The following is a 144,179-nucleotide window of genomic DNA, read 5'->3' on the forward strand; positions in this document are numbered from 1 at the left end:
TGGAATGATTGCAAGAGTTAAACGATTTATCCCAAAACAGCAGCTCATTCAACTGTATCACTCCCTCATTTTTCCTTACATCAACTACTGCTGCTTTATTTGGGGCTCTAACTATGATGAACATCTTCAAAAAACTGGTAATCCTGCAAAAAAGGTTCATGAGGCTCATTGAGGGTATTTTCCCACCACAAAGTGCTACCCCAATATTTAAAAAATATAATATTCTAAAAATTAAAGACATAGCCAAACTTCAAATAATACTTATCATGCATAAGTACATAGTACATGAATTGCCAGTGTCTGTAGGGCGATTGCTTCAACTCTCAACTGAACCTATCCATCATACAAGGAATATCCACCATTTTCAACCTGTCTTCTCAGCAAAAAACTACAGGCTCTACTCCTTTGCCTGCATGGGACCCAAACTTTGGAATGATGTAATCGCAAAAGATATTCTGTTAGAAGAAATACCACAATCAAAGATCACTTTCAAAAAATATGTAAAGAATATCTTGCTTAGTGTATACTAAGCAAAAGTAGTGGGAAAATAGCAAAGTTATTAACAAAACTAGTAGATAAGCATCCTTGGGTATAAAGGACCCACTAAATGCTTTCAACAGGCTTAGAAAAAAATATGAAAGCATATTAATTTTGTAAGCAATCTTTGTAATGAAAGGTGAAGATACAAACAATATTGATATAAATAGGAAATGAGAGCAAATGACAATGCGTACATGAATAACAATTAACAAATTACATATGCATAGTACTTTTCACAGGCATTGTTCAGCACCTCAACAGGTGGCCCAATAATGGATGTACCAATAGGTACATTTATTATCGGGAAGCTGCAAATGCCGGCTACAATAATTTGTGTTGACTGTTTTGTGTGCAACCTGTGTCATCTTCAACACAAAAGATACATCCCCACTCAATTGGAACGCCGGACTTGACGGGGCCCACCGGCAACAAGCTATGCTTAGCTGGTGGGCCCCAGAAAGTCTGACTATGAACTCGAGCTCGAATTGACCAGAAATGTTTCCCCACTGCCATTCTGCTGTTTTCCCTATGAGTGAATGTTTAAATACCATCTACTAACCAATTATGCATGGTTGTATGAATGACAATTCTTTCGTAGATGCATTTGGACAGTCATTCGCTGCATTCAGCAATGACTACTTTTGCTCTCTTTTATCATTAACCTGTTGCCCGCACTTCGTTTGCTTGATTTTGTTTCCTACTTTTCCTAGCTGGGAGTGCCGCGACTTATCCTTTATTTTTGTCTGGTGTTAACGTAAGGTGCTGTGAGTCGCTGGGCTGAGGGTGGGGGCACTCCTGGTCACCTATTAATGGGTGGCGGAGTAGTTCGAAAAAAAAACTTCGGCCACTTTAGGTCACACCTATGTAGCAGACATCCACCAAGTTTCAAGTCTTCACTACGAATGCTTTTAGTACAGTGTGTGTTTTACGGACGCTCCACTATGTGCTCCAGGTGAGCGCCCCGGCGCTGCAGGGCGTAGGCACACCTGCATCCGGCGGGCAAAGTTGCCGATAACCCGATAAGAATAACGTTTCAGGGGTAGCACACCCCCTGAGCACTGTCTCCAGAGGCCATTGCACTCTGTAAAGTGCACAGCCATCGGGTTATCGACAACTTTGCCCGCCGGATGCAAGTGTGCCTACGCCCTGCAGCGCCGTGGCGCTCACCTGGAGCACATTGTGGAGCGTCAGTAAAACACACACTGTATTAAAAGTATTCGTAGTGAAGACTTGAAACTTGGTGGATGTATGCTACATAGGTGTGACCTTAAGTGGCCGAAGTTTGGTGATGATCTGAATAAAACTTCCGAAGTTATTCGAAATTTGGTGATGACCGTTTTTTTTTTGTGTCACCCTGTAAGTGCTGCCGGAAGGTGTTCAACAAGTTGTCGTCCAGCCAACTGATGCTCTTGCCGTTTGTTCCGGAGGTGTTGCTGAAGTCGTTAGTGTAGGTACACCCGTCTCTGGTCGATGACTCATCCGCTGCTTTTAACCCTAAACTGAGAAACACTAAAGCCTATCCATGGTTCTCGGAGACCATGCAGGGGTCGTCCTGGTCTTGTATGAGAGCCTAAATTGGGGAGAATTTTATTTACGGTTGCTGGTCTCCAGTTCGGTAAAGTTCTTTGGTCCTTTCCGTAACGCTCTCGAGTGAGAATGCCTGGTGGATTCTCTCATATTATGACCCTGCATGATCTCTTAGAACCTTACAACTTTAGAGCACCGGATTTTCTGGCACGGAATTCGCGTTCACGACCCATTCCCCCTCCCTTGCTTCTAGAGCGCCGCCTTTTTTGGCACGGCATTCGCGTTCACGAAACTTTTCCATTCCCTTTACAAACAAGGTTAAGAACAGACATGTATATTTATTGTGTCAGATGACTCCCAAAACGTGGTCAGTCTGGTCCAGTACAGATAGTCTTCGATGCGAACATTTTGTTTCAAACCCCGTCAAAACCTTTCGCTCGCCGCCCCACCCTGCTACGACTGGCGGGCGGAGTTTCAACTGAGTCGTTTGGCAAGGGACCAATATCCTCCCGGCGCACGACAGCTCAGTCCCGTAGGTACCTACTTTTAACACGAAATGTAGGTAGTGCTAGAATGCATGTCACGCGGCGCTCCCCACGGCACACAGACTGTGCGAACAATGTACAGCTCAAACACGGTTAAGTACAGGGCAGGCACGTACAATAGTTACACAGGCACAGACATTGAAAAGTTAATACAGCTAAAATGTCTGGTTTGCATTTTGCAAACCATGTGAGCACTGCTGACGGGAGTCCATTCGAGACAGAAGTCTAGCCATAGGAGCGGCGGAGGCGACGGCAGCCGGATGGCCGCTCTCGACGGTCTGCGCAGCTGGCAGCTGCATCTGGCTGGCGAGGAGCTGCTCCAGCATGGCGGCCAGGCGCTCCTCTCGCTGCGCGGCCTGCTCAGACTGCTGAACCCTGAGCACCGTCAGACGCTCCAGCCGCTCGCCGACTCCCAGCACTGGTGCGGGCGACCCGACGCGGCGATATTAACCTCGGTCTGTCTCGGAATCGGTGTCGCACACAGGGTCAGTCACACTCGCGCTCACTGGTCTCGCATGCAACCGATTACACCACCGCGCCGACCGCGCCATGTTCTACTTCACTGTGCCCGGACCGTCTCGGCGAACACGCCTCGCTTCGCGGCACTCAGCTGTGACTCAGCTGTGCTGACACCAGCGCCGCTCGGACCACGGTATGAAGAATACTAGGTAACACCGGTTTGTCCGCTCAACACAGGGCCAATGGTCACCACTTTCTTCAGCTGATCTATGTGACCTTGAGCTGACCTAGGGTGATAAGCAGCTGACAATTTAGGCCATTTGGAGCTCACTTGACAGCTAAAGAGCGTGATTTAAAATATGAATATTTGACAGAAGCTTACAAAAGATGTTATTCACCAGTCATTTTTTAAGCAAATTCTGTCATAAATTAGCTGACTCCCTCTGGTCTTTCACACGGCAGAAAATGCAAGTCAAAATTATGAAGTCTGGAAGTAAACCAAACGCCTTAGATACACACGGTCGTTTCTCTCAGCTAGCACAACGGAAACTGCGAGAAAACAAGAGAGAGTCGGACTCTACAAATCAATGAATTTGGCAGAAAAATAGCTGTATTTTTTGCTGTGGAAATGTTGACTTTGAATACATTGGCCATCAACTTTAAAATTGCCGTTAAGTCTGAAAATGTGTGAATCGACAAAGTAAGCAATCTTGCTGTTTTTGCCCAAGTTTGTTCAGGATTTAGAGAGGCTTGATGCGAAAATGCACTGATAAATACTTTTGAAGGCGAGGTTTCGATCAGTGAATTAATTTTGATTTTTAAGACAACGCTAAACCCACTTTTCCTTCCATAAACATATTTTTGTCAATTTCTCAATAATTCTTTTATGCGTCATTGCTTTAAAAATAAAGAGTCGGACCGTAATTCTCTCAAAATGACTAAATATTCTTAATATCTACCTAAATCAATCCACAGATTGGCCAGACTCATTGGCTAAATATGTTTAAATTGCATTTTTCTTATCTTCTGCAGAAGTTTTCCTGCAAAATTTTACTGCAGTGTGAGCTGCGTTTCCTGCAGATTCTATTCACAGACCAATGGGAGACCAGTATTTCTTCATAAACAGGTTTATTCGCCTTCAATTGGTCTAGTGGGTGTTTTTCGCACGCGCAGCTTATGTCACAGCTGCGTAAGAACACGTTCGCTTATAGGGGAGAGTGGGGAAAGATGCCCAGGGTTTTGCTATGTCATGTATTATTCGAAAATGACGATGGGAAAGCAAAAACTTGGAGTTTCAACAGAAGCCGACATCATTTTTCTCCAAACATATCACACTTTCGTGCCTGAAATATTATAACCTTTTTTGCTATTAGGGGAGAGTGGGGCAATGGCGACACCATAAGCATTTTGCTCAATAGCTTAGCTATTTGAAGCTATTTTATGGTGATTTCGACTGTGGTTATAGCCGAAGGAATAGGCTTTCAGATAACACCCAGTTTTAGTAACTCAGATCACTGATGACAGATTCAGAGCCTACGCGAAAATGTGGTGAAAAATGGAGGTGCAAAAAAGCGAGGGGTAATGCCGGCCACTAAGTGCAATAGCACAAAAAGTCGAAATATCGTCACTGGTATTCATCCTCAAACCGTTCTTTCGATGGAAATTTAAGTGAGAATTAAGAAACGACAACTGTATTCAGCAGTTAACATTGCACTGCACTGCACTACAACATTGCACTCGCTGCAACACAACAGCGCGGCGCCAACAGAGCAGCAAACTAACACAACCGTAAACAGCAAGCAAACTAACACAGCCGTAAACACAGCAACCCGAAACGTTGAGCTTTAACGACAGAAGTCGCAAACAAAACCGCGTGGAGTCATTCCGGACACGTGTCCGGTATTAACCCGAGGTCAGCTTTATTTTAAGAAAGCAGGCAGCAGTCAAAGGCATTGCGTCGCAAACGCCTCACATCTATCAGTCGCCTAAGAAAGGCTTAATTGAAGGTCATTGCAAAGCAGCACTTCTGAAAATGCGTTAACACATTTCACAGTCAGCAAATAGATGCAACAAAAATTAAAAATCAGATACGAAAAACACATTTAACGCTATAAAAATGAAAATAATGGAGCTACCGTAACAAACTTGCACCACGTGCTAGAATGGCCCTCAACTGAAATGTAAACAACATCAGCTGATTAGTGATGGACAAAGTACCTACTCACTAGAGATGGGTGGCCGGCATTACCCACCGTCCGCCATTGCCCCGCTCTCCCCTAAGCATTTTCTTGAAGAAGTGAAAGGGGGCATCTTACCCCACAGGGTGGGAAAGACGCCCCCTGACGTTGGGAAAGATGCCCCCTGCACTATAAGTGATATAAATGGGCACGTGAATCGCCTGAACGAATCAGTAGTCCCTTCGAGCCTGCAGTAGACACCAAACGTCATCATAAGGGCCCTCAAAAGTAGTCGTAAGGGGCTTCAGAGGTCATCGTTAGGGCCATCATAGTCCAGCGCGGCCAAACAAGCCTTCGTGGTGGCGTTCGGAGACCACTGTGGGGCTCTTATAGGTCTTCATGATGCTTGAGGGCCCTCGAGCCCATCGTGGGGACCTCCGATGCCAGCGCGGCCCGTGGGGCCAACGTGGGAGCCCTCAAAGGATGTCGTGAGGGGCCCTGGAGCCATAATGGGGCCCACAGAGGCCGTCGTGAGGGCTCTCAGAGTCACATGCCGCCCAAAAAGTCGCTATGTGGGCCGAGAGACCGGCATGGGGAGCACCCGACCGTACTGGACTCTCAATAGTCCCAGGTCGGCTTTTGTCTACATCACAAGTACGTAATAGATTATTTGACGGGCTGTTTGAAGGACAGCCTACGGATTTAGGGGGGGGCGTCTTTCCCCATCAGGACAGGGGGCATCTTACCCCAAGGTACCGAAGTAACATTAAATCAGTACAATTTGTTAGCCATAAAACTACACCCTGAAACAAACTGTTTGGGACACAGTACACGCATGCTAATGTATCACGACTATAGCAAGGGACGCAAAAATTATTTACCTTCTTTGATATTTACAATGTTCTGACACCAAAATATTTTTTGAAAGCAGCAAATAAAAAAACATACAATCATCAGCCAGCCGTTGCCCAACTGAGCTTCGCAATTTTTTGTGCAGTTAACAAGGCAGGATTCCGCTTTACGCTAAGAACATTAATTTCCAGGTCCGATTCTTTGTTTCGCCGCTAGAAGGGGTGGGGCGTCTTTCCCACCCTGGGCATCTTACCCCACTCTCCCCTAAATCATTTTAGGCAGCTCTTTTAGGAACATCAATATCAAAGGGATCAAAATATGTTTCGTCTGATTTGTCGGGGCGAGATTATCGTCGCTAATTAATTATTGGTTATCAGATTTTAATTAGGAATGGTGTAATGCACGCACGGCTGTTGATTTTCATTTTAATTGCCTGAGCTGGTTCCTGAGCCGTCTCAGATAGCAGGGTGTCGTGTGAAGCATCTTGACCTGACAGGAAGGTGGGTACCATGACCCCTAGCTCAATATTAATATCAGATGAAGCCCGTATAAATGTCTTAGAGCTTAAGTTTTAACCCGGCAGGCGGTGGGCCTACCAGCCACCTTCCGCGCGGTGGGGGGGGGCATTTTTTTGCCCCCCCCCGTATCTCCGAAACTACTGGACGGATCCGGAAAATTAAAACGGCGTTCGATAGCCCTGTCAAATTTGACTAGGGAAACCAAATTTCATTGACCTTGGGGTCACCGATGACGTCACAGGTCAGGTCAAAGATAAAATGTTCCACCGTTTACGGGGCTTCTAGGGAAAGCGCTATAACACCGAGTAAAATGCATTTTGTCGAAAATCAGCGATAAGGCGTCAGTTGTCTAGTACATATGTTGCTATTAGAGGTCACTGGTCATACCAGGTCAGGTCACAGGTCAGGTCACCAAAGGTCACCAAGGGTCACCACATGAGCCCAACTTTACTAAGGTTATGCGATGCTTGTTTTATGGCCAGTTTTTCATTTCCAACTCAATGGTGTTGGTTATACGACTATCAGGTACGGTTTAGGTCACTTTCTGGTGGAGGTCAGGTCAAGGTCAGGTCAAAAAAGGTCAAATTTCAAAGTTGATATTTTTGCATAAAATGGGTATCAATTTGATGCAGCTCGTCACGGGGAGTCTAATGGTGGTCTTTGTTTTGCGCTACGAGGTCTAGAATTGCTAAAAATTGAGTTTGAAAATTTGAAGTCATCAATTTTGAACAGTTTTTTTTCGCTACAACTTGGCCAAAAAAAGAGATATCGATCTCAAATTTAGTATGTAGATAGAAGGCGGTAGGGACTATCACATATTTTCCGTTTTTTTTTCGAAATTCAAAAAACTTTTTGGATTTTTCGGCTATTATATTCAAAAAATCTATTATTTGATTTTTGGGGTCAAAATAAAAAAGAATCGAAAAACCGAAATAGCAGTTTTGTAGCCCTTTTAATTCCACACCTTTTATGTCAGAAACATTTTTCTGTATCTCTAAAGCTGTAGGCCTGACAGCTCTTCCCGCGAAACCTTTTTTGGGGTCGAAAAATGGCAAAAATGACGTCACTCTGACGTCATTAGCGGCCAACCTATCATAGCCTTTGCAAAAAATTTTGGTCACCCGGTGCACTAGCTGCTCCCGGGAGGGTACTGAAAGTTTGGTGACGATCAGCGCAGCGGTTCTCGAGATATATTGAAAAAACTAAAGGGGGGGGGGCAAAAAAATGCCCCCCCCACCGCGTGGAAGGTTAAATCACCTACATATAACCTAACATAACCTGAAATAACGAGACAGGCTAGAACCCTAATTTTTGTGCAGATGACAAGATGAGTACCTATTAACTTATTAACCCTTTTCCGGGCGGGGGGCCTTTAAGGCCCCCCCTTCAGGGTTTTCCACAGGGGAGCACTGCCGCTTCAAGTTTCAACCCTATTGGCCGAAGTGTCTAACGGTGGCAGCCATATTGCGCAGACCAGGAACCGGCCGCCGCCTGTGTTGAGGAATAGGGAATTCGGGGCCTCGATTTACGTTTGCGGCCGCTGCATCCGTTACGTTCAAGGTACGTAGATACGGAACCCGGCATCTTACGCAGAATTGAGTGTGGAACGCGATCGAATCATCAGAATTGCTCAAATTCACTCGCCGGACCATCGTCTTTCTACATTTGCCCAGGCCGAGAGGGTTGATTGAGCCCACCTCGCTAATGTAATGCGCCGCTAATTCAACTACATAGAATTTAGCGGTAAAGTGGTCGTATGAGGCAGAGTACAATCCAGAGTGACTGGTAGGAATCCGCTTTAAAGGTCCAGGTCAACCGGTGACCTCTGAGGTCAGGTCAAGTGACCTAAGGCAGGTGCTCGGTTTTTGGTAAATAGCTTCGCCAAAAATGGCCGTAGAGCCGCGATATTGGCATCATCATGTTCACCTAGCTCAGGCGCATCGAGTGATATACTTTTTGTTCGGGTGAGGTCAATTTATGGCATTGACCTCGTGACAAGGTCAGGTCAGAGCTATCAGGTCACGAAGCTGGTCGAGTAAGGTCATTTTGCATATCATTCGATTCGGCAGGTCTTTCTGAGTCCATTTGTGGCTTTCCCGATTCGCTAGTTCAATTTGATCGGGAGTTATTGAAGAAAAGTTTATGACCCTTGTGACGTCACAGATGACGTCACGCAAGGGCAACAATGCAAATGTGAAGCATTGGACCTTGCAAGAAGTGCATGAAATCACGATTCTATATGCTTGAGATAGTTTCATATCATTCCCGGTGCCAAAATAGCAATTTCCCCCATTGACTTATAAGGGTTTAACGTAAAAGTTCCCTGTGTTTGAGGATTTTTTAACCCTCGCCCGCACATGGGGGGGGGGGGGGTGGTTGCCACCCCCCAGGCAGTCTTTCTGCTCTGCACTCAACATTTTTAGAGCTAGATGGCTGATTTTTCGTATAGCTGCTCGTCTATCCTTTCTTGATGTCCACTGAAAATTTCAAGTTTCTGTGATTTTTGGTTTCGGAGATATGACCTTGTTTTTCAGGTCATGTCATGACCCAAATGGCCAATTCTCAACATCTTGCGTTTGCCATGGGCGTTGTGAGCTTTTGACACCCTGATTTCGGCCTTTTTTGCCAGTCTTACCTCCCACCTTCGACAATGTACAGGGGTCAAGGTCAGGGTCAAGGTCAACCTAGGTCATCTAAGATAATTGCGTTTTAGGCAAGCTGAATTTACTTTTTGTGAAGTTTTTTGACTGAATTTTTGGTAAAAGCTTCTCAGATCATGATTTCATGTAATATGGACCCAAAAACAATCGGTGCACACATCAGTATACACACAGACACACACAGACATACAAACACATATAATTGACCTTGACCTAACTTGACCTGAAATGACCTCAGCAGCAAAAATCTGGTCGGATAGTGTGACAAAGAGGTTCTAGCTGGCTTGGCACCAGAAAACAGCATCGTCATCGGTATTTGATAAGCAGCGCACTTATATCCAACGGTGACCCAAAACAGCAACATTTTTTAGTTTGACCTGACCTGGAAGGTCAATGACTGACCTGAGAAGGTAAAACTGGGTATCATTGGATTCGTCTCTTCCCAAAGAATCTTTTTGGTCTTTACTCCTAAGCTCTATCTCAGGAACGAAATGGCGCGGGGGGGGGGGTGGCAACCACCCCCCCCCCCCATGTGCGTTCTAGGATGGGAAAATGGCATGTGTGGGCGAGGGTTAAGATGCCATCTTGTTCTCCACTCAATTCTGCGTAAGATGCCAGGTTCCGTGTCTACATAGCTTGAACGTAACGGATGCAGCGGCCGCAAACGTAAATCGAGGTCCCGAATTCCCTATTCCCCAACACAGGCGGCGGCCGCTTCCTGGTCTGCGCAACATGGCGGCACCGTTGGACTTGGACACCATCTGGCGGCCGATGCGCCTTCCACATTATAGAGTTCAGTGGGTTTTTCTTGTGCCATTGCCAAACGCCGCAAGACTGAAAGCTCATACTCGATGACTTTTTCTAAACATTCATTGCGCACATTTTGACAAAAAAAGTTGCCGGGTCAGGTCAGGTCAGGTCACCAGAGGCGGTTTGGTAACCCCACCTCAGAAAAGTTTGCAATCACGCCAGAGCTAGAGTTTTTGACCGATCAATTTCTTCTCTTCAGGTTTTAGTTAGGGTATCAGTATGTGCAATTTGTATATCTCAGAATTTTTATATCTGTGACCTGAGGCCAGGCCAGACTCGTGACGTTTACATTGCAAGCCTATGGGAAAATATTGAAACGCCTCATCTGATTCGTGTAAACGAGTCAAAACCACCCAATTCTTTCAATATTATGGAAGATTATCTCATCGATCGTTGATGACCTTATCGTTGATGACCTCTGGTGACCTCAATATTGACCTGACCTGAAAACATTTCATGTAAAAGTTGTAGATCTTTCAACGACCTATCAAACGCCGTTTGCCGTTTGTCGCTGCGATGTGTAGTTTTTGAGATCTGAAGGGGGGCCGAAAAGGCCCCCGCCCAGAATCGAGCCTTTCAGAGCCCGCCCGGAATAGGGTTAAGGACAATTTGTCATGCCTACCTATGTCTGGACCTTGTCTGGACCAGAGTTTGTCTGTTACTGTGTCGATAAACTATGGTGAAAATAAAAAACATCATATACCCTAGCATTACCTTGCGTGCTAACCTACAACTTTTGGTAAATGTTCAGAAAGAGTCCGACTCACTTTTCAGGACTCACACTCACTTCATTTTGCACATTCTAGCACTATTTGACATCCTGGATCCAGATATGATATTTACATGCGATGCAAATACCAGAAAAAAATCAAACCTTACCTGACCCTATGTTGCATATTGGTATTGACGGTGCCTTAATTGTAGATCGGACCCTCTTCTTAAGGGAAAAGGGCCACCTTCGTGAAATATGAAGATATCGTTGTTTTTCATTTTGACATTATTATTTTTCATTTTCTTTTTAAAACTGGTGCCAGAAATGCACAATTCGCGAAAAAGTATTTAAAACTATTTAACATATTGGTACCATGTTGATACTCTCTACGGCACCTACTGTATGATGGCATAGCGATGACGTCACACTCAAGCCAATCAGCGTTCAGAAGACAGACTCGTCGGATTGTGTCAGATAAGCTGATTGGTTAAAGCTGAGCTGATTGGAGCTGATTGGTAAAAAACCAAAGCCTCGCCGCGGGTGGCTGTATTACAGGGTAAGGACGCATTCCTGGGATAAGGACGCATTCCTCTTTTAAAATTGCCGATACCTACGAATGGAAGCCGAAATCGGCCGTAAGGAGATAGACTGGGGGGTTTTCGGACACGGGCTACAAGATGGCTATCTCAGTTTCAATCCCTATGTTAAAGGTGGCCCTTTTCCTTTAACAAATACCCAACTTTCAACCTTTCAGCATACCTACATCCTACTAAACTAAAACCTACAAGCTACAACCAACAGCCTAGGTATCAACCTACCATTCATAGGTTAGCCATTGATCCATTTCCACTCGTTTTGGGCCTTATATGACTGACAGCGTCAGCTTTCCACTCTTATCTCCCTTCTGGGTGAGGAATTTCCCCCTCCGACACGGTCAAGCGAAATTACAATTTTGGTCTGGGACAAGTTGTGTGTTGGCAGTTATTCGAACGGGAACCGTCCGACCAATCACTTTGGTCTACGTTCCCAAATCACTATGGCATTTCTCAGGGTCCCCGATCACACTGGGCCAGTGTTGTGTTCAATGACGAACGAAAACTGGGCCTCGCCCAACCCCCGGGACTCTCGTGTTTAGACATTTTTCAGAAGTACGTTCGACGGGTCCGTTCTTTCGGGCTCGTGTGACTAGAGCATCTCTCAATGAGGTCCATGTGTTAGCCCGCCTCCCGTTGAGGTGTGGCAGGTGCCACGTCCTGTTGGGGGGGGGGGGGGGGAGCAAAGGCCCCTCTTCGTATCTCCGGAACCAAAAGCCGGATCGGAAAAAATTCAAATGGCATTCGAAAGAACTCTTCAAGATGCACTAGATAGGAGGATATCAATGACCTTACTGTTTGACCTGTGCCGTCACAGGGAGGTCAAACAAGGTCAAATCAGTCCAATTTACAATGGCAAGAAATCGGTCATAAAAAAGAAATCTAGGTTTCCAAAATGAGTCCGGATATGATGTGTATGATAGATCTGGCATGTGGATAGTCACCTGAATGGATGATAACCTGTCAAGTCACAACAGGGGCATCCTCGACCAATCAGAAAACACTCAAGTGAATCGCAAGGAAAGGCATGTTAAATTGTAAATATTCGAGTATTTATGAAAACATGTCACATATATGCAGCCACAGAAACATCTTTGACCATTTTTCTTGGACTTATGACGTCACATGAATGTCAAAAAAGGTCAAGATATACCGATTTACTCAGGGGGGCGACACGGCTATTCGCGCAATGTATTCATTTATGGGCCGCGCGGGGCCTCGCGATGACGCGGCTGGAGGCAACTGCTCAGCGCGCTAGGATACTTCTGGCGGGGCCGGGCGCTGAACGGTGTGCAATGAATGGGTTATGGTCGGGCAGACAGAGATGAGACATTGAATTTGAATTGACATCAGCAATCGGGTGGGGAAGGAGAACGTTTCTAATCGAGCTTGGGATGGGGAAAGCCGAAAATATCACGATCGGCTCATGCTCCGACAGGGCCGGGTGCTGTACCATGTGTAGTATATTTAGGCGGGCAGACAGAGATGAGTTATTGGATTTAAATTCACCTTACCATCGGTTTCTGGTGAGGTTTGAAGACGTCTTTAGTCAAGCTCGGGAGTGGGGCAACGGCCACTGGCGGATCCAGGGGAAGGCATTTGGGGCAAATGTCTTCCCCAACAACCAGGGCAGCGCCCGAAATCGATTTTCGTGAATAAATGAAAACTTCACAACTTTTCTGAGGAAATGTTGGTTAATCACACCGCACAGCAGTGCACAAGGAATCGAAATCCGAGTTTTTTAAATTAATTCCGAGAAACCTTTTTGGGGTAAGCCCCCGCAGTGTCCAATACCGCTTCCTGGATCCGCCAGTTGTGAATAAGTCACGGTCGATACCGAGCTTCGGCGGGACCAGGCGCTGTACACGTTGTTCTTTGAATGAAGAGGTGGACAGACACCTAGCCCCACATCCTACTGCTATGCCCGTGCTTCTGTGGGTGAAGCACTAAAGCATCACGGAATCCCAGAGGACCTGCGAGTCGACGAGGTGGCCGCTTTGGCCGCCGGGTACTGCAGCTCCCTGGAGTTGCCTGGGACCGATGGCAAAAAAACAGCTCCGGCGGTGCCCCTATGGGCCGTAGTAATTAGTGAATTCCCGTAATGTAGAGATCATATCCTCAATGGTCTCCATTACCATTTTATATTCCTAAACAATATGACAGACCAATTATGCTTGCCTACGTTCAGGCATTACCTCTGATGGTCATACGCCCAGTACAACATGTGTTGTCTGTCAAACAACAATCGACGACGGGATCCCTTCTCATCATCTCTTAAGCCATCGGCTGTCAATTCACCCACCCCGTTTCCCTAAAAATAGACGGTCAGATTCGGCCTGGGTCCTTACGACCCCTCTAAATTCGCCAGAGACGGGATCGGATCGCCGTTATTGCACCCGTCTTAGTGTCTTAAATACTATGACAGCTTCGACCACGGACGTCGGACGCCGGACGGGGTGATCGTTCCACGAATGTACGCACCATCCAGGCCTAGGATGCATCGAGGTTTAAAAGGATGCAGTCTGTAGATCAATCAACAAACAATGGTGGTATGCAACCACTTTAAAATATCTTCCTGACTCCCGCAACGTTCCAACGCCCCTCTGTTATGCATTCGCCCTGTGTGTCCGCCGAGCCGGCTTGCCTCCAATGACGTCATCGGCCGGCCGGCGGCGTTCAAGGTCAAACGGCTGGTGTCCTTACCTGGAGTTCTATAGCCTTGGATTTACTACGAAAAATATTTTTTTTACGTAAAGCTGAGTTCAATCACGTAAAAGATCATATTCGGTCAGGAAGCGCTTGATAAGCATTTTAGGTATTACTTCTGACTGATTTCAAGCCCAAATACTGGAAATATTGTGACGTCATAAGAACAGTCGCTACTAATTTTCATTCATTCAAATGGTTACATCTCTGGCAGTTTTAAAGATATTTTGTTAATTTTTGGCATGTTGAAGGCCCGTAAGGGGTTTTCTGACGCATGTTCCGGTTTTGAATATGCTTCAACGCTAGTTTGAGACATTGTAACAAATAGTATGAAAATTATCTCGAAAAGTTGTTAATTGTTTCCTTTGGAATCCGAAATTTACTTTTAGGAAGCATGAGAGTGAGGTTAATTTTCTTATATATTAACCTCACTCTCATATACATAAAAGAAGACAATGTATTCAAATACACAGTTAAAAAACAGAGTTTTCGGTAACAAATACTTTGATCACTGTGTGTATGCTAAAAAGCATACACACAGTGATCAAGGTACCTATTTGTTACCGAAAACTCTGTTTTTTAATTGGGTATTTGAATACATTGTCGTTTTATATATATATCTGTCATGGATACCTAACACACAATTAATTTTCTTACTATTTACTACATATTCTGGTTTTTGAAAATTTCACAAATTTCAAAAATATCTCAAGAAATATAAATTTTATCTAGTTGAATCAGCTGTAATTGGCGACCCGATAGGTCCGGCGACGTGCACGCTTTGAAGGTGTCCGACCACAGTAATCTACCACTCCCGCGGCATTAGGCGTGAAGGGCCGCTGAGCCGGCGACGCTCCGGCCGCAGCCGATAGCCGGGCCCGCTCCTACATTTCCACTGTAAGGCTCTGCTATGACATGTTTGAGAGCGTGTAATGTCGGTGTCAAAGGATAGCCGGGCTCAGTGGGATGACGACCGGCGGCCGATATACCGGTCGCCGGCTGAGGGACGGGTCGTTAACGTGTCAACACTCGGCGGGCACGGGCAGCGGGCGCCGCCGATTGCACCGCGCGGCTGCCAGCCTGTGCGCGCCACGTCGCTCAGAGCAGCGCACACAATTTACAACACTTCCCCGAGACAGACATTATCACCATTGACCCCTCTTACCCCAGTCAACACATCGCATACCGATCCATCTATCATTGCGGCATGACGGCATGCCGCAAGAGACTGCTCGAATTTCCATGTTATGTGTCTCATATTACCCACAACAAATATTTTTAAAAAAGCAGAATGAACGTAAGGCAAGGCGTTGCCTATTTCCAGCTCCATAGTAGACAATACAATACATTTTTGTACACTGAAAACAATGTAATCCGGAGCTGACCAATTAATCCTTGCTCTACAGGTAGGGGTGGAAAGAAAAATATGCTCTGATTTAAACAGTCCGTGAGATCAAAACGAGTCGTAATATCTCAAAACGAATCATTTGAATCACTTTTTCTTGAAATTTTATACCTGGTGTCATTCACACTCTTTGTCGCTCCTAGGCGTCCCCCAAAGCACGTGTTCTGAGTGACCTCTTTTTGGCAGAATTTAGAGATATGTGTACCGCGCAACCTCCAAGATGAATTCAGCGCATGAATCGGGTTAATTCTACGTTTCCAAATTGTCCTCATCACGTTCGGGAGACTCTCTGGGCTCACTGGCTGGCACCCCCCCCCCCCCCACCCACACAGATAAAAACCAGGGACGTCGGGCCTGAGAAGAGGGCTAGCCATGAAATATCGTTTTTTTGACTGGCCACGTGCCCTCTAAAATGTTCCTCGGGCCAGGAGAGGCCCGCCCTTTATGTGCTAGGTGGAGCCTCGTGTTTATTGGAAACAATGTACTTGGTAACAACCAGGCATCGGTAAAATCCTTTTTGAAAGGATTGCATTCCCAATCCACATTCCTAGTGCCGATGTGGATTGCATTCCTACCTGCAATCCCCTTTTTCACTTGGATTGTGATCAAATCCGCAATCCTTTTTTGCAATCCTGTGGTATTATTATGTGCACTAGTGGATCTGGGGGAGGAAGGGGGGCATAGAGCCGTGCCTCCATCCCCAAATCACCCATTTCTAGTACCTAGTCTTGTGAGTAATTCCTATCTAAGGCACAGGTATTTTATGGGAAATATTTTTTTGCCTCAAACACCCCCACATTTAAACCTCTACCCAACCAGTGTTTTATATTTTTAAAACTCGCCCTCAAATACGTAATTTTGCCCTTCCTATGTAGTTCATCAGCATATATTATTTGAGCGTTTAAATTAAAAGCGTTTAAATTATTTCAAGTTTCGATGTAAAGCCCTTGATAGCAAAGTACATTAAGCCGATGAAGCCGATCTCATAATTTTCAATCGCAACAAACCATTTCAAAGCACTAATCAAACACAATCCGGATTGGATTGCAAAAATTGGAAGTATGATGCAATCCAATCCGCAATCAAATCCTGTTTTTTGGAATGGATTTCAAATCCAGGTGCAATCCACCAAAAAGGAATGCAATCAGGATTTTGCAATCCTGCAATCACAATCCTACCGATGCCTGGTAACAACCATACAGAGCTGCCACTATCTAACGCCAGAGCCTATCCAGCACCCGAGCGTAGCGTTCCTTGTTGACGGTGACCGTGGTGCCTTTCGATGTTTCTCAGAAGAAAAACGGTCCGCACGAGCGGTAAAATCCCCCCAGAACTGTCAAGTCGGGCGTCATTCCCTCTAGACACAACGCTATAGAGCCCGCTGCACAGTCTTACATTGACGTAATGATGTGTTATGTCCACCGGCTGCCTCATCGGACCGTTTTCCCTCAAAACATCGAAAGGCACCACGGCCACCGTACCGTTAAAGGGACTATCCCACCTTCTAAAATGTTGTTAAAACCAGTTAAATTGTGCCCGACTTTATAGATTGGATGACCAGGAACACGGTTCTGGCATTTATTTTTCATTAAACATCTTAGGCTTCCCATATTCCAAACACAAACTTTCAAATATGTGACGTCACAGCCCAAAATTACCTCCTTCCCCAGGCCACATTACTGTCATAAAGCTGATTCTTTTTACTCTGTAGGCACCACAACAAAGTTCAGACCAAGTTTTAAGCGATTTTTTAACGAACAAACCCATTTAAATCAGAATGACTAAACGAGGTGACGTCACACTAACGGTCGCTCCATGTTGAAGATAGGGCCTTGTACAAGGCCCATTTTCAAATGAAGGGAACGAATTTCTTCAACACCAAGAGGCCGCGGGGGTTGCAACCTAGATAGATAGTGGTTTCTGAACCTCGCCGCAAACTTGGCTATCTCAACTCAAACCCCATGTTAAAGGTGGGATAGTCCCTTTAACAAGGAACGATACGCTCGGGTGCTGGAGAGGCTCTGGCGTTAGATAAATGATAATGGCACAACTTTACACGCGCTACAAGCGCAAAACGCTGCTCAAAGACCCACTTCGAGGTGGGCTAGGATGATAGATATAGAGACATATATGAAAGCCTTGAAGATAACATGGATTAGAAGGTATAATTATTAGAAGTGGAATATGGAATACCATGGCAAGAATAACGGGAGAGAATTTTGATTTCTGGCTAATGGGCTACCGTGCTCTGCAGAGAGCTAAGGCTGCTAAATATACTGGTAACCGATTTTGGAGAGACGTTTTCTTAGCCCTAGCTGATTTCAAGGAGATTTACGAACTACATAGATACGACCCAAATTAGCGCCAGTCAACTGTTTTTCTCAGACCTAACTAAATTTAAAAACACTTGGGTTAACTTGCCGACAAACGTGCCGCGACGGGCTTATGGACGACGGCACTGACGGGGCAGTGAGTGGCGGGGCAGTGACGGGGCAGTGACGGGGCAGTGAGTGGCGGGGCAGTGACGGGGCAGTGACGGGGCAGTGAGTGACGGCAGTGCGTGACGGGGCAGTGACGGCAGTGACGGGGCAGTGACGGCAGTGACGGGGCAGTGACGGCAGTGACGGGGCAGTGAGTGGCGGGGCAGTGACGGCAGTGACGGGGCAGTGACGGCAGTGGCGGGGCAGTGACGGCAGTGACGGGTCAGTGAGTGACGAGGCAGTGACGGCAGTGACGGGGCAGTGAGTGGCGGGGCAGTGACGGGGCAGTGACGGGACAGTGACGGGGCAGTGACGGGACAGTGACGGGACAGTGACGGGGCAGTGAGTGACGGCAGTGAGTGACGGCAGTGAGTGACGGGGCAGTGACGGCAGTGACGGGGCAGTGACGGGGCAGTGACGGGGCAGTGACGGTGCAGTGAGTGACTGCAGTGACGGCAGTGACGGCAGTGACGGCAGTGGCGGTTCAGTGAGTGACGGGGCAGTGACAGCAGGTGACGGCAGTGACGGGGCAGTGACGGCAGTGACGGCAGTGACGGGGCAGTGAGTGACGGGGCAGTGACGGCAGTGGCGGGGCAGTGAGTGGCGGGGCAGTGACGGGGCAGTGACGGGGCAGTGACGGCAGTGGCGGGGCAGTGAGTGACGAGGCAGTGACGGCAGTGACGGCAGTGACGGGTCAGTGAGTGACGGGGCAGTGACGGCAGTGACGGGGCAGTGAGTGGCGGGGCAGTGACGGGGCAGTGACGGGACAGTGACGGGACAGTGACGGGGCAGTGAGTGACGGCAGTGCGTGACGGGGCAGTGACGGCACTGACGGGGCAGTGACGGAAGTGACGGGTCAGTGAGTGACGGGGCAGTGACGGCAGTGACGGGGCAGTGAGTGACGGGGCAGTGACGGCAGTGACGGGGCAGTGACGGGGCAGTGACGGCAGTGACGGGGCAGTGACGGGGCAGTGACGGGGCAGTGACGGGGCAGTGACGGGGCAGTGACGGGGCAGTGACGGGGCAGTGACGGGGCAGTGACGGGGCAGTGACGGGGCAGTGACGGCAGTGACGGGGCAGTGACGGGGCAGTGACGGCAGTGACGGGGCAGTGACGGGGCAGTGACGGGGCAGTGACGGGGCAGTGACGGGGCAGTGACGGCAGTGACGGGGCAGTGACGGCAGTGACGGGGCAGTGACGGGGCAGTGACGGGGCAGTGACGGGGCAGTGACGGGGCAGTGACGGCAGTGACGGGCAGTGACGGCAGTGACGGGCAGTGACGGGGCAGTGACGGGGCAGTGACGGGGCAGTGACGGCAGTGACGGCAGTGACGGGGCAGTGACGTCACTGCCGTCACTGCCCCGTCACTGCCGTCACTGCCCCGTCACTGCCCCGTCACTGCCGTCACTGCCGTCACTGCCCCGTCACTGCCCCGTCACTGCCCCGTCACTGCCCCGTCACTGCCCCGTCACTGCCCGTCACTGCCCCGTCACTGCCCCGTCACTGCCCCGTCACTGCCCCGTCACTGCCCCGTCACTGCCCCGTCACTGCCCCGTCACTGCCCCGTCACTGCCGTCACTGCCGTCACTGCCCCGTCACTGCCCCGTCACTGCCCCGTCACTGCCCCGTCACTGCCCCGTCACTGCCCCGTCACTGCCGTCACTGCCCCGTCACTGCCGTCACTGCCCCGTCACTGCCCCGTCACTGCCCCGTCACTGCCCCGTCACTGCCCCGTCACTGCCGTCACTGCCCCGTCACTGCCCCGTCACTGCCGTCACTGCCCCGTCACTGCCCCGTCACTGCCCCGTCACTGCCCCGTCACTGCCCCGTCACTGCCCCGTCACTGCCCCGTCACTGCCCCGTCACTGCCCCGTCACTGCCGTCACTGCCGTCACTGCCCCGTCACTGCCCCGTCACTGCCCCGTCACTGCCCCGTCACTGCCCCGTCACTGCCCCGTCACTGCCGTCACTGCCCCGTCACTGCCGTCACTGCCCCGTCACTGCCCCGTCACTGCCCCGTCACTGCCCCGTCACTGCCCCGTCACTGCCGTCACTGCCCCGTCACTGCCCCGTCACTGCCGTCACTGCCCCGTCACTGCCCCGTCACTGCCCCGTCACTGCCCCGTCACTGCCCCGTCACTGCCCCGTCACTGCCCCGTCACTGCCCCGTCACTGCCCCGTCACTGCCCCGTCACTGCCGTCACTGCCCCGTCACTGCCCCGTCACTGCCGTCACTGCCCCGTCACTCACTGCCCCGTCACTGCCGTCACTGCCCCGTCACTCACTGACCCGTCACTTCCGTCACTGCCCCGTCAGTGCCGTCACTGCCCCGTCACGCACTGCCGTCACTCACTGCCCCGTCACTGTCCCGTCACTGTCCCGTCACTGCCCCGTCACTGCCCCGCCACTCACTGCCCCGTCACTGCCGTCACTGCCCCGTCACTCACTGACCCGTCACTGCCGTCACTGCCGTCACTGCCTCGTCACTCACTGCCCCGCCACTGCCGTCACTGCCCCGTCACTGCCCCGTCACTGCCCCGCCACTCACTGCCCCGCCACTGCCGTCACTGCCCCGTCACTCACTGCCCCGTCACTGCCGTCACTGCCGTCACTGCCCCGTCACTGCCGTCACCTGCTGTCACTGCCCCGTCACTCACTGAACCGCCACTGCCGTCACTGCCGTCACTGCCGTCACTGCAGTCACTCACTGCACCGTCACTGCCCCGTCACTGCCCCGTCACTGCCCCGTCACTGCCGTCACTGCCCCGTCACTCACTGCCGTCACTCACTGCCGTCACTCACTGCCCCGTCACTGTCCCGTCACTGTCCCGTCACTGCCCCGTCACTGTCCCGTCACTGCCCCGTCACTGCCCCGCCACTCACTGCCCCGTCACTGCCGTCACTGCCTCGTCACTCACTGACCCGTCACTGCCGTCACTGCCCCGCCACTGCCGTCACTGCCCCGTCACTGCCGTCACTGCCCCGCCACTCACTGCCCCGTCACTGCCGTCACTGCCCCGTCACTGCCGTCACTGCCCCGTCACGCACTGCCGTCACTCACTGCCCCGTCACTGCCCCGTCACTGCCCCGCCACTCACTGCCCCGTCACTGCCCCGTCACTGCCCCGCCACTCACTGCCCCGTCAGTGCCGTCGTCCATAAGCCCGTCGCGGCACGTTTGTCGGCAAGTTAACCCAAGTGTTTTTAAATTTAGTTAGGTCTGAGAAAAACAGTTGACTGGCGCTAATTTGGGTCGTATCTATGTAGTTCGTAAATCTCCTTGAAATCAGCTAGGGCTAAGAAAACGTCTCTCCAAAATCGGTTACCAGTATATTTAGCAGCCTTAGCTCTCTGCAGAGCACGGTAGCCCATTAGCCAGAAATCAAAATTCTCTCCCGTTATTCTTGCCATGGTATTCCATATTCCACTTCTAATAATTATACCTTCTAATCCATGTTATCTTCAAGGCTTTCATATATGTCTCTATATCTATCATCCTAGCCCACCTCGAAGTGGGTCTTTGAGCAGCGTTTTGCGCTTGTAGCGCGTGTAAAGTTGTGCCATTATCATTTATCTAACGCCAGAGCCTCTCCAGCACCCGAGCGTATCGTTCCTTGTTAAAGGGACTATCCCACCTTTAACATGGGGTTTGAGTTGAGATAGCCAAGTTTGCGGCGAGGTTCAGAAACCACTATCTATCTAGGTTGCAACCCCCGCGGCCTCTTGGTGTTGAAGAAATTCGTTCCCTTCATTTGAAAATGGGCCTTGTACAAGGCCCTATCTTCAACATGGAGCGACCGTTAGTGTGACGTCACCTCGTTTAGTCATTCTGATTTAAATGGGTTTGTTCGTTAAAAAATCGCTTAAAACTTGGTCTGAACTTTGTTGTGGTGCCTACAGAGTAAAAAGAATCAGCTTTATGACAGTAATGTGGCCTGGGGAAGGAGGTAATTTTGGGCTGTGACGTCACATATTTGAAAGTTTGTGTTTGGAATATGGGAAGCCTAAGATGTTTAATGAAAAATAAATGCCAGAACCGTGTTCCTGGTCATCCAATCTATAAAGTCGGGCACAATTTAACTGGTTTTAACAACATTTTAGAAGGTGGGATAGTCCCTTTAACGGTACGGTGGCCGTGGTGCCTTTCGATGTTTTGAGGGAAAACGGTCCGATGAGGCAGCCGGTGGACATAACACATCATTACGTCAATGTAAGACTGTGCAGCGGGCTCTATAGCGTTGTGTCTAGAGGGAATGACGCCCGACTTGACAGTTCTGGGGGGATTTTACCGCTCGTGCGGACCGTTTTTCTTCTGAGAAACATCGAAAGGCACCACGGTCACCGTCAACAAGGAACGCTACGCTCGGGTGCTGGATAGGCTCTGGCGTTAGATAGTGGCAGCTCTGTATGGTTGTTACCAGGCATCGGTAGGATTGTGATTGCAGGATTGCAAAATCCTGATTGCATTCCTTTTTGGTGGATTGCACCTGGATTTGAAATCCATTCCAAAAAACAGGATTTGATTGCGGATTGGATTGCATCATACTTCCAATTTTTGCAATCCAATCCGGATTGTGTTTGATTAGTGCTTTGAAATGGTTTGTTGCGATTGAAAATTATGAGATCGGCTTCATCGGCTTAATGTACTTTGCTATCAAGGGCTTTACATCGAAACTTGAAATAATTTAAACGCTTTTAATTTAAACGCTCAAATAATATATGCTGATGAACTACATAGGAAGGGCAAAATTACGTATTTGAGGGCGAGTTTTAAAAATATAAAACACTGGTTGGGTAGAGGTTTAAATGTGGGGGTGTTTGAGGCAAAAAAATATTTCCCATAAAATACCTGTGCCTTAGATAGGAATTACTCACAAGACTAGGTACTAGAAATGGGTGATTTGGGGATGGAGGCACGGCTCTATGCCCCCCTTCCTCCCCCAGATCCACTAGTGCACATAATAATACCACAGGATTGCAAAAAAGGATTGCGGATTTGATCACAATCCAAGTGAAAAAGGGGATTGCAGGTAGGAATGCAATCCACATCGGCACTAGGAATGTGGATTGGGAATGCAATCCTTTCAAAAAGGATTTTACCGATGCCTGGTTGTTACCAAGTACATTGTTTCCAATAAACACGAGGCTCCACCTAGCACATAAAGGGCGGGCCTCTCCTGGCCCGAGGAACATTTTAGAGGGCACGTGGCCAGTCAAAAAAACGATATTTCATGGCTAGCCCTCTTCTCAGGCCCGACGTCCCTGGTTTTTATCTGTGTGGGTGGGGGGGGGGGTGCCAGCCAGTGAGCCCAGAGAGTCTCCCGAACGTGATGAGGACAATTTGGAAACGTAGAATTAACCCGATTCATGCGCTGAATTCATCTTGGAGGTTGCGCGGTACACATATCTCTAAATTCTGCCAAAAAGAGGTCACTCAGAACACGTGCTTTGGGGGACGCCTAGGAGCGACAAAGAGTGTGAATGACACCAGGTATAAAATTTCAAGAAAAAGTGATTCAAATGATTCGTTTTGAGATATTACGACTCGTTTTGATCTCACGGACTGTTTAAATCAGAGCATATTTTTCTTTCCACCCCTACCTGTAGAGCAAGGATTAATTGGTCAGCTCCGGATTACATTGTTTTCAGTGTACAAAAATGTATTGTATTGTCTACTATGGAGCTGGAAATAGGCAACGCCTTGCCTTACGTTCATTCTGCTTTTTTAAAAATATTTGTTGTGGGTAATATGAGACACATAACATGGAAATTCGAGCAGTCTCTTGCGGCATGCCGTCATGCCGCAATGATAGATGGATCGGTATGCGATGTGTTGACTGGGGTAAGAGGGGTCAATGGTGATAATGTCTGTCTCGGGGAAGTGTTGTAAATTGTGTGCGCTGCTCTGAGCGACGTGGCGCGCACAGGCTGGCAGCCGCGCGGTGCAATCGGCGGCGCCCGCTGCCCGTGCCCGCCGAGTGTTGACACGTTAACGACCCGTCCCTCAGCCGGCGACCGGTATATCGGCCGCCGGTCGTCATCCCACTGAGCCCGGCTATCCTTTGACACCGACATTACACGCTCTCAAACATGTCATAGCAGAGCCTTACAGTGGAAATGTAGGAGCGGGCCCGGCTATCGGCTGCGGCCGGAGCGTCGCCGGCTCAGCGGCCCTTCACGCCTAATGCCGCGGGAGTGGTAGATTACTGTGGTCGGACACCTTCAAAGCGTGCACGTCGCCGGACCTATCGGGTCGCCAATTACAGCTGATTCAACTAGATAAAATTTATATTTCTTGAGATATTTTTGAAATTTGTGAAATTTTCAAAAACCAGAATATGTAGTAAATAGTAAGAAAATTAATTGTGTGTTAGGTATCCATGACAGATATATATATAAAACGACAATGTATTCAAATACCCAATTAAAAAACAGAGTTTTCGGTAACAAATAGGTACCTTGATCACTGTGTGTATGCTTTTTAGCATACACACAGTGATCAAAGTATTTGTTACCGAAAACTCTGTTTTTTAACTGTGTATTTGAATACATTGTCTTCTTTTATGTATATGAGAGTGAGGTTAATATATAAGAAAATTAACCTCACTCTCATGCTTCCTAAAAGTAAATTTCGGATTCCAAAGGAAACAATTAACAACTTTTCGAGATAATTTTCATACTATTTGTTACAATGTCTCAAACTAGCGTTGAAGCATATTCAAAACCGGAACATGCGTCAGAAAACCCCTTACGGGCCTTCAACATGCCAAAAATTAACAAAATATCTTTAAAACTGCCAGAGATGTAACCATTTGAATGAATGAAAATTAGTAGCGACTGTTCTTATGACGTCACAATATTTCCAGTATTTGGGCTTGAAATCAGTCAGAAGTAATACCTAAAATGCTTATCAAGCGCTTCCTGACCGAATATGATCTTTTACGTGATTGAACTCAGCTTTACGTAAAAAAAATATTTTTCGTAGTAAATCCAAGGCTATAGAACTCCAGGTAAGGACACCAGCCGTTTGACCTTGAACGCCGCCGGCCGGCCGATGACGTCATTGGAGGCAAGCCGGCTCGGCGGACACACAGGGCGAATGCATAACAGAGGGGCGTTGGAACGTTGCGGGAGTCAGGAAGATATTTTAAAGTGGTTGCATACCACCATTGTTTGTTGATTGATCTACAGACTGCATCCTTTTAAACCTCGATGCATCCTAGGCCTGGATGGTGCGTACATTCGTGGAACGATCACCCCGTCCGGCGTCCGACGTCCGTGGTCGAAGCTGTCATAGTATTTAAGACACTAAGACGGGTGCAATAACGGCGATCCGATCCCGTCTCTGGCGAATTTAGAGGGGTCGTAAGGACCCAGGCCGAATCTGACCGTCTATTTTTAGGGAAACGGGGTGGGTGAATTGACAGCCGATGGCTTAAGAGATGATGAGAAGGGATCCCGTCGTCGATTGTTGTTTGACAGACAACACATGTTGTACTGGGCGTATGACCATCAGAGGTAATGCCTGAACGTAGGCAAGCATAATTGGTCTGTCATATTGTTTAGGAATATAAAATGGTAATGGAGACCATTGAGGATATGATCTCTACATTACGGGAATTCACTAATTACTACGGCCCATAGGGGCACCGCCGGAGCTGTTTTTTTGCCATCGGTCCCAGGCAACTCCAGGGAGCTGCAGTACCCGGCGGCCAAAGCGGCCACCTCGTCGACTCGCAGGTCCTCTGGGATTCCGTGATGCTTTAGTGCTTCACCCACAGAAGCACGGGCATAGCAGTAGGATGTGGGGCTAGGTGTCTGTCCACCTCTTCATTCAAAGAACAACGTGTACAGCGCCTGGTCCCGCCGAAGCTCGGTATCGACCGTGACTTATTCACAACTGGCGGATCCAGGAAGCGGTATTGGACACTGCGGGGGCTTACCCCAAAAAGGTTTCTCGGAATTAATTTAAAAAACTCGGATTTCGATTCCTTGTGCACTGCTGTGCGGTGTGATTAACCAACATTTCCTCAGAAAAGTTGTGAAGTTTTCATTTATTCACGAAAATCGATTTCGGGCGCTGCCCTGGTTGTTGGGGAAGACATTTGCCCCAAATGCCTTCCCCTGGATCCGCCAGTGGCCGTTGCCCCACTCCCGAGCTTGACTAAAGACGTCTTCAAACCTCACCAGAAACCGATGGTAAGGTGAATTTAAATCCAATAACTCATCTCTGTCTGCCCGCCTAAATATACTACACATGGTACAGCACCCGGCCCTGTCGGAGCATGAGCCGATCGTGATATTTTCGGCTTTCCCCATCCCAAGCTCGATTAGAAACGTTCTCCTTCCCCACCCGATTGCTGATGTCAATTCAAATTCAATGTCTCATCTCTGTCTGCCCGACCATAACCCATTCATTGCACACCGTTCAGCGCCCGGCCCCGCCAGAAGTATCCTAGCGCGCTGAGCAGTTGCCTCCAGCCGCGTCATCGCGAGGCCCCGCGCGGCCCATAAATGAATACATTGCGCGAATAGCCGTGTCGCCCCCCTGAGTAAATCGGTATATCTTGACCTTTTTTGACATTCATGTGACGGGGCAGTGACGGGGCAGTGACGGGGCAGTGACGGGGCAGTGACGGGGCAGTGACGGGGCAGTGACGGGCAGTGACGGGGCAGTGACGGGGCAGTGACGGGGCAGTGACGGGGCAGTGACGGGGCAGTGACGGCAGTGACGGCAGTGACGGGGCAGTGACGGGGCAGTGACGGCAGTGACGGGGCAGTGACGGCAGTGACGGCAGTGACGGGGCAGTGACGGGGCAGTGACGGCAGTGACGGGGCAGTGACGGGGCAGTGACGGCAGTGACGGGGCAGTGACGGGGCAGTGACGGCAGTGACGGGCAGTGACGGGGCAGTGACGGGGCAGTGACGGGGCAGTGACGGCAGTGACGGCAGTGACGGGGCAGTGACGGGGCAGTGACGGCAGTGACGGGGCAGTGACGGGGCAGTGACGGGGCAGTGACGGGGCAGTGACGGGGCAGTGACGGCAGTGACGGGGCAGTGACGGCAGTGACGGGGCAGTGACGGCAGTGACGGCAGTGACGGCAGTGACGGGGCAGTGACGGGGCAGTGACGGGTCAGTGACGGCAGTGACGGGGCAGTGACGGGGCAGTGACGGGGCAGTGACGGGGCAGTGACGGGGCAGTGACGGGGCAGTGACGGGGCAGTGACGGCAGTGACGGCAGTGACGGGGCAGTGACGGGGCAGTGACGGGCAGTGACGGGGCAGTGACGGGCAGTGACGGGGCAGTGACGGGGCAGTGACGGGGCAGTGACGGCAGTGACGGGGCAGTGACGGGGCAGTGACGGGGCAGTGACGGGGCAGTGACGGGGCAGTGACGGCAGTGACGGGGCAGTGACGGGGCAGTGACGGCAGTGACGGGGCAGTGACGGCAGTGACGGCAGTGACGGGGCAGTGACGGGCAGTGACGGGGCAGTGACGGGGCAGTGACGGGCAGTGACACGGCAGTGACGGGTCAGTGAGTGACGAGGCAGTGACGGCAGTGACGGGGCAGTGAGTGGCGGGGCAGTGACGGGGCAGTGACGGGACAGTGACGGGGCAGTGACGGGACAGTGACGGGACAGTGACGGGGCAGTGAGTGACGGCAGTGAGTGACGGCAGTGAGTGACGGGGCAGTGACGGCAGTGACGGGGCAGTGACGGGGCAGTGACGGGGCAGTGACGGTGCAGTGAGTGACTGCAGTGACGGCAGTGACGGCAGTGACGGCAGTGGCGGTTCAGTGAGTGACGGGGCAGTGACAGCAGGTGACGGCAGTGACGGGGCAGTGACGGCAGTGACGGCAGTGACGGGGCAGTGAGTGACGGGGCAGTGACGGCAGTGGCGGGGCAGTGAGTGGCGGGGCAGTGACGGGGCAGTGACGGGGCAGTGACGGCAGTGGCGGGGCAGTGAGTGACGAGGCAGTGACGGCAGTGACGGCAGTGACGGGTCAGTGAGTGACGGGGCAGTGACGGCAGTGACGGGGCAGTGAGTGACGGGGCAGTGACGGCAGTGACGGGGCAGTGACGGGGCAGTGACGGCAGTGACGGGGCAGTGACGGGGCAGTGACGGGGCAGTGACGGGGCAGTGACGGGGCAGTGACGGGGCAGTGACGGGGCAGTGACGGGGCAGTGACGGCAGTGACGGGGCAGTGACGGGGCAGTGACGGCAGTGACGGGGCAGTGACGGGGCAGTGACGGCAGTGACGGGGCAGTGACGGGGCAGTGACGGGGCAGTGACGGGGCAGTGACGGGGCAGTGACGGCAGTGACGGGGCAGTGACGGCAGTGACGGGGCAGTGACGGGGCAGTGACGGGGCAGTGACGGGGCAGTGACGGGGCAGTGACGGGGCAGTGACGGCAGTGACGGCAGTGACGGGGCAGTGACGGGGCAGTGACGGGGCAGTGACGGGGCAGTGACGGGGCAGTGACGGGGCAGTGACGGGGCAGTGACGGGGCAGTGACGGGCAGTGACGGGGCAGTGACGGGGCAGTGACGGGGCAGTGACGGGGCAGTGACGGGGCAGTGACGGCAGTGACGGCAGTGACGGGGCAGTGACGGGGCAGTGACGGCAGTGACGGGGCAGTGACGGCAGTGACGGCAGTGACGGGGCAGTGACGGGGCAGTGACGGCAGTGACGGGGCAGTGACGGGGCAGTGACGGCAGTGACGGGGCAGTGACGGGGCAGTGACGGCAGTGACGGGCAGTGACGGGGCAGTGACGGGGCAGTGACGGGGCAGTGACGGCAGTGACGGCAGTGACGGGGCAGTGACGGGGCAGTGACGGCAGTGACGGGGCAGTGACGGGGCAGTGACGGGGCAGTGACGGGGCAGTGACGGGGCAGTGACGGCAGTGACGGGGCAGTGACGGCAGTGACGGGGCAGTGACGGCAGTGACGGGGCAGTGACGGGGCAGTGACGGGCAGTGACGGGGCAGTGACGGGTCAGTGAGTGACGGGGCAGTGACGGGGCAGTGACGGGGCAGTGACGGGGCAGTGACGGGGCAGTGACGGGGCAGTGACGGGGCAGTGACGGCAGTGACGGCAGTGACGGGGCAGTGACGGGGCAGTGACGGGCAGTGACGGGGCAGTGACGGGGCAGTGACGGGGCAGTGACGGGGCAGTGACGGGGCAGTGACGGCAGTGACGGGGCAGTGACGGGGCAGTGACGGCAGTGACGGGGCAGTGACGGCAGTGACGGCAGTGACGGGGCAGTGACGGGCAGTGACGGGCAGTGACGGGGCAGTGACGGGGCAGTGACGGGGCAGTGACGGGGCAGTGACGGGGCAGTGACGGGGCAGTGACGGGGCAGTGACGGGGCAGTGACGGGGCAGTGACGGGGCAGTGACGGGGCAGTGACGGGGCAGTGACGGCAGTGACGGGGCAGTGACGGCAGTGACGGCAGTGACGGGGCAGTGACGGGCAGTGACGGGCAGTGACGGGGCAGTGACGGGGCAGTGACGGGGCAGTGACGGGGCAGTGACGGGGCAGTGACGGGGCAGTGACGGGGCAGTGACGGGGCAGTGACGGGGCAGTGACGGGGCAGTGACGGGACAGTGACGGGGCAGTGACGGGACAGTGACGGGGCAGTGACGGGGCAGTGACGGGGCAGTGACGGGGCAGTGACGGGGCGGGCGGCTATGAATGTGACGGCCGGCAGTGACACGGCGGCCCGAGCCGCGGCCAATCAGTCTGTGTGGGAGTGAATTACAGCCCCCGGGGGGCCGTCTCTGATCACACCGTGTCGGAGTGAATTACAGCCGCCGGAGTCCGTCAAACTCTGCCGCGGAGTGAATTACAGCCCCACTGCCGCCGGTGACACTGCGGCGATTGCCGTAATGCAGTGTGGATTCGGCAGCGACACTTTAACTCGCGGACAGAGCCGCAAGTCCAATTGCATTGATGTGCCGTGGCGGTATCTTTCCAGCTGATTGTGGCTACTCTGGTGATTCAGCTACTCCAGCTGCGCCCGACAAGATTCTGGGTGTGACTGTGGAATGTTATAGATGCATCGTTGACCTGGGGAAAACATGTTTCGACGGGTGAACAACGGTGCTTCAGGGTCCTGACTCCTGATTGGTCTAGCCAGAGCGCGACGACTTTCCGGTCTTTTTAGCCCAGCACTATTAAAATGTTTACTACTTTACTAGTTATCCTGCCACTTTTCACTAGCAAGTTGCGAGTAAACTTCAATTTTGCTCGCATTTTGTTAGTGAATAGTGGCCGGATTACAACGATATTAGTGAACATTTTTTTTTTTTACAGTGAGCTCCAACACTACGACGTCTAGCACGTCTGATGCACACGATATAAAAAAATCTGCTGGTGGATGCTCCGGCGGTTCCCCACATGCAATATTGCATCTCTGTGCGTGGCAGCTTTATGGCTGCCCAACTAAAACGCGTCCGAAAATGTGGAACCGTTACTGATAATGAGCTCGAGTAGCACCGCTATGAAAGGCAATGAAGTTTTGGTGTGCGCCAGCTCATGCACGATGTGCACGCTCCTGTGTCGATCCATCGACTCCTGACTGACCCCGCAGACACAACTTTTCATTGTTAAATGTTTATATTACGGTATATGTCGAAAGGAATTTGAGCGATGTTTCAACAATGTGAATTGACTTACAAATGAAAAAAGAAAATGCGACGATTTTCTTTTTATTTAGTTAGAGCTAACGAGCTCTAACATCTTGGCCGCGCGGGAAGTCGGCGGTGATACTGTAAGGCGGGAAGGTGCTACTGTAATGACGGTTTTTACGATTGCTCGAAACACTTCCGAGATGAAGAGCTGAAAGTCGGCAAACCCAACCGATGAATCAAGCCGAGTCTTGTGACACCAACCACTAATTCGGGGTTGATCAGGTAACTGACCTATACCGTCATCCGGAAGCCTATGCACGACCCAAAAACGTCGCAACTTTTCAACGTTCTTAGTGCCATCGCACCGTGTTTTAACTCTGGCCAAAAACTGGCCAGGACGCGAAATATCGACTATTTTTAAACGTTTTCATTTGGCCACTATCGTGTGCAAAAATGATCAGAGCATCTTTAACGACGGAAACTTTTATTCTCTTTACTTTTGAAAACGTTGAAAATGTACAACAAAGTCAGACAACTCTCAAAAGCTAAACTTCGGCGAACAAACGCAGAAACAGTCGCCTTGCTCCACGTCAACATTTTCGAGCTTTGGATTGAAACAACTACATAATTTGGGTACCAAACGATAGCGCGAACTTTTGGCTTTGTAATGAGTCATAATTTATACAATTATATTGCACATAGGTGTTGCATTTATTGATTTCCGTCAGCCCTTACATTGCCACACTTTTTTGAAAAATGTCAATGTTCTTATAGAGCTACAAAAAATTGTACGCTAGTGTACGGTCTCAGACTACCACCACACTGTGGGTCAAGGATTTGTCTACATGTCCTCAAAATTTCAGCTGCGCCTGAGTGCGCCGGTGTTGGGGGTGAACACTTTTTTGAATGAATCATGTCTGCTCCTGCTGAGCCATGGGACGGGTCCTAGCGTGCGTTAAGGGAAAATGCTAGTACTCCTCGTTCATTCTCTCGTCTGTTGTGACGAGTTGGTGGCCCATGGAAGGTCGCCGACCTGTGTGCGACCTGCCGTACCCTGGGGCGTAATCAGCTGACGGCACGACCCCCCCACGACACGTGCCAGTTGCATTTTCATGTGTCGCGAGAAGAAAACAAAGGGTCTCCGGAACCAGAGACCGGACAATGTCGGTGAATGACAGTTGTTCATTCAAAAACTGCTAGCATTCCTATGAAACATACATTTCTTAAATATTAACATTATTATCGGTGTAATTAATTGTGTATACTTATATATAGTACCTGGTCTATAACAGGAACTGTCCACCCCATGGCTATTGCAGCAAATTCATAGATGGGCTCTGGAGCTGTATGGTCGCTACTCATGCTTGCTTGGTAGTTTATAAACATATTTTAGTACCTGATGGAGCGCAATTAAATATTCATTGTGCCCAGTTTGAGATGGGACTGTGAACTGAAAGGTGACTGTATGAGACCTGCCACAGCACGCATCGCTGATCACGATGATCGGCTTTTGATCGTCCATCACCTGTTTGCGTTCGGCAGGGTTACTATCGGCCTCTTCAGTCAGTATTAATACGTTCGATGTAGGTGGTATGGTATCATTAGTGCTGTCCAGTGTCCACCTTTATGAAAAAGTGTCCGTTTGCTGCAGTAATACGAGTATATGGCAATGAAGTGCTTTTACGTGCACGTTGCATGGTACATAACGCACCATACAATAGGAATTGGTAAGATGTTTGGGATACATTCTACCATTTCACGTCATGCCATGGCGGATCCAGTGAAGGGCATAGTGGGTATTTGCCCTCCCCATAGCTGAATCGTGTGGGCAAAACTATCCGTTTGTCGCTCCCAAAGCTTTTGGTGATGATAAATACCTACCTATAATACGGCGTCGATGCCTATCTGGACGAAAAGCAGGTCTTTCCGTCACAACCATTCTGAGGGATGGAGCTGACCGCTCGCTGCTCATTATTTAACTCGGTATGCTGATAACAGATGGAACTCCCTGAACTGCACGCATTCATATTGCAGACGTAGTGAAGCGTTGTAAAGTCACCGGCGCGGCGGTGGGTCGGGGTCACCGAATGGGTCGGAAACTTCTGCCCTCTCCAAACGGATTAGCTGGATCTGCCCGTGAGTCATGTGACGTAAAACATACAAGACTCTGGACTTACTAAAGTGGAGACCGGGTTAAAATCAAGTTGATATCAAAATATACGTTTGGAAATGTTTTTGAAATAAATATAAAGATTGTAGGTCCTACATATATGAATAAGTCCTATACCTATTAGAGTATTCAAGGTCACCTGAGGTCATCAACGCTAATTAACAAGGTCATGTCCTCAAACTTGACTTGCCTCGTCGATGAGCCTTGCTCAGACTTGCGATTACTCTAAATTTACAGATACCTAAATGTTCGTGCATTCATAGCTAGAACATGACAATATTTTTTATATGTTTCGTGACACTTCTGACGTCATAAACATATACATAAGCATCTGGTCCGACACATTTTGCACTTTAAATGATTGGTAGTCTCCAACGTTTCGTTTGAGCCCAAAAACATGTCTGTATCTCATATAGTTTCTTAGTTATGAGCCCTGGCCAGTTTTGGTCCCGAGTTAAAACATAGTGCATCGGAGTCTCTCACAAACGAATGCAGCTTGGCAAAAAAATAGCAAGCTTCCGGTTGCTTACAACTCGTACACGTCTCACTTTTCACATGCGTTACCTATGTGAAGCCAGGTCTGTCACATGACCTCCATAATAGCATGATAGCTCAATAGGGTAACTCGCGCCGGGCTGGGGGAGTGTTTGGACACCCCCTTGCGTTTTTTGCTAATATCTTAAAAATCAGCGGCGCGAATCTCAGACCCAGGCCACTCAAGGTCAGGTCACCACGTCACGTCAAGTAACCTCACCTAAGAAAAAGCTAGAATCCTCGTCATAGCTACACCGACTGAACGATCGCCTTGAAACTTTCAGCGATTGATAAGAGTAACAGTATGCACAAAATATATATCTCATAATTTTGATATCTGTGACTAAAGGCCGGTTCTATTTCGCGACCTCGCGTCGTTATAAGTCAATGGTAGAAAATTAAAAGGCGCTTCTTTTGAACGAACGATCAAAGGTCACCAAATATTTTTTTGCCAATAACTCCTTACAGAAACAAGATGCAGCCGCACGGATGGTCTCATTGTGTTCAGCTCGTCAAGGCGCATCGAATGATATACATGATGACCTCGAGGTCACGTGACCTGAGGTCAACCTTTGACTTTGACCTTTCGAGGTCAACATATATATGGTTCGATGCGGATTGACGAGAGGATCACGATGGTACCCTTAGTTTGTTCCTAGCTTAACCAATTCGAAAGTTATTCGAGAAAAACTCCCTCCATATCTAGCGCCGCCATTTTGACTTTTTTGACCCCTGTGACGTCATCTTTGACCTGACCTGAAAATGACCTTTGTAAAAATTGTAGACCTTGTCCGTGTGTACCCCATGCCGTTTATCGCTTGTCGCTATCTTGCTTTGTTCTCGAGATCTCGGGGGGGGGGGGGGGTGGTCATCCGCCCCCCGTCGGTTCTAAGTTGGAGCAGACCCCCGTCGGTGCGCGGGTTAAAGGTAGTGTGCCAGCTTTCCTGGACCGTATGGAGTTAATGGTCCAGATAAGGAGAACCGGATTTTTAGAACTTATCCATACCTTCAAAACTCATGGAAACGTCTTAAATTCTTCAAATTTTGAGTACCCCAGTGCGAAATTCGCCCCGACGGGTTGTCGGTCGTACCCCAACCACATTTCACACCACTATGAACAATAAATGCACACACTGAAATCGCTATTACCGATATGCTCATCCAATCAAGTTTCGATAAACCCGTTCATCATCATCTCCTGCGGTTTCGAACACGCCTGTTGGGTGGTGCGGTAGACCGCGCCCAAAGCCAGGGCCCCGGTAACGTGAGGTAGCCGAGTCGGGGCAGCGTGCGCTGACCCAAGCCGGGGCCGCGCGTCCTCCCGGTGTCATGTGATAGCCCGGGGCTGCCCGCGGGGATGCGGTAGACCGCGCCCAAAGCTGCGGCCCCGGCTTGGGTCAGCGCACGCTGCCCCGACTCGGCTACCTCACGTTACCGGGGCCCTGGCTTTGGGCGCGGCTTCTGCTCATACTTTGTGGTGCGGTGGTGGTGCGTCGGGCTGCGCGCTCTGACTTCGGCCAAGAAAAATGCGTCAGCTGATCATTGTCATTTCTGCCACTTGCGTGTGGTGAAATGGGGTCATAACTTAAGAGACGGCTTTTGATATCAATTATTTTACATAAAATCATATTTCAAACCATAAATAATGTTCGACAGCCAAATAAAAGAAACAATACCAATACAGGCTTACAGTTTAAGGCTCGACATTGTGTTGTCTACGATTAGACAGCTGATAACTCATTCCCGTTCGTCGTAACTCTATAATGACTTTTGCTTATTGTCACATGTGCGCCGCATTCGCGATTGTTGCCGACGCCTGTTTGCACGTCAGCCCACTACAGTCAGGGCCTCGGCTAACATGTTAACTACTGGAGCAAATGCCCCAGTAGAGTCGAGGAATGCCCCAGTAGTGGTCAGGCTTTGCCCAACCTCCACAAAATGAGAATATATCAATATTAACGTACATTCTTTCATTCGGGAGCGGTTGAAGACGTTTGTGGCAAGAAATCAGGGGCGGCGGAAGAGGGAGTGCACGGTGTGCAGCTGCACCCTCAATTTCCATCCAAAAACATAGGCGTACAGCCCACCGCTAAAGTAATGTAGGGTTTTACCAATCTCAACGATTGGCTTTGACTGGATATTGTTTAATGCGGAGTGATCGAAAAGAAGATGTCAATAGCTAAAATTGCAGCTGCAAGAGTGACGATACATATAAGCTACATTCAAAGTTTCATTGTAGTCTGACTAATCGTTCCTAAGCTTCAGAAGCAGAACATACCCATGACTGAAACCGCACATTACTTCTGCTGTGGACTGTACATTGGCAAGCATATCTTTTTACACCCCATAATCCATCTTCGTTCGAAAGAGCGTAAAAAAATAATGACGAAATTTCTTCAGCCACTTTTTTGGTCAGGTCAAAGGTCAGGTCATGGTGAAGGCCAAATTTCGCCGATTTTCAGGTCGAATATCGACAGTTTACAAGATGCCGACGCATAACTCGGGAACCAATTAGAGCTACAGCACCGCGGAAAAGCGCATTTGATAGCCATATTAGCATGCTTTCTGGTTATTTCTCTTAGATTTGACCTAACGTCAACGGTTTTGCCTGCAAGGGGCAAAAGCTACTAAAAAGACAATTTTGGGGGAACAGTTTTTCTGCAATAACTTTTGACTCATGCCTTGCACGAGCCAAGGCCCAATGCAAGCGCTTTCTTTGATCCGACATCGTGTTCCTCTCGTCAAGACGCATCAAATTAACTACAATTTGACCTTGAAGGTCAACTTGAAAATTCGACCTCAGGTTCAAGTCATGATCTGACCGGAAATTGTCATGTTGCATATCAGTCGATCTGCATCGTCGAACCAAACACAACTAAGGCATTTTCATCGCTCTAGCATGCCTCTTTCAAAAGTTATTCGCGAAAAACTGTTAGATACCATTCGTGAACTGAGATGACCTCAGGGGCATAAAAAGGGTCACGGGTGCTATTTTCATGTTCAGTGTGTCAAAGTCACGTACAGTGTTTTATAGTGTTTAGAATAACTTTCGTCCAAAAGAGGTGGTTTTGAATTTCTCCCATTGACTTATAATAGATCGGTCGCAAAAGTGAGCTGACCTTAGGTCACCGATATGAAAATTCCGAAATATAAATTTTTGTACATGCTGTTGCCCTTATCAATCGCTGAAAGTTTCAAAGCGATCGGTCACTCAGTGTAGCTACGGCATACATGGAAACATTTCATGAGGTGAGGTCACTTGAAGTGACCTGGTGACCTGATCTTGAATGACCTTGGTTTGAAATTTTTACAACACGTGTAAAATTGATGGATGATGGAGCGCCGCCGTTTTTTTTAGATATCCGCGAAAAACCGCAGGAAAAACCGCAGGTGTTCAACCCCCCCCCCCCCCAGCAGGGCGCCAACACACTTTGACGATTTGCCCCAGTAGTCAAAATTCCTTAGCCGAGGCCCTGACTACAGTTGTTATACATATCGAAAAACCGATAAACTTTTAGGCGAAAAAGGCACTATTCCAGGCCCATTTTTGATTTTTTTGCGATATCAGGTAAAAACAGAAGCTTCTTATCCTAGGAAAAATAAAATGGGAAATCTTTCAAAGGTGGCACACTACCTTTAAGATAACTTCGGAAAACTGTGTGAGATAGTGAACCCGAGCCGGTATGTGGGGTTGGTTTGTGAGCCGGTGTGTCAAACATGGGTGGTGCCTTCAAACACCTCCCCAGCCTGGGACAGGTTATAAGTACCTAATGCAGGTCCAGGTGATATGAGGTGGAGGTAAGAACTGTAACTTTTTACCCTCGGTGAAGCAATGTGTGGGTTTTACAAACTAATATAAAGGCATGGCCTTCCATTTTTTTCTTTAGTAAAATAAAACATCGTGTCAAGGCTGTGGCAAAAAATAAGTGGCTTAAGTCTGGTGAGAAAACAGGATTTCGGGGTACCCTATGTTTTGGCTCCTCTAGCCGGTGCTGACATTGGGTCACAAGGTAGTTCCCCGTTGGGGCTATCCAACACCGTTTCATGAACCCCAAGCTGTTCCGCCGCCTATGGCTTTAACTGGTACAATCAAGCAGTTATACATATCATTAGAATCAGCAGAGCCTGAGGAATTAAGCAATAGCAAAAACAAGCTGACTCCTTTCAATTTTTGAGCCCTGATCTGATAGTAGTCTCTTTAATCCGCGCTGTGCTGGTAGCCTGAACTTCCCGCCAAATGCTGGGTGGAGGGGCGTTTTCACGCCCCCCCCCCCCCTTCTAACTCGGCTCCTGGGCCACGTAGCGACACGAGGTAAGCGGCACTCGAAAGAGCGTCAAAAATAAGGGGAAAATACTTAGGTCATTTTTAAGGTCAGGTCAAAGGTTAGGTCACCAGAGGTCGTCAAAGGTCAAATTTAGTCAATTTCAGTAATTTGGAAACTGCCAACAGCTAACTCGGGAACCAATAGGGCTACAGCACCGCAGAAAAGCGCATTCGATAGCCTTTTTACAGACCTTTCTGACTAACGTCCTCAGATTTGACCTCAGGTCAACGGTTTAGCCTCCAGAGGGCAAAAACTGTAAAAATGGCTGTTTTCACGAAAAATGTTTTTCGGCAATAACTTTTGACTCAAGGGAGCTACGACATTACTTTTGGCAGCATCGTGTTCCTCTCGTCGAGACGCGACTTTAGGTCAAGGTCATGACCTGACCGGAAAGGGTCATGTTGCACATTAGTCGATCCGTATCGTCTACCTGAACACATCTGACGTGTTTTCGCCGCTCTAGCACGTCTCTATAAAAAATTATAGCCAAAAAACAACTGCTGGTGGCCGTTCATGACCTGAGCTGACCTCAGAGGCATACAAAGGGCCACAGGCATGGGCGCGGGAACCGGGGGGGGGGGGCAGTGGGGGCAGCTTGCCCACCTAACTTTAGGGCCGTGGGTCGGTGCCCCCACAACTTTAAGACGGAATACCGCACTTTTTTGCAAATGTTTTCTTTTTTGTTGAAAAAGCCAAGGGATGAAAAATAAGTGGCCTAAAACCGGCGGGAAAACTAAATCTGGGGGTACCCTAGGTTGATCTCTATCATGGTGTGCCCCCCAGTCTGAAAGTAGCTCCCGCGCCCCTGGCCACAGGTGCATTTTCCGATTCAGTGTGTCATGTTTACCAATGAAACGATGTTTGAGAGCGTTTTGAACGACATTCGTCCAAAAGAGGCGCATTTCAATTGTCTCCCATTGACTTATAATGGAAGAAGAGGTCACAAATTTGACCTGACACACATATCCAGATTTAAAAGTCACAGATATAAATACCGAGATAATACATTTGATACATACTGTTACTAATATCAATCGCTGCAAGTTTCAAAGTGATCGTTCAGTCGTTGTAGCTATAGCGAGCCTTTGAACTTTTTTTCTGAGGTAAGGTCACTTAACGTGACCTGGTGACCTGACCTTAAACGACCTGGGTCTGACGATTTCACATGTGCGGAAATGATGTATGAACACGTGTACCAAAAATGGCGGCGCGCAGCACCGCCGTTTGATATTCGCGAAAACCCTGGGGGGGAGTGTAACCCCCCCCCCAGCACGGCGCGGGTTATTACAACGGTGTTCTTATCCAAGAGATTAAGGCATCCCTTCCAAACACCTGTTCATTTTGCGCGTGTCACGTGAATTAGGGGTCACCCGAATGCATCGGGAATAGCCCCATACCTGGAAGGGATGAAGCTACTCTATATAACTAAAGACCGCAAATGAATCGGTCCAGCGTTTGCTGAAGCCTTGCAGAACCGTGACCACGGTCGGCCGGAATCAGTTTGGGATCATTTTTTGCACCTGCCTGGGTGACTCACGCACTTGGCACTGGTAAGTTTTTAGTCCTAGGCTTAGTGCTCCTTGTCCCCTATCGGCCACGTGACCGGCCACTGCACAGGAGCGGCGGCTGATAAAAGGGGGCTCCAAGAGGCGGAGCGGCACTGCGGCCCCTGGCTCCCTGTCGACTACCGGCGCGCTGACCGAGCTGCTGCCGGTGACCCTGTCTGCTGCCCCGCTCTCCCCCGGAATGGAGCCCGTCCGGAGCCTGCTGCTGCTGACCGCGCTGCTCGGCGCCGCCGCCGCCACCGAGGTCATCTGCTACTGGGGCTCCTGGAGCCACTACCGCACCGGTGAGCTAATCGGGCAGCTAGGAGGGCCGCAGCAGTACGGATCGGTCACCCGCGCTGGTGCTCCTGGAGCCACTGCCATGCCGGTCGCTCGCACGCTCCTGCTCTCTGGCTGCTCATTGCGCAGTGCAGCCTGGGCAGGGTTTCGCATGAAGCACGCCAGACATGGTTACGTTCAGTCACACACGAGAAAAATACAAAAGCAAATATTAGAAATAGCCATCGGCGATTTAGAATATTTGGTTTTGTATTGTAATCGGGAGTGAATAAACATATGGTATTGCATATCCGCGCCCCGCTGGGATCCTGGATTTGCACGCCCGGGTTGGAGGGGATGTTTGAACATCCCTCCCCTTGCTAACTCGGCTCCTGGGCCACATAACGACACGCCGCGCGGCAGGCGTCGTTCGCAATAGCGTAAAAAAGTATGACGAAATCACTTAAGCCATTTTAAGTCAGGGCATAGGTCAGGTCACCAGAGGTCATCGTACAGGGTGTCCCATAAGTTCGTTCTCACATTATGTTTGCATGTGAAACAGAGTACATTGCGTTTTGGTATATTTATGACCCCTCAATGTGCTCCCCATTAAATAGGCAAACACATGAATACATGCTGCGGCATGCCAACCGGCATGTTTGGCTGCATAGCAGGCTTAAAGTTAACCCAGACTGACTTGACATGCGCCGTGAGCTCCTCGAGGCTGGAACAGCGCTACGCTTCAACGAGCCTCAACTTCAGCATAACCAACAAATTTTTATGAAATTTTGATCCGATGAGGTGCCTGGCATGTGATCTTGCCACAAACGCCTGTCACAGTCTCCTTGCACCGCTTTTAAGCTTTGCTTGACCTGTGCACTGATGCACTGTCTTGCCTGAAGATGGGCCTACGACCTCCCGGATGCCATTTTCTCCTCTATAAATGTGTTCATACTCGCGGTTCGAGTTCAGCTTGAGGGCTGAAATTCCTCCTAGATGTTCTTGGAAAAGCATTCTGCTTCCCAAAACTGTTTCCGGGTTGCCACTTGTAACTTGATCAACTCCAGAACGCCTATAACCCCACAACACAGTGACCCTGGCCTTTTGCATAGGAACATAACGGGACGAAATGAAGGCCTCCTCCTTCGCCCTTATGGGGTTGTTTTCGGGTTTGGACGGGTGTTTCATCTCGAACGTGGACTAGTTAGTCCAGATGACCTGGTTGATGTCATCAGCCCTCTAGTTTTGTTTAGCCTCAGGCATAACGAAACTCATGTTTGGCCATTTTAAGACGTTTTTGACTGTTTTGAGCCCTCCGGTAAGCAAAGCTTAAGTCACCTTGAGTTATGTACCCCGAAAGAACACTCTTAGACAGCTGGTAATCCATCCTGAAAAGTCTGTTTACCAACTTTCTAACCCTTTGACCTTTTTGATGGCCACTTTGGCGCCACACAGTTTTGGCCACTTGGCTCATTCCTGAGGGCTGGCTAGAAAGAGGATAAACTTGCAGTTATTGACTCCCAACAAATCATCGGCGTCACTTGCTGACTGTGCGTCCAGTTAGCGATGGATATTGGCTACAGACTGGTAGGCCTCAATCACCCTCAATCGTCGCGAATGGTCACGTGCTGAGTAAATACTGAGACGTACCCGTATCGGAGACCTCTATGTTGCGGCGTTAGCCGTCTCTGTAGGAAGCGGGCTCTCTAGCAAAAACTATTTTGTCTACAGAAATTAGCTACTGTGGAGCATATTTCTACCAGCCATGGCAACCATGTAAGCTCAGTTACGAACCAATTTCAGCGTGCCTTTAAGCAAGAAAGCCTAAAAACGTAAAATTTAGGTGAGAACGAACTTATGGGACACCCTGTAGGTCAAATTTTGCCAATTTCAATAATTTTCAATAATTCAATAATTTCAATAATTTTCGACAGACCGGCACATAACTCGCAACTGAAAAGAGCTACAGAGCCACAGAAAAGTGCATTTGATAGCCCCGTCATCCCTGTTAACACTTTTTCTGACTAATTCTCTCATATTCGACCTAAGACCAACGGCTTGGCCTGCAGGGGGCAAAAACTGTCATGAGTGACGTTTTTGGGGAGATGTTTTTTTCTGCAATAGCCTTTAACCCTCGCATTTGTAGCGGAGGGGGGGGGGGGCGGATGGACACCCCCTGGGTTTTCGCGAATAACTCGCGCAAATAGCGGCCGATCGCGACAAAACTCTTATTGCTCTCAAGTTTATCCATGTTACACCTACCCGGAACATTTCGTGACCCTGACCCAAATGACCTTTGACCTGTGAACTATTTATCGAGACCGTGTCTGGGCGGAATCGCGATTCGGCGTATGTCAGCTTACGATATCCGCTCGTTTCTAGTCTTTTTGTGATTGTAGACGTTCGAACATGTGAAATGGTGGTGAAATGATGCTGGTCCTATGCATTATGACGGAGTCCAAGGTCACATGAAAGTCATTGACCTTTTTTATAATTCTAGTCCGAATGGTTGAATGGGCGGATTTGAGGAGTCGGAGCATAGCTTGTTAGCAAGCTTGTTAAGCATAGCTTGTTGTGCTGAATTTAACCCCACCACCCAATCGCACAATGCCAGTTGTATGGCAAAACTTTGTCCGAACGTTTAAAGGGAGATAATGAGCTTTCTTTTTTCTTAAATAAAAATTACTCGACATCTATACTATTTCTACTGTAGTTTCTATAAAATATGAAAATTTCCTAGCACATTTTCGTATGTGAAAAAGGTTTTTATTTTTGCAAAAAAGGAGCAGTACTTGCAGTACTTGTAACACCCACCGAAATACGTTGTCCTTCTCTATAAAAAAGTCGCAGTATATGGCGCTTTTGTTTCAAACAGCGACGCTTGGGTTTTTGCTTATGTTATCGCCTTGTCGTTGCTTGGTTGTAAGGATTCTAATTTGAATTAGAGTTAATTCGGTTTAGAATTAATTAGATTCTAATTCGGGGGTACATAGTGCCTACTCTTCTTTGTTTCCAATGACACTGTTTACATTATTTTGCGCCACAAATGAACGGCATGCGCCAGAAACGCAGCCAAATCTTGCGATTGCGACTACGAAATTCATTATTCTGGCGTCAGAGCCTGAAGCGAAAAATACAAGCATATTTATTTCAAAAAGACTTCAGGTTTGTCGAACGGTGTTATGAGAATTTTGATAACAGTACTGCATAAGTTTTTCAGTGATGCCGCAAAAGTGTTGTATCTATCTTCTTTTATTGTGCAGTCGGCGGGACCGATTCAAAATTGAGTCGTTGCTACTAAAATAGCAGCATATGGCGTCAGATGATGAACAGGAAAAATAGTTGCGTAAATTTAGACATAAACCACCCCAAAACCATGAATATCTTTTGAAGGTACTATAGACGACCATTAACTAACTAGATGTGATGAAGATCAAATGTAAGGAATACGCTCATTTTACAAAATTACATGCAAGTACCAAAAAGTGATGTAAGTACTTATTCAACGGTCATTTTCAGCGCTCCCCGCTAACGTGACTTCAAGTTGAGATGAAACGACATGGAACACAGTGCATTTGCGGCAAGGTACCGAATTGAGCAAAATGGTTTTAATTTACATTATAACTTGTTGTGTTTTGTCAGAAAATGGTCCTAACTCAGATTTTGTGGAAAAAGGTCATTATCTCCCTTTAACGTGGCAGCACAACCGCACACGGCCCCCTCCGCTCACTCACGTTATTTGGCTTCTGTGCGGCCCCTGCCACAGACGCGCACGCCATTACACGTAGGAGCTAAATGTGGCCGCCCACGCCGGGGCATGAACCGGGCCCTCGCCACCTGCTTAGCGTCAAATTCCGGCGCTTTAACCCTCGCCCGTATTGGTGTTTTTCCAGCCGCGAACGTATAAGGGGGGGGGGGGGTCCGTTGGACCCCCCCTTGCCGTTTCGCCCCTGATCGAGCTAGAGCTTCGCGGAAAAAACGAGCGTGTTGCCCGTCACGAGAGGAAGCCGATGATACCTAATTTTAAGTTCCTAAGTCATTGGTTGACCTTGCAGGTCAGGTCAATGACCCAAAAGTCGGGAAAATCGGGACCTGTTAGAACGTTGTAAAGTGTGGCTGCTATGTGGTTTTTCGGGGCGCTGATCACGAATATCATGTTAGTTTTGATCACAGATGATGTCTTTATGCATTTAGTCCAGGTCGGGTCAGGTCAGGTCAGGTCAACCAGTAGGGGTCCTGCCGGGTATTCCTAGTAGGTGTCAACCGCCTCTGACAGCTTCGTAACATGTTACGAAGGCACCAAAACTACTTCGTAAATGTTAATATGGTTGCTAAATTCGAATTCAGCTCCAAAAACTGGCCTAGAAACATGTAAAACTCGAAAAAGTGAACCGAGGTCACCAAAGGTCAATGACCTGACCTGACCTTCAGGTGACCTTGACACCCACCCTAATGCATGGGGGCAGCATCATATCACATGTTTGAACGCTTGAAACCACGAAAAGACTGCAAACGCGCGGCTAATGCGAGCCGACATACGCCGAATCGCGATTCCGGCCAAACATGGTCTCGAAAAGTAGGTCACAGGTCAAAGGTCATTGGGGTCAGGGTCATGAAATTTTCAGGGTAGGTGTAAAATTGATTAACGCGAGGGTACTGAAAGTTTCGTCGCGATCGGCCGCTTTTTACGCGAGTTATTCGCAAAAAAACATGGGGGGGTCCGTTCGACCCCCCCCCCCCCTATACGGGCGAGGGTTAATCCACTCGGCCACTGAGAAGACATAAGCTTTCTGGACTTTAGTTCACTTTTTCGAGCTTGACATGTTTCTAGGGTAGCTGTTGGAGCTGATTTCGAATTTATCGACCATTTGAACATCTACGAAGTCGTTTTGACGTCTTTGTAAAATTGTACCACGCCATTAGTTGATGATGATTTGGTGTTTTAGGGCGCACCAGCAATGAGGCTATATGGCTAACCACGCCGTTATTTGTGGTTGACAGTCGCCACCTACTAAAAAGTATGCCCTCCACTTTTTAGCGGCAACGGAATCGCTGAGTTTATCGTTAATAGCGTAAGGACTGTACGACTTGGGCCACCAAATTTTAGACACAACTTAGGGCAGCCATTTTGCACGTGTCCTAGGAGTTTTGTGCTCCAGTGGCCTCAGGTCAGGTCACAAGGTCACACAAACCGGTACATGGTCAAAATTGCAATGAAAATACGTTATTTTATCAATGAAATCTAGGGCCTTGTCCATCAATTCGATTAAAACTGGCAAGATATGCTAAGCTCTTCGAGTTGTATAATTTACATCCAGGTCTTTCAAGTTCGGGTGACCTGAGGTCACCTAGAAATCACGACAAATTTTAAGAAAATTTTTCCGAATAGCTCAAATTTTAAAAGCATGCTCCATTTCAACGTTTTTGTGTTGTTTTAGCTCTATTAGATGAATTCGTGACTTCGGTGTTTGCTTGCTTAAAAAACATTTGGGTCAGGTCATCTGAGGTCAAATGAGGTCAAACTACGTTTTTGATAATAACTTCGCACGTAATGAAGCTAGAGCTTAAAAATGGTGTCATTGCGTTCCTTGTGATCAGCCGAATCGAAGGATATGCGATGTGTTGCAATTTGGCTAGGTTGAGCTTATTTAATTAACCAGTAAAACACCGGGGCGACCAACGGAGCGAGCGAGAAGGTGGGTCTTGCACGTGCGAAATTGCGAGGGGGTAGGTACCTCCAACTAGCCTGTGCACTGCACCCTACGAACCGGTCTCTAGGGATGTGCTAAATTTGGGCGCAATCGGCCTAGCCGTTCTCGAGATCTGGAAGCGGCACCCTGCACGTGCGCACGTGCAAAATGGGTCCCAACTGACTTGCACGGCACCCTACTAACCGGTCCCTAACCATGTACCAAATTTCAGCGCAATCGGTTCAGCCCTTCTCGAGATCTAAAATCGACACCTGCAAGTGCGCACGTGCAGCAGCACCCCAACTGTGGCACATGGATATGCATTGCCTACCTAGTGGGTGCCTGCCTACATGCCAACTTTCAGCGCAATCGGCCCAGTAGTTACCGAGATATTACAGTTTTTACAAAACTGACACCTCTTTGTTTTGCACATGGCACGTGCAAAAGGGGTCACCCACATGCATCGGGAATAGAAATGCTTGGAAGAAGGAGTGAAGCTATCCTACAAAAATTACCGCATGTAAATCGGTCAAGTGGTTGCTGAGATATAAGCGTCGCAAAAGCGTGACTACGGCCGGCCGGCCGCTCATACTCAGACATTTTCGTTATTCTACGTAGGACTCCGCTCGTTTCGCGTAATCCGTAATAAGCGAAGAACTTTTGACCTGTTTTAGCGAAATTTTTACATTAATCTTCCCCAAAAACCCTAAATATTGACCTAAAGCAACCAAATTTGCACAGGGTCGAGATCTTCTATGGCCCTACCAACCCTAAAAATTTGGTGATACTTAGTGCCATAGGAGCCAATCGCCGGGGGGCGTCCCCCCTGGCCGCGGGCTAAAGTACACGCATCAGAAAACTTGCAAAAAATATAGAACACTTTTTCTGCAATACCCATCTTCGATATGTTACACTACTGTGTTTTAGCACCATCTTCATTTTTTTAGTCGATACAGTCTAATAAAATATATTACCTATTCTGAACTCAAAAGGTAAAGTTAAAGCTTGACTTCGGATTAAAGACATTCCCTGATAAGAAAAGATCATGCTGCATATTACGCGATCTCTATTGTAGAACTGAAAATTTCAGGGCGCCCTTCGTTGCTCAGTTATGTATGAATCAAAAGTTATATTCGAATACTGCTGGTGACTTTGTATGACGTCCCTGTATCACTGTGTTACTGTGTCTGTATCACTGTGTCAATGTGTCACACGGTGTTTGCGTCACTGTGTCAATGTGTCACACGGTGTTTGCGTCACTCTGTCTGTCGTTATGCCTTTAAGTCACTTTGCTGTGTTACTGTGTCGCTAAGTCACAGTGTCTGTGCCACTGTGTCTGTGACTGTGTCTGTGTCACTGTGTCTGTGCCACTGTGTCTGTGACTGTGTCTGTGTCACTGTGTCTGTGACTACATATGTCACCGTATCACTGTGCCACTGTGTCAGTATGTCACCATGTCACTGCGCCACAGTGTCTGTATCTGTGTCACTGTGTCTGTGCCACTGTGTCTGTGACTACATACCCTAGTGAAAAAATCCTTAAGGACAATCCTATGTATTTCTTCAGGACGATCCTCAACAAAATCCTTGTACGAAATTGATACACAATACTTAAGGATTTTGTTAGAAATTCCTTAAGGATTCTGCGGAAAATCCGTAAGGATTTTTAGCTAAATAAGGATCTCCTTAAGGATAGCTAAATCCTTAAGGATCTCTGATAGTCTTTAAGGACATTGGTAATAATCTTTAAGGACTTTGTGGTTCTTCCTTAAAGATTGGTAGCAAAATCTTTAAGGATCTTTGCGACAATCCTCAAGGATTTTGAGGCTATTCCTTAATGAATAATATATAAATCCGTAAGGATTAAGTCCTAGCAAACACATTTGTACGGTCTCTGGTGCTATATTTTTTATTTGAAACAAGCACACTTAGCCATTTCATTGCCAGGAATGGAGCAGCAACCAACCACAGGCAACCGGGTATACATTTATGGAGCTCTAGGCATTCGCAGGTTGCAGCTGAGGCTCCGAGAAATATAAGCCGAGGACTTCCGAAAAACATATTTACAGGAAGATAAGTCTACACTTTTTTCAAGTCAGCCACGCTTCAGATATTATCACGTCACACGTCCTCGGCCGCCGCTCCTCCGCCATCCACATTCAACACATCTTGAGCGGTTGAGTCGCCCGTCGCCTGTCGAGTCTCGCATCCTGCGTTCCTGCAACAAGGCGGATATTCCTATGTAATAACAGTAATATATTGATCAACAATGCCTACTCAAAGGATCACGAATTCTACTCTTAGGCTTAGACTGCAGTCCCAGCCAAAGAATATTGGTGAGCCTTTGAGTAAATTCCGTTCAGTCATTTCCAACTTAGATGCCTGTGTATGTTCATTTAGCATCACATATGCACCTACGTCCTACTACCCTGAATCTATTCTATTATACATATTTACCTGGGCCTCGTTCCAAGGCATGACGCTAAAAGACGCTACTGGTAGCACTTTCATTTGCCGCAGCCAAATGAATGACGACGACGATCGCCATTAATTGAAGTGAACGTTTCAGCGACGGTTTTTGTATCTATCAATGCAATAACTAGGATCAATTATCTCATTGTTACACAGCATGGCAGAAACTTACATGGCCCGAAGAGGAGACGGCAGACGGCACAACACACTCAACAGACTCGTCCGCATCCCGCGAGCGGCAGCGGCACAATGCGACAGGGGTACGCGCGGTCTACCCTCTTGCCGGAGGCGAGGATCAGACCGCCCGCTGCCGCCCGTACAGTCTTTAAAACGGGCAGAGGTCGCTAAATTCCAGTCGGTACGGTCTCTGAAAAAGCACAGCGCAAACACTGTGGCACCGGTGACACTAAGAGTAAGGCCAAACGATATGCATACTGTGGCACTTGGTTGAGATACCAATAGGTACCTTTTATCAGAACTATTCGTCTATCTGATTTGGAGTCTGGGTGAACCCAGCGTGGACATTTAGTTGATCATCCCAGCTAAATATTAATTCTGAGTTAAGATAGCCAAATTGTTATCCCTGGCTCACAATCACCGGTTTTGGCACTCGCAATATCGAGAAATGCCAAAAATCGAAAATATTTAATTTCAAAGCCGCAGCACAAAAGTTGGCGAGGCCTGGCAGTGCCCCCGGCCATAGAGTTGTGGGGGCAAGCTGCTCCCACTGCCCCCCTCGCCTCCCGGTTCCCGCGCCTATGATGATAACGAACGCTGCTTTGGTCCGTCACAAAGTTTTTACATGCCGTATATGTCATATGATTAAGAAATTAACGGATACGGAGCACGGAATAATACTAGGGAAGGATTCAATCACTCCATAATTATTGACGTACTGGCTGCATCGGCTATCCTGAAGGATTAAGCGTTACTAGCAATTTCCTTACGGAATACTGAGCGATCCTTAAGGATACCAAACATCGCCCTAAAATCCTTACGGATCGGCGAATGCATCCTTAAGGATTCAAGAGGGTCCGTAGAATCCTTAAGGATTTCACATCTGATCCATATGGGTCCTTATGGATCCTTAAGGATTGTGGGGATTCTGGCGAAATCCTTGAGGACTTTTTCACTAGGGTATGTCACCATGTCACTGCACCACTGTGTCTGTGTCTGTGTCACCATGTCACTGCATGACTGTGTCTGTGTCTGTGTCTGTGTCTGTGTCAGTATGTCACCGTGTCACTGCACGACTGTGTCTGTGTCTGTGTCTGTGTCTGTGTCACTGTGTCACTGCGCCACTGTGTTACTGTATCACCGTGTCACTGTGCCACTGCGCCACTGTGTCTGTGTCTGTGTCTGTGTCTGTGTCTGTGTCTGTGTCTGTGTCTGTGTCTGTGTCAGTATATCACTGTGCCACTGTGCCACTGTGTCTGTGTCTATGTCACTGTGTCACTGCGCCACTGCGCCACTGCGTTACTGTATCACCGTGTCACTGACCCACTGTGTTACTGTATGTAACTGTATGTTACATACAGTTACTGTATCACCGTGTCACTGTGCCACTGCGCCACTGTGTTACTGTATCACCGTGTCACTGTGTCACTGCGTGTTACTGTATCACCGTGTCTGTGTCAGTATGTCACTGTGTCACTGCGCCACTGTGTCTGTGTCTGTGTCTGTGTCTGTGTCTGTGTCTGTGTCAGTATGTTACTGTATCACTGTGCCACTGCGCCACTGTGTCTGTGTCTATGTTACTGTATCACTGTGTCACTGCGCCACTGTGTCTGTGTCTGTGTCTGTGTCTGTGTCTGTGTCTATGTTACTGTATCACTGTGTCACTGCGCCACTGTGTCTGTGACTGTGTCGCTGTGTCACTGCGCCACTGTGTCTGTGTCTGTGTCACTGTGTCACTGTGTCTGTGTCTGTGTCACTGTGCCACTGCGCCACTGTGTCTGTGTCTGTGTCTATGTCACTGTGCCACTGTATCACTGCGCCCCTGTGTCTGCAGGCCTGGGGACGGTCACGGCCGAGGACCTGGACCCGCACCTGTGCACCATATACGTGTACTCGTTCGCCAAGCTCAGCCCGTCCACCTACCAGATGGAGATGTTTGACCCGTGGCTGGACGGCCACCTCCGGGTGAGCGACGCGAGCCCGTGCCGGCTCCGCAGCCTGCTGCCGGCCGGCCACAAACTCCCTCTCTCTGCCTCCCTCCCTCCTCTCTCTCCTCTCTCTCTCTCTCTCTCTCTCTGTCCCTCTCTCTCTCTCTCTCTCTCTCTCTCTCTCTCTCTCTCTCTGTCCCTCTCCCTGTGCTGAATCTACCTGTTTGTGGTCGTCAATTTGTCTATTTCTCATCAACTAATGGCCTCGCTACAAAATTCAGTATCTGCGATATGATTCTGTATCGATGCAAATAATGCAGGATTCGTCACGAGCACACGATTTGATTCGCCCTCGCGAATAATGAAGGTCGTTTGGTGTGTTTGCTGTGTCACTGAGTGCAGTGTACCGGCTGTGAAAACTAGCACTGAACTGGCTGTCCGCAGAACTACGAGAGGTTCCTCTCTCTGCGGAAAAGGAATCCGTCGCTGAAACTGCTGCTGGCGCTGGGCGGCTGGACCGACTCGCTGCACCCCAAGTACTCCATCATGCTGGCCAGCCCGGCGCTGCGCGCCTCCTTCACGGCCGGCGCCGTCCAGTTCCTGCAGCAGCACGGCTTCGACGGCCTGGACCTGGACTACGAGTACCCGTCGGCGGCCGACCGGGCCGGGTTCGCCGCCTGGGTGACCGAGCTGCGCGCCGCCTTCCAGCCGCACGGCCTGCTGCTCACCGCCGCCGTCACCGCCAGCGCCGCCAAAATCGACGCCGGGTACGACGTGCCGACCGTCTCGGCGGGGCTCGACTTCATCAACGTGATGGCGTACGACCTGCACGGGCCGTGGGAGGCCACCGCCGACCACCACGCGCCGCTGCTGCCGCGCGCCTCGGACGCCGGCAGCGGCCTGGACTTGCAGTCCGTGATGGAGGCCTGGAGGAGCCGCGGCGCGCCGGCCTCCAAGCTGGCCGTGGGCGTGCCGCTGTACGGCAAGAGCTGGACGGTACCCGGGGCCGACAAGGGGCCGCCGGCGGCCGGCCGGGGCGCAGCGCGCGCCGGGCCCGTGACCAGGGAGGCCGGCACACTCTCCTACCTGGAGATCTGCCACAACGTCCGCGCCGGCTGGAGCGTGGTCACGGTGGGTCGGCCCGGCCTCCTCTCAGGCGCGCCTCCTCAGGCCTCCTCTCAGGCGCGCCTCCTCAGGCCTCCTCTCAGGCGCGCCTCCTCAGGCCTCCTCCCGGCCTCCTCTCAGGCGCGCCTCCTCCCGGCCTCCTCCCGGCCTCCTCCGGCCTCCTCTCAGGCGCGCCTCCTCAGGCCTCCTCAGGCCTCCTCTCAGGCGCGCCTCCTCCCGGCCTCCTCCCGGACTCCTCTCAGGCGCGCCTCCTCAGGCCTCCTCCCGGCCTCCTCTCAGGCGCGCCTCTTCAGGCCTCTTCAGGCCTCCTCAGGCCTCCTCCCGGCCTCCTCTCAGGCGCGCCTCCTCAGGCCTCCTCCCGGCCTCCTCTCGGGCGCGCCTCCTCCCGGCCTCCTCCCGGCCTCCTCTCAGGCGCGCCTCCTCCCGGCCTCCTCCCGGCCTCCTCCGGCCTCCTCTCAGGCGCGCCTCCTCCCGGCCTCCAGGCCTCCTCCCGGCCTCCTCTCGGGCGCGCCTCCTCCCGGCCTCCTCCCGGCCTCCTCTCAGGCGCGCCTCCTCAGGCCTCCTCCCGGCCTCCTCCGGCCTCCTCTCAGGCGCGCCTCCTCAGGCCTCCTCAGGCCTCCTCTCAGGCGCGCCTCCTCCCGGCCTCCTCCCGGCCTCCTCTCAGGCGCGCCTCCTCAGGCCTCCTCCCGGCCTCCTCTCAGGCGCGCCTCCTCCCGGCCTCCTCCCGGCCTCCTCTCAGGCGCGCCTCCTCAGGCCTCCTCAGGCCTCCTCTCAGGCGCGCCTCCTCTCGGCCTCCTCCCGGCCTCCTCTCAGGCGCGCCTCCTCAGGCCTCCTCCCGGCCTCCTCTCAGGCGCGCCTCCTCCCGGCCTCCTCAGGCGCGCCTCCTCAGGCCTCCTCCCGGCCTCCTCCCGGCCTCCTCTCAGGCGCGCCTCCTCCCGGCCTCCTCTCGGCCTCCTCTCAGGCGCGCTCACCTATCTACTTATACGCAAAAATTAAAATGAAATGGGATAAAGGAGACATATGAGAGAAATGATGGCCTTGCCATTCAGTTTTCAGGCAGACGCATTTGGTTTCATTTCATTTGGTTTCACATTTTGTTTCATTCAGCGCTTACTAGAAAAACCCACAAATGGTCAAGATGAGTACCTACATACGTACGGCCCTTCAGGTATCAAGTGGTTGGTTGCCAACATCACAATAATCTATCTGCATTGATGAATACGTCTAATTGCTGTTGAAAACCACAGCCGAAATGTGTGCACGAACCCTCTTCTCATTTCTATTGAGTCATTTTGCAGGAGTGTCTCTGTCATTTAACCCTCGCATGTGTAGGGGGGGGGTCGGATGGACCCCCCCCCCATGGTTTTTCGCAAATAACTCGCGTAAAAAGCGGCCGATCGCAACGAAACTTTCAGTACCCTCGCATTGATCAATTTTACACCTACCCTGAAAATTTCATGACCCTGACCCAAATGACCTTTGACCTGTGACCTCTTTTCCGAGACCATGTTTGGCCGGAATCGCGGTTTCGCGTATGTCGGCTCGCACTAGCCGCGTGTTTGCAAGCTTTTCGTGGTTTCAAACGTTCAAACATGTGATTTGATGTTACTCCCGTGTGTGTCAAGGTCACCTGAAGGTCAGGTCAGGTCATTGACCTTTGGTGACCTCGGGTGACCTCGGGTCACTTTTTCGAGTTTTACATGTTTCTAGGCTAGTTTTTGGAGCTGAATTCGAATTTAGCAACCATTTGAACATTTACGAAGTAGTTTTGGTGACTTCGTAACATGTTACGAAGCTGTCAGAGGCGGTTGACACGTACTACGAATACCCGTCACGACGCCTACTGGTTGACCTGACCTGACCTGACCCGACCTGGTCTAAATGCTTCAAGACATCATCTGTGATTAAAACTAACACGATATTCGTGATCAGCACCCCAAAAAACCCCTTAGCAGCCACACTTTACGACTTTCTAACAGGTCCCGATTTTCCCGACTTTGGGTCATTGACCTGACCTGGAAGGTCAACCAATGACCTAGGACCTTAAAATTGGGTATCATCGGCTTCCTCTCGTCACGGGCAGCACGCTCGTTTTTTCCGCGAAGCTCTAGCTCGATCAGGGGCCAAACGGCAAGGGGGGGGGGTCCAACCGACCCCCCCCCCTACACATTAGAAGCTGGCAAACGCCGCACACATGCGAGGGTTAAAGCTATTACACCAAAAGCACAGTAGGCTAACCAACCACTCTTTTGCTGGAGTGCCGTACATACGTCCGTAGTAAATGAAAAGATATAAGGCGATCATTCCATGAATTTTTAAATATTGTCAGTAAAGTATTCCTTTGTGTACAATTCTAAGCCACAGCGTCCAAGAGCGTAGTTTTGTGAGTCGCTGCCCCACCGGTCTCCACCTGCCGAGTCCTCCGGAATATGTGACTGGCCGTCTGACGACGTGTCGCTGCCGTCAGGACCCCGCCGGGAAGATCGGCCCGTACGCCTACTCGGGCGACCAGTGGGTCGGCTACGACGACACCGCCATGGTGGCCGCCAAGACCCGGTGGGCCGTCAGCCAGGGCTTCGGGGCCGTCATGGTCTGGGACGTCAGCTATGAGGATGTCAGGTGAGTCAAACGGACAGTCGACATACTGCGCTGTCGACATACTGGGCTGTCGACATACTGGGCTGTCGACATACTGGGCTGTCAACATACTGGGCTGTCGACATACTGGGCTGTCGACATACTGGGCTGTCGACATACTGGGCTGTCAACATACTGGGCTGTCAACATACTGGGCTGTCGACATACTGGGCTGTCGACATACTGGGCTGTCAACATACTGGGCTGTCGACATACTGCGCTGTCGACATACTGCGCTGTTAACATACTGGGCTGTCGACATACTGGGCTGTCGACGTACTGGGCTGTCGACGTACCAGGCTGTCGACATACTGGGCTGTCAACATACTGGGCTGTCGACATACTGGGCTGTCAACATACTGGGCTGTGACATACTGGGCTGTCAACAATAACATACTGGGCTGTCGACATACTGGGCTGTCGACATACTGGGCTGTCGACATACTGGGCTGTCGACATACTGGGCTGTCGACATACTGGGCTGTCGACATACTGGGCTGTCGACATACTGGGCTGTCAGAATACTGGGCTGTCGACATACTGGGCTGTCAACATACTGGGCTGTCGACATACTGGGCTGTCAACATACTGGGCTGTGGACATACTGTGCTGTCAACAAGGGACCCTCTCTCTCTCTCTCTCTCTCTCTCTCTCTCTCTCTCTCTCTCTCTCTCTCTCTCTCTTTCTTTCTCTCTCTCTCTCTCTCTCTCTCTCTCTCTCTCTCTCTCTCTCTCTCTCTCTCTCTCTCCCTCTCTCTCTTTTCATCTCATGTTACCGTTTCACTCACTGTGATAATGTTTCCAGAAATACGTGCGGCGGCGGCGCCTGGCCACTCATGTCCGCCATTGTCGAGAGTCTCGGCTCTGCGGGACCGTCCAACACCACCACCACCAGCACCACCAGCACCACCAGCACCACCACCAGCACCAGCAGCACCACCAGCACCACCGCGCCGAGCCCAACAGAGGGTGGGCCTGCACGTGAGTTCACCGGCCGCCTCCAGCTTTCCCAGGCCAGGGCCGGGCGGAGCCGCGAGCTGTCCTGTTCGAAAACCTACCGGACGCAGCCGAGGCCTAATGGGCGCAGCGATTTGTGATACACTTATCCTCGGGATACTGGCCTTACACATGCAAAAAATTAACAAAATATCTCAAAAACTGCCTGAGATATAGCCATTTGAATGACTAAAAAAGTAGCGACTTTTCTTATGACGTCACAATATTTTCAGTAATTTTGCTTGAAATCAGTCAGGAGTAATATTTATGATTCTTGTCAACCTTTTGCTGACTGAATAGGTATGATCCTTTACGTGACTAAAGTCACTTTAACGTAAAAAAATGTTTTTCGTTGTAAACCGGTACAATTTGATCTTATTTGAACTTCCTGTGACGTCATAGGTCCAAGAAAAATGGTCAAGGAGGTTATTACCTTCAAGTCAATCAATTTTGCACATACCCTGAAAATGTCATGACACTGACCAATATTACCTTTGACCTGTGACCTATGTCTTTAGACCATGTGTGGCCTTGATTCGCGATTCGGCGTATGTCGGCTCATATTATCCGCCCGTTTGCCGTCTTTTTGTGGTTTTTAAACGTAAAAACATGTGAAATGATGCTGGTGCCATGCATTATGGTGGGTGTCAAGGTCACCTGAAGGTCAGGTCAGGTCGCTGACCGTTGGTGACCTTGGTTCACTTTTTAGAGTTTAACATGTAAATAGGTTGGTTTTTGGAGCTGATTTCGAATTTAGCAACCATTTGAACATTTGGAAAGTAGTTTTGGTGCCTTCGGTACCTATATGTAACAAAGCTGTCAGTGGTGGTTAACCCCTACTATGAATACCCGGCAGAACGCCTGCTGGTTTACCTGACCTAACCTGACCCACCTGGCCTGAATTCATGGTACATCATCGGTGATCAATGCTAACATGAAATCCGTAATCAGCACCCCGAAAACCGCTTAGTAGGCTCACTTTACAAAGTTCTGAGCCTGACAGGTCCCGATTTTCCCGACTTTTTGGTCATTGACATGACCTGTAAGGTCAGCCAATGACCTAGGACCCCAGATCTCCCGCTGAGGCCGGCCCGCTGAGGCCGGCCCCGCTGAGGTCGGCCCCGCTGAGGTCGGCCCCGCTGAGGTCGGCCCCGCCCGCTAAGGTCGGCCCCGCCCCGCTGAGGTCGGCCCCTGTGAGGCCCGGAGGTCGGCCCCGCCCCGCCCCGCTGACGGCCGTGGCCCGCTCCCCACAGCGGCGTGCTCGGCTTCCGGCGGCGCTGCGCCGGACCCGCGCGACTGCGCCACCTACGTGCTGTGCGCCGGCGGCGCGGCCCACACGTTCCGGTGCCCGCAAGGCACGCTGTTCGACCCCAGCCGAGGCTACTGCAACTGGGCCAGCCTGGTCAGGTGAGACGCGGCTGGCTACCGGCGGACCATCAGCCCAGTCACCGGCCCGGCCCGCCTGCAGGCTGTAATACCAACCAGTCACGGCTGGGCTTGACTGATCCTGGCTGTGCTGTGCTGTGCTGACTCAGAGTCAGTCAGGGCTGTGCTGTGCTGTGCTCTGCTGACTCGGAGTCAGTCAGGGCTGTGCTGTGCTGACTCCACTGAACTCTATAATGTGGAAGGCGCATCGGCCGCCAGATGGTGTCCAACGGTGCCGCCCTGTTGCGCAATGCGCAGACCAGGAAGCGGCCGCCGCCTGTGTTGGGGAATAGGGAATTCGGGACCTCGATTTACGTTTGCGGTCGCTGCATCCGTTACGTTCAAGCTATGTGGACACGGAACCCGGCATCTTACGCAGAATTGAGTGGGGAACAAGATGAAATCCTAAAAAATCCTTAGATACAAGGAACTAATACGTTAAACCCTTATAAGTCAATGGGGAAATATGAAAATTGCTATTTTGGCGCCGAGAATGATCTGAAACTATCTCAAGCATATAGAATCATGATTTCATGCACTCTTTGCAAGGTTCTATGCTTCATATTTGCATTGTTGCCCTTGCGTGACGTCATTTGTGACGTCACAAGGGTCACATTTTTTTCAATAACTCCCGATCAAATTGAGCTAGCGAGTCGGGAAAGCCACCAATGGACTCAGGAAGACCTGCCAAATCGAATGATATGCGACATGACCTCTTTCGACCAACTTCGTGACCTGGGGGTGCTGACCTGACCTTGACCTGAGGTCAACACCCTTAGTTGACCTGACCCGAACAAAAAGTATATCACTCGATGCGCCTGAGCTAGCTGAACACGATGATGCCAAAATCGCGGCTCCACGGTCATTTTTGGCGAAGCTATTTACCAAAAGTCGAACCCGTGCCTTAGATCACTTGACCTGACCTCAGAGGTCACCGGTTGACCTGAGATCCTTACAGCGGGTTCCTACCAGTCACTCTTTATTATATTTTGCCGCATACGACCACTTTACCGCTTAATTCTAGTTTAATTAGCGGCGCATTAGCGAGGTGGGTTCAGTCAACCCCCTCGGCCGGGGCAAATGTAGGTCCGGCGAGTGAACTTGAGGAATTCTGAAGATACGATCGTGTTCCCCATTCAATTCTACGTAAGATGCCGGGTTCCGTATCTACGTAACTCGAACGTAACGGATACGGCGGCCGCAAACGTAAATCGAGGTCCCGAATTCCCTATTCCTCAACACAGGCGGCGGCCGGTTCTTGGTCTGCGCAATATGGCCGCCACCGTTAGACACTACGGCCAATAGGATTGAAGCGGCAGTGCTCCCCTGTGGCTGACTCTCAGTCGCCTCATGTCAGTCCAGTGCCGACAGGTTACGAAGCTCTGCTACGTCATTAGTCTCAAAAGATCACAAAGCCATCACAATAAATGACCACCTGGGAGTGGGACTAATGGAGCGGGCGGGCGGGCGGGCGCGCCCAATGTGACACGCGCCGCTCCGACGCCGCTGTCCGCTGACGGTGCTCTGCGCTGCCCGGCAGGTGCTCGGCGGCTCCGGAAGGGGGCGCCACTGCCACCGTGAAGCCGAGCACGGCGGCGTCCGTGCCCGCTCCGCCGGCGCCGACCTCGACTCCCGCGCCGAGCCGACCGTGTAAGTGACACGCCCCCCACCCCGGCCCGACAATAAACGCAGCCGCCGTAAACTCAAACACGGGAAATGTCTATTGTCAGTGGTCAGTAAATGGAGCAGCGGGCGGGTAGATGCTATACACTACATACTACACGACTAGCAGGGCTGCAGCGGGCAGCCCTCACTGCAGCCACCAGGAGTCGGCCGAGGCCGCGGGCCACTCACCCGCCGCTGACACAGAGACACCCCTGTGCCGCAGTCACGTGTCCCAGCGCCGACGGCTGGTTCGCCGACCCGGAGGATTGCCACCGCTTCTACAAGTGTCTGAGCGGCGCGGCGCACCGGGCCGCCTGCCCGGCCGGCACCGGCTGGAACCAGGCCATCTCCAGCTGCGACTGGGCCGCCCGCGTCGGCTGCGTCTAGCCGCTCGGCCCGCGTCGGCTGCGTCTAGCCGCTCGGCCCGCGGCGGCTGCGGGTAGCCGCTCCGCAGGGGTTGGCTGCGCGACTACGCTAAGTGAGCAGACGGTGTGATTCCGTGGGATATGAACGTAACACGACCTTACTGCCGTCATGGTAATAAATGTGAGCCAGACGCCTCATCTCTGTATATCAAACGGTTATCCCATGCTTTCCAGTATGATTATATGGCAAAGTGTTGTGATTCGTGCCACTGCGACGTAAAGCGGCTGCTGCTTTTGTCTTCCGAAGTTCGCAAGGAAGCGACAATGTAGGGCAATGTTACGCTGAGGTGATGTCATTGCAGTGCTCAAGGCAAGCAGATCTTTTGCATTGCAGATAACGGACTGATTACAGATTAGACTTTGCGCCACCTTGTTTATTTTGCGCAGCTATTACACAGTTTCTGTTACAGCGTGCAACAAATTTGCGGATGAAATCGTACGACTGCAAGGCACTTTTCGTCAATTTCGTTAATTGACCTGTTGTAATGCGTGTGTGCGTATGAACAGCAGATAATACACATTGAACTATGATGTGCCGTTTTAGTATCTTCCTTTACGAAAAATTATGAGTGACTGGCCTTGGTCACGCTTTTGATAGGCTTAATATCTCAGCAGCCTCTGCGCCCATTTACCTGCAGAGGCCTTGTTTTTGCCGGGTAATTTCATTTCTGCTGCGTACCAAGTAGGTAAGTATTGCGGACACACCGGCTCTGCCACAGTGCCCGAGCCTGGCCGCCCCCCCCCCCCCAGTGCCCGAGCCTCGCCGGCCTCCCCACGGTACCCGAGCCTCGCCCCCCCCCCCACAGTGCCCGAGCCTCGCCGCCCCCCCCCCCCCACAGTGCCCGAGCCTCACCCGCCTCCCCACAGTGCCCGAGCCTCGCTGCCCCCCCCCCCCACAGTGCCCGAGCCTCACCCGCCTCCCCACAGTGCCCGAGCCTCGCCGACCTCCGCCTACGGCTGCTCGGCACCATCGACGTGGAACCTGCGCAGCTGCGCGACGGTGACGTCGTCGAGACCCAGGTTGGTGGCTTCAGGCGACTTCAGGGTGGTAGTCACAGCAGGTCACAGGTCAAAGGCAGGGGTGGATTTATTTGTTTTTTATTGGGGTTGCACAGCCCTGAAAGGGCGCCCAAAGCGGTTCCGAGGGGCGCAATAGTCCGGAAGTGGGCGCCACCAGGTACGGTCGTAAACTTGGCGTGGGGGGGGGGGGGCGAATTGGCGAATTGGCCCTGTAGACCCTCGCTGGGGGGGCGGTGTGTTAGCTTAACCCGCGTACCGCGGAGGGGGGAGGGGCGAATATCCGCCCCCCTCCCCCTGAAGTTTTTCGTAAGTAGAGGAAATCTTCTGAAACCAGTATGAGACCTATGAGACCCTGATATAAGCCCGGCGTAAGATCATTTAAGGCCAGTATTGAGATTGACCCTCATAAACCGGGCGAGACCTCGCACAGCAGTATGGGTCTTTGAACTCCAACGTGGGTCTTACGAGACCTGCCTGAGCCATCAGAGGCCAGTGCGGTCCCGGGGTCATCAAAGGCCAGTGCGGGGTCGTCAAAGGCCAGTTCGAAACCTCTGAGGTGGTGTGAGCCCTTGAGGCCAGCGTTGGTCCTTGAGAGGTCAATGTGGGACCCCTTAACTGGTATGGGCCCTAAGAGACATGTGTGGTGCCAATGCGCCCCAAAATAGACACAACTAACGACATGGGGCTCTCAGAGACTAGCAGCGGCCCTTAAAAACCTGCACAGGCCAAACAGATCGACAGGGGCCCTCCGAGATCGGCAGAGAATAAGAAGATAGCATGAGACGCCTATGATGGGCAGGCCCGGGCTCTCAAAGACCTAAATGGAACTATCAGAGACCAGGGACCCTTGGCAGCAGACATGGGCCCTCAGAAACCGATGCGACCCCGATATGGTAATAACTATATGGTAATAACTATATGGTAATAACTAGTTAGATTAATGCCGGCCCGCTGCGACGAGATAACGGCCCTCAAATTCCGAAATTCCGACATGGCCATGGGGACCAACAGAGGCTGACAGGGAACCTTGGAGGACGGCATGAAACGCCAAAAGTTCTTCCTTGGACCCCAGAGACTAAAGATGGGACTCTCAGAGTCTGGTGCGGGGCCCTCTGAGGCCTGTTTTGGGCCACCAGGGTCCGGTTCGGTCCATCAGATGCCGGTTATGGCCCTCAAAAGCCGGTTTTGGACCCTGAGTGGCCACTGGCCAGTACTGGCCCTCCAAAACCAGTTGGTCATCAGAGGCCAGCCCAATATGATCCCTTACAGGCCAGTGTGGAGCTCTCGGAGGTCAATGTGGGCAGTCAGAGCAGAGCCCAGTGCGAGGCACCCAAAGTTCAATCTTGAGCCCCCAGCGACCGGAGAGGGTTCATCAGAGGCTAGTGTGGGTCCCTCAGAGGAGCTCGATTCGGGGCCCTCAGAGGTCGGTGTAGGGCCCTCAAAGGCCAGTATTGGCCCTCAAAGGCCTGTATGGGGCCCCCAGGCTCAGAGGCCGATGTGGGCCCTCAGGGACCAGACTAACCTGGCACCCCAGAGACCATAATAGGGTCATCAGTGGCGATGTAGAGACCCCATAGACCGGCTGGGGCCCATTGATGCCAGTTTGGGGCCCTCAGAGTCCAGTGTGGGGCCTGTTATAAGCGACAGTAGGGCTCCCGCTTGCATTGTGTCTCGAACAAGACTGGTCCACATTCCAACCGCGCCCGCTGACCCCAGCCGTCGGCCCATGCGCCGGCGGGCAAGTCATCGCAGAGGCGGCTCCAGGGAGACAATCGAGGAGCACACTACCACAGGGCCCCTAAACACCGTCATGGGTCCTCAGAGGCCGGCATAGAGCCTTCAGAACTCAGAAGCCAGTACGGGGCCCTCAGAGGCACCCAAGGGACAAGGGCCAGCCTTGGGTGTCAGTGACAGAAATGGGGTTATCAGCAGCCGGTGTGAGACATTTAGAGGCCGGTTTGGGGCCCTCAGAGGCCAGTTTGGGACCCTTAGAAGCCAGTTTAGGGCCCTCTGGGCTCTGAGACCAGTGCAGGGCCTTCAAAGGTCAGTTTGGAACCATTAGAGGCCGACGTGGGTCCTCAGAGGCCAGTGTGATTTCTACAGGCCAACGTGGAGCCCTCAGAGGTGTCAGTATGGGGCCCTAAAAGACCGAACATAGCGTCCTCAAAAGCCAGGATGGGCCCTCAGAGGCCAATGTTGGTCCTAAGAGACCGGCATCGGGCCTTCAGAAGCCAGTACGGGCCCTCAGAAGTGCCCAAGGGTTAGTCTTTGTCCGCCAGAGACAGAAATTGGGCCATCCGAAGCCACGGTGTTGGGCCCTAGGAGGCCAGTTTGGGCCGTCAGAGACCAGTTTGGACCCTCAAAAGACCAGCGTGGGTCCGTACCGGCAGTGTGAGGCCCTCAGAGACCAGTACAGAGCCTTCAAAGGGCAGTTTGGAACCATCAGAGGCCGACGTGGGCCCTCACATGCCGGTGTGGTATTTTACAGGCCAGCGTGGAGCCCTCAGAGGTCAGTGTGGGGCCCTAAAAGACCAGCATGGGTCGGTGTTGGACCCCAGAGGTCAGCATAGGGCCCTCAGAGGCCGATGTGGACCCTTAGAGACCGGCATCGGGCCTTCAGAAGTCAGTACGGGCCCTCGGGGACACCCAAAGGCCAGTCTTGGGCCCCCAGAAAAAGAAATGAGGCCATTAGCGGCGTGGACCCCCAGAGACCAGTTTGGGAGCCCTCGAGACCAGTACAGGGCCCTCAAAGGCCAGTTTGAGGCCCTCAGAGGTCGATGCGGGCTCTTAGTGACCGGCACCCAAAGGTCAGTCCTGAACCCCAGAGATAGAAATGAGGCCATCAAGAGATCAGTGTGGGGCCCTCAAAGCCGGTTGGGGGACTCCTGATGCCGCTTTAGGGCCCTCAAGGGCCAGTGGAGGGCCCCGAGAGGTCGATGTGGGCCCTCATCGGTCAAGGTGGGCCCTTGAAGGCCACTGAAGTGCCCTCAGAAGTCAGATACTCAAAGACAGGTATGGGGGCTGTTACATAATACCTGGCGTTGGTTTCTTGAGCCTCGTGACAATCGGGTAAGAGCCAGGGCCCCTACGCCCATCGGGGCCCATCGGTTGTTTAAGGAGGCAAATTATATGATGGCCCCTGATTTGTCTTTGGGGGGCCATGGCCCTGATGCCCCCCTGCGACCTCCACTGGGCACCACCCCCACCCCCCACTGAGCGGTGAGCGGCGCACCAGGAATCGAAATCCACGATTTTTTTAACTGGTCATTTTTGCATGTCCGACAGCTCTGTACGGCCTTGTGACAGCTCAAGCTCCTGAGAGTGAGAGGAGGGTAGTACCTACATTAGAGGGGGCGGCGATGGCATTTGCACTTGAGGCGGCAGCGCCTACACTTAGAGGGGGCGGCACCTACATTTTATGGGCAGCACCCTAACTTGAGGGGCGGCACCCACGCATGGGGGGGGGGCGGCATCTATCTACATGTGAGGGAAATGCACCTTCATTTCAAGGGGTGGCATCTACACTTAGGGGGTGGCACCTACATTCGAGGGGGCTGCACTGCAACTAGGCCTTAGGGGGCGGCAACTACACCCTAGGGGGTGCCATCTACATTCGAGGGGACGGCACCTACATTTTATGGGATGACCGATGACACCTATGCATAAGTGGCCGGGGCCAACATTTGAGGGGGCGGCGCGGCACCTTCATTCGAGGGGGCGGCACCTGCAGTCGAGGAGGGCTGGCACCTACATTCGAGGGGGCGGCACTAACATTTGAGGGGGCGGCACCTACATTCGAGGAGGGCCGGCATCTACATTCGAGGGGGCGGCACTAACATTTGAGGGGCGGCACCTACATTCGAGGAGGGCCGGCATCTACATTCGAGGGGGCGGCACTAACATTTGAGGGGGCGGCACCTACATTCGAGGAGGGCCGCCATCTACATTCGAGGGGGCGGCACTAACATTTGAGGGGGCGGCACCTACATTCGAGGGGCGGCATTTAGGTACATTTGAGGGGCGGCACCAACATTCGAGGAGGGCCGGCACAACATTCGAGGGGGCGGCACTAACATTTGAGGGGTGGCAACTGCATTCGAGGAGGGCCGGCACCTACATTCGAGGGGGCGGCACTAACATTTGAGGGGGCAGCACCTACATTCGAGGGGGCGCACTTACATTCGAAGAGGGCCGGCATCTACATTCGAGGGAGGGGGCGGCACTAACATTTGAGGGGGCGGCACTTACATTCGAGGGGGCGGCACCTACATTCGAGGGGCGGCATTTAGGTACATTTGAGGGGCGGCACCAACATTCGAGGGGGTGGCACCTACATTCGAGGGGATGGCGCCTACATTTAATGGGCGGCGCCTACATTCGAGGGGGCGGCACCTACATTCGAGGGGGCGGCACTTACATTTGAGGGGGCGGCACCTACATTCGAGGGGGCGGCACCTACATTCGAGGGGCGGCACTTACATTCGAGGGGGCGGCACCTACATTCGAGGGAGCGGCACCTACATTTGAGGTCTGAGGAGGCGGCAACTACACTAGATAGTTGAGGGGTGACTATTGCCTACATGATGGGTAGGGCTCTTTTGAAAGATGGTGCCAAGTCAACGGGTGGCATAGAGTTTTGGGATGGCTCAGGGTTATGGGGGCGGCACCATTCGAGTCGCCCGCCGATTTATTTCAGTTGTAAAGTTGGGGTTGCACAAACCGATGTTGGGGTTGCACAATTCAAAGTTGGGGTTGCACGTGCAACCCCAAGTTAATATAAAAATCCACCCCTGGTCAAAGGTCATTTGGGTCAGGGTCATGAAATTTTCAGGGTAGGTGTATAATTGATCAACGCAAGAGTACTGACAGTTTCGTTGCGATCGGCCGCTTTTTACGCGAGTTATTTGCAAAAAAAAACCTTAGGAGGTTGAATCCCCCCCCCCCCTGTGCCGATGAGGTTTAAAAACATGAGGCTAAAGCAGTCTAGCATGACTGCAAGAAAAAGCATAAAACCTACAGCCCATGTGCGAATGCGGGTACCCCGACTGTCTCTGCCAGACCAGTTAGGGTATATACAGGGTGATCGAAAAAAAGTGTCACCCCTAATTTAAAAGCCATATAACTCGCGGTTGGTTGGTCGTCGACTTTGCGCCAGGCAGCATTGGAAAGAGCATACAATTTCCTTTCGAATGGATGTAAATATGCATGGTTTATGCCGCAAACGAAGATGTAGCTATTCAAAAAGTATGTTAAGGACGCAATTTGGCGTGTTCAAAAGTTTGGTTGTGCAAATTTGTACTGGCCTCCAAAAAGTCCTGACCTAAACCCGATGGACTTTTTCGTATGGGGAGAACTGCAGAGGCTCGTGTACCTCGGCGTGAAGATCCGTGATCTAGACCACCTGAGAGAGCGGCTGCAGGTGTGTTGGGCTAAGATCTCCCAGCGTCAGGTGATAAATTGGCAATCGAGGCCTTCCCAAAACGCCTGGAGGCGTGCAACGCCTGCGGTGGCGGTCGGTTCGAGCACCGACTCGACTTCGAGTGAAGACGAGTCTAAGGTCAGCTGAGAAACAGTCTGCAGTGAACAACATAAACTCCATGTGTAATGTGTAAGGTGTGGGTCATGTTGAGTTACGATACTCATTGTTCTCGTTCAGCGGTGTCCGATCCCGTTCGGTGAATTTCGTTTCACGTGAAAACCGCACATTGACTGGTTTTTGAGCCCATGGGGACATGATTTGGAATATAAAACAATCATGAATACATTCAATTGAAAAGAAATTGCCTGCTCTTTCCGATGCTGCCTGGTGCGAAGTCATCCGACCTACCAGTCGCGAGTTATGTAGATTTTAAGTTAGGGGTGACACTTTTTTTCGATCACCCTGTACTATATTACTTACATTAGTCAGGCTAACTGCTAAGAAGAAAGCGTGACACCGTTAAAACAAACGTCTGTTTTCTGTGTGGTGTGTCACATCTGCGCTTTAACCCGCGCACCGACGGGGGTCTGCGCCAACTTAGTACCGACGGGGGGGGGGCGGATGACCGCCCCCCCCCCCCTGAGATCTCGAGAACGAAGCAAGATAGCGACAAGCGGTAAACGGCATCGGATACGCACGGACAAGGTCTACAATTTTTACTAAGGTCATTTTCAGGTCAGGTCAAAGATGACGTCACAGGGGTCGAAAAAGTCAAAATGCACTGAAAATAAATTAACACTCGCGTGCCGGTGACACGAAAAAAAGCACCAATGAGAGGCGTTTTGGTAGGGTGTAACACAACTCAACTGTGTAACTGTGGGGTGTAACGCCGAAGAATGGTGCAATTACTCGGTGTTCAAAATCAACACCGACAATTAACACCAATGCCACCTCAGACCAACCGACGCTACGGATAAATAACACCACCATTTGGTGTCAACACCCCGTGACAGAGACGTTATATCGCATACGCCACACAATGGTGTAGCTCCCAGTTCATTGATCTCTAAACGGTGTTACTAGCACCGTTACCATGGATCGGATATGGCCTTGGATTCAAGGTCAGCCGGCCGCCGGCCAGCGCGAGCGGCTGCGCGTGCACATGCGTAAATTCAAATGAACGGCGGCGTGTTGATTCGCGCTTCAGTTTGAGTCGAGTGATGCGGGGCTGTGTGGAGACTGGAGGTGGTGTGAGAATCAGGGCTGCGGAGTCGGAGTCGGGGTCGGAGTCGGAGTCGGTCGGAGTCGACAGTTGTGACCGGAGTCGGAGTCGGAGTCGGAGTCGCTTTTAGAAACCCGATCCGGAGTCGGAGTCGGAGTCACCGAAAATCTGTCGACTCCGCAGCCCTGCTAGGTCTGCGGAGTCGGAGTCGGGAGTTGGAGTCAGTCGGAGTCGACAATTCTGCCCGGAGTCGGAGTCGGAGCTGGTTTTTGAAAGCCGGAGTCGGAGTCGGAGTCGGAGTCGCCGAAAATCCATCGACTCTGCAGCCCTGTGTGAGATAAATAAGTGATAAATAAGTGTGATAAATAAGTGTGATAAATAAGTGTGATAAATAAGTGTGATAAATAAGTGTGAGATAAATGTCTGGTCTGGTATGTTGTCAGCAGAGTCCGGTGACCACCCGTGCACTTGAGAAAGCGCCACTCACAGTTGCCGCATTTTTTGTTAATAACATTTGTTTATTGCTCGTCTCGGACGTTACAAAATAAATTGTCTTTATTTAAGGAATGTTTGCTTTGTATGGGGTCTAGGCAAGCCACAGTATACCCATATGGACTTGTCACATATGTTCACACAGACCCATGCACACGTATATATATATATATATATATATATATATATATATATATATATATATATATATATATATATATATATATATATATATATATATATATATATATATATATATATCTTCTTTTAGACAAAGACCATTAAACGTAATAGCACTTTCACATTTCGAAAGCTTTGTTTGTGTTTTTATGATCTTATTGACTATTTTCTTGCTGTTTTCGTCAATACGATGTATCAGATCGGCAAAGTTCATGTAAAAATATTCGTTAAAGTTCGACGCGTTTCGAATGTATTATACATTCATTTTCAAGTACACTGTGAGACACTCGTTCAAATAATGCGTACATGGACACGTTTGAAAAACAATATACAGGTCACGAGTAAAATCATAAATAACACTTTCAGTTTCAGCGCGCTATACTACAACAGTAAATATGATCACGTCACACATAGCGCTAGTCGGGTTGGGTTGCTTGTGTTGGTGTTGTTCTGCGTGTTTGTGGGTGTGATGTGTGCTGCATTGTACCCCAGAGAGCCAGTTTTTCTAGGCGTGCGTTTTTCTGTTCATTGATGCTTGGTGTGTGGTCTCTGATGTGTATGGCCTCTGTGATCTCTACGCGTCTGGGGTCACGGTTGGAGTGGATGATCGACGTGTTTTCTACCAGGTGTTCTCTTGTCAGTCTAATGTTGTGTTTCTCCAGCATGTGTGTCTTGATTGCTCCCTCCTGTTTGTGCATGGTCAGACGACGAGACAAAGTGGTGCATGTGTATCCAACGTAGCTGATGTTCTGAAGCCTGCAATCTTCAGAGGGACAGTCAAATTGGTACACTACGTTGGTACGCATGAGCCGCTTAGTCTCAATCGGGTTGTTTTTCATGACCAGATGTTTCGTCTTTGTGCTCTGATAGTAAATGTGGAGCATGAGTTTGTCAGACTTGTCCTTGCATTCTACGTTTTTCGTAATGATGTGTTTAAGTATCCGCTCGTCTTTCTCATATTCTGTGTTCATGAAGTTGCGGTAATATAGGTGGTGTGATGTGCCCTGCAACTCCTGCATGTTTGTGTCGTTGTATTTTGTGTCAAGTTGTCGTTGGATTTCTGAGTCTATGTCTCCATTGCTGTAACCATTGTTAACTAGGAGCTGTTTGAGGCGCATAAACTCTTCGTGCATGCTCTTGTTGGTGGAGCAAGTACGGATTGCCCTTTTGACAAATGCTCGGATCACACTGGTCTTGTACCTACTCGGGCATTCGCTGTTAGCGTTAAGTGTTTGGCCTGTGTTGGTGGGTTTGCGGTACACACTTGTGTGATACTGGTTTGCACCTCTTTCTACGAGCACGTCAAGGAAGGGCAAAACATCGTCGCGACTTAATTCGTAAGTGAAGGTCAGTACGGAGTTCGATTCGAATTCGTTCACAAGTTTCAGCAAATGCTCACGGTCGTTTACATCCACAAAACAGTCGTCTACATATCGCACGTAAGTGCTCGGGGCGATGTCGGGGTCGCTGAGGACATGATTTTCGACGTGCGCCATGTAAAAGTTGGCAAAGAGGGGTCCCAAGGGTGACCCCATGGCCACGCCTTCCTTTTGGACATACAGTTGTCCATCTGGTCCCCTGAATGGTGCATCTTTAGTACATGCTTTGAGGAGTCTTTCAAGGATATTTCTAGACAAGTTTAGAGCAGGAAGGCCATTGCTACGTTTCTCATACACTTCATCTAAGATAATATCGATCGTTTCGTTGATTGGAACATTCGTGAACAAAGATTCGACGTCGATGGATGCAAGAATCCCTCCTGCCTCTGGCTGTTTCGCACGAAGGATATCTAAAAACTCATCGGCAGAATTGATGCAAAATTTGGCAGGTATGTATGGTTTTAACAGCTGATTGAGTCTCTTGGCTAGCTTATATGTGGACGTGCTCACCTGTGATATGATGGGCCTTAGAGGGTTGCCCATCATATATATATATATATATATATATATATATATATATATATATATATATATATATATATATATATATATATATATATATATATATATATATATATATATATATATAAATTCATCGAGCTGCAGCTACACCAAACACCGGTGTATCTCCTTCACAACACCGGAAGAGGGTGTACCCAATTGGCTACTAACACCACACATTGGTGTAAGGGTATTTGTTTTGTACCCGTAAAGAAGGTGCAAATTAATGGTGTAGCACCTTTTTATGGTGTAAAGACGTCGTGTAGCACCACAAACTGGTGTACTTACAGTGATTTAACGCCATACGCCAGTGTATGTGCCTGGTGTTACACCAGGATTCAGTGTATGCTTACACCAAAGCTTGGTGTTGAAACTACACCGGTGCAGGTGCTCAAAAACGGTGGGGTGTAAACATTTCCTAAAAAGGTGTAAACACCAGGAGCGGGTGTGAATTTATTTTCAGTGTGGCGGCGCTAGATATGGAGAGGGTTTTTCTCGAATAACTTTCGAAGTAGTCAAGATAGGAACAAACTAAGGGCATCATCGTGATCCTCTCGTCAATCCGCATCGAATGATATATATGTTGACCTCGAAAGGTCAAGGTCAAAGGTTGACCTCAGGTCACGTGACCTCGAGGTCATCATGTATATCAGGGGTCGGCAAATGGTGGGGCATGCCCCCTTTGGGGGTAATGGAGCCCTTTCGGTGGGGGTAATGAGTGATTCTGAGAAAACCTATCTTTTTAGAGTTAGTGGCTCCATTGATGGAACCATCGTGACTGTTGCATCCTAAGATTAGCCCAGGTCAAAGGCAAAGCACACATTGATTAGATACCAATTTTCACATAGCTGCTCGCCTCACCATCTCACCACTGCTCCGTACAGTCGTACAAAAGCACCTGCAATTTTTAACCGTCGCCCGTCTGTTGGCGTTTCCACAGCCGCTAACGTAAGGGGGAGGAGTCGATCGGACCCCCACGACCTCTCGGACTCTGAGATGGAGCTATGCATAAAAAACGAGCGTATTACCCGTGACTATAGGAAGCCGCTGCTGCCCATTTTTGAGGTCCTTGGTCATTTCGTCTCATTCAGGAGGTCAAATGTCGAGAAAATCGGGACCCGCTATAACTCCTTGTCATGAGATTTTATGGCTCAAGATGATCTCCAGAAAAAGCTCATAAGCCAATAATCATTATGTATAGGTCCAGAGGCCAGTTTTACCGACAGAAAAAAAACCGCCTGCCGGAATTTTTCGCCTAAAGACCGCTTCACATACGGAGCGTAAACGGTAAAGCCCTATCCACTTACATGCTCATCGCGCTTACGTATGTGAGTATGTGAAGCGGTTTTTAGGCAAAAACTCCGGCAGGCGGCTATTTTCTGTTGGTAAAACTGGCCCTCAGGTTTTCCGGGCAGGTAAAGAAAAAAAATGATTGGCTCGAGGGTACAATTTGGTCGTGATCCAACGGCTTTTACGTGAGCTTTTAACGAAAAACCACCCGCCGCCCCTATATGTACGAGGGTTAAATGGGATATATTAAATGCTTTGTGGAGGAAGTGTCATGTTTTAAATTTGATGCATCGGAAATGCAGAAATACCCAAAGAGTTCCAGAAAGGTATGGAATTTCAGTAAACTTGGTTGTGTCAGCAATGGGGTCTGGTAGGTGGGGGTAATGGCCCTGCCTGGCGCCTAAAAAGGGGGCACAACCCCGAATGACCTGCCGATCACTGATGTATATCATTCGATGCGTCTTGACGAGCTGAACACAATGAGACCATCCGCGTGGCTGTATCTTGTTCCTGTAAGGAGTTATTGGCAAAAAAACCTTTGGTGACCTTTGATGACGTCACATGACCTTACAGCTGCCCAACAGCAAAACAGACCTCAAGGTAGTGAAGGTTGATCGTATGTGAAGTCATGTATGGTATATGGGGCCATTCCGACCCGTTTTAAAGGTAAAAACAGGGAGTTGATTTTTCCCCCATTGACTTATAATGGGGAGGTCGCGAAATTGACCTGACCTTAGGTCACCGACATCAAAATTCCGAGATATACAAATTGTAGCTACTAATGACTTAATAACATCCTGCGACTTTCAAAGGCCTCCGACATCTACTGTAGCTCTGGCACGGTGACAAAGTTGCAAAAAAGTGACTTGAGGTTGGGTCATTCAAAGTGACCTGGTGACCTGACCTTAAAAGTTAGGAGGTTCAAACTTGCACACCATGTGTAAAATTGATAAGAGAATAGTCATACCAAATTTCCCGCTATCCGCGAAAAACCTCAGGGGGGGGGCGGATATCCGCCCCCCCCCCCCGTCGGTGCGCGGGTTAAGAATGAGCCATTCCTTCCTGCCATTGTTGGTTTACTGTTTTTTTTTTTAAATATTTTTGTTGCCTGACCCGGGCTTTTGTCGTTAGTAGCACACATTCATACTGGGTTAGTACACTATACACACGGCAGTGGTACGAATCGTTTTCGGCACCAGCTACGCGGGACAGCCTTGGCCGCACGCTTCCTGTCACGCACCCCAGCTGTGGCACCGCACTTGTGCGCACGCTGGGGCTATCCCGATTTCTCGGGCCCGGCAGGTCAGAGGGCTGTTCCCAAAGTAATCTTGGCTGCTCCGGGACATGAAGCGAGGCCGTGCCCTCGGGACATGTCACCGGACCGAAGGATCTGTTTAAAGGCGGATCAGGCCCGTGTACCTGCGGCCGGGGGCGCTGGCTGGCACAGCGGTAATCCCCACGACCGAGCGAGCACTCCCCAGTTACTGCCATCTCCTGGGTAGGAGCCGGCCGAGGAAAACGCTGCCAGAGGTCAGCTTTGATCCAAGGACCCACACCAAACGTGAACGCACTTGCCAACTGCGCCACAAGGGTGGTCTGTTGGTATACTGTTACCTTATGAATCAGTTTCCAATATTTGTGGAACACGATAAACTGACAGGATTCTCTACCAAGCGAGCTCGTCACTTTCCTCGGTGCCTTTTTTAGCGCGGGGCTGCCGGTGTTCCCGTTGCGTGCCGACGGCCACGCGATGCACTCGCCGGTCGCGAGCGTCGAACAGGATAATTCCGGCCCGTCCCGGCGCCGAAACCAGCCGCGGTGCCGGTGTCGCAGCGGCTCCTCCTTTCACGTGTCGGGGTCCGTGGCAGTGAGGTTTCCGAGCCCGTGTCAGTGAGAGCTCGGAGCTGGCTGCCATCGACCGCCCAGCGTTAGCGCCCGTGAGCGCCTGTGTCGGTGATAGAGACAGTGTCAGTGACATAGACAGCCTGTGTCGGTGATAGAGACAGTGTCAGACACAACACCTGTGTCAGTGACAGCGTCTGTGTCGGCGACAGCCTGTGTCGGTAACAGCCTGTGTCGGTGACAGCCTGTGTCGGTGACAGCGCCTGTGTCGGTGACAGCGCCTGTGTCGGTGACAGCCTGTGTCGGTGACAGCCTGTGTCGGTGACAGCCTGTGTCCGTGACAGCGCCTGTGTCAGTGACAGCGCCTGTGTCGGTGTCCGCTCCTGTGTCGCCTGCGTCCGGGCCCGGGCTCGCAATGGCCCTGTGGTTGTGCCTGCTGGCGGCCGTCGCCCTGCCGGCCACCGGCAGCGCTCAGGCGCTCTTCTCCTCCTCAGCCGTCTGCTACACAAAGTCGTTCAGCTTCGGCGTGTGCGTGTCACCGAGCCAGTGTCAGGTGCACGGGGACGGCTCCAGCCGCTGCTCTGCCGACCAGATCTGCTGCACCCGCGACCAGGTGCAGCCGCAGACGACCAGCACGACCAGCACGACGGCCGAGCCGCCGGCCCAGCTGGTGGCCGACTGCGGCCTGGCGCACCCCAACACCTTCCTGCTGCGCTCGCGGCGGGCGCTCACCTCGCCGGCCGAGTTCGGCCGCCACCAGACCGAGCCGCACGCGCTGCTCGCGCCCACTGAGAGCGGCTCGACAGCGCCTCACGACGACATTGTCGGCCTGCTGGTCTCCGGGGGCGCCGCTGGGGAGGCCGCCGGAGCCTCTGGGCCGCCGTCTGGCGAGAGCGCACACGCTGCCGACGGGCCGTCACAGGCGGCGGTGCTGCTGATCAACAGTGAGGCGGCCGTCGCCGAGCATACCAACGCCCACGGCGGTGTCGAGCTCGCCGACCAGTACCCGATGAGGAGACACTCCAACGGACACATCAACGGACACACGAACGGACACACGAACGAGCACGAGGAGGGGAGCTCGGGCGGGCCCACGGCGGCGGAGTCCTGGAGCGCACCGAGCGGCGCCGAGGCGGCCGACACGGAAACAACTGCCGTCCCCGCCAGCACGTCCATGTCGGACTCGGGCGACTACAGACTGTCCACGGCATCCCCGGACTGGCCAGACACCCTGCCCTCGGCAGTTCCGGATTGGCCAGACACACTGGCCTCAGCGAGCCAAACCATCGGACGACCGGCAAAGTCGCTGCAGGCCTTGGGCGAGGGCGAGACGAAGAGTTATGGAAAAACGCCGGTGGTGATCGATGCCGACGAAACAACCAAATCGTACGAACTCGAGGACCCTACGACTGAAACCCCGTTAGAGTATTTTCAGCTGAGCTCTGGCCTTGACTACTCGACAGGCGAAGCAGAGTCTCAGGAGCTGTCCACAGAGACCGTGCCAGTGTCACCCGGCACTGAGCCGAGCCCGACCTCGGCCGCCTCCGACACTGCTGACCTGGCCGGACAGGCTGGGCCGGACGCGCTCGGTGGGGAGGAGGCGCCGACGGCGGACGCGCACGGCGAGCGCGCCACCGTGGGCCGCTGGCCGTGGATGGCGCTGATCGGCGACTCGGACCAGCCGCCGGCGCAGCGCTGGTTCTGCACGGGCGCGCTGATCGCGCCCAGCGCCGTGCTGACGGCGGCGCGCTGTGTGGCCGACCGCTCGGCCGGCTCGCTGCTCGTCCGGCTGGGCGAGTACGACCTGTCGCGCACCGGCGACGGCCGCGTCACGGAGGTGGCCGCCGCCGCCGTCACGGCGCACCCGCAGTGGCGCACCGGCCGCCACGACCTGGCGCTGGTGCGACTGGCGCGGCCGGTGGCGTTCAGTACCCGGGTGCGGCCCGTGTGCCTGCCGCCGCCGGCCGGCGCCGACCTCAGCGGAGCCGGCGCCGAGCTGGCCGGCTGGCGCCAGCTGCGCCGCCCACCGGCCGGCCGGCACCAGCTGGCACAGGCGCACCTGCACCTCCTCGGCCGGCACGAGTGCGAGCAGAAGTACGCCGACTGGCCAGAGCTGAACGCCACCTTCCCCGGCGGCTTCGGCGGCGGCCTGCTCTGCGCCGTCGGCCGCGACGGCAGCTCGCGCGACGCCTGCCAGGGTGACTCGGGCGGCCCGCTGGTGGTGCGCGAGCGCAGCGGCCGCTACCAGCTGGTGGGGGTGGCCGCCGCCGGCCTGGGCTGTCACATCCCCCGCTACCCGGCGCTTTACACCAGGGTGTCCGAGTACATCTCCTGGATCGTGGAGCACAGCCAGTGACGCCGGCCAGTGACACGAGCGGCGCCTGACGGGGACGGCTACAGCGGACATGACAGGACGGCTACGACGGGCATAACGGGACGGCTACGGCGGACATAACGGGACGGCTACGGCGGACATAACGGGATGGCTACGGCGGGCATAACGGGACGGCTACGGCGGGCATAACGGGGACGGATACTACGGACATGACGGGACGTAGGGGAGAGCGGGGCCAGTTGAAACACGGGGTCAGATGAAACATGGCTTTATTTTCAACAGTATGCAACATATGGCGTTGCCGACACCACTGCGCATCCGCGCTCGACCACTTCCTTTGTCAACGGCGTTTGAGCGGCAAACGGCCGGTAATTTTGATTTGACACTTGTTTTTGTGTTTTTGAGGGGCGTTTGGGAGAAATCGTTTTTATGAATATTTAATGATATCTCATACACCTTTGTTTGCTGAAGGAAGAACTCCTGGCTCCGGAATAACACCTTATTTGGCCCTTCATTCAGCATGATGCCGTTCCTCCAGCTCGTTTGACATGTGCTTTACGGCGCGTGCGAGATGGCGGGAGCGGATGGGGTCAATTGAAACGCTTCTCTGAGGGTCAGTTGAAACAGGGCCACACGTCGTTTCAATGGACCCCGGTGACCTTTGCAATGGTTATTGTTCAGGGGCTGTAAACATTAAAGGAAATAGTCCACCTTTGAAATGAGCTTTTAAACTGAAATAGTAGTTTAATAGAGCTAAATTTTTTACCCCTTTTTCTCCAGCCTTTTGCTTGAAAGCACACTATAGCCTGAGATATTTCTCATTTTTCTCATCCGCCCATTTTACCATAGTCTATGAACTTTATGTCACCTATTATGAGGAACTTTGCACTTTTAGCTTTCCAACGACCTATTGAATGTAGCATTTGGAAAAGTAAACCGGACAAAATATCTCCTTAAGAAAGTGGCCTTAAAGAGGAAAACATCCCATTGTTAAGGATAGGTGCAATTGACCCCATGGGCTGGTTCAATTGACCCTCGCATCGGGGTCATTTGAAACGGGCGTAGAGCTGTTTTATAAGCATGCGTTCGGCAGCAAAATATGTTTGAAACATAATTTTACATATCTTAAAATAAAGCCAAAAGAGCATATTTTTTCATGGCATTGTGCATTTTTTGATATGACAACTAGATCTCGCTGTGCATGTCAATATATAAAAAGTGGTTCAACTGGCCCCGCTCTCCCCTATTAACGGACGGGCGGACACGGATACAACGGACGGACGGACACGGATATAACGGACGGACGGAGACGGATATAACGGACGGACGGACACGGATATAACGGACGGACGGAGACGGATATAACGGACGGACGGACACGGATATAACGGACGGACGGAGACGGATATAACGGACGGGCGGAGACGGATATAACGGACGGGCGGACACGGATATAACGGACGGATGGAGACATACTATATGTAACGGACGGACGGGCGGAAGGAATGGAATGGACGGACGGACGGACGGACGGACGGACGGAAGGACGGAAGGACACGGATATGACGGACGGGCGGACGGGGGAAGATTTGTCGGACATTAGTACGGGACGAATGGGGCCCTGCGGTGTGTTGGTCGCGGTCGTTGCAGTGAAGCGGCGGCGGCAGCGCTGGGCCGCCAAGGTCACGAGATCGGCTGCCCGTCGGCGACCAGCGCGTAGGGAAAACCGAACGCCGCCAGAGGTCGGCCTAGCGTGGCGTGAGCAGCCGCCATAGCGCGCACAGAACAGACGCTCCCAGGAGCCTCTTCAGCGAGGTCAAGGAGAAGCTGGCACAGCGGGCAGTTCCGCAACGAACGTCCAGGAAAAATGGCCGCTGAGCCTGGAAAATGGCCGGTGAACGCTGCACCTTGTAGTGCGGGCGCTATCGTGGGTGGTTCTTGTGAGCTATTCGATGATGGGATTGTCGCTGCATTACAAAGCATGTCCTTCAATGGTCTTATGTCACCCTTGCCTTGGTCTTGAGCGTTGTTGTTAGCGACTGGTTGAATAGTTTTTATGAATGCATTGTTTGGGCATGAGACCTGTTGCAATAAAGTGCCTTACGTTACGGACAGACTAAGGTGCAGTGCAGGCCGACATACGTAGCCTATATATTCCACCCTGCTGGCGAAGGGATAAAAAGGGTTTTCCTTCAATTGGCTAAGACGGTGAAAAAATTCATAACGGCGAGAGAGGGACTGTCAATGGAACAGAGAGACATCGCATTTGGACATTGCAACGGAGCGGAAAGAAATGACAACGGGGGCGGTGCTTTATATAACCCGCGACGTGCTGGGGGGGGGGGGGGGCGGGCAGACGTTTATACGCCCCCCTCAGGTTTCTCGCGAATAGCTCAAAAACAGCGGCGCGCAGCGCCACCGTTTCTGGTACACCTGTTCATACATCATTTCCGCACATGTTGAGAAAATTTCAGACCCGGGTCGTTCTAGGTCAGGTCACCAGGTGGCAGGTCACGTCAAGTGACCTCACCTCAGAAAAAGTGTTCAAAGGCCATAGCCATAGCCACACGACCAAACAATCACTTTGACACTTTCAGCGATTGATATGAGTAACAGTATGTATAAAATGTATATATCGGATTTTTGATGTATGGTTCTTATGGTTCATTTTGATATGTGGTTCGACCGAAGGTCGGGTCAATTTTGCTACCTCTCCATTTTAGGTAAGTCAATGGGAGAAAATTGAAAGGCGCCTCTTTTTGACAAAAGCCATTATAAACACTACCAAACACTGAATTACAATTACCGTAAAACGGGGTGTTAGTTAACCGTCGCCGGACCTATTGGTTTTCTACATACGCGCCGGCCGAGGGGGGGGGGCGGGTACGACCCCCTCGCCGTTTCGCCCAGCTGATGGAGCTAGCGCATCGAGGAAAAAACGAGCGTGTGCGCCGTTTTGAGACGCAGATATTGATACCCGATTTTAAGGTCCTAGGTCAACCGGTGACCTCTGAGGTCAGGTCAAGTGCCCCAAGATAAGGTTCAGTTTTTGGTGAATAACTTCGCAAAAAACGGTCGCGGAGCCGCGATTTTGGCACCATCGTGTTCGGCTCGCTCAGGCGCGTCGAATGATATACTTTTTGTTTGGGTGAGGTTTTTAGGGTGCTGACCTCAGGTCACGGTCAGGTCAGCGCCCCCAGGTCACAAAGCTGGTCGAAGGAGGTCATGTCGCATATCTTTCGATTCGGAAGGTCTTCCTGAGTCCATTTTACGATGACCAGCTATCTTCGTGGCTTAGTAGTAGGGGAGAGTGGGGCAATGGCGGACGGTGGGTAATGCCGGCCACCCATCTCTAGTGAGTACTTTGTCCATCACTAATCAGCTGATGTTGTTTACATTTCAGTTGAGCGCCATTCTATCACGTGGTGCAAGTTTGTCACGGTAGCTCCATTATTTTCATTTTTATGGCGTTAAATGTGTTTTTCGTATCTGATTTTTAATTTTTGTTGCATCTATTTGCTGACTGTGAAATGTGTTAACGCATTTTCAGAAGTGCTGCTTTGCAATGACCTTCAATTAAGCCTTTCTTAGGCGACTGCTGGATGTGAGGCGTTTGCGGCGCAATGCCTTTGACTGCTGCCTGCTTTCTTAAAATAAAGCTGACCTCGGGGTAATACCGGACACGTGTCCGGAATGACTCCACGCGGTTTTGTTTGCGACTTCTGTCGTTACAGCTCAACGTTTCGGGTTGCTGTGTTTACGGCTGTGTTAGTTTGCTTGCTGTGTTTACGGTTGTGTTAGTTTGCTGCTCTGTTGGCGCCGTGCAGTTGTGTTGCAGCGAGTGCAGTGTTGTGTTGAAGTGCAGTGCACTGTTAACTGCTGAACACAGTTGTTTCATAATTCTCACTTAAATTTCCATCGAAAGAACGGTTTAAGGATGAATACCAGTGACGATATTTCGACTTTTGTGCTATGGCACTTAGTGGCCGGCATTACCCCTCGCTTTTTTGCACCTCCATTTTTCACCACATTTTCGCGTAGGCTCTGAATCTGTCATCAGTGATCTGAGATACTAAAACTGGGTGCTATCTGAAAGCCTATTCCTTTGGCTACAACCACAGTCAAAATTACCATAAAATAGCCTCAAATAGCTAAGCTATTGAGCAAAATGCTTATGGTGTCGCCATTGCCCCACTCTCCCCTAAGTGTGCCGAGTGTACCCAGACCCACCTCGAAATCTAAAGGTCGCTGGCTCGCAGCAGGTAAGCCTGAAGTGTTTAACACGCATTTGTTTTTTAAGTAGCATCTGGCCAGCCGGCATCTGTCGTGAGGGCTAATGTTCGTATCTAGGTAGCATTTGGCCAGTCGGCAACTGCCGCGATGGCTCATGGCTGTTTATATAAACGCGTGTTAGATTAGGTCAGGTCACGTCAGGTCAGGTTAGGTTTGCTTTGGTTTAGGGTAGAAAGAAGCATCTCCGGGTAGCGCCTCTCCTTGGTTGCTAGAACTGTCACCGCGCCCGCCTCGCGTGTGCAGTGGCTCGTTCAAGCCCCACCCCGTCACGCTTCCCGAGCTCTCAGCAGCACTGCAACGGATGGGAGCATCGCGAGCGAGCGGTGAAGACGGCATCACCGTCCACATGTTACGGCTCACTTTCCCTGTGATCGGTCCCCAGCTGCTCAAGCTTGTAAACTGTTCTATTGTCAGCTGCGACCTGCCCATGCAATGGAAATCTGCCACTATAACCGCACTGCATAAAAAGGGTGATATTGGCGATCCGAACAATTACCGCCCAATATCTGTTCTCCCCACTGTGGCCAAACTTTGTGAAAGAGTTGTATGCACTCAATTGATGTCTTACCTGTCAGATCATCATATTCTATGTCCACAACAGTATGGTTTTCGACCCGGCTTGTCCACTGAGGCGGCCCTGCTTGACGCTGTCACGTTCGCAACCGATCAGATAGACAAAGGGATGGTGACGTCACTCGTCACCGCGGACACCTCCAAAGCTTTTGACAGCGTTGAGCATGGCCGCCTCCTGGACAAGCTGGGGTGGTACGGTATTTGTCCGGAATGGTTTTCTGCGTGGCTGTGTGACCGTACCCAGATCGTGCGTGGAGGGACCGATGTGCAGCCTGTGACGCACGGCGTAATACAGGGGTCCATTTTGGGCCCTGTCTTATTTTTGCTGCTAACAAACGACCTGCCCCAGCATATACCATTTGGAAAGCTAGTTATGTACGCTGACGACTCGCAGTTCCTTGATTCAGATTATTCTTCGAACATTCAGGCTTTGAAAAATCGCATTGAACGATCTCTTTCCGTGGCCCTAAAATGGTTTACTCAAAATCGTCTTAAAATCAACCCATCTAAAACTGAGTTTATATTACTGAGGTCCAGACGTCAAAACGTAGACATGGATCTGTCGATCAACTTCGGTGATGATGTGATTTCGCCATCTCATTCCGTCAAGGTGCTTGGTGTCGTCATCGACTCGTACTTGTCATGGGAGGACCACGTCTCGTCTATCGTTCGTCGCTGCTACTGTGTCTTAGTGGGTTTAGCAAGGGGTGCGTATTATTTAGGCCAGGGTTCATAATGTCCAGGGCACAATGTGTCCAGTGCTCGAAATGGCCAGTGCCCTGAATTGGCCAGTGTTCACATTGTCCAGGGATTACATGGTCCAAATGTGGCCAACTGGCTGCAGATAGGGTAAATTCAAAGAGGCCAGGGTTCATAATGTCCAGGGCACGATGTGTCCAGTGTTCGAAATGGCCAGGGTTCATAATGTCCAGGGCACGATGTGTCCAGTGTTCGAAATGGCCAGTGTTCATAATGTCCAGGGCACGATGTGTCCAGTGTTTAAAATGGCCAGTGCCTTGAATGGGCCAGAGTTCATAATGTCCAGGGATTACATAGTCAACCCAACCAAACCAAACCAAACCAAACCAAACCAAACCAAACCTAATCTAACCTAACCTAACCTAACCTAACCTAACCTAACCTAACCTAACCTAACCTAACCTAACCTAACCTAACCTAAGGTAATGATGTTTGCCTACCAGGGATAAGGAAATAGTTTCTCGCATGAATAGATTGCAAGCAATAGTAAATTAAATATTTTTAGGTTAAGTGGTTATGCATCAGGCTTCAGGCCTTCGGCCTGAAGCCAGATACATAACCACTTAACCTAAAAATATTTGATTTACTATTGCCTGTAATCTCTCCTAAGGCATTGCCTTCGGCACTGCACTGCTTCGCATTGAGCTGGTTCCGTGTTTTTTACATAATGACGTCACTTTCAGTGACTATGTAATCCCTGGACATTGTGAACTCTGGCCCATTCAAGGCACTGGCCATTTTGAACACTGGACACATCGTGCCCTGGACATTATGAGCCCTGGCCATTTCGAACACTGGACACATCGTGCCCTGGACATTATGAACCCTGGCCATTTCGAACACTGGACACATCGTGCCCTGGACATTATGCACCCTGGTCTCTTTGAATATACCCTATCTGCAGCCAGTTGGCCGCATTTGGACCATGCAACCCCTGGACATTATGAACTCTGGCCCATTCAAGGCACTGGCCATTTCGACACTGGGCATATCGTACCCTGGACATTATGAACCCTGGCCAGAATGAATGCTCCCCTTTAGCAAGAACGCGTCAGAAACTGCCGAAATATACCAAACGGCTTTTAGTAGAAGCTCTCGTCTTCCCATATCTATAGTATTGCATTACCGTCTGGGCCAACTGTAATTCATCCCAGAAAAGGCGCATCCAAAAAGTCATAAACTTTGGTGTTCGCATTGTTGCTGGTCTCAACCGTCGCGATCATGTCACGCCTTTACGTCGCGAACTGGGGTGGTCAGTGTTGACGAACTGATTGTCGAGCGTGATATTGCTGCCATGCGCCACCTGATCACTGCTCCGGCAGCGTCGGAGCTGCTGCGTGAGTGGGTCGTCCGCCGGTCTGATGTGTCGGCCCGGTGCACCCGGGCGACGGCGGGTGGTCAGCTTCACCTGCCCAAGGTCCGGACAGCGTTTGCCCGACGTGGCTTTTTCTACCGTGCAGCTAGCACTTGGAATAGCCACATGTGACTCAGTAGCATTGTGGTGTACTTTTGCATATTATGTAACTGACGTGGGTACCAGAAAATCCATCTTATGGAGGATCCGAATAAACTATCTGTATCTGTATCTGTATCTGTAGAACGAAACACGCGAGTGCCAGGCATTACGAAGTCCAAAAGACAGTTACGTAGACGTCGGCCCATTCTGGATTTTTTATATGATGTAGCTAATGTATAGGAGAATAAAATATGTAAAAATCAGCAAAATCGAAGGATACCCATTTTTCAGAAAATCAAAATTTATTTTTTGAATTTTAATTAAGTTCACTAATTAGATAATTACGTCAATATTGTTATCCTCAAATTAAAGCCTGACCTATTCCCTCCATTTCACACTTTGTCTCGTGGTGATATGTCTAAAACTTCAATGGTTATGACGCTTTAAAGATGATAATGTGCCTTGCCTAAGTCAATGTTTGATGACGTTTATCTCGGAAACGTGACGTCATATCTTGACAAAAATATGTCTCCTTTCTTTTCACATATAGATGAGCAGTTTCACAAAGTTTCGCAAAAATCGGTGGAGGTGAGGTTCAAAATGATCAATTTTTGTCCCACTTGACGTGGAATGCCCCGTGTGGTATATGGGGCCATTCCGACCCGTTTTAGTGGTAAAAACAGGGAGTTGATTTTTCCCCCATTGACTTATAATGGGGAGGTCGAGAAATTGTCCTGACCTTTGGTCATCGATATCAAAATTCCGAGATAAACAAATTGTAGCTACTAATGACCTAATAACATTCTGCGACTTTCAAAGGCCTCCGACATCTACTGTAGCTCTGGCACGGTGACAAAGTTGCAAAAAAAGTGACTTGAGGTTGGGTCATTCAAAGTGCCCTGGTGACCTGACCTTAAAAGTTAGGAGGTTCAAATGCTGTAAAATTGATGAGAGAATAGTCGTACCAAATTTTGCGGGTTTTCCCGCTATTTGCAAAAAAACCTCAGAGGGGGGGGGGGGGCGGATATCCGCCCCCCGTCGGTGCGCGGGTTAAAGTGTCCTTTATAAGTAAGCTTTCTGTCCAGCTCTAATCCTAAACACCGTACTGCGCGTGCGCAGTGGGAGTAATCGTCCGCGTAAGGTAACAGATCCGTGTTTACGCCTGTGGTCGCCGGCGCCCCTCCCCAGCACGGGGCCGTCATTATCCCTTCCCTTTTACCTCCTACACATTAGATTAAACAACTGTAGGGGTTTTTTCCCCGCGCTCTTTGGCTTCAGCGCGGGGTTTTCCCCTTTGCAATAGGCGTCAGGTTTTTTGTTATTTAGGACTTTTTCCCTGACCAATACACCCCACACCAGTACACTGACACCTTACACAAGTGTATGAATATGTGATGTAAATAAATGTTACCGTTTCTTCATCTGTGTTTTGTTCCGGCTTTTTCGGCACTTCGGCAAAAGTAAGTTCCCCCATTAGATTTGCTCACACACACTAAGGATAGGCTCCCACGTTGCTATTGCTTCCGGGTTCACATAAACCGGCTTAACGTAAAACTTTGTTCCTGGCCAAAATTGCCAGATGTAATGACCCCCGGCTCCAGACTGGCTTTAGGCTGGCGGAGCAAAAAAAAAAAAAGGTAACAGATGTATTGGATGAGCAGCCGCGACGGCGACAGAAATGGGCGGCCGCCGACTCCGGATAGTGGGAGCAGTGTCCGAGGACGCCGACTCCGGATAATGTGAGCAGTGTCCGAGGACGCCGACTCCGGATAATGTGAGCAGTGTCCGAGGACGCCGACTCCGGATAATGTGAGCAGTGTCCGAGGACGCCGACTCTGGATAATGTGAGCAGTGTCCGAGGACGCCGACTCCGGATAATGTGAGCAGTGTCCGAGGACGCCGACTCCGGATAGTGGGAGCAGTGTCGGAGGACGCCGACTCCGGATAATGTGAGCAGTGTCGGAGGACGCCGACTCCGGATAATGTGAGCAGCAGTGTCCGAGGACGCCGACTCCGGATAATGTGAGCAGCAGTGTCCGAGGACGCCGACTCCGGATAATGGGAACAGTGTCCGAGGACGCCGACTCCGGATAATGTGAGCAGTGTCCGAGGACGCCGACTCCGGATAATGTGAGCAGCAGTGTCCGAGGACGACGCCGGCTCCCACGCTGGGCTGAAGTCGCAGGAGACGGTATCTGCAATATGATATGCGATATGACCGCGGCATAATATGCCGATCGTGAGGCAGCCGCGTCTGCCGTATGACGGTTTAGGTACTGACGCCCCCGCCTCGGTGTGTTACAGCGCAGCTGCAGGGCGCCGCGACATGCCTCCAGGCTGCAGGGGCCCGCCAATTGCCGGCTCCCTTCCAATGACCTCGGCGTTTCGGGGCGTCTGGGTCGGCGTGCAGCGGGTTGAGGAAGGTTCGATGCTGTGGACAGCGCAGTGCCGCGGTGTCGAGCGCTGCGGTCACGGGCGGAGCGCGGCCGGCGCCGGGCCGGGTCGCCGACCCGCGCCCAGACAGCACAGCCGCCGGCGACGCTGCAGTGGCCGGTTGCCATGACAACTGCAGCTCAGCAGTGCAGCGGTGGGTTGCAGAGCCGGCGGCGGGCCGGAGACGCTCTCAAGGTTGCAGCTGATGACTGGCCCGAGGCGTATTTGTGCACTTTAGTGGTCGGCTGGGACGGACAGGTGCATGTTTACTTATCATTGCCCACGGTGTAGGCAACAGTGGTAGGGGAGAGTGGGGTGGGTTGTATCAGTTTTTACTCCGAGACCCATAACCTCGTAACTATCCGTGATAAACTCATTATTTCCATACCATCCCCTTCCTTGATTCTTCTGCTTTTTTGTGCAAAGTAACTTTTCCGCTACCTCTACCAGTTTTTCTTCTACGGTCTCCCGAATAGAACAATGTTTTTGATACAACTTGCCCCATGGCTTGGGTGAGTTGTATCACATGGTGGGGTAATTTGTATCACTATTTCACGTTTCAGGGAGTGTGCTTGCTACTGGTTTTGAACATAACAACAACATTAAATGGGGTTAATACAATGTATAGGTATGCTCAAAGGCTTCACTTTATTAGACCAAACTTAGGTCAATGCAATCCGAACGAAACATCAACAGACTAGAGCAAAAGCGGCCCGTTAAGAGCAAAGAAGCCAACACATTGTGCCGAAATGGAACGAGCATTGACTAGCTACCTACAAACGCGAGCCAGGGCTAAGCTTTCGCGATCAAAAGCAACATAATACCCATACATACATACATACATACATGTTACAACATACCCCACCCGGCTCTGATACAACATGTACCTAGCCGCCATCTTGGAAAAAACATCCTCGTGCTAAAAAAACAGCGGACAGCTGGAGAAATCCGTTTTCACTCACGCAGCCTTAGTACCTACCCTCACCACCGCTACGGAGATCTTTCAAATTCGTGCACATCTAAATGCCCAGAACACACATTTTCTTGCAACTTATTTTTTTAGAATGACATTAAAAAAACATAAAATCGGCTCTCATCTCGAGACGCGTCCACTCAGCCACAAGACAGAACAGGGAAAGATGGCGCCCGGAAAACCTCGTCGGCTGGTCGTGTCGCGAGCGCCATCCATTGGATAAGTTTGGCACAATTCGCCCTGATACAACTTGGACATGATACAACTCTCCCCGCTCTCCCCTATTGGTGGAGTACATGCAAGCTCTTAGTCTGGGATACGGTACTGAGAACATGGAATAGACATTTGCTGCAGCCGAATCAGTGAACCCTGCTAACACAGAGGAGACAGAGCCGACAGAGGGGCTATGACCCCATCCCACTCGGAGGAGCGCAGGGGCTACTAACGATGAGTGCCCCCCCCCCACACACACACACACTTCAACCTAAACTATTCATCTTCAGACTTCAACCTAAACTAATCTTGTGGTGGAACTGGAAGCTGAAATAAAAACAAAGTTACTGAATAGTAAACACTATTCTGGATAGGTTTTAGCGGGTCACGCTAGCGTAAAATTTTCTCCCGCCACTCTACAACAATGCGTTTGAAGCATAGGTGTAGGAATAGGGGGGGGGGGGACGGGGGGCAGTGCCCCACCACCTTTCATAGTGGGGGACCAGTAATGTTAACTGCCCCTCACTTTTTGTCGAACTTTTAAATGTCTTGGTTGATACAAACCAAAGAACACTTAAACGGTTCTCCGGCTTGGCAGTGGAATGCTAGCGAATGCTCCGAGCGCCCAATAGCTCAAAGGATTAAGATTATTAATATATCTTGAAATTTTCTTTGAATATAATTCCAGCCACTGGCGGATCCAGGGTTTCAGCGCGGGGGGGGGGCATACCAGGTCACGGAGCCAAACCTAGGGTACCTCAAATCCTGTTTTCTCATCGGATTTAGGCCACTTATTTTTCGTCATAGCCCTGACACGAGTTTTTTTCTTTAAAAAAAATCTCAAAAAACACACACACACACAAATGGTAGGACACCTGACCGGCCCATTAGCAGATCCAGGAGGAGGAGGCTATTGGGACAAATACCCGGGCAGCGCCAGAAATCGACAAAAATTGGTGGGGCCGGTGGGACCCTCAGAATGACTGGTGTACAGGGTGTCCCTTAGTTCCTTCTCACCTATATTTTTCTTTTAGAGGCTCTCTTATTTAAAGCCACGCTTAATATATTTTGTAACTGAGCTTTTGAGGTTGCCATGGTAACTGTGAATATGCTCCACGGTAACTAATTCGTCTAGACAAAATATTTTTTGCTAGAGAGTTCTCTTTCTGTGGAGACGGCTTACGCCACAACATAGAGGTCCCCGATACGGGTACGGGGTACGTCTCGGTATTTAGTCCGCACGTGGGCCATTCGCGACGGTTGAGGGTGATTGAGGCCATCCAGTCTGCAGCCAATGTCTGTCGCTAACTAAACGCACAGTCAGCAAGTGACGCCGATGATTTGCCGGGAGTCAATCGCTGCAAGTTTATGCTCTTTTTTGTCAGCTCTCGGGAGTGAGCCATGTGGCCAAAACTGTGTGGGGCCAAAGTGGCCGTCAAAAAGGTCTTAGCGTTAGAAAGTTGGTAAGCAGGTTTTTCAGGATGGATTACCAGCTGTCTAAGAGTATTATTTCGGGGTACATAACTCACGGTCACTTGGGCTTAACCCTATTAGTGGCAGGCTCCTGGCTACCCCTATTAGTGGCAGGGGGGAGGCTGTTTACGACCCCCCCTTTATATCTCGAGATCTAACGGGCCGATTTTCAAAATTCAAACGACATTCGATTTCGCTTAACGTGATCTACATTTCTAAAAAATAAAAATTGAAAAAGTGTCAATAGGGGGGTAGAGGGGGGTAAAAACGGGCAAATTGCAGATACATTTTAGACTGTTTATCACGGCCAGGTTTCTGAACCAATCTTAACGCAACTTTTGCCGATCGATAGAGAATGAACCAGGAATTCACATGGATCCTAAAAATATGCATTTTCAAAAATAATAGGCGGATACAGATCATTGAGATTGGGGGTACACAAAAAGTATAGTAAATAAGGTTTTTGTTGGTACTGTTTCTAAAAAGTATGTATGTATGTATGTATGTATTACAATCATGGACAATCCACACGGGGCGTGGCGATTACAGTCCAGAGTCTGAGACGGGTTGGAACAAAAACATGCAGGGGCAGTAGAACACAGGCATAACGATTTAATCACTGGACACTCACTCTCTATATACATACGGACAATTCAAGTCAGCGCGCCACACACGGCTGCGGGTACCCCCTCCCCCTGACATGAGTCAGCGTCGGGCGGTCGCGAACGCCGGACAGACTGCAGCCTTGGCCGCACGGGCGAATTGGGTGGGGCGCTGTTCGATGACACCGGGAGGCAGACTGTTGAGTGGTGGTAATGGTCTTGTTATGTTACAATTTTCTTATGAGAGAACGACTACAATTGTATTGGTCATGCATAGGCGGTGTCAGGGCACCTATGTTGGGAGGTAAAACATAACCCCCCTTTTTGGACGCCTGGATCCGCCTATTATAGCAAAAACGTGTCAAAAGAGGATGCACAATAACTGTATATGTTATCACATGATACCTTTCATTCACTGTTCGTAAAACTGGTGCAGCATCGTGATCTTCGCCCAAATGACTCGCTTCACGAATAGGACCCCCCAATTCCCAGTGCTCTGGAGCCGCCCCTGGTAAAGTTATGAACTTGAAATTTTCAGGGAATGTGCCCAATTTAGTTTTAGGAAAAGTCAGAAAATTTCAGCATCGTAGCTTCAGCGGTTTCGGAGATATTCCCGAAAAACCTGAGGGGTGGATAAAAACAACCCCCCTGCCACTAATAGGGTTAACCCTCGCATGTGTAGGGGGGGTCGGATGGACCCCCCCCATGGTTTTTCGCGAATAACTCGCGTAAAAAGCGGCCGATCGCAACGAAACTTTCAGTACCCTCGCATTGATCAATTTGACACCTACCCTGAAAATTTCATGACCCTGACCCAAATGACCTTTGACCTGTGACCTCTTTTCCGAGACCATGTTTGGCCGGAATCGCGATTCGGCGTACCTCGGCTCGCATTAGCCGCGCGTTTGCAAGCTTTTCGTGGTTTCAAACGTTCAAACATGTGATTTGATGTTGCTCCCATGCATTAGGGTGGGTGTCAAGGTCACCTGAAGGTCAGGTCAGGTCATTGACCTTTGGTGACCTCGGGTGACCTCGGTTCACTTTTTCGAGTTTTACATGTTTCTAGGCTAGTTTTTGGAGCTGAATTCGAATTTAGCAACCATTTGAACATTTACGAAGTAGTTTTGGTGCCTTCGTAACATGTTACGAAGCTGTCAGAGGCGGTTGACACGTACTACGAATACCCGTCACGACGCCTACTGATTGACCTGACCTGACCTGACCCGACCTGGTCTAAATGCTTAAAGACATCATCTGTGATCAAAACTAACACGATATTCGTGATCAGCACCCCGAAAAACCCCTTAGCAGCCACACTTAACGACTTTCTAATAGGTCCCGATTTTCCCGACTTTGGGTCATTGACCTGACCTGGAAGGTCAACCAATGACCTAGGACCTTAAAATTGGGTATCATCGGCTTCCTCTCGTCACGGGCAACACGCTCGTTTTTTTCGCGAAGCTCTAGCTCGATCAGGGGCCAAACGGCAAGGGGGGGGGGTCCAACCGACCCCCCCCCCCCTACACATTAGAAGCTGGAAAATGCCGCACACATGCGAGGGTTAAACTTAACGGAGGACGCAAAACAGTCGAAAATGTCTTAAAATGGCCAAACATTTGTTTCGTTATGCCTGAGGCTAACAAACTGGAAGGCCGATGACATCAATGTGGTCATCTGGACTACCTAGTCCGTGTTCGAGATAAAACACCCAACCAAACCCCAAAACGGTCCCATTTGGGCGAAGGAAAAGGCCTTCGTGTCATCCCGCTTTATTCCCATCGGCCCATGTACGTACCTTAAGTCACGGTAATGTGGGGTAATATCAAATATGCGTCCAGACGCTGAGCAGGTTGCGATTGATACTCCAGAAACACTGTTGGGATGGGACGCAGAATGCTTCTCCAAGAAGATCTAGGAGGAGTTTCAGCCTTCTAGCTTAAATCGAACCGCAAGTATGAACACATTTTTGGAGGAGAAAATGGCATCCGGGAGGTCGTAGGCCCATCTTCAAGCAAGACAGTGCATCAGTGCAGAGGTCAAGCAAAGCTTAAAAGCAGTGTCAGGAGACTGTGATAGGCATTTGTGGCAAGATCATATCCCAGACAACTCATCGGATCCAGATTTCATAAAGATGTGTTGAAAATATTGAAATCGAGGCTCGTCGAAGCGAAGCGCTGTTCCAACCTCGAGGAGCTCACGGCGCATGTCAAGTCAGTCTGGGCTAACTTCAAGCCTGCTATGCTGCCAAACATGCCCGTTGGCATGCCGCAGCATGTATTCATGTGTTTGCCTATGAAATGGGGAGCACATTGAGGGGTCATAAACATATCAAAACGCAATGTACCCTGTTTTACATGCAAATGTAAGGTGAGAACGAACTTATGGGACACCCTGTATAGAGCCGACCCAGGGCCGCCGGTGTGGAACCTTAAGAGGTACTGGCGTGGGACCATCAAAGGTATCGGTGTGGGTTCCCCATGGAGGCAGTGGTGTGGGGCCCTCAGAGGCACTGGTGCAGAAACCACAAAGGAGCCGGTGTGGGCCCTCTTAGGTGCTGGTGTGAGGCCCTCACATGGACGCCGTTGTGGTGCCTCAGACACTGGTGTGGCGCTAAGCCCACACCATTCACAGATGGCTGTGTGTGGGGCCCTTGGAGTTGTTGGTGCGAAATGCGAATGCTTAACCCGCGCACCGACGGGGGGGGGGCGGATATCCGCCCCCCCTGAGGTTTTTTCGCAAATAGCGGGAAAACCGCGGCGCGTAGCGCCGCGAAATTTGGTACGACTATTTCCTCATCAATTTTACACATGGTGTGCAAGTTTGAACCTCTACCTTTCAAGGTCAGGTCACCAGATCACTTTGAATGACCCAACCTCAAGTCACTTTTTTGCAACTTTGTCACCGTGCCAGAGCTACAGTAGATGTCGGAGGCCTTTGAAAGTCGCAGGATGTTATTAGGTCATTAGTAGCTACAATTTGTATTTCTCGGAATTTTGATATCGGTGACCTAAGGTCAGGTCAGTTTCGCGACCTCCCCATTATAAGTCAAAGGGGAAAAACCAACTCCCTGTTTTTACCACTAAAACGGGTCGGAATGGCCCCATATACCATACATGACTTCATATACGACCAACCTTCACTACCTTGAGGTCTGTTTTGCTGTTTGGGAGCTGTGAGGTCATGTGACGTCATCAAAGGTCACCAAAGGTTTTTGGCAAATAACTCCGTACAGGAACAAGATACAGACGCGTGGATGGTCTCATTGTGTTCAGCTCGTCAAGACGCATCGAATGATATACATGATGACCTCGAGGTCACGTGACCTGAGGTCAACCTTTGACCTTGACCTTTCGAGGTTAACATATATATCATTCGATGTGGATTGACGAGAGGATCACGATGACGCCCTTAGTTTGTTCCTATCTTGACTAATTCGAAAGTTATTCGAGAAAAACTCTCTCCATATCTAGCGCCGCCATTTTGACTTTTTCGACCCCTGTGACGTCATCTTTGACCTGACCTGAAAATGACCTTTGTAAAAATTGTAGATCTTGACCGTGCGTATCCGATGCCGTTTACTGTTTGTCGCTATCTTGCTTCTTTCTCGAGATCTCAGGGGGGGGCGGTCATCCGCCCCCCGTCGGTGCGAAGTTGGCGCAGACCCCCGTCGGTGCGCGGGTTAATAACCCAGTAGGGCCTATCAGAGGCCGACAAAGGGCCCTCAGAGGCCGGTAACGGGCCGTATGATGCCAACAGTGGGCCTTCACAGGCCGGCAAGTGAGGGCCTGTAGTATCTTCAGCAGTAGCGGTGGAACACCTTCAATTGAGGGGGGGGGGGGGGGGCACTGCCGACTTTTGGTCCCATTCTTTCCAAGCAACGCCCATAGGGCTAATGTTAAAATGCAAAAATTAAAGGGGGCACGGTGCCCCGGTGCCCTCTCCATTCCGCCGCCTATGGTCTTCAGGAGCCCTATGGAGTCCTTAGAGATCGGCATGGTACTCTCAGACGCCGGTGGGGCCCTCGGAGTCACCGGTGTAAGACCTACAGAGTTACCGGTGGCTGGCTGCCAGAGGCACTGGTGTGGGGCCCCAGAGGCGCCGGTGTGGGACCCTCAGAGTCGCCGATGTGGGGCCTCAGGACTAGGAGACACTGGTGTCTCAGAGGTGGCGGTGTAGGACCCTCAGACGTGTCTGTGTGGTGCCCTCACAGTCGCCGGTGAAGACTTTCAAAGGTATCGTTGTGGGAGTCCTCACTCCTCAGAGACACATGCATGGGGGCAAGGGGTCTTCAAAGGACCAGCAAGGGCCAGCGGAGGCCTTCAGGAGCCCTTTGGGATCCTGGAGACCGGCGTGTTACTCTCAGGCGTCACTGGGAGCCCTCAGAGTCACCAGTGTGGGGCCCACAGAGTTGCAGGTAGGTAGCTGTCAGATGCGCCTATGTAAGACCTTCAGAGGCGCCAGTGTGGGGCCCTCAGAGCCGCCGCCGATGCACAGTAGGCGATTTCGCTATCCTAGCACTTCATGAGTTATATCTTAAGTTAGACTCAAAACCAGTCATCTTTAAACCCTGCAGAGATGCTACCTGAGCGGTACTTAGGTAAATGGGGCACGTGCTAATTACTGAACAGTGCTAATTAGTTTAGGTGCCATCCTATTGTTACTAACGGGCATTTAAGATGATTTGGTCATCGTTCTAATACATGTTTCACGAACGAGGAGTTTCTTCATGACCAAATCATCTTAAAAATATGTAAACTTTTAGTAAAAGCCGGCTATTGATTCTTATGAGACAAAATGGTGATCGTGGCCTGCTCAGTGCCGTCATGCGAATTTCGTAGTGACGATGTATCGGAAGCCCTAGCCATCGCCATCCTCACCAATCATGGCCTAGCTCACCAATCCAGATCGGAGACTGCTCGCGCGCCCGTCAGACAAGGACCAAAGCTCGAGCGCCCGAGAGTGGATGTTGGCGTCACCACCGAAGAATGGAACGTGTTTGTTCGGCGGTGGGATGTCTTCCGGACAGGGTCTGGGATAGATGACGCATCAGCGCCATCGCAACTCTTCCAATGTGCCAGTACCGAGCTTGGCGACAGCATGCTGAAAGCAAATGCTTCAGTCGTGAATGGGTCGCTGTCCGATGTGCTCGAGTGCATGCGGTGTCTAGCAGTGATCCCTGTCGCTCTTGGAGTCTTGCGCTCAGAACTGCTGCAACTGCGACAGGAGCGCGACGAACCTTTCAGATCGTTCGCTGCGAAGGTACGCGGTAAGGCTGAAACGTGTAACTTCAAGGCTGACTGCAAATGCGAGCGTCAGGTGGACTATACCGATCACGTGATCCGGGACGTCCTTCTGAACGGAATATCGGACTGCGACATTCGGCGCGAGGTGATAGGCGATCGCACAATTCACTCAATGGCCGTAAATGACGTCATCGCGCTGGTGGAAACCAAAGAAATGGCCCGCAACGCTCTTCCCCCGTCGATGTCAGCGGTATCGACCCTCCGACGGCAGCGCAGTGCCCCAGGGCCTCAGGTGTCGACACCTGTCCCATCTGCTGCAGATCGGACGAGACAGGTCAACTGTCCAGACTGCAACAAACGCTATTGCGTGTTCACTGAAGGCCCTCGTGGGTGGAACGCAAAACCTCACCCTCGTTGTCTGGATTGTTTCCGTGCAAAACGTCGAGATAAACGCTCACCGACGGCCCAGCCTCAGACTGAGCTTGCCGCACAGACGGTAGAGACCGACACGGTCTCTCAGATGACCACTGAAGAAGCCTGCTCAGTGGGCCGGGAAGCACAAAAAAACAGGACGGAAGAAACCTTCACACCGGAAGAACACTGTCAATAGCGTCGTCCTGGACCACCATATCTTTAACAAAGGAGAATGGAAGAAAGCACGTTTCCGTGACCACCCCCGGGTCAACATAACGATCTCTGCTGACATGTCCGCCAAGCACCGACCTCGGGCTCCCCCGGATCCATCGGTCCGGGCTCAGGTATCTGCAGTAGCAGACACAGGTGCGCAGTCTGACTTGTGGTCTCTTAAAGAGTACTTGGCCCACGGGTTCTCTCGGGACAGTCTGTTCCGTGTCAAGCTCGGCATGTCCGCGGCCAACAGATCGCCTATCCCGATAGAGGGTGCGTTCTTCGCAAGGATAACTAGCCACACCTCTGGGGGAGAAGTCACCACCTGCCGCTCGATGATTTACGTCAGCAACGCTGTACATTCAATGTATCTCTCATATGAGACCATGCTAGAGCTTGGCATGCTGTCGGCGGACTTTCCTGCCGGGGGTGCTAAGTCAAAAGCCAGTGCAGAAAGAGGGACACTGGGCACTGAAAAGCAGGGCCTAGCCGCGCCGGACAGAGAGGACGGCATCTCAACTCCATCCCCCAGCACATTACGCTCGGTCAATGGTGGATGCAACGTGACAGAGACGGTCGGAGAAGCGCCCTGCTCGTGCCCACTACGTACGTCAGTACCGCCCCGACCAACCTCCCTACCGTTCGATTGCACACCAGACAACAACGAGCGGATGGCGGCCTGGTTACTGGATCGGTATAGCGCGTCCACTTTCAACACCTGTCCCCATCAGCCCATGCCATGCATGGAGGGCCCACCGCTAGAAATCCACATGGACCCAAACGCCACTCCACGGACGTGTCATACCGCGGCTAACATACCTCTGCACTGGCAGAAACAGGTCCATGAAGATCTACTCAGGGATGAAGCACTGGGTGTCATCGAACGTGTCCCCTACGGCGAACCAGTGTCATGGTGTCATCGGATGGTCATTACTCGGAAGAATGACGGATCTCCGCGACGAACGGTGGACTTGTCACCTCTGAACAAGTTCTGTCGTCGAGAAACGTTCTCTGCAGAGTCTCCGTTCCACCTAGCCAGGCGTGTCCCCGGTAACACGTGGAAGACAGTGACAGACGCATGGAATGGCTATCATAGCGTCCCACTTCGAGAGACCGATCGCCACCTCACCACGTTCATAACGCCGTTCGGCAGGTGGCGCTACACCCGTGCACCTCAGGGTTTCCTCTCGTCTGGAGATGGATACAACCGCCGTTTCGATGCAGTGTTGTCAACGTTCCAACGGAAGGAACGATGTGTCGATGACACCATCCACTACGATTCCAACCTGGAGGAGCACTGGTGGAGAACGATCGACTTCCTCACTCGTGTGGGAAAAGCTGGCATAGTCCTCAACCCAGAGAAGTTTCAGTTCGCCAAGCGGTCAGCTGACTTTGCAGGCTTCCACATCTCTGAAACGGACATCGAACCGCTACCAAAGTACCTCGATGCTATCCGGGACTTCCCAACGCCAACGTCAACCACTGACGTAAGAAGCTGGTTTGGTCTCGTGAACCAGGTAGCCAACTATGCGCAGCTGCGCGATGCCCTTGCATTGTTCAAGCCATTCCTCAGCCCACGCCACAAGTTTGTGTGGTCTCCGGAACTGGAAGAGGCGTTCCAAAAATCAAAAACAGTCATAGTTGATGCGATCAGACACGGCGTCAAGATCTTCGACGTGACAAAGAAGACGTGCCTGCGTCCTGATTGGTCCTGCCGAGGGATTGGGTACTTTCTCCTCCAGCAGCACTGCAGTTGTCGGTCAGACTCGCCCGACTGCTGTCCGAATGGCTGGAGAATCACCCTGGCTGGCTCCAGATTTCTGACGTCCGCCGAGCAGCGGTACGCACCCGTCGAAGGGGAAGCACTCGCCGTCGCCTGGGGTTTGGAACAAAGCAGGTTCTTCACCCAAGGCTGCGATGACTTAGTCGTCGCTACAGATCATAAGCCCCTGATCAAAATCTTCGGAGACAGGACCCTTGACGAGATCACGAACAGCCGACTGTTTCGGTTGAAACAGCGCACTCTGCCATGGCGATTTAAGATCATGCACCTGCCAGGAAAATCAAATCATGCTGCCGACGCTGCCTCCAGGAACCCAACTGCGTCTCAATCTACGAGTGGCTCAGAACTCAGCGCACAGGATCTGGTGGAAGTCGCATTGACTGAAGCAATTCGTCACGAAGCTCGCGACATGGCGCTCCCCTGGTCGCTCATCGCAGAAGAGACGACCAAGGACGCTTCCTAGCGTCATCTCCTCGACATGATCGAGAGCGGACATTGGATCGACCGTGTACAAGATCCCACAGTAGCCCAGCTCCATCATCTCTTCGACTCCCTCTACGTAGAAGACGGCGTCATCCTCTACCAGGACCGAGTTGTCGTCCCCCCAGCTCTGCGCCATCGTGTATTGGCCAACCTCCATTCTGCTCACCAGGGCATATCAATGATGGAGCAGCGCGCGCGCACCATTGTATATTGGCCAGGCATGTGCAAAGATATCCGGGAGACCCGCGATCGCTGCACCGACTGCAACCGTAACTCACCGTCGCAGGCTGACACGCCACCCATCCCATCACCGCCACCATCGACACCATTCGAGGCTGTCTTCGCTGATTTCTTCGACCATGGTGGTCGTCATTACTTGGTCGTGGGCGACCGTCTTTCTGGATGGGTAGAAGTATTCGGGTCGACCTCGGGAACTGTCATGGCAGGCGCTTCTGGCCTCATCAGCCACCTCCGAGCCTTCTTCAGGACGTTCGGTGTACCGGAAGAGATCTCTACGGACGGTGGCCCAGAATTCACGGCAAGCTCAACCAAGGAGTTTTTCAGCACCTGGGGTGTTCGGCATCGTGTTTCGTCGGCCTACTTCCCCGTATCAAACGGCAGAGCTGAAGTCGCGGTCAAGACGGCAAAACGCCTTCTCATGTCAAATACTGGTCCCAACGGCTCTCTCAACCAGGACAGTTTTCTCCGTGCAATGCTGCAGCTGAGAAACACCCCTGAGCCGGACTGCAACGTCTCGCCGGCACAAATAGTCTTTGGTCGGCCCCTGCGTGATGCTTTCTCATTCGTCAATCGACTTGAGAAGTTCTCCAACCCGAACATCCGCCCCATCTGGCGAGATGCTTGGGCAGCAAAGGAGGACGCACTGCGAGCACGCATGACACGCACAACCGAAGAGATGACCAAGGGATCCCGCCCGCTCCGTCCTCTCTTAGTCGGCGAACATGTCTTCATTCAAAATCAGCATGGCTCCCACCCAAACAAATGGGATCGCTCAGGCGTCGTCATGGAAGCCCTGGGGCATGACCAGTACTGCGTGAAGGTGGACGGCACGGGTCGCATCACGAACAGAAATCGTCGATTCCTAAGGGCATTCCAACCGGCGACACTCAGTATCGGACCTCGTGCCCCGGTGACTGGACGCAGACTGGAGGCGCCCAGCAGCCTGTCGACGCCAGTCATCCACCCTCCCGACTCACCCGAGACACGAAGGGTACAGTCTGAGCCAGAACGTCACACCCAGGACACGCAACTGGCTCCGACTTTGAGCCCATGCTCAGGTCCAGTGGTAACGGATGCACAGCGTCCACCAGGGAATGCTGAACTCCCACCAGCTGACACCGTTCGGATCGGGGGTGGACGGGGTTAGCATTTTCTGACGTATGAGTGTTGTTTGACTGTGTGCCTGTTTTTACCCCTCAACCATATTTCCCGTTGATCGTTTTATCTTTTGACTTGTGACACAGAATAGCCACAAAGAGTGATGTGGAGTTGTCAGCAATTGTCAATATATAGATGCAAACACTTATATCAGTTGAAGCGCAATGAAACTAGGCACAAAATGAGGGGTTTGAAGAAACTCCTCGTTCGTGAAACATGTATTAGAACGATGACCAAATTATCTTAAATGCCCGTTAGTAACAATAGGATGGCACCTAAACTAATTAGCACTGTTCAGTAATTAGCACGTGCCCCATTTACCTAAGTACCGCTCAGGTAGCATCTCTGCATCCCCCCCAGTTCGTTAGTGTCAAGTCAAAAGTGGCTTGGTAATGAACGAACTTAACAGCCTGAACGATTTAACCAAACTGTAGCAGCTCCCAAGGTAGCAGAGCAGCTACCCGGTGCGCTCCCTCCAGCATCCTGTCTCAGGCTCGTAGAACTTCGCGGGCTTGAACTTGCGTGCGGAGCGCCGTGGTCCCGGTGGGATCCGAACGGTGTCAGCTGGTGGGAGTTCAGCATTCCCTGGTGGACGCTGTGCATCCGTTACCACTGGACCTGAGCATGGGCTCAAAGTCGGAGCCAGTTGCGTGTCCTGGGTGTGACGTTCTGGCTCAGACTGTACCCTTCGTGTCTCGGGTGAGTCGGGAGGGTGGATGACTGGCGTCGACAGGCTGCTGGGCGCCTCCAGTCTGCGTCCAGTCACCGGGGCACGAGGTCCGATACTGAGTGTCGCCGGTTGGAATGCCCTTAGGAATCGACGATTTCTGTTCGTGATGCGACCCGTGCCGTCCACCTTCACGCAGTACTGGTCATGCCCCAGGGCTTCCATGACGACGCCTGAGCGATCCCATTTGTTTGGGTGGGAGCCATGCTGATTTTGAATGAAGACATGTTCGCCGACTAAGAGAGGACGGAGCGGGCGGGATCCCTTGGTCATCTCTTCGGTTGTGCGTGTCATGCGTGCTCGCAGTGCGTCCTCCTTTGCTGCCCAAGCATCTCGCCAGATGGGGCGGATGTTCGGGTTGGAGAACTTCTCAAGTCGATTGACGAATGAGAAAGCATCACGCAGGGGCCGACCAAAGACTATTTGTGCCGGCGAGACGTTGCAGTCCGGCTCAGGGGTGTTTCTCAGCTGCAGCATTGCACGGAGAAAACTGTCCTGGTTGAGAGAGCCGTTGGGACCAGTATTTGACATGAGAAGGCGTTTTGCCGTCTTGACCGCGACTTCAGCTCTGCCGTTTGATACGGGGAAGTAGGCCGACGAAACACGATGCCGAACACCCCAGGTGCTGAAAAACTCCTTGGTTGAGCTTGCCGTGAATTCTGGGCCACCGTCCGTAGAGATCTCTTCCGGTACACCGAACGTCCTGAAGAAGGCTCGGAGGTGGCTGATGAGGCCAGAAGCGCCTGCCATGACAGTTCCCGAGGTCGACCCGAATACTTCTACCCATCCAGAAAGACGGTCGCCCACGACCAAGTAATGACGACCACCATGGTCGAAGAAATCAGCGAAGACAGCCTCGAATGGTGTCGATGGTGGCGGTGATGGGATGGGTGGCGTGTCAGCCTGCGACGGTGAGTTACGGTTGCAGTCGGTGCAGCGATCGCGGGTCTCCCGGATATCTTTGCACATGCCTGGCCAATATACAATGGTGCGCGCGCGCTGCTCCATCATTGATATGCCCTGGTGAGCAGAATGGAGGTTGGCCAATACACGATGGCGCAGAGCTGGGGGGACGACAACTCGGTCCTGGTAGAGGATGACGCCGTCTTCTACGTAGAGGGAGTCGAAGAGATGATGGAGCTGGGCTACTGTGGGATCTTGTACACGGTCGATCCAATGTCCGCTCTCGATCATGTCGAGGAGATGACGCTAGGAAGCGTCCTTGGTCGTCTCTTCTGCGATGAGCGACCAGGGGAGCGCCATGTCGCGAGCTTCGTGACGAATTGCTTCAGTCAATGCGACTTCCACCAGATCCTGTGCGCTGAGTTCTGAGCCACTCGTAGATTGAGACGCAGTTGGGTTCCTGGAGGCAGCGTCGGCAGCATGATTTGATTTTCCTGGCAGGTGCATGATCTTAAATCGCCATGGCAGAGTGCGCTGTTTCAACCGAAACAGTCGGCTGTTCGTGATCTCGTCAAGGGTCCTGTCTCCGAAGATTTTGATCAGGGGCTTATGATCTGTAGCGACGACTAAGTCATCGCAGCCTTGGGTGAAGAACCTGCTTTGTTCCAAACCCCAGGCGACGGCGAGTGCTTCCCCTTCGACGGGTGCGTACCGCTGCTCGGCGGACGTCAGAAATCTGGAGCCAGCCAGGGTGATTCTCCAGCCATTCGGACAGCAGTCGGGCGAGTCTGACCGAAAATATGTTGCTTCTTAGTCCTTACCACAGGGGAGTCATGCCGCTTCAACCCTTTTGACCGTATTGTCTAACGATGGCACTCATATTGCGCAAACCAGGAATCGGCCGCCGGCTATATTTGGGAATAGGGACGGTTAGAATATGATTTACCTGTATGGCCGCATCCAGTGCAGCCTAACCGGGGGGGGGGGGGGCACAAGGGGTGCGTGCCGCCTCATTAGATGCATGGTGCCCTATGGCCCGAGAGGCCCTGCAGTGCCAATTGGTCGCTCAGGGTCCAAGCGTGCCTTATTTCGACTGAGATGAGACCCGCAGGACTCGTGAGAGCACCTCACAGAGTCACGGGCTCCTGAGTCGCCACAGATCACACATCTCCATAAGGGCCCCACTCCGGCTTCTGAGGGCCCTGTGCTGGCCTCTGAGTGATCTTGCTGACCTATTAAGCGTCAGCTCTAATTAGGGTCCTGGTCCATACCCGCATGGAACGGCTCCACACCAGTGTCTCTGAGGGCCCATAACGGCGTCTGTGAGGGCCTCACACCGGCGCCTCTGAGAACCCAACACCACCAATCTGAGGGACTGACACCAATGATTCTTAAGGCCCTACATCGCACTGTAGGCGATCCATATGCATTCTATAGCGCTTCAGGGGCCGAAAAAAATGATGGGAAATATGAATAAATACTGGCGTATTTTGTAGCAAAATATCCCAGCATCTGAAATGTGACACTCTTTTTTACACCAAACCACACATTTTAAAACCACAAACGTCCAAACACGAACTTGTTGGAGAAGCTGTGCTACGGTGCCGGGTCGTGATTTGACCCTAGTTACAATGAGTGCTGTAAATCAAGACAAAAGTTAATTATTTTGAAAACCTAAATTTCGTTTGAAGCCAAATTCCTTGTAAGCAGTATGCATCACAAAAAATTTCGCTTTTGAAACGTATTTTTATTTTTAATAATTTTTCGCAGCACACCTTTAAACTGCATCAGATCAATACTGTTAATCATGTTTGGCAATGCGCATCTTTTACCATCCAGGAGATCCAGTAACAAAAATACCATTACATATTAGCCTGGTGTGTGGTCTCAATATCCTGCAAAAATCGGCTGCCACTTTTTGCGATTCACGGAGTTATGGACGTTTTGCTCAACCCTTACCGTATAAGGTAGGGCTAGGGCCGAGGGGAGGGGCGTAATGCCGCCACCCAACCTAAGATTCTGTTCGCGACAGCTCCGAACTCGCCAGCGATAGAAAACCGAAACTTGGCATACCTGACCTTTGATTCAATTCGAATCTTGTGACACCAACTACATTTTTAGGTCAGGTCAGTTCACGGACCAATGACGTCATAAGTGAACCTCTGCACGATCCTCAGATGTCGCAACTTCGCAAAGCCCTCAATGCCAGAGTAGCTTTCGCATGGAGATGAAACTTACAGAACCTAGTATCCTCCAGAGGATTAACAGTTTGTATGCCTCGGATTTTCCCTAAAGGTCACATGAGGTCAGGTCGATCACATGACCTCACCATTGGGCATTGTGAGTCAATGTTGTAAAATGAACACTGCTATTTTGGCGCCGGGAACGATATCAAACTAGTTCAAGCTTTACTTTTGCAAGGTCCGATGCTCTACTTTTGCATTGTTGAACTTGCGTGACGTCATTTATGACGTCACTATGGTCTGGTCATTATAGTTTTTGGTCCATAACTCCCCATCAAATTGAGCTAGCGATTCAGGCAAGCCACCAATGAACTCAGGAAGACCTGCCGAATCGAATGGTATGCAGTTTGACCTCCTTCGACCATTTTCGTGACCTGGGGACTCTGACCTAAAAAACTTACAATCGGGTAAGTAGAAATGGCTTCCGTTCGGGGAGAGCAGCATGCCCACGTTGCACCGAAGTTCTAACTCATTTAGAGGCCAAACGGAAAGCGAAATTCCTACTCCTTCCTTGAACTCCGTTAACGTACATTCATTTTGCAGCTTTGAATCCCAACCACCAAAAATAAGCGTTACGTTGTAGGTAGACACGACACTAGTTAAAGCTATTTATTTGTGGAACATGTGATCGGAACGTTCAAGCAGCCACAATTTTTCGCAAGTCATGGTCTCCTCTTTTTTTGCTTTGCAATTGCATCTTAGCTTTGAGTACATGCAATTTCAGCGCTAAACCATTTCCATTTCACTGATAATTACATTCTTTCCAAAACACGATAACTTGCGATCTCCTGAAATGTGGTAGTCTGTTGGTACTATTTGCCCCCAAACAGACCAGTCTGAAAGCGCCACTGCAACAATGTTTTCTTTGCAAAACCAGCTCACGTGGTTTGCGATCAAGTGGTTCATCCGTAACTGACGCTAGTTGAGAAGTAAGTCATAACAAAAACAACACTGTATATGTTTCTGCTAAGCCTCTTCTGTCCTGTATTAAGCTGTATTAAGCTGTATTAAGATGCTAACATGCAGGTAACTACCTACCTAGCTCTAATGTAAATAGGTACCTAATAATTTCCTTCAAAAGAATATATGGCTCTTCAATGTAGTGGAGATTTAGTAATTGAAGGCATCTCACTTCATTTTGAACATTACCGAGGTATAACTTCCATAAACTGCATGACAAATTTTCAATTTCCTAACACCAATACCACAAACATTCATCTGGGCACAAGGCTCACAACATCAAATTATTCATGTTTTATAGACAGGTACCTATACAGCAAAAATGCAACAGATATGTGCTTATTTTCAACATAGGCTTTGTGTTCAGTTGTGTATATAATAATTTTGTGGGTGGAAAATGTGTCATGAATTGTCTACAGTATGTAGAATTGTAATTAATATGATTATAGTAAAAGGAATGGTCGGTTAAGTAGTCAACATGTTTACTAAATAACAAGATAGTTATGCTGGCATGGAGTTTGCTCATGAGTTTGCTCAAAAACCTTTCAGTTAGTGTGGGAAGCATAGCAATTTGAAGCATATGCTTTTGCTTATAAAACTGATTTGTAATGGGGTTTGTGAAGTTCTCCATAAATTTCACACCTATATAGCAATGTACCTACCTAATGCATTGCATTACTTCCAAAAGAGGGAGACCATACCTACAAGTTGTCAGGCAGGTAGGCTTTGACATTGATTTCAAGATTTCAAGGTGATCTGTGCTTTTTGCTTATAACTTGTCCTCATTCTCTGACTAAAGGAGTGGCAATACAATCTGACTTGTTCTATTTTCCTCTTGCCTTGCCATTTTTGACATAATCCTTGCCCAGGCTATATGTTGATATGATGAAGGTCAATCAGATGACATATTTCAAATATTACAGTCATGATTTCAGTTGAATTTGCCTAACTTTATTTAAGCAATATAAGATTACACATTGCATAGCTATAACAGCAATATTTGAGCCACCACTGGCATAGAAATTAATAGGTTGCAAAACATTACTCAGCAAGAAGAAATCAGCCATTGACAGTGGAGAAAACACATCTAGACTTGACAACAAATTACAATTGATTATTCTTCTACCATTCATGTTGGCATAAGTAATAATTCAAATGGATACTTAGTGCATTTTTCTTAACATTTTAAGCACATGAGATCCATCCAAAGGCACAGACTCGGAACAAAGGCTGTGTTATAAACAAGGATATTGCACCTTTTTGGTATTTTAACATGCTGTTATATTCCGACATCCTAAGAAAAATAATATGGTAATCTGCCCCGCTTCATTTGATACGTATCGATGAGTAATTGGATGTTGCGGGAATGCAGTTAGTTTTCCCGGCAGTTGTCTCCAGCAGCCACAAAATGGCCGCTTACTTTCTGTCAAACATTTGCTTTCATATGGCTAAGTACATTAATTTCACTTAGTCTAACTTTGTCTAGCAAATCTCCAGTTTTACTTCGGAAAAACCGGCAGCGTGTTCCACATTGGTGACCCCGCCAGGCGAGGCAGTTCCGTCGGCCGTCGATGTCCTACGGTCATATAACCCCCAATAAAACTAGCGCGTCGAACGATCGGCAGCATGGATGGTCTCACACCATCCATGGCAGGGACCGACCTCACAGAGCCACGCAGAAAACAGGAATATCGGATTTATCTGCCTCTAAACTGTACTATGTATGAATGCGTCGTGAAAATTTTACAAGACAGCTGAGGTTTGCTAAGCAAGAAAAAATAGACCAGGATCTGTACTAGCGAAGAGATTAGCGATGCACGTGAAATGTGTATAGATTGCAGCATACCTAGATGTAGTCAGCGATGGATTATAAAAGGATTTAAAGCCGCTTCTTAAAGCCTACAGTCAAAACGTTTTCTGAACGTTTGTGGTCCTCAATATGATAGATATTCCATAGCAATTTAATGGGCTTCGTCCCATTAGCAAATATTGCAAAATCGTCCTCAAATAATGTTTTCTTACCTAAATGAAGTTATGTTGATCCAGGAAAAAACTTGTTACACACTCCTTAAAGTTTCATATTCCTAAACAGAAACACTGATGTGCACCGTACACTGCAGCGTTACGTCAACTTCACCTTCAGCCCGCCAAGTAGTAACTGCCCCACTAAACGGGAGAGGGACGCTATGGGACGGCAGATGGACGCCCGTCTGGTCCATGTGGAACTGAACCCTCATTGGATGAGAGGAATTAATTGAGCGTCCCGGTGGTTTTATGAGGGTAGTTCTTGACTTTCCAGTGTTTCCAGACACAGTCAACAACCAGACCGCCTCACTCTAGTCTACATATTTATACACCACCAGTGTCCAGTATGCATTTCAGGTGGAGGTGTACCAAGTCCTGCCTCGCACTTTGCCCAAATCAGCGCATACTGTATGTCTGTCGGCTTCTTAAAAAAATTACGATATATCTGCGGATAGCTTCAGAAATAAAAACACTTCAGGAATAGCGTTTACGTCCTGTAAATATTAATCACTGTAATGTAAATAACCAGCTTTACTTGAAAGTATAGATATGTTGGGATATACCTAAGGATGATCGGTGAGACAAACCGGAGCCATCGGAGACCGTGTAGGAGACAGGCTGGGCTATTTGTGCACCTCTGTGGATAGCAAAGTCGAATTCAGGGCATCAAAATACCCCGAAAAGGCATACAAGTGCAAGAAGTCATTACAGGTCAACCGAGGTCACTGACCTTACCTTGACCTTTAGTAACCTTCAAAATGTCAACGGACATTGTGCCAATGTCAAATCAGCCAGTTGTGATTCTAAAACAATCCATCAGTGTGTCAGGTCAGTCGGCATTTATACCAATGTGAAGCAATTTCCAATTTAGCGTAAATCTGGCCGGAGGTTGTTCCCTTTATGACGTCATAACTCCGTGACCTGACATGACCTTGACAAAAAATTTTTACCAAAAGTTGCGCAAAGGATGCCTGGAAGCAAAGGAAGGAAAGGAAAGGATGCAAAGGAAGAGTACTGAAAATTTGAGCAGGCTATCTGAAACGGTTCGGCGTGTAGCTAAGAAAAACCTCAGGGGGGGGGGGGTTGCACCAACCCTTCCCCCTACATGGGCGAGGGCTAAGTTGAGGCTACTAAAACGACTCTGATCACAAAAGCAGTTACTAGGAAGGCTTTCTAATCCATTTTTATTTAGTTCCTCGTTATAGGCGTAAGAAGTGTAAGTCTGAACGGGGGGGGGGGGGCATACTTGTACTGAATGCCCTCCCTGGGCTCCTGTCGGGGGGGGGGCATATGCCCCATGCCCCCCCCCCTGGATCTGCCAGTAATTCCAGCACCAGAAAGATCGTTCGTCAGTTTTAGACTGACTGGTGTTTCTTGCGTAGAGCGCCTTTGGGCGAATAATTGTCATAGCCGGCGGTTCTTTTTTTGTTGTTGTTGGTAAGATGGGCCACATCGGAATAAGGTCAGATTTAGTCGCTAAAAGAGGATGAGGAAAAGTGGAGGAGTATCGAATTTTTGTGTAGGTACTGAGTTTCGAACTAAAAAAAACTAGAAGCTAAAATAAGCTATAAAAAACAATTAACAGTTCATACAAATATTTGACCCGAAAACTAACTTGTTTTGTGTGACCATGATTGGGTACCTATAAGACCCCGGTCCAGCTTGGTTCACCCCCCCCCCCCCCAGTCTGTGGAGGTTTGGTCAATCATTGTCATTTTTTAGCACACACAAAAAATGACAACAACCTGCTATTTTTGGGCAACGTTGAAGGAGATTTTACTCCTCAGCGAGGAAATCATGTAGGGGAGAGTGGGGCAAAGTGGCCACCCTAACGCTTCTCACGATGCCAACGCTTGATTTTTAAACTTGGAAAGATTCTTTCTATATCAATGTGATCCCTATTAAGTTGCCTTTTATTTCAACTGCGTTTTATTTCCAAAGGCGTTCACATATGAAAGATATTGACAAAACTTTAAACCTATGCATATTGGCCACTTTGCCCCATACCCTGGGGCAAAGCGGCCACCGGCGTCTTCTCAAGTCCCGATATGAGAAACAAAATAGTTGCCTCGTGTATGTACGACTAGGGTATTTGATGGTGACAAGGTTAAGCGAGGATGGATGTTTACTTTATCATCTTCCACCTGTAGGTAAACAAAGAAAGGATTTTCATAAAAATAAACATTTAATTGCATTATTTGGAACTCATGCAACTGGAAAGTGGCCAAAATGAATGCATGACGACACATTTGAATATGAATAATGTTTTTTATCCAGATGGAAGCAACTTATGGCCAATTGGGGGGTGGCCACTTTGCCCCGGCCACTTTGCCCCGCGCATACCGTCCGAGACAAAAATATTCCAGCTTAGCTATTAGTGGGGTAAAAAACATTAAAATTGGTAGAATACAAGTACAATAACCATGCAATGCATGGACAAGAACGCTTATAAAAATTCCAAAAGGTTATGGAATAACATAACATTTAAAAATTGTAAACATAGTTGGTAACCTGGCTAGAAATGCTTTTCCGTGTTTCACAGAACAATGGTGATGGGCCTGAAACCCCGGTCTGGCTCATTCGAACGACCGTGAAGAGAAGTATAATTGGAAACCATAAATTGGAACTGACGCCAGCTATGAAGGGCTAAAACGATGGGTGGCCGCTTTGCCCCGGGTGGCCGCTTTGCCCCACTCTCCCCTACGTACATACCTGCAGGTTACCCGCCAGACACCCCCTTTACTTCTCCGAAGGTATCGTCGCAATGCGAAGAGATAGAGAAACGAAAGTTTGCACACATATTACTGAACAGCTAGCCGAAGTTATGTTAAAATTTGGTATCGATCCCATTTCAAATGAAGTGTAGTGGCTTTCTTGAGCTAATGGAGTTAATGGTTGTTACTGAAAAACACTTCGTAAAAACTATCATATTTTTAGTTTTTGCCCTCTGGGGGCTAAGCCTTTGACCTGAGGTCAAATCTAAGAACATATTCCAAAAAGAGCATTGAAATGGCAATAGAATGCGCTTTTCCACGGTGCGTAGCTCTATATTGGTCCGCTGTAATACTAACGAAACGAAGTAACGACCTAACCAACAGTCTTCTCGCGATAAATCGAATGCCCTACAAGTTGACCCAAAATGTTCAAGCTTAGAATTTGGACTGTAAAGTTCGACATCACAGGTCAGTTTAAATCAAAGTGGTATGACAATAGTGGATACCGTCCAATCGACAGGTACCAAATCAGCAGAAAGCCTTCACATGGTAAGAAGAATACATTTCGACAGTTCCCAGCAAGTGTCAAATTTTCACAATTGAGATTTTTATACCATTCGACTCAGCTGTTCAAGCTGAGTCAAATGGTATAAAATATCAATTTCTAAAATTTGACACCCACGATGTTCTTGCTGGGAACTGTCGATTTGGTTGACCTTTGAATGAATGGAAAAATAGACCTGAGTCTGGCGAAGAGAGGACAGATTCGCCCTCGCTGTATCATTGTTGGTGGAGTGGAGGCTGTAAAGTTGGGGTAAGCGCCCCCGCTGCCTCCCTTGTTGCTGGGCTCATGACTCATTTTCATTTGTTTAGAACGGGCTTATCTAAATTAATAAATAATTAAAAGGTACCAACGTTTGCTGTTTAACCCTCGCCGGCCCAGGGGGAGGCGGGTGCTGCCCCCCCCCCCCCATAGAATTTTTCACGATAGCCCCGAACACACTGGAGATACAGAGCTGAAACTTGGCATACCTGATCTTTGATTCAAGCCGGATCTTTTAACACCAACCGCACTTTCAGGTCAGGTCAGGTTACTGACCTATGACGTCATAAGTGAACCTCTGCACGGTCTTCAGATGTCGAAACTTCGCAACGCCCTCACTGCTAGAGGAGCTATCGTTTTTCTCACAGACAATGACAATAGGTACAAAAACAATGTAATTTGTTTTTGTACCTATTGTCATTGTCTGTGAGAAAAACGAAATGTCTGACTCTTCTAGAGGAGCTATCACAGGGAAATGAAACTTGCAGGATCTAGTATCCATTACGAGTCTCACAATTTGTTTATCTCTGATTTTTTTCTAAAGGTCATATGAGGTCAGGTCATTTTCATGACCTCACCATTATAAGTCAATGGGGAAAAATAAAAACTGCCGTTCTGGCGCCGGGAACGATCTCTTACTATCTCAAGCACACAGGATCGTGATTTGATGCACTTCTTGCAAGGTCAGATGCGTCACTTTTGCAATGTTGACCTTGGGTGACGTCATTTATGACGTCATCAAGGTCATATTAGTTTTTCGTCAATAACTCCCGATCAAATTGAGCTAGCGAGACGGGAAAGTCACCAATGGACTCAGGAGACCTGCCAAATCGAATGATATGCGACATGACCTCTTTCGACCAACTTCGTGACCTGGGGGCGGTGACCGTGATCTGAGGTCAACACCTTAAGTTAACCGGACCCGAACAAAAAGTATATCATTCGACGCGCCTGAGCGAGGCGAATACGATGCTGCCAAAATCGCGACCCTGCGGCCCTTTTTTTGCGAAATTATTTACCAAAAGCTGAACCGTACCTTGGGGCACTTGACCTGACCTCAGAGGTCACCGGTTGACCTAGGACCTTAAAATCGGGTGCCAATCTCTGCGAAACGGCGAGGGGGGTCGTACCCGCCCCCCTCGGCCGGGGGGGGGGGCGGCCACCGGCTACTGGTATGTAGAAAACCAATAGGTCCGGCGAGGGTTAATGCTGGTCAGACTCAATATTCTTGGTGAAGAACGGGCATTTATCAACAGGGTGATATCACTTACTGGCAATATGTTTAAAGTCGTCTATTCCAGTCCAGTGTCGAGAAGTGCTTCCTTTGACATTGTTTCTAATAAATGACCCAACTGCACGGCATCCCACTTATGATAGTACCTATCATACCTATACAGAAAAAGTACAACAACAGACTTTTTCTGTACAACAGAAAAAGTAGTCAGCAGGAGCATCATTTTCTAGTCCTTTTGTAGAACGAATACAGCTCTAATGGAAGCTGACGGTAGCCGCGACTTGATAGCGTGTCATCTAGCAGCCGAATCCTGGACCAAACCATCCGGCGTAAATCGGCATCATAGACCTCCCCTCTGGGCAGCACAGGGTGCTCAGTGTTCCTGAAGGCGCCCTCCTTGTGTCTCAGCGCGCAGCGGAGTCTCTCTGGCGCCGGGGTCACGCCCAGGAAGCGCAGCATGCGGCGCAGCTGGCCGGCCGGCTCGGCCACCAGCCGCTCGTAGGGCACCAGCAGCGTGTGCCGCGGCCCCTCGGCCCACTCGTCGGCCAGCTCGAGCCAGTACTGGCTCTGCTGCTCTACGAACCGCCGCCACTCGGCGCCCGAGAAGCTGGCGGCGCCGGCGCGCGCCCGTATGCTGTTGGTGCTGAGCAGGTGTCGCAGCGCAATGATGGCTGGGAACGGGTCGCGCACCAGCAGGATCGCCGGCAGCGGGTAGCCGGTGGCCGTCTCGTTGCCGGACGTGCCGTTGCTGGAGCCCGATGTCGACTGCTCCGCGGCGGTGCGCCCGTCGCCGGGCCCGTCCACGCGCCGCCAGACGGGTGGGAACACGTGCGTCTTGGCGGCCAGGCAGGTGCGTGTCAGCGGCGACACGTGCTCGGCGATGAAACCGGCGGCGCTCAGCTCGGCAGACGTGGAGAGCGACCGTTTCCGGTAGGCGGTCACGTCGGCCACGGCCGGCAGCGCCCCCACCGGCCGCCGCTCGGTGGCCTCACTGTCAAAGGTCGGTCCGCAGGTGACCAGGCCGGTGGCGGCCTCCAGCAGGTAGCGCGCCCACGTGTTGCCCGAGCGGGGAAACGAGGCGATCCGGGCGTCCGGCAGGCTGCCCGGCCGGCCGAACTGTGTCACCAGGTGGGCGCAGCTCGGGTCACCGGCGAACCACGACTGGGTCGGCAGTGACGGCTCGACCAGCCGACCGACGGGAACCACCAGCGTCTCCGCACCGTCGCCGCCCCCTGTGCCGGATGGCGCCGGGGAGTGCTGCTCAGCCAGCTGGTGGTACATGCACAGCCAGACGGGCACTGCGCCCAGCGGCAGACAGACCAGCAGCAGAGGCACGCAGCGCCGGCGCTGAGAGGTCACCGCCAGCGCACTGGGACGCCGCATACGGCATACCGTCTTGGCAACGGCTCGGTCCATCCAACTAGTTGATCGCCTCACAAGCTCGCCTTCTCTTCTTCTGTTGCGTAGATCATTCCTCACATTCTGAAACAAACGCGCAAAGAAACTGTCATTTCAGGTCACGTTTAGGTCAAGGTCAATAGTACTTTGTCGAAATATCAACGCTAATGCTAGCGTGGTGGAAGCTCCTTTACATTACCGTGCCGGTTGCTCGAGCCATAGACAGATTGACGTGGCTGATTTGTGCCTACTGATGTGCAGTGGAGGGCGTGCCGGGTCACACAGGTCATCCGATGTCATTCATGTTGAATTTTCCTAGGTCAAGTATATCGGGTAACAGCAGTTAAGTCAGGTCATCTCGTAAAATGGCATAGGTATAAGTTCATTGTCTAATGTCTAATCCAGATAGAGCTCATCTGGAACTGGAGCTAAGCATTCCCGTAAGTTCAAGTGATAGTGTTGGAATAAACACGCTCGCTTGTTCTGGAGTGTCTGTGAATTTATCAATTGGTTTGTACGTTCTCATTACAAAATATCATGACTTGGGGAGTTTTTATCGAAAGTGCAGTCAAATAATTCTACGAAAAGTTATTTCATCATGCCTAAAAAAACAATGTTTTTAGATGTCTTAACCCTCGCCCCGTTGGGGGGGGGGGCATTTTGCCCCCCCCCCCCCTGTGGTTTTTCCTGAATAGCAAGAAAACGGCGGCGCGCAGCGCCGCCAAATTTTCAGTACCTTCCCGGGCATCAATTTGACACCTTCACACAAACTTTCAAGTCTTAGGTCACCTTAGGTCAGTAGTTATTGAGGTCAAACTGAGGTCATGTTCGAGCAAAAATGAGCAAAAAACATGCAATCTTGAAACGCTCACCAAATCTACAATTACCAAGCAATTTCAAAGTTCTTTATATGGTCTAGTAGACAAAAAGCGGCGCCACAAAAATGATATCTCGGATTTTCAAATCTTTGGGTTTTTGACCCCAACAAATTCAAAAATTGATTTTTCTAGAAAAACTAAAAAAAATCCAAAATTATTCCGAATTTCGAAAAAACTGGAAAATCTGTGATAGTCCCTCCGCTCTATTATATACATACCAAATTTCAGATCGATATCTCGTTTTTAAGCCAAGTTTTAGTGAAAAAACTATTCAAAAATGATGATGTCAAATTTTTGAACTCATTTTTTAGCGATTTTAGACCACGTAGGGCAAAACAAAGACCACCATTGAACTCCCCGTGACGAGCTGCATCGATTCGATACCCATTCTATGCAAAAATATCAACTTCGAAATTTAACCTTGACCTGACCTTGACCTGACCTTGACCAAAACGTGACCTAAGCTGGCCCCAAAGGCTGCCTGACCCACATAATCGCATTTGTCATGTAAAATAGACCATAAAACATGTATCACACGACACTTTCATATTGTGACCCCCCAGTGACCTGACCTCTGTGACCTGACCTGGTATCAGTGACCTCAAATAGCAAAATATGTGTTTGAAGAACATTTCCCCATCGATGATTTTCAATGAAATACATTTTACTCGATTTTACAACGCATTTCTTGAAATGCCTGTAAACGGTGAAAATTCGACCTTTGACATGACCTGTGACGTCATCGGTTTGACCTAGGTCAATAAAATTGGGTGGCAAGGTAGTTCCCTGATAGGACTATCCAACATCGTTTGCCGCTTGTCGCTAGGTTGCGTGGTTCTCGAGATCTTAGGGGGGGGGGGGCAAATTGGCCCCCCCCAAACAGGGCGCGTTGCTCGGCAGAGCCCAACGGGGCGCGGGTTAAGTCGACCTTGACCCTGACCCTAACATCTGTACCTACATCGTCGAATAACATGTTCCATGATCGGTGGAGGTTGAGGGTGTGAGTTTAAGGACGCCTCGCGGCGACACAGGCCGTTCGGCTAGGTGGAGGTGGAAGAAGTCCGAAATCAAAGTGTCAGAAGTTCACAAGCCCAATCTCGACGAAACTTTCAGTTCCCTCGCGTTAATCAATTCTACATCTACCCTTAAAATTTCATGACCCTGACCCAAATGACCTTTGACCTGTGACCTACCATTCGAGACCATGTTTTCCGGAATCGCGATTCGGCGTACGTCGGCTCACATTAGCCGCACGTTTGCAGTCTTTTCGTGGTCTCAAGCGTTCCTACATGTGATATGGATGTTGGCTCACAAGCATTAGGGTGGGTGTCATGGTCACCTGAAGGTCAGGTCAGGTCAGTGACCTTTGATAACCTTTATCAACTTTTTCGAGTTTTACACGTTTCTATACTACTTTTAGAGCTGAATTCGAATTTTCAAGTTAGCAACCATTTTAACATTTACAAAGTAGTTTTGGCGCCTTCGTAACATGATAGGAAGCTTCACTAAAGGACATGATGTGGAGTTTGCTAATGTAATAATTGAATGAGGACTTTACTCCACAAGAAATCGTGACCCGAACGATTTCTTGTGGAGTAAAGTCCTCATTCAATTATTATGATAGGAAGCTCTGTCAGAGGCGGTTGACACCTACTACGAATACCCGGCAGGATCCCTACTGGTTGGCCTGACCTGACCTGACCCGACCTGGCCTAAATGCATGAAGACATCATTTGCGATCAAAACTAACATGATATTCGTGATCAACACCCAACAAAAAACACCATAGCAGCCACACTTAATGACTTTCTAACAGGTCCCGATTTTCCCGACTTTTGGGTCACTGACCTGACCCAATCCCGTCGCATATGTCTTCAACATGTCATGTATGCAGACGACTTGAAACTTTGTAAGCGTATTCGCTCTCCCGAAGATGCTGTCGCCCTTCAAACCGATCTAGAAAACCTTTGTACGTGGTCTGACATCTGGAAGCTAAAGCTAAATCCCGAAAAATGCAAAGCAGTAACTTTCTACCTGCGTAGAAAGCCAATTACGACGCCATACTTCATAGCACTACTTTAAATCGTGTATCGGAGATTCGTAATCTGGGTGTCATACTGGACTCAAAATTAGCCTTTGCATCCCACATTGACAGCATCGTTGGGAGAGCGAATCGGGAATCTACCTGCGATCAGTGCAGACATCTCGTGTTTCGGTGTGTCGTAGGCTCAAGCCTGGCCCCCTCATTACGGCCTTTAACGCGCATGTGCGTTCAATACTAGAGTTTGGCTGCGTCATCTGGTCTGGGGCCGCCAAATCGCACATAGTGCGACTGGACAGAGTCCAGCACAAGTTTTTAATGTGGTTGGCTGTAAACTCTAGCAAACCATCTGATTCATTGGACTATGCACACTTGCTCAATCACTTTAAGGTTCAACGACTGTCACAGCACAAGTCGACTGTCACAGCACGATCTCACCTTCTTACATGGTGTGTTTAACGGCAGATTTGATGCGACTGACATCGTAAGCATGTTTGCTTTTGCAGTCCCAGCTAGACTTACTCGATCACGACCAATTTTGCACGTCCCCGTGGCTCGAGTTGAAACGATCAGAAATGGAATGTTCTGTCGGCTGCCGCGCCTAGCCAACTCCTTATACCAGACAATGCCGAGCTCTGATCTGTTTACAAATCGATCATCTTTTAGGAAGTGTGTATTGGCGTTTCTTAGTTCTCGGTGAGCTCTGTACCTAATTATTAGTGTTATTTGTGCTTTTATTTTTTAACTCCGTCTTTTATTGGGTTTTGTGCCTGTTGACGGTTTCAATAAAATACAAATACAAATACAATAAAAATATAATTACATATAAAAATACTTATTATAAAACAGAATATATATAAGTACCTACTAAAAGTCGCCCATCAACTTGCCAAACTTCAGCTCGCTATCTTAACCCGCGCGGGGCTGGGGGGGGGTAAATTTTACCCCCCCTCGCGAATTTTTGCGATATCTCAAAAACGGCGGCGCGCAGCGCCGCCAAACTTTCAGTACCTTTTCTTACATCAATTTGACACGTTCCCTGAAAATTTGAGCAAAATCCGTCGGAAAATTTTTGAGAAATTGACGTTTTAGTGCCGTCATGTTCGCCATTTTCGCCTCAAAAACGGCAAAAGTTCAAACGCCGCTAACATCTTCATTTTTAAAGGAATCAAGACGTAACAAAAAAGGTTATACGTAATTTTACTTTGTCTATCAAATGGCAATCTCAGTTTTTTGAAAATTTTGGATTTTGGCCTAAATTTTTTTCTTCAAAAAACTGACTTTTTTGGAAAAATCATTATAAAATCCAAAATTTTGAGTCTATCAATAAAACCGGAATATATGTCAGAGACGTGGTATATGTGCACCTACATACCAAATTTTAGAAGAATCGGTTCAAAAATGTGGGAGTTATTCAAAATTTTATGACGTCACGACACACAATTTTTTTTTGAAAAATGATTGTTTTGGAAGTTCTAGACCTCGTACGGAAACAAAAATAGCACCATTCGATTCGCCGTGAAAAACTGCATCAGATAGACACCTTTTTAGGCCTTAACAACCAACTTCAAAATTTGACCTCACTTGACCTGACCTTGACCTGACCTCGACCTGAAATTCATCCAGAGGTGGTCCATATCACTTATTGAGTGCGCCTATTGAATTCTATGAGTAAAATGACCCGTAAAACATGTGTCGCACATGCCCTTTTCTATATTTTGTTTTTTGGTGACCTGACCTGACCTGACCTGACCTTGACCTTGACCTCTGAATGATATTGTATGCAACGAATATTGTCTTGGTAGCCTAAGAACACGTTTTGGGCGATCAGTCTCAGTCCATGACTCCATTCTTCGGCAACTACGGTGCAAGGCCGATACTGTAGAAACTTGCAATTTGTACCCTTGACCTGACCTTGACCTTGACCTCAAACTTTAAATTAAGTACATGTTTTTAGTAGTTCGTGATGAGAGCTTTCGATTGGCGTTTGAATTTTCCAAATCGGACCATTAGTTCGGGAGATAACAGGGGGGTAAAATTTACCCCCCCCCCCAGCCCCGCGCGTTCGGCTGGAGACCCCAGCCCCGCGCGGGTTAACCCGCGCCCCGCTGGGCTATTCAGTCATACGCGCCCTGCTGGGAGGGGGGGGAAGGGGGGCAGATTCTGCCTCCCTGTCTAACTTCCGAACCGATGGTCGTAGAAAGACGGGGAAAACGAAAACGGCAATCGAAGGCTCTCAACAAGGCGGGTCTTAAGAGCTATTTTTTGCCTTAAGTAGGTCAGAGGTCAGGTCAAGGTCAGGTCAAGGGTACAAAATGCAAGTTTCTACAGTATCGACCTTGCACCGTAGTTGCCGAAGAATGGACTGAGACTGATTGCCCAACACGCGTTCTTAGGCTACCAAGACAATAGGTATTCCTTGCATACAATACCACGCAAAGGTCAAGGTCAAGGTCAGGTCAGGTCACCAAAACGAAATATTGAAAAGGGTATGTGCGACACATGTTTTATGGGTCATTTTAGTCATAGAGAATTCAATAGGCACATTCAATAACTGATACGGACCACATCTAGATGAATTTTAGGTCGAGATCAGGTCAAGGTCACGTCAAGTAAGGTCAAATTTTGAAGTTGGTTGTTAAGACCTGAAAGGTGTCTATCTGATCAGTTTTTCATCGAATGGTGCCATTTTTGTTCCCGCACGAGGTCTAGAACTTTAAAAAAAGAAAAATCAAAACATTTGTGTGTCGTTGTAACGAAATTCGTTCCTACCCCGTCCTCCACCTCCCTCTGTACCTACTTACTGCCCAGCCCCCTCGCCCACTTACAATATCCTTATATGGTCCTCACTCCTCACCTGCGACGCCTGTCCTCGCCCGCTTCTGATTGGTGCTATGATATGACGTACATCTATATGTATGACGTGTGTGTATGACGTTTGAATGTAGCGGCCGACGCCGAACGCCGAGCAGGAGCTGTGAAGGGGATTCGAAAGCCAACCGCCGTAGCGGCCTGACGTATCGTTATTCAAAGTCTCGGCCGACTGTTTATTACTTTTGGATTCTGTCGTCAAATTTGCAATACATACTTGAAGAAAAGAAAAACCGTGTTGGTTATACGGCTGAAACAAGAGGTCCCCAAACAGACTATCACAGAAGAAGAAATTGTTTATTTACTTATTACATTTGTTACAAATGGTGCCGTGACCCGGATCTAAATAAAAAAACTCAAGAATTGAAATTGGTTCCGCAAGAAATTGCTCTACAAGTCTACGAACAGTAAGCTGTCACTCTTTCCTATCTTTTCCCTGAACGTCTTCGCCCACATTTTCGCTTTCGATTGCTCAACTGTTATTGTGCCTGTGTACATTTGTGTGATTTTTGCATTGTGTGACTGTTATCTCCGCATTTTCGTGTGTCAACTGAACTGTTTATTTGTCAACGCTCCATAAACACCACTTGTTTGTATTCGCTGATTGATTTATACTTACCAGAGTTTTCAAAATGTCCGAGGCAGTCATCACCAAAGCGCTCCAAAACTATTTGTCAGGAACTCCGTATTCAGGGTCTAACTCAGCACATCCGAACATTCTCCGGAGAGGGTTCCGCCAAATTCGCCCAATGGTTAAACGACATGGATCAGATATCTATTACCTGCGATTCAGAGCGTATGTGTGTTTTGGCGACCATCACTTTAAACGGATCCGCTGGTGCGTACGCTTCACGCATGCTAAAAGAAAACCCCCAAATCACGTGGTCGGAACTCCGACGCAAACTAAAGGAAAGGTATAGCGAAATGACTGATCCGTACCTGGCTTCGGAAAAATGCAGACGTCTAAAACAGAACCGTGGTGAGTCGGTACAAAATTTTGCTGAAAAGCTGCGGACAATGGCGTCGGAGGCATTCGAAAATCTCTCTGCCCCTGAGGCGCAACGCTTCCTAGTAGAAGTGTTCCAAAAAGGCGTGAGCGACGACAGCTTGGCGCGAAACTTGATCAGGAAAAGATTCACTAACCTCGACGACGCCCTCGCTTTCGCTGAAAGTGAGCAGCAGGCCGACAGGACTTTCCAAGTCTGCCGCCATCACTCCCCTCCTCAGTCCGACGTCGAACCCATGGACTGCAGCGGTATTCAGTCCGCTACAGACTCTGAACTTCGGACCACTATTCAGAATCTAACCTCCCAAGTGCAGCGAATGTCTCGCGACATCCAAAAACTGAAACCGCAAAAACGTGCTCAGACCGCCCCACCGCAGGTGCGTTTCAACGTACCTCCGACTACTCCCCCACCGACTTACTTCAACGTTCCCCCGACAGCTCCCCCGCAAGTCCGCTTTGATGTTCCACCCCCGCTGATGTCGTACTATGGCAACGTACAAACTCTCCCTCAAGCCCCTCAGACTCCCAGACCGAACTACCAGTGGACTGAAGATGGATCCCCCATCTGTATCGCTTGTGGCACACCTGGACATGTACGCCGTACGTGCCGACGCAACTCAACCCAGTCCTCCTCCCCAAAGTACCCAGGGAAACGCGAACGCGCGTCTCGAAAAATAGCGACCAGAAACGCGCCAAAGAAAGACGGTCCGAAACGGAAAGTTTCTACAAAGAAACCTGGACCGCAAGCAGCACAAATTAAAATTAAACCTGATACGCCGATGTGCTATGTATCTCTGAGCGACCAAAAAGCCTATTCGTTAGTAGATTCAGGAGCGGACATATCCCTTATTTCACGTGAAGCTTTTGACTAAAATCCAGTGCAGGAAAATCAAGGGTTTTTTCTACGAGGAACTGCGTTCCTATTCGTTCTATCTCTGGTCATAGACTCACAAACTTCGGAACGGCCGTACTACAAGTCAAAATTGCAGGATTTAATCAACCGTTCAAATTCCAAATCGTAGAAGGTCTGAAAAACGACTGTATCCTAGGCAACGACTTTCTCTCCTGCATTCGGTGTTCAATTAGATTTTGGACAAAAGACGATGAACCTCGACGGTAACGTCATCCCGCTGCGACCGCAACGTCTGACTTGCCAAACGACTACATCTTTGGTTCGAGTGCCTCACAAAGTTACAATTCCTGCTCAGTCGTATATAGAGATTCCTGCGTTAGTCAACCGTGTTCAATTGCTGGATCAAGATTGCATAGTACAACCTTTGAGCAATGCACCCGTTCTAGGAGAAGAACCTGGTTTGTGTTTGGTTGAAAGTGTAGGTCACGTAGACAAAAACAAGCGTATTACAGTCGTGATAGTGAACGCCACTGGTAGGGATTACGTTTTGCCTTCTCGATCAGTCATTGGCATTGCGGAAGTTTTAGAAGACCCGGAAGGATGCATACTTACAGCTAGTGAGGAAGGTGACCAGTGTAGTGAACCGTCAGATGACGTCCCCGAAAGTCAAAAAGCGCTATTGTCACATGTGTCCGAAGATCAACGTAAAAAGATACAAGACTTCTTGGCCCAAAATGAGGATTTGTTTGCAAAAAGTGATTTGGATTTAGGTTGTACTGATTTAGTGAAAGCAACAATTGAAACTGGTGATCATCCACCAATTAAACAGCGACCTTACCGATTGCCTTTCAGTCAGAGAAAACTTGTAGAAGAGCATATCCAGAAAATGTTGCAGGCTGGCATCATTTCCCCTAGTCGTAGTCCCTGGTCTAGTCCGATTGTGATTGTAGATAAGAAGGATGGACAAAAACGGTTTTGTGTTGATTTGCGTGCTTTGAACAAGATCGTTGTCAAAAATAGTTACCCTCTTCCGCGCATTAGACGACATTTTGGCTTCGCTTGAAGGTGCGAAATATTTCACTTCTTTAGATCTCCGCAGTGGGTACTGGCAGATAGCCATGGATCCCGAGTCAAAGGCCAAAACGGCATTCACTTGTTTCATGGGTCAATACGAGTTTGAAAAGTTATGTTTTGGGTATGTCAATGCACCCAGTCTATTTTCAGAGCTCATGAATAAAGTACTGTGGGGCATTCAACACAAATTTACTATTGCGTATTTGGATGATATTTTGATCTATTCAAAAACCTTTGAGGAACATTTAGAACATATAGATGCAGTCTTTTCACGTTTGAGAGACGCTGGCTTGAAATTAAGATGTCAAAATGTGAGTTTTTGAAACAAGAAGTAAAATACCTAGGCCATGTAGTTACTCCATCTGGTATCAAACCGGATCCCGAGAAAATAAGTGCAATACAAAATCTCCGTCCTCCGACAAACGTCAAAGGCGTCAGATCATTCCTTGGTATGTGTGGATTCTACAGGCGATTCGTCCCAAATTTTGCAAGGATAGCCAAACCATTGACAGAGCTAACAAAGAAAAATCGTCGTTTTTATTGGGATGATGCATGTCAGTCTTCGTTTGAAACTCTTCGTTCAGCTTTAACAGTTGCACCAATTTTGGCATATCCGAACGTGGATAAGCCGTACAAGTTATATACTGACGCGTCACAAAACGCCATAGGTGCTGCGCTAGTCCAAGAGACTGAATTGGGTGAAAGAGTCATCCAATATTTGTCGCATCAGCTCAACGAAACCCAGCAACGCTGGCCTACTATCGAGCGAGAAGCTTATGCGATTGTATATAGTGTACAAAAGTTCCGTCCCTATTTACTCGGTTGTAAAGTTACGATTATGACGGACCACCAGCCCCTCAAGCACCTGTTCACCAGTGAAATGAAGAATGCTAGGATTCAACGTTGGGCGATTATATTAGATGAGTATGGATGTGATATACAGTATATTAGTGGACGTCAGAATGTAGTTGCAGACGCATTGTCGCGACTGGACACCTCAGGAGAGGATTGTCACACGGATATCCCAGGAAATGGATTAATGACTAGTGAGTCATTACCGTGCCATGTCGACGAATGCGTAGCCGCATTCGGTGTAAATAATGAATCTTCGTGCAGTGTGAATGTGATTGATTCTGATAGAGCGCCGGACATTCAAGTAGAGACTGAAGTGAAAAGAAGTGAGTTACCTGAGGCTCCTCCCAAGGAAAAATTCAAAGAGTTTTTGCAAGGACATCCCGACCTTGGTTTACTTCAGAGAGAGGATCCCGAGATCCAACAATTGATCAAAGTATTACAGGACCCAAATCATTCGAACCATGCTGTAGTGTCTCGTTATTATATTTTGGAAGACGGTCTACTATATCGAGTTTCTGATCCGTCCAAATACCCCTCATTTCCAGGTTTGCAGTTAGTTATTCCCAAGCCCCTACAGAAACTGATCATCGAAGAAATTCATTCAGGCTATTTCGGCGGACACTTAGGTATAGATAAAACGTACGACAAGATCCGTTCACGTTATTTTTGGTCCGGTCTATATCGAGACGTTGTTCAGTATTTAAAAACATGTGTCGCCTGCAATATGCGCAAACTCAGACGCGAGCGACCCCCTCTGCAAGATATGCCAATCCCCAAGTTTCCTTTCGAGCAGATCGCAGTAGATACGTCCGGTCCGTACCCTGAAAGTTTCCAAGGAAACCGGTACATTATTACTGTCATCGATTTATTTTCTGGATGGCCAGAGTCGTTCGCTACCTCATCAAAAAGTGCAGAAACGGTTGCCCAAATTTTATTAGAACATATCATCCCTCGCCATGCTTGTCCTAGGATTATGATTTCAGACAATGGTACAGAGTTTTGTAACGCCGTCATAGACCAAATTACAACTTTTAGCAACATTAAACATATCCGAACTTCCGTTTACCACCCACAATCGAACGGCAAATGCGAAAGATATAATAGAATTCAGAACGACATGTTAGCAAAGTTAGTGAGTAAATCTCAACGTGACTGGGACACAAAGCTTCCTTCAATCTTGTCTGCTTATCGCACCGCGAAAAACGAGACTACCAAGTATTCCCCTTTCTTCCTTCTTTACGGTCGTGACCCTGTTCTCCCACTCGATAGCATTTTATCTCCAAAATATCGTTACCAAGGTGAAGATTACGTACCTACCATGCTCGAAAACATGCATTCTGCCTACAGTCATGTGCGTCACAACCTAGTACAAAGTCACGAGAGAAACAAATTTTATTATGATCGTACCGCCAAACCAACGAAAATCAAAGTCGGTGATATGGTTTATTTCAGAAACCCTACGGAGGCGACTCAAAATGCTTCCAAACTGTCGTGCCATTGGAAACCTTTTTACCGCGTTATCAAAGCCATCAACGACGTAACCTTTGTCATTAAGAACCAGCTGTCGGGCGATGTCAAAGTAGTGAACGTTCATAATTTGAGATTCGCTGATCCAGATACCCTTTGGGAAAACGTGACAGAAGAACCACATCATATCAACAGCAAGTACGAAAGTAAACAGAAGTCGTTTATCCCAGTTCCACTTCGTGTGCAGCCTCCACGTCAATCAAAGTTCTCATTCGCTGATACAGAAATGCATAATACTGAAACAGTCACAGATCGGTCTATTCGTGATTCAACCCCCAGTTCGATATCAACCCCTGTTGAAACTTACGCTCCAGCGAAACCGTCGCCGAGTGAACAAAATTACCCACCTTTACCTGAAGATTCTGATTCCGATGCAGATCTTGACGTGCCGTTATCCGAAATGCGAAAACGATGGAGAGAAGAAAAATTGAAAGACAATAGTTCTGACGACGAGAATATTCCTTTGTCCCAATTAGCAAAGCGCCTGAGAACGGAAAAGTTATCTGATCCATTCGAAATTGAACCTACCCCTATGAAAAGACCACTCACCCGTACAGAATCAGAGTCGAACGACATGGATGCAGAAGCGCGTAGTCCTCCTTCAAAATTACAATGTGCCGACCAAGACCACGAATCGGATTCAGACGAATTGGACGCCGATGGTGTACATATTGAAAAGGAGCAAATGTGTACTAACCCACGTGTGAAAGAAGCCCTGTTAGTTAAGATGCTGAAAACACATGAGAAGTTGATGACCGACATGTTCAAACAATTAGAAAAAATGTAAAAAGGTTCCCCGGCCCCCTGAGTTATTACAGGTCGGATGACAGCCGAATGTCTACAGTATTTTGTGGAACCCAGCTAGTACGATGAAGGCTGAACGGCTGTATGGTGTTATAGTGTTTATATAGAATATGGATCCCGGTTTGTATGCCGAAGACAACGTAATCGCGGTACCACGTTGTATTGTGTTTAATGATATACCGACTCTGGCTAGTATGCCACAGCCATTTATGTGTTGTTCATTTTACGTTCGGTCAGTGAACCGTTCAATTGTTCGTGTACTAACCTCATGTTTGCGAAATGTTGATAGTTGTTTGTGTGTGTTCCAGAGATGTGGGCAAGACCGTTCTTCCTGACATTCCTGTTCTATCTGACATCTCCGACAACGGCCAACGTTCTCTTCCTGCCCCGAGGCCATCTCTACGCTTCATACGACCACTGGACTCTTCACATCCCCATCGAAACCAGGACATCATGGACGTTTGTATTGAAGCTGGAGCATCATGTGAAGCTCTTTAAAAGTAAAGTCAGTAGTATATTTGCAGAGCACCGCCAACAATTGCGAAGTGACCAGGCAATTCAGCTTTTTGCTAAGTTTAACCAGAGCGTAAAAGTTATTGACATTGTAATAGATACTTGGTCAAATGCGGTACTTGTTGATTTTTCGGAAACTAATGTTTCACTCCCCGAAGCCGTAAACTTCATTCCCCCACTTCAGGACAAAAGTGTCCATTTGTCTAACTTGAAGAAACATATTCAACAGATTCGAGTACGCAATGCTCAGCATAATAAAACTGTCGTTATCCCCGCCATCTCGGTCACAACGTGTATTGTGGTTGCGTTAGTGCTATTAACTGTTCTATACGTCCGATGTCATGTGTTTAAACCCATTATGATCCGACCCCAGAAAGTATCCGCTCAAAATCCTGCCCCTGACAGTGTTATTGTTGAAGAAACGTCAAGTGTAGCTCCAAATATCAAGCCCCGGGAAAAACTCACGGACCCAAGTCCCTCGTGCTTAAAATGGTTAAAACCGTCTCCAACCCTCGCTTCTCAGAAATCCGCAGATGCCTGATGCAAATATTTTCCAGAGGAGTTCTTTCTCCGCAGCAGAGGTACCAGTAGCGGCGCTCCCACACTCGGTCGAGCCGCCGCCGGTGCTAGTCAGCGCCACTGAGATCGGGCCGCCCCGCATCGGACACCCCACGTCCGGGCGCCCCGATAAAACTACGATGACGCGTGGTCTGGTCAGCCGACACCGGACGGACGACCCACAACAATACGCGAGACGTGAGAACGTCAATGTGTCAATATCTGACACATCATCTGGCGACAGCGTGTCGACATCTGACACACGATCTGGTGTCAATGGACAATGGACGGACAAACACGTGTCAGACAGCAGCGTCAAAGGTGACCTAAACCCTCTGAACTCTCTGAACTCCCTGAACTGATGTGCCCGCAGCGGAATCTTACCAGTGATTGCGAAGCGAGAACCGAATTGATGAGCACGAGTGAGACAGTAGACTATGTTTCGTAAGCGGACAATGAAGAAGACTCTATAGACTTATAGCTACGAGGACTACAACGAAAAAGAACGGGAAATTGTGTGTTGAGGTGCTGTGTATATTGTTGTGTTAGATGTTGTTTGTGTTGTGTCGTGTGTTGTGTACGTTATATCATGCATCATATTAGGAGTATCCCAAGCCGAAAATTTTGGTCAAAATTTCAGCTTTAAGGACCTCGCGTTGTGTTGTAACGAAATTCGTTCCTACCCCGTCCTCCACCTCCCTCTGTACCTACTTACTGCCCAGCCCCCTCGCCCACTTACAATACCCTTATATGGTCCTCACTCCTCACCTGCGACGCCTGTCCTCGCCCGCTTCTGATTGGTGCTATGATATGACGTATGTATGACGTGTGTGTATGACGTTTGAATATAGCGGCCGACGCCGAACGCCGAGCAGTAGCTGTGAAAGGATCATTCGAAAGCCAACCGCCGTAGCGGCCTGACGTATCGTTATTCAAAGTCTCGGCCGACTGTTTATTACTTTTGGATTCTGTCGTCAAATTTGCAATACATACTTCAAGAAAAGAAAAACCGTGTTGGTTATACGGCTCGAACAAGAGGTCCCCAAACAGACTATCACAGAAGAAGAAATTGTTTATTTACTTATTACATTTGTTACACACTCATACATTTTTGCTTACCTAAATAATAGAGTAGTACTGCCGAAAATGGAACATTAAATGCATTTTCTATGCAAACGAAACTTTTAACCAGGTGACAACCAAAGTATAGCGTCTTACCATACCCGTAATATAAAACACCCCGTTTCGAAATGTCTTGAAAAAGCTCATTCACGCTCGAATGCAGCATCCCAGTGCTTTATGCATTATTTTGTTGAATGGTTGAAAGATAAAGTCTTTGTGAAATAGCATATGGCATAGTGCGTTATACAGGCTGTGAGTTTTGCACCGATGAACTTGTGACCATAGTTTGTACCTATGTATGTATGCATGACACCTCAATGTACCGGGTGGCCCAGAAAAAAACGTTCCGAACTTTGGAGGCCTATATATCAAATTCGAGTGCAAATAACGAGACACAATTTTCAGCAAGTTTGCGTCATTTCTTTGCGCATTGGTATGCTAAATTATAACACTATACCATCATTTTCAAGCTGGCAATCTTGAGTTGAATTAAGCAAGACGTTTTTGCTTTTTTTGCCGATGTCAAACGATAGTGATGATTGGGCTAGACGCTCCATGTTATAAAAAAGAATAGAAAAATAGAGCATGTGAATGAAACCAATACGTATGTTCTTATTTTAAATATTTGTGTCTCACTTATGTGCCAAATATTCAAATACTGAGCCAAAATGGTGCTCATGGATGTCATTCGTTTAAACACCAAATCATGATTCGTGGCACGGTGCATGGATTACTGCTGATTACCCTCCTTTCAGTAGATCAAACAGTAAATCGACCGGATAAGGAAAACAAACTAAAACAGACTAGTTCCTGTGCCAGAAGACCACATAACATTTTATGAAAAACAACATTGCCAGCAGATGACAAAAAAGAAAACTGGTTGAAAAGCTACCTTTTCCCAGGAATGTCAGCCAGGAAAGCATTTGAGCCACAAGATGGTTAGAAAACTGGAAACGACTTCCGATGCCACTGGCACAGAGCCATCGTGGTTGCCTGATGGAATGTGTCATCTTGAGACCCGAACCATCAATGAGACTAGCTGCCAGTAGCAGCCATGGCTCTAGGCCGTGGTGCCGAGGGGTGAAAGTGACCTGTTCACTCACATTTTTGAGTAAACATCGGAGCAAAAAAGTAATTTTTACATGGCATGCTTGAAACACGAACCGTTTAAAAAGTAATTTACCGAACACCATGAAAATCACACCATTTACTGAAAATGTGTGCCGCATTGACTATTCGAAGTTTCAATGTTGTATCTTTATCACTTTCTGAGAAATATTGATTCAAAGTTGGGAACGTTTTTTCTGGGCCACCCGGTATATACAATGACAATGACAATGTAACAAGTGTACAATGACGTAAGCTTTAAAACCTACCACGTGGAGGCTTGAGATCGTAAATAAATAAATATAAATAAACACCTAATAGTATATGGTCAAATAACTAGTCTAGCGGTGACACACTCCCCCTCGCCCGTATTGGTGTTTTTTTTTCAGCCGCGAACGTATAAGGGGAGGGGGGAGTCCAGCTCGTCTACTCTACTGTGATGGACGGCACACATCAGCGCCGCGTTCAGCCTCCCCTGGCTCATCGTTGAACGCAAGTATGTTTTTGTCCTACGCAGTGTTGAGAATGACCTCTCGGCAGTAGACGTTGTCACTGGCACGGTCAGATAAATGCGCATGAGCGTCATGACCTCGCTCATCATCTTGTCGGTGACCGCGCATCCAGCCTGTTTCGCCTTAACCAGCACCTCCTTGATCTGGTGCATGTTCCTCGCTGGGATCGACACCCCCTCATCTTCGAATAGGTCTGGCAGCAGCTTGAGCTGGTTCTCAAGCCTTTCCACATTGACATCAGCTCCATACAGCTCTCTCAAGGAGGCCGGAAGCTGTACGGGGGTCTCTTGCGGCGTGGCTGCTCTCTCCAAAACCCGCTCCAGCCGCTGCATCGTCTCCATTGCGGGCTGGTCGAAGCGGTCCTCCAGCTGGGTGTCCAGCATGTCCAGCACCTCATAAAACTGGCGCCTGTAGTAGACCTCTGGTGTGCAGTCCGTATCGATCTCACCGCCACCCAGCCTCGCTGGGACTTTGCGCTTTTTTGGGAGAGCCGGTGCTCCGATGCGATTCTTCGGATCGTTCTCTGAAGCTTCCAGTGCGCGTTTGTAGAGGTCTGCGAATGCCCCGTCTGAGCGCATGCTCTTGTAGCGCCTGCGAACTTGTGATACTGCCTGGGACGCCCCTTGGACTGTTGCTGTTGCAGCTTGGAGACCCCTAGACAGGTCCTCAGCGACTGAAAATACAGCCACAGCCAGATGAAGGCCGACAAGTGTTGAGAAGGCTTCCATCAATGCAAGCATGCCACTGGCGCTGTGCGAGTGCTCACCACTGGACGTCGCACTGATTCTCTCCAGCGTGTCCATGACTTCGGGGTAGTGGCGAAGACCGCTTTCCAGGGATGCCGGGCGACATGTCCACCGTGTGGGACACAGAGGGCGCAGTGATCCACCGCTTGACCCACTGGCCTTGACCAGCTCACGCAGCATTCCAGCTGCCTTGGGTGAGTTGCGCACGAAGATCGTGATTTGGTTGGTGATGTCCAGCGCGTTGCGGATGATCTTGCACTTGCGTGATGCTTCCTGTAGAGCCAAATTTGTGCAGTGGGCCAAGCAGTGCACATATAGCGCTGATGGACACTCCTTCTGCAGCCGCGTGGAGACCCCCTTGATCCGCCCTCGCATGTTGGCTGCTCCGTCGTACGCCTGTCCGCGACAGTTCTGCAGTGGGAGCTGCATGCGGATGAGTGCGTCCTTAATGTGGTTTGCCAGCGCCTCACCTGATGTATCTTCAGCCATTATGAATTCCACCGGGTCCTCGTGAATGTCGAGCTTGTCGTCCACCCAGCGAATAGACAAGCTAAACTGTTCGTTCATCAAGGTGTCGGTTGTCTCATCTGCCATGACTGCATACAACTTGACTGCCCTGATGTCTTGCAGGACATTGCGCAGCACGGTAGTTCCAATGCTCTTTATTATCTCGTTCTGAGCCACCGGAGACAAGTATTCATCCCATAGATGCAAGTCCGGCACGTCCTTTCGCCGTAACACGAGCAGCTGGTGGATATTGCCCTCCGTCTCAGTCCTCCTACGGATGGGAAGATTTTGCCGTAGCAGGTAGATCAGCGATTCAACTTCCTTGATGAGGCAGCGGCGGCGACGGACGTGTTCGGCATTCACCTGCTCCACCAGCAGGCTGCTGATTGGCTTGGATGCCTCGCTGAGCATCTTGCTGCATGCCTCCCGATGGGCTTCGGATTCTTCGTGTTTCTGCAGGTCGTGTTTGGCATCCTTGCAGTTGTTCCAGTGGCATCCTTCCAGTTGTCCGTTTCACACTTTGTCTCGTGGTGATATGTCTAAAACTTCAATGGTTATGACGCTTTAAAGATGATAATGTGCCTTGCCTAAGTCAATGATTGATGACGTGTATCTCGGAACCGTGACGTCATATCTTGACAAAAAATATGTCTCCTTTCTTTTCACATATAGATGAGTAGTTTCACAAAGTTTCGCAAAAATCGGAGAAGGTGAGGTTCAAAATGATCATTTTTTGTCCCACTTGACGTGGAATTACCGATAGGCTCATCCAATCAAGTTTCGATAAACCCGTTCATCATCATCTCCTGCGGTTTCGAACACGCCTGTTAGGTGGCTCCTGCTCATACTTTGTGGTGCGGTGGTGGTGCGTCGGGCCGCGCGCTCTGACTTCGGCCAAGAAAAATGCGTCAGCTGATCATTGTCATTTCTGCCACTTTCGTGTGGTGAGATGGAGTCATAACTTAAGAGACGGCTGTTTCATATCAATTATCTTACATAAAATCATATTTCATACCATAAATTAATGTTCGACAGCCAAATTAAAGAAACAATACCAATACAGGCTTACAGTTTAAGTTCGACATTGTGTTGTCTACGATTAGACAGCTGATAACTCATTCCCGTACGTCGTAACTCTATAATGACCTTTGCTTATTGTCACATGTGCGCCGCATTAGCGATTGCTGCCGACGCCTGTTAGCAGGTCAGCCCACTACAGTTGTTATACATATCGAAAAACCGATAAACTTTTCGGCGAAAAAAGCACTATTCCAGGCCCATTTTTGATTATTTTTGCGATATTAGGTAAAAACAGAAGCTTCTTATCCTAGGAAAAATAAAATGGGAAATCATTGGAAGGTGGCACACTCCCTTTAACCCTCGCCCGTATAGGGGGGGGGGTCGAACGGACCCCCCCCCCATGGTTTTTCGCGAATAACTCGCGTAAAAAGCGGCCCATCGCAACGAAACTTTCAGTACCCTCGCGTTCATCAATTTCACACCTACCCTGAAAAGTTCATGACCCTGACCCAAATGACCTTTGACCTGTGACCTACTTTCCGAGACCATGTTTGGCTGGAATCGCGATTCGGCGTATGTCGGCTCGCATTAGCCGCGCGTTTGCAGTCTTTTCGTGGTTTCAAGCGTTCAAACATGTGATATGATGTTGCCCCCATGCATTAGGGTGGGTGTCAAGGTCACCTGAAGGTCAGGTCAGGTCATTGACCGTTGATGACCTCGGTTCACTTTTTCGAGTTTTACACGTTTCTAGGCCAGTTTTTGGAGCTGAAGTCGAATTTAGCAACCATATGAACATTTACGAAGTAGTTTTGGTGCCTTCGTAACATGTTACGAAGCTGTCACAGGCGGTTGCCACCAACTACGAATACCCTTACTGGTTGACCTGACCTGACCTGACCCGACCTGGCCTAAATACATGAAGACATCATCTGTGATCAAAACTAACATGATATTCATGATCAGCACCCCGAAAAACCCCATAGCAGCCACACTTTACGACGTTCTAACAGGTCCCGATTTTCCCGCCTTTAGGGTCATTGACCTGACCTGCAAGGTCAACCAATGACCTAGGACCTTAAAATTGGGTATCATCGGCTTCCTCTCGTCACGGGCAACACGCTTGTTTTTCCGCGAAGCTCTAGCTCGATCAGGGGCGAAACGGCAAGGGGGGGTCCAACGGACCCCCCCCCCTTATACGTTCGCGGCTGGAAAAACACCAATACGGGCGAGGGTTAAGTTTCCCCCTCACTGTAAACGTCTTTTTGAACAGAGCACGAGAGTTGCTAGCTGAATTAATGAGAAAACTGGTTGGCGCACATTGATTTGACCAGATTTCACAGACGATTAATTTCATCAAATTTATTTTCTATTTCACAGAGTCATAGCTCGTATTTGCCAATACCTACAGCCCCACAGGGATAGACGACTTCTCAGGAATTATGTCTGAACTAGTTAATGAATTGCACGGCGTTTAACAAAACGTTACATCGTCGGTATTCAAAACTTATTTTGAAAATATTATTCGTATCTCCAATACAATGTGTGCTAACCAGTTTTCTCAGTAATTCAGCTAGCAATTCTAGTGCTGTGTTCAAAGAGACGTTTACAGTGAGGGGCAAACTTAAAATAAACGAACTATAGCTGCATCAAAATGCGCCTATCTGAGAGAGGCGACAGAGAAATATATTTTAGCAATTTACATGCCATAGGAAATACGTATGAACCGTTTTAACCTCCCAGGCGGTGGGAGGGGGGCATTTTTTGCCCCCCTTTTAGTTCTTTTTTTCGATATATCTCGAGAACCGCTGCGCCGATTGTCACCAAACTTTCAGTACCATCCCGAGAATAGCTATTGCACATTGTGACCAAAATTTTTTCCAAAGGCTATGATAGGTTGGACGCTAATGACGTCACAGTGACGTCATTTCTGCCATTTTCGACAAAAAAGGTTTCGCGAGAAGAGCTTTCAGGCCTACAGCTTTAGAGATACAGAAAAATGTTTCAAAAAATAAAAGGTGTAGAATTTAAAGGGCTACAAAACTGCTATCTCAGATTTTTGAAATTTTAGGATTTTGATCCCCAAAAATAAAAAAAAAATAGTTTTTCTGAATATAATAGCCGAAAAATCCAAAACACATGCCAATGCAACTTTTCCGCACATGTTATGAAAATTTCAGACCCAGATCGCTAAAGGTCCGGTTACTACGTCACTTCAAGAAACCTCACCTCAGAAAAACTTGAATGTTCGTCATTTTTTTTTCGGTTTATTCACTTCAAACGGCAACGATGGCTCACGCCAAACAATCTGCAAGGTTGACACTTGCCACAACCTCAGCAGCGCCAAAACCCACCCATACATTGTCTACAGTTCGCGTTTCTGCCCAGAGAGGTATACAATTACACACCACATACACAGTTACGTCGGAGGCCGGGCCGGCGGATCCAACCAGCGTGGCGCCGGCAGCTCCCCACTCTGCACACGTGCTCACAATGTACATACAATGTACAATGTACAATGTACACAATGTACAATGTATGTACCGAAATCTGATGCAACCAAACCAATGTATGCAACTAAACTAAAGCAGCCCCGCCGGCGGCCGAGCCAGCAGAGCACGATCCCGACGGCGGCAGCCTCGCGAAGGCGGCGACAGCGGCGGACGGACCAACAACGGGCGCAGAGGACCGCGCCGCCGCCGGTCGCGCGCGAGATCGCCCGGCGCCTGCGGGGCGATCCAGCCTGCCCGCGGCAGCTTCAGGGATGAAGATTTGTGTAGAATGGTTGAGGAAGGGTGAGGATTGTGAGCGTTTGTGTGTGCCTATTTGTTGGTGTGTGCGTGCTTGGGTGCATTTGTGCGCGACACTGCTGCTGTTGGCCACCTGCGGGCTGCGCGGTTCTAAATGTGGATGTGTGCGCGCGTGTGTGTAGGTGCGTGGGTAGGTGAGTGTGTGGGTGTGTGCAATTGCTTCGTTGTGTGAGTGACTGATTGTTTAAATACCGCTGGTTGATGTTACTAAGTTTTTCATGGAACCTCATTTCTTTTTGAATGCGTCTAATGTGTTGGCTTTTTTCGCGATACTGTATTCTGTGTTAAAGGGACTATCCCACCTTCAAAAAAGTACCGTTTAGGATTCGGAAATGTTACTCATGATATTTTGACGAATTCTGCAAGTTTTTACGCGTTTTCATCGTATACTTTTTGAAATATTGCGACTTTCATATTTCATCGTGACGTCATTTATATCGAATCTGTGACGTAATGAAGGATTTACTTCATGTCAATGTGAGGGGAAATTTGGCAGCAAATATATTTGCTCTCAAATATGACGCGGCTCATACAATAACAAGAGTGTCTCTGATTGGCTTATTCGTAAATCAAGTGATGCTTCACTTGAATGTGTGACAGGCGTTCAAAAGGCAAATGAGTAATGACGTCATCAAATGGCCGTTAATAGTTAAGAGATAGGGCCTTAGCTAAGGCCCACTTTTCAAATGAAGGGGACGAATTTCTTTAACACCACGAAACTGAGGATATTGCGACCAGGATATATAGTGGTTTCTGAACCTGGCCGCCAACTCGGCTATCTCAACTCAGAACTAATGCAAAGGTGGGACAGTCCCTTTAATTAATTGCTTCAGCTTATTTTCCAAATGTGAAATATTTGGGATATTTTCCTTTAATCTCGCTTTGTATATAGCCATCTTGGCAAATACTAATAGACATGCTTCCATTTCCGTTACATTTGTGAGGAAAAACCACTAACCAGTTCTTTCGTTGTATACCTATGTTGATGTAGTATTTGCTCAATAAGCTCGTCTTAATTGATGTGATGTATGTTCGCGTGTGAGGACATAACCAATATATATGAGCTAATGTTTCTGGTTCTTCCTTACAAAATGTACAACTATCATTTTCAGTAACATTTATTAACTTTAAATATGTATTCGTTGACAATATGCGATTAGCAAGTTTATATTGGAATATTCTTGCACGGTTGCAGTGTGTCGCTTAAATTGTTATTTCAAAGAAACTATTTTCATCATAACAGCTTATGTCCCTTATCTATTTTTCGCTAACTCTTCTGTCGCAGGGTTTGGTTGAAAACACATATGTATTATAAGCAAGTCGCGTGAAATTTGACTCATTTAAAATCAGGTTCATACGTAATGGCATAATTGGTCCTACTTCTTTTACTATAGACGTTATCTTCATTTCATCCCGTAAGCTTTTCATTAAGCTGGTGTAGCACAAAAGTGTCCTTTTGATATTGTAACACTTTTCGAGACTTTCTTTGGAATGAAGCTTACCGGTATTTTCATCAATTAAATCAGCGAGGAACCGTATTCCTTTTTTGTTCCAATTTCTAACAATTGAGCACTGGTACTTTGTATAATCTGAGAACCACATGTTCTCGTGCAATATATGTGGCATATGTGGCTCATGAAGTTCAGTGAATCTAGCAAAGGCACGCAAGACGTCTTTCCAAAAGGGGTTTTGTATTTTTCCACACCTGATATGTAAGTTTTTACTACCATAGCGCATTATATCATGGCTGTTAGGAAGTTCATTTTTCGCTAACTGTGCCCACTCAGTGTTCGTGCCTGTCAAAAGTCTTTGCAGCCATGCTAACTTCATGCTGTTCACGAACGCCTCAATGTCAATCATCTGTAGGCCGCCATGTCTGAATGTTTGACATACTTTACATCGTTTTCGCACTTGCGACTGCGTCAGCAGTATGAACTGAATGATTTGGATTTGTCCGCCATCTCCCCTTCCGAGCTAAATAATGTGTTCGTTGCGCGCATCGAAAATGTTGTACGGCAGAGGGGAAATGATGGTGCCGCAGATCGGTTTGTGTACCAGTTATTTTAGGGATCTTGCTGTTTTGCATCAGTTATTTTTTGTGTATATTGATGAATGATGTGTAATGTATGTGTGCTCTGTTTGTGTATTATATGTACCGACTTCGGTATGCAATAAACATTATTATCATTATTATTAATATAAAGAGCCTGCTATTTTCGTTTTTATGGAATAGTAAACGAGACCCGATAAACAGATTGGCGTTTGCACGGGCGCAGCCAGGCTGGTCCTCCCTCTCCCCCCCCCCCCCCGGCCTTGATGGTCATTGATCAATGATACGTGATTTTTATTTTTTAGAAATTTATTTTTGGCAGCTTTACAAAATAAAGTGGCCGAAATCCGGGGAGAAAATAGGATTTGGGGTAGGTTAGGTTCCGCGGGCCCTAGCCATGTGCATATCCAGACTTGTAAACGACTCTGAGTTGATTCGTGAATCGACTCAGAATCAAACCGTTTTTCGATGAGTCATGAGTTGATTCGAATCACTTCATCGAGGAACTTGATGAGTCATGAGTTGATTCGAATCAATTAAATTTAACATCATGAGTCATTTGATGAATCGATTCAAATTTTCAGACTCAAACAAAGAATCGACTCAAAAAAAATTTGAGTCGTTTACAAGTCACCATCAACACCCTAATAATCAATGCTAGATCACCCCCTCAGCTTTAGCCATCACTTAACTCCATATTTCAGACTTACAAGAGCCTTAGAGGCTCAGGCACAGGCGCCTAATGAGCCAAAAGCATTTGGCAGTTGGTAAGTACTTAGTCTTACCAAACCAGGTGCCTGCTACACTACCTAGGTACCTACATTTTACATGTCAGAAGTCAGAATTGACACCTGCGGCTGCCTCCCCTTCTCCCAGTCCCAATTTGGTCCCAATAATCAATCAACAGCATAAGAGTTTGGGCGTCTATAGAGTCAAATACGCCCAAACTACCTATAGCCTATAAACTACCTATAGGCTATGCTATAATATTAATAAACTCACCTATAAACCGCAAAACTGCGATGCTCAACTGCCAATAAACCACAAAAGGCACATTTTTCCATGAAATAGAAGTTTAAAAAGAAACTTGTTTTATGACATCATAGAATCTTCAGAATAATGTTAAGGAGCGGCTTTGAAATATTTCCTCAGCGATCTCCATTCGCCTAAAATATGTACTATGAGTGACGTCATAAATTCAAGAATAGAATGTGAAAGTCATAAGTATGTTTTAAGAAAACTACATTAATGGCGCAGTTGATAACTTTCACGTCTGAATCTCGTGACAAATTGGCCGGATGACGTTGCCCGAATTGCACCAATGACAATTTATTTTCACCAAAAGAGCCACTTGGTCAGTGCTCCGGTGCTCCTGATATCGATTAATATTCAATGACGTCATTTTTAATCTAAAATTGCAGACTAACAATATTTTTTTATATTCCTTCATTTTAATCTCCACGTTGAGCCAACATAAATGGTAAGTTACGGATGGGTGATCTAGCTGGAGAATGTATATTGTATATCTACATTAACTACTTTCAATGAGTCTCAACTCAAGATCATATCTGATTCTGAGGCCTGAGCCACTCATGCAAGGTCATGGTCTCCTCGTGGCCCATGGAGTCCCTGCTGATGAGTGATGCTGAATGTTTCACAGGTGGAATTAATCCTATTTTTGAGGATGTACTGTTTGAATAATTTTATCTGATAAATAAGAAGTAGTAACATTTGTCTCATTATCATGTAGAAAAGTTTGATTAAAAAAAAAAAAACATGAATGCCTCTCGGAACTTGTGCTTTTGAATTTTCAAATAAGACTTTCTAGGTAATAATAAGAGATAGGTTACTATGCTATTCCTTAGTCCTTAGTCTTACTTATATTATAATTGTCTCTCAGAGTTACTTACAAATTTATCTGACATTGCACTGTTGACTGTTGAGTGTTGAAGATAGGTAGGTACCTATGTACCTAGTCCTACTAGGTAGCTGCTTGAATCTTTGGTCAAGGCTACTATGCTGCTTAATAATTGTGGTATGCAGCATATTCATTTTATCATAGCTTTGAGTCAAATAATCAACAAATGCCTATAGTGAGTCATTGGTTGAATGAAATAAGTTCAATAAAAATGTCGTGTGAGTCATGAGTTGATTTGAATCGATTCATCAAAATGTGTGAGTCATGAGTTGATTCGAATCATTCCGTTGGCTAGTTGCTCGAGTCATGAGTTGATTCGAATCATTTTATCGAGGAACTTGATGAGTCATGAGTTGATTCGAATCAATTAAATTTAACATCATGAGTCGTTTGATGAATCGATTCAAATTTCCAGACTCAAACAAAGAATCGACTCAAAAAAAAATTGAGTCGTTTACAAGTCTGTGCATATCCATGTGCCAGAGTTGGGGTGCTGCTGCACGTGCGCACGTGCAGGGGTCGTTTCCAGATCTCGAGAACGGCTGGATCGATGACGCTCAAATTTGATACACGGTTAGAGACCAGTTAGTAGGGTGCCGTGCACAAGTCAGTTGGGACCCATTTTGCACGTGCGCATGCGCAGGGTGCCGCTTCCAGATCTCGAGAACGATTGGGCCGATTGTGCTCAAATTTGGCACATCGCTAGAGACTGGTTAGTAGGGTGCCGTGCACAAGTCAGTTGGAGGTACTCCCTCTAAATTTCGCACGTGCAAGGCTCACCCTCTCGCTCGCTCCGTTAGTCGCCCCAAAAGGCGTTTTACTGGTAGCATGATACAGTGTTGTTTTCAGGGGGCTGTCATCCCGAGCTTTCCTATGTGCCGGGCGCCCGACTGTTTAACATTACCCGTGACGTCACCGGGGCGTACACTTGTCAGCTGGCCTTCCCCGCAAGTTTGGCTTTAAATACGATTTTGAGGGTCACGGTTGTAAACAAGTTCCTTTCCGGAAACGTTCCGGAAACGCTGGAAACGTTGTCATCCTTTTACTTTCCGGAAATTGTTTCATTACTACTTTGCGCCTAAAATCACTTTCACCCTCGCCGGCACAGGGAGTTGAGTTGATGCAACCCCCCCCCCCCTAAGGTTTTTCGCGAATAACTAGCGTAAAAAGCGGCCGATCGCGACGGAACTTTCAGTACCCTCGCATTGATCAATTGTACACCTATCCTGAAAATTTCATGACCCTGACCCCAATGACCTTTGACCTGTGACCTCTTTTCCGTGACCATGTTTGGCCGAAATCGCGATTCGGCGTATGTCGGCTCGCATTAGCCGCGCGTTTGCAAGCTTTTCGTGGTTTCAAACGTTCAAACATGTGATTTGATGTTGCTCTTATGCATTAGGGTGGATGTCAAGGTCACCTGAAGGTCAGGTCAGGTCATTGACCTTTGGTGACCTCGGTTCACTTTTTCGAGTTATACATCTTTCTAGGCCAGGTTTTGGAGCTGATTTCGAATTTAGCACTACCATTTGAACATTTACGAAGTAGTTTTGGTGCCTTCGTAACATGTTACGAAGCTGTCAGAGGCGGTTGACACGTATTACGAATACCCGTCACGACCTCTACCGGTTGACCTGACCTGACCTGGTCTAAATGCTTAAAGACATCATCTCTGTTAAAAACTAACACGATATTCGTGATCAGCACCCCGGAGAACTCCATAGCAGCCACACTTTACGACTTTCTAACAGGTCCCGATATTCCTGATTTTTTGGTCATTGACCTGACCTAGAAGGTCACCCGATGACCTAGGATCTTAAAATTGGATATCATCGGCTTCCTCTCGTGACGGGCAACACGCTCGTTTTTCCGCGAAGCTCTAGCTCAATCAGGGGCCAAACGCGAGGGGGGGGTCGTACTCCCCCCCCCTTGTGCCGTCGAATGACGCAAAATGGCCTGTGCCGGCGAGGGTTAAGCATATGCTACTTAACGCTTTCCTAATTGTCAAGTGTTGCATTGTCTGCATGGTGAGGAGAACGCTTACCGGTCAGAAGGCCGGTGTGTTGTGAGGAGGGCGCCGACAGGTCAGGAGGGTGCTGTACGATGAACGGCGACGCTGACTGGTCGGGAGGGCGATGCATGGTGATGAGGGCGCTATGCGTTGCAAAAGGCGCAGGCTGGTCAGGAGGGCGCTGAACGCGAAGATGTCGCCGACAGGCGAGGGCGCTGACAGGTCAGGAGGGCACTGCACGGTGATAAGGGCTGCGACAGATCTGGAGCCAGTACGCTGTCCGTGAAGAGGGCGCCGACAAGGCAGCAGGGCTGTATGGTGGGGAGAGCGCCGACAGGTCAGGAGGGCGCCCATGGTCAGGAGGATGCTGTACGATGAGAAGGGCACTATACGAGTGAAGAGGGCGCTGACAGGTCAGGAGGACACTGTATAAAGAGGAGGGCGCGGACAAGGTGAGGAAGGCGATGTACGGTCAGGAGGGCGCCGACAGATCAGGAGGGCCGTCTGCGGTGAAAAGGGCACCGACTTGTCAGGAGGGCGCTGAACGTAGAGGGCGCCGGTCTGGAGGGCTTTGCATGGTTAGGAGGCCGCTATACAGTGAGGAGGATGGCGACAGGTCAGGAGGGCACTGTACGGTGAGGAGGGCGCTATAATACGATAGGCGCTGCCAGGTCAGGAGGGCGCCGACAAGTGTGGAGGGCGAGACAGATCAGGAGGATGCTGTGTGATAATGTCCATGAGGGCGCTCTGCCCGGAGGGCGCCGAATGTGAGGAGGGTGCCGACAGGCCAGGAGAGCGCTGAAAGGCGAGAAGGGCGCCGACAGATCAGAAGGGCGCCGAGCAGACAGAAGGGCGCTGAAGTTGAGCCGAGGGCGCTAGATGGTCAGGAGATTGGGAGTGGATATCCGGCATTTCAGGATTGTGGGTGCATCTTCACCCACAAAGAGATATAAAATTGTAAATCTGGGCGCCAGTACCGCATGAGGACGTCGCAATGGCTTACCGTCGAGGGCGACTAGAGTGCTGGACACTGAAAATGCGCCATCGGCGCACAGAATGATCGTGGAAGGCGCCATCCACGGCGCCTTCGGCGCCCTGGATGACGTCTTTCCAGAGGGCGCCTGCTAGATTTGGGAGGGGCTAAAGCCCGGTGTGCCCCTCCCCCCTTGGCTGCGCCCCTGAGTCCTTTGTCTAGCGATTTTCGAAACATGTATCGCGTCCGTAGGGGCCTTGGGAGCTGCCGGTGACCACAGGGGCCTTATAAGGCGCCCCTGATGACTCGTGACCCGTAGGCCGTATACGGCCTACGGCAGGGGCGGATCCAGAAAATCTCCAAGGGAGGGGCCATTAGAAACCAGGAGGCCCCCCCATAATCCCACCTGTTGGAGGCCCCATCTTCCCACTTGTTGGGCCCCCCCCCCAAAAAAAAACTGCGTCTATTGAGCTTATCTAGCTGTTCAGGCAACATCTCAACATCTGTGCAGGCTTGGAGGCCCTCTGTGCAGGTTAGCAGGCCCTGTAAAAGTGGTCATCTCTGTGAGTATAAGAGACCTCCAAGTTATGAAAAGCTTTACCAATCTTCTAACAAAGAAGTCTTCTCAGCTAGTCTTCTAAGAAATAACTAAGTGGGTAGGTTAAAAAAAAACTCATCGGATTTCGGCCACTTTATTTTCAGGAGGCCCCCTTTTCAGCTTTTTAACTTTTTAACTTTTTATTTTATTTTTGAAAAAAAATTGGCCAAGGGGGGGGGCCATGGCCCCCATGGCCCCCCCCCCCTTGTATCCGCGCCTGGCCTACGGGTCCCGAGTCATGTGGGCCATATCACCACAGGGCACCACATCTTTTTCGAGATAAATGACCGTTTTTAAGCGTGTCGCATTTTCCTGAACATGATCTGGCGTTTACATAATATTAAGCGCCTGACGGCCCCTCTCCTGTCCGGCTGACAGCTTACTGATAAGCCACCTGGCGATCTCCAACTTAACCCTAATTACGACGTTGTCCGATAGGTGGCAGGGTCATACAATCTCAGTCAGGGCAAAGGATTCTCATAATTATTTTGCTATCATATTTTCCCCCTTTTTAAAGTCATTTAAAAGCGCTATTGCACAAGCAATTTTTCGAGTAGCAGCGATTGCAGCCGCCGCATCAGGGTCCGGATGGAGCCAGGGAGCGTATGCCCCGGTGACGTCACCGTAGTGTTGCAGATTTGTAACATTAGCGAGCCCGGACGATCTTACCCAGGGGGGTGCGCTCCGGGCTTTTAACATTACGAAAAGTGGAGACACCTTCGCGCTCGCTGTCAGCATCCCAGCTAACAATTTGCCGTTGTTACAACGTCGTTTAAACGTTGTCAAATGGTTACCACAACGTCCCGATTTATCGTTGTGACAACGTAGTTTTGTAGACTCCAGACAACGGCGTGACAACGTCATCCGACCATGCATTTGAATGTCATCACAACGTTTCTGTAACGTGGCCGTGACGTCCCAAAACTGTTCTTACGACGTCCCGCCAACGTTATGAAATGTTTTCTGTAACGTACCAACAGTGTTTCTGGAACGTTGTCACCACGTTTCCGCAACGTGACTACAAGGAGTATAGAACGCTTTGGCAACGTCTCTGCGCAGTGGCGGCGGAATAGGGGGTGCAGGGGGTGCAGCTGCACCCCCATTGAAAAACATGGGGGTGCAAACATATCTTTTTGCACCCCCAAAATCCGTACAAGGGGCCCGTCGCACCATCCAATACATTTCTCCTGAAAACCAGTGATCGGGAAACGAACACTGATAGGGAATCATCCGGGATGTCCAGTTATGGTCAGGAGCGGCCCATGCTAGTCTTTGGGGCCCCCACACCGGCTAGAAGTGTTCCGAGCCGCGTTTGGCGCTCCATGCGGCATCTGAGGGCCGCCACGACGGCCTCAGAGGGCCCTTTTATGACGATCTCTGAGGGCTCCCACCTGAGGGCTTTGTCCCCTGGGGCCCTACAACGGCCACTAAGGGCCCTCATGACGACCGCTGAGGGTCCCACAGAGACCCCAGGGCCCCAAGGAGACTCCAGGGGCCGCGCTGGCCTCTGAGGGCCCCTATGATGGCCTCTGAGGGCCCTTACGATGATCTCTGAGGGCTGTCACGACGAACTCTGTCCCCTGGGGCCCTATAACGACCACTAAGGGCCCTCATGACGACCGCTGAGGGTCCCACAGGACTCCAGGGGCCCCACTGGCCTCTGAGGGCCTCTACGACGGTCTCTGAGGGCCCTTGTGACGGCCCTAGACTCAACTCAAGTCTGAGGGCCCATTTGGCTTCAGACAGCCCAGCGACGGCCTCTGAGGGCCTCAACACAACCAGGCTGCAGGGGCTATGCTGGCATCTGAGGGCTCTGCAACGGCCTATTGAGGGCCCTAACAACAATGGCCTCTAGCAGTCTTACCAAGGCCTCTGAGAGCCCTTCAAAGGTATCTGAGGGCCCATGAAGACCCTCAATATGGCCAAGGACCCTCATGACGACCTCTGATGATCCTCTCGAAGGCTTCTAAAGGCCCTCACAACAACTTCTGAGGACCCCAGGACGGTCCCTGACGGGCTGAGGGCCCTGACGACGACCTCTCTGGGCCCTCACGATGGTCTCTAAGACCCAACGCAAGCTCCAAAGGCCCACACTGGCGTCTGAGGGCCCCACGACGGCCTCTGAGAGCCTCGACGCAGGCAGGCTCCAGGGGCCATGCTGACCTCTGAGGGCCCTCTTGACGGCTTCTAGGGCCTAACGAAGGTTTCAAGGGCCAACGAAGGTTTCAAGGGCCAACGAAGGTTTCAAGGGCCAACGCTGGCCTCTGAAGAACCCTACGACGGCCTCGGAGGGTCTCAACTCAACGCAGGCAGGTGCGAGGAGACATGCTGGCCTCTGAGGGCCCCGCAGAGTTCAGATTCAGAGGATCCAACGACCTTTGTGGACCTTACGAAATACGAAGGTCTCCGAGAGCTCATGCTGGCTCCTGGAATTCCACACTGATTCTCAGGCCCCATGTCGGCTTGTTGAGGCACTTTATCTGCTCTTGGTGCCCCGTCGCCGGCCTCTGAGAGTCTCAATGTCGGAACTTATGGGGCCATGGGCCTTACACCGGCTTTTATGGCCCCTACATCGACTCTTGGGACTCATGACCCATGAAATGTGGGTCTAAGCAGATTCTAAGAATCCCCATGCTGGTTCTAGTAGCCGCCAGCCGAATATTTTGGCTCACACGCGAGCTCCTGGGACCCCGTGCATATCCAAGGGGTCTACCTGCCTCTAAGACCCCACACATACTTTTGGGGCTCAAACGCTTGCCCCTGAAGGCCCCACTGAGACCCCTTTCCTCTATTCAGTCCTCCATACCGGCTCTTAAGGCTAAACATCGGCTCGTGTGGCCTCCATCCCGGCTTTGGAGGGCCTCCATATAGGCTTTTTTTGGGGTCCGATGCCGGTTTCTGAGAGCCCTCAAAAGACTTTCGAGCCTATACTGCCTTTTGAAACCTTTCAGCAACTTTCAAGGGACCGACCCTGATCGGAGGGTTCATTTAGTCTGGGGAGTCATGTAGGTCTCTAGAGGAGTCCCTATGTGGTCGGTTTCCAAGGGGCTTCTAAACACGGTCTTCTTGGAACGGTCTCGTAGGGCCCTCAATGGTCCTCTGCGGATCCAGAAAAGTGGTTTGGGACGCTGCGGGTGGTGGCTAGACTAAAAGATCAGCCGATAAAAAACTAGTTGCATTTGCTTCTTTATGCTTTCATTATTTGAGACAGGTAGGTACACTGCAATTTCAAACTTTTTACAGAACCTGTGTGTATGGGGATAATTTTCCAAAATTTTCGTTTTTCATAAATCATTAATAATCACTAAAAAAAAAACTGAAGGGGGGCCCAAAACTTCCAGAGGGGCCCCTTGAGAAAATTGTGCACCCCCATCCAAAATTACCTTCCGCCGCCACTGTCTCTGCGACGTTTTTATCACGTGCGCACCACGTTGCCGCTACTTCGTATTGCCGTCCCTGCGACCCTGAGTAAACGTCCTAAACATTTTCGCAACGCCCTCTCAACGTGTTCGCAACATACTCAGAATGTGTTTCCGACGCTCTCTTCCCGTTCTCTAGACTTGTAAAAAAAGGCATGTAAGAAGTGTATATTTCAATACATCATACAGGTCAATTTAAAAAAAAAAAAACGACGGCGGCGGCATCGGTGATGGGGCATGGGGCCCAGGGGCGCCCCAATGGGGGCGTGGGACGGAATTGGGTTCTACCGGCTCTGGCGCTAGCCGCTAGCACGCCAGAACTGGTGGAAGTTCACTTCTTCACTAACCCTCGCTGGGAGGATCACTCGGCGGACCGTTAGGCACCGGCTCATTTGCGGCCTCGATGTCCCTAGGCAGCTGGCAGTGCCTGACTAGACGGTCTGCGCACCCCCGTTCCGGTCGCAGCTTCCGGACAGCCACTTCGCTACCGCATTGCCGACAGTAGGCCTGCCACAAGGCGCGCTGACGAGTTGCAGGAAGTCTGCGGGAAGACATGGGGGAAAATCAGACATTCAATTCATGAAAAAATCACAAAAATACCTGCACCACTTTCCGTAACAGTTCGACAGGCTAGATCAAACATGTCAACACCTTAGAGGCTAGAGCTACAATGAACTATAGCCTAGACCGCACGATATTACAAGGCACAATCTTGCAAATGCTACTCGTAAATGGTACTTGACTTACCAGTCAAAGCAACAATCGCATTAAACGCAGACAACTGGCGCTATCTTTCATCTTCCAGCTATCTCAGCCGCGCCCGCCGCCGGCCCTCACTGCTCGCTAGCGCCGCGTAGACTGCGGCTCGGCCGGCTGGCTCTGAACGCCGGCCGGTGACACTGACGTCACGGCCCCTCAGGCGAGGTCAGGGCGCGAGCCACCGTTCGCCTGAGTGGCGGCCCGCGTGGCTTGCTGGCAGCCGCGGATAACAGCCGCGTTTACATAGGGATAGTTGCAAGCAGGGGGGCGACACGGCTATTCGCGCAATGTATTAATTTATGGGCCGCGCGGGGCCTCGCGATGACGCGGCTGGAGGCAACTTCTCAGCGCGCTAGGATACTTCTGGCGGGGCGGGGCGCTGAACGGTGTGCAATGAATGGGTTATGGTCGGGCCGACAGAGATGAGGTATTGAATTTGAATTGACATCAGCAATCGGGTGGGGAAGGAGAACGTTCCTAATCGAGCTTGGGTTGGGGAAAGCCGAAAATATCGCGATCGGCTCATAGCTCAGACAGGGCCGGGTGCCGTACCATGTGTTGTATACATATTTAGGCGGGCAGACAGAGATGAGTTATTGGATTTAAATTCACCTTACCATCGGTTTCTGGTGGGGTTTGAAAATGGTTTTAGTCAAGCTCGGAGTGGGGCAACCCACTGGCGGATCCAGGGGAAGGCATTTGGGGCAAATGTCTTCCCCCACATTGGCAGCGCCCGAAATCGCTTTTCGAGAATCAAAGAAAACTTCACAACTTTTCTGAGGAAATGTTGGTTAATCACACTGCACAGCAGTGCGCAAGGAATCGAAATCAGAGTTTTTTTTAAATTAATTCCGAGAAACCTTTTTGGGGTAAGCCCCCGCAGTGTCCAAGACCGCTTCCTGGATCCGCCAGTTGTGAATAAGTCACGGTCGATACCGAGCTTCGGCGGGACCAGGCGCTGTATACGTTGTTCTTTCAATGAAGAGGTGGACAGACACCTAGCCCCACATCCTACTGCTATGCCCGTGCTTCTGTGGGTGAAGCACTAAAGCATCACGGAATCCCACAGGACCTGCGAGACACGAGGTGGGCCGCTTTGGCCGCCGGGTACTGCAGCTCCCTGGAGTTGCCTGGGACCGATGGCAAAACAACAGCTCCGGCGGTGCCCCTATGGGCCGTAGTAATTAGCGAATTCCTGTAATGTAGAGATCATATCCTCAATAATCTCCATTACCATTTTATATTCCTAAACAGTATGACAGAACAATTATGCTTGCCTACGTTCAGGCATTACCTCTGATGGTCATACGTCCAGTACAACATGTGTTGTCTGTCATACAACAATCGACGACGGGATCTCTTCTCATTATCTCTTAAAGGGACTATCCCACCTTCTAAAATGTTGTTAAAACCAGTTAAATTGTGCCCGACTTAATAGATTGGATGACCAGGAACACGGTTCTGGCATTTATTTTTCATTAAACATCTTAGACTTCCCATATTCCAAACACAAACTTTCAAATATGTGACGTCACAGCCCAAAATTACCTCCTTCCCCGGGCCACATTACTATCATAAAGCTGATTCTTTTTACTCTGTAGGCACCACAACAAAGTTCAGACCAAGTTTTAAGCGATTTTTCAACGAACAAACCCATTTAAATCAGAATGACTAAACGAGGTGACGTCACACTAACGGTCGCTCCATGTTGAAGATAATTTTCAAATGAAGGGAACGAATTTCTTCAACACCAAGAGGCCGCGGGAGTTGCAACCTAGATAGATAGTGGTTTCTGAACCTCGCCGCAAACTTGGCTATCTCAACTCAAACCCCATGTTAAAGGTGGGATAGTCCCTTTAAAGGTAGTGTGCCAGCTTTCTTGGACCGTATGGAGTTAATGGCCCAGATAAGGAGAACCGGATTTTTAGAACTTATCCATACCTTCAAAACTCATGGAAACGTCTTAAATTCTTCAAATTTTGAGTACCCCAGTGCGAAATTCGCCCCGACGGGTTGTCGGTCGTACCCCAACCACATTTCACACCACTATGAACAATAAATGCACACACTGAAATCGCTATTACCGATATGCTCATCCAATCAAGTTTCGATAAACCCGTTCATCATCATCTCCTGCGGTTTCGAACACGCCTGTTAGGTGGCTTCTGATGCTCGTCGAGGTCGGAATTTCCAAATACGCGTGGTGCGTCGGGCCGCGCGCTCTGACTTCGGCCAAGAAAAATGCGTCAGCTGATCATTGTCATTTCTGCCACTTGCGTGTGGTGAAATGGGGTCATAACTTATAAGACGGCTTTTTCATATCAATTATTTTACATAATATCATATTTCAAACCATAAATAATGCTCGACAGCCAAATAAAAGAAACAATACCAATACAGTTTAAGGCTCGACATTGTGTTGTCTACGATTAGACAGCTGATAACTCATTCCCGTACGTCGTATGGTCGTAACACTATAATGACCTTTGCTTATTGTCACAAGTGCGCCGCATTCGCGATTGTTGCCCGACGCCTGTTTGCAGGTGAGCCCACTACAGTTGTTATACATA

The 144,179-nt window shown here is 49.7% G+C and overlaps 3 protein-coding genes and 2 long non-coding RNA genes across 5 annotated transcripts; 2 read left to right on the plus strand and 3 right to left on the minus strand.

Moving 5' to 3' along the window:
- Nucleotides 1-2,872: 2,872 nt before the first annotated feature.
- LOC122384439 (acidic mammalian chitinase-like) lies at nucleotides 2,873-58,535 on the plus strand. The gene is made up of 9 exons (XM_043371821.1): nucleotides 2,873-3,067; nucleotides 39,261-39,492; nucleotides 49,639-49,769; nucleotides 50,177-50,863; nucleotides 53,325-53,476; nucleotides 54,299-54,474; nucleotides 55,743-55,896; nucleotides 57,455-57,564; nucleotides 57,803-58,535. Exons 1-9 carry the CDS (start codon nucleotides 2,873-2,875, stop codon nucleotides 57,964-57,966), a joined length of 2,001 nt encoding a protein of 666 aa, XP_043227756.1. The 3' UTR covers nucleotides 57,967-58,535.
- Nucleotides 47,282-47,870, minus strand: LOC122384436. Its single transcript, XR_006257041.1, has 2 exons — nucleotides 47,800-47,870; nucleotides 47,282-47,373 (listed from the first exon to the last, which is right to left on the minus strand). It is a non-coding gene; the product is annotated as an uncharacterized LOC122384436 (long non-coding RNA).
- A 49,146-nt stretch (nucleotides 58,536-107,681) lies between the features above and the next one.
- Nucleotides 107,682-109,161, minus strand: LOC122384457 (WSCD family member GA21586-like). Its single transcript, XM_043371849.1, has one exon. It carries the CDS (start codon nucleotides 109,096-109,098, stop codon nucleotides 107,902-107,904), a length of 1,197 nt encoding a protein of 398 aa, XP_043227784.1. The 5' UTR covers nucleotides 109,099-109,161; the 3' UTR covers nucleotides 107,682-107,901.
- A 5,593-nt stretch (nucleotides 109,162-114,754) lies between these two features.
- On the plus strand, nucleotides 114,755-123,069 carry LOC122384455. Its single transcript, XR_006257046.1, has 2 exons — nucleotides 114,755-115,277; nucleotides 121,298-123,069. It is a non-coding gene; the product is annotated as an uncharacterized LOC122384455 (long non-coding RNA).
- A 1,729-nt stretch (nucleotides 123,070-124,798) lies between these two features.
- LOC122384440 (zinc finger MYM-type protein 1-like) lies at nucleotides 124,799-126,465 on the minus strand. The gene is made up of 3 exons (XM_043371823.1): nucleotides 125,703-126,465; nucleotides 125,051-125,222; nucleotides 124,799-124,841 (listed from the first exon to the last, which is right to left on the minus strand). Exons 1-3 carry the CDS (start codon nucleotides 126,463-126,465, stop codon nucleotides 124,799-124,801), a joined length of 978 nt encoding a protein of 325 aa, XP_043227758.1.
- Nucleotides 126,466-144,179: the final 17,714 nt, after the last annotated feature.

This window comes from Amphibalanus amphitrite, unplaced genomic scaffold (assembly GCF_019059575.1).
Source record: "Amphibalanus amphitrite isolate SeventyFive unplaced genomic scaffold, NRLGWU_Aamphi_draft 000190F_arrow, whole genome shotgun sequence".
Classification (NCBI taxonomy): Eukaryota; Metazoa; Arthropoda; class Thecostraca; order Balanomorpha; family Balanidae; genus Amphibalanus; species Amphibalanus amphitrite.

Bases quoted from the DNA above. Each gene is read 5' to 3' on its own strand.
- LOC122384439 (XM_043371821.1), top strand. From the start codon at position 2,873: ATGGCCGCTCTCGACGGTCTGCGCAGCTGGCAGCTGCATCTGGCTGGC. The intron at 3,068-39,260 runs GTCTGTCTCGGA...GCCACTGCACAG, and splicing joins ACGCGGCGATATTAACCTCG to GAGCGGCGGCTGATAAAAGG. The intron at 53,477-54,298 runs GTGAGTCAAACG...TAATGTTTCCAG, and splicing joins GTCAGCTATGAGGATGTCAG to AAATACGTGCGGCGGCGGCG.
- LOC122384457 (XM_043371849.1), bottom strand. From the start codon at position 109,098: ATGGACCGAGCCGTTGCCAAGACGGTATGCCGTATGCGGCGTCCCAGT.
- LOC122384440 (XM_043371823.1), bottom strand. From the start codon at position 126,465: ATGCTCAGCGAGGCATCCAAGCCAATCAGCAGCCTGCTGGTGGAGCAG. The intron at 125,223-125,702 runs GTGGGTCAAGCG...ACTGCACACCAG, and splicing joins GCGTGAGCTGGTCAAGGCCA to AGGTCTACTACAGGCGCCAG. The intron at 124,842-125,050 runs GTATGGAGCTGA...TGACCGTGCCAG, and splicing joins CCGGCCTCCTTGAGAGAGCT to TGACAACGTCTACTGCCGAG.